This window comes from Aquarana catesbeiana, linkage group LG05 (genome assembly GCF_042186555.1).
Source record: "Aquarana catesbeiana isolate 2022-GZ linkage group LG05, ASM4218655v1, whole genome shotgun sequence".
In the NCBI taxonomy this organism is placed as follows: domain Eukaryota; kingdom Metazoa; phylum Chordata; class Amphibia; order Anura; family Ranidae; genus Aquarana; species Aquarana catesbeiana.
In genome coordinates, this window is record NC_133328.1 from 11,740,068 (window position 1) to 11,884,246 (window position 144,179).

General features: G+C 45.0%; 1 protein-coding gene across 1 annotated transcript; it reads left to right on the forward strand.

Annotated features, from left to right (window-relative positions):
- Window positions 1-1,208: 1,208 nt before the first annotated feature.
- On the forward strand, window positions 1,209-65,026 carry LOC141144081 (fucolectin-3-like). Its single transcript, XM_073629446.1, has 5 exons — window positions 1,209-1,244; window positions 35,499-35,575; window positions 41,432-41,717; window positions 57,718-57,880; window positions 64,806-65,026. The coding sequence occupies exons 1-4, from the start codon at window positions 1,213-1,215 to the stop codon at window positions 57,878-57,880; spliced, it is 558 nt and encodes a 185-aa protein (XP_073485547.1). The 5' UTR covers window positions 1,209-1,212; the 3' UTR covers window positions 64,806-65,026.
- The last annotated feature ends 79,153 nt before the right edge of the window (window positions 65,027-144,179 follow it).

Below are 144,179 nucleotides of genomic sequence, written 5' to 3' on the forward strand. Positions count from 1 at the left end.
GACGGATGTTGGCTCAAACTTGTCTTGCATACACACGGTCACACAAAGTTGTTGGAAAATCCGATCATTCTGAACGCGGTGACGTAAAACACGTACGTCGGGACTATAAACGGGGCAGTGGCCAATAGCTTTCATCTCTTTATTTATTCTGAGCATGCGTGGCACTTTGTCCGTCGGATTTGTGTACACACGATCGGAATTTCCGACAATGGATTTTGTTGTCGGAAAATTTAATATCCTGCTCTCAAACTTTGTGTGTCGGAAAATCCGAAAGAACAGATTTGTGGAGTGAAGGACTAATAGTTCTCCTGCGGAAAGATTCTCTCACCTGAGCTGTGGATCTCTGCAGCTCCTCCAGAGTTACCATGGACCTCTTGGCTGCTTCACTGATGAATGCTCTCTTTGCCCGGCCTGTCAGTTTAGGTGGACGGCCATGTCTTGGTAGGTTTGCAGTTGTGACATACTCTTTCCATTTTCAGATGATGGATTGAACAGAGCTCCATGAGATGTTCAAAGCTTGGGGTATTTTTGTATAACCTAACCCTGCTTTATACTTCTCCACAACTTTATTCCTGACCTGTCTGGTGTGTTCCTTGGCCTTCATGATGCTGTTTGTTCACTAAGGTTCTCTAACAAACCTCTGAGGGCTTCACAGAACAGCTGTATTTATACTGAGATTAAATAACACACAGGTGGACTCTATTTACTAATCAGGTGACTTCTGAAGGCAATTGATTCCACTAGATTTTAGTTAGGGGTTAGTTAGGGGTATCAGAGTAATTTGTAAAAAAAAAATTAAAAACCATTTATCATTTTCCTTCCACTTCACAATTATGTGCCACTTTGTGTTGGTCTATCACATATTCCAATTCCAATAAAATACATTTATGTTTTTGGTTGTAACATGGCAAAATGTGGAAAATGTCAAGGGGTATGAATACTTTTTCAAGACAAGTCTGCACATGTATACTGTCTTTGTTATAATTTATTGAAAGTTCTGTTGAACTGGTTGACTAAATGAAATTTGCATATCCAAAAATTCAATTACAGTCTGCTGACTTTACACAGCTCCTCCCCCTCCCCAGGATAATTAGGCATTGGATGGATTTTTAGGGATAAGTCATACCAGGTTCCCCGCCCTCATTGAGGAGGGGATTTGGTGTGGGAGGAAATGTGTAAAGCAAACACCCATATAAATACAGAGGGGAGGCTATGAAAATTTCAGAAGCTTCAAGACTGTACAGGTAAGAACTTCATATGTAGAAATACCTGTTGGCGGGGGAGATGAGGGCAACTGCTTAGGTTGCAAAGCACAAGGGGATACAAAGACATCCCAAAGGTACCAGAGAAATTACAGTGTATCTAATGACAATGTTTTTAGTCAAATTGGATAGATAGAGGAATATTTAGGCTCCATTCACACCTATGCAAGTTCTACAGTACACATGCATATTTTTGTGCAATTTTTGTGTCTTGTTTAGGGCAGCCCATTCATTTCAATAGGTTACCCTAAGGCTGGGTTCACACTGATGCAAATTTCCCCGTATCCAATTCGCATGACAGGCGAGTGTGATTGGCTCTCAATGGAGCCGGTCCACATTGGAAAAGGGTCCTGTGCGTCTGTAGCTCCGTTTCAGGTGTGAATTCAGGCAAAAATGTGTACCTGATGCTCACCTGAATCAGTAAATAGACACGCACTGGACCCCCCGCTGTGACCCCCACCCGCATCAGTGTGAACCCAGCCTTAATGTGAAAATCGTACAAAAGTACATATTCCTTTTTTTTTAAAGTTGCACTGCACCAAAACACACGGCACTATGCTAGCATGCATTTTGGCGGGTGCGCGGTTGCATGCCTGCAAAAGAGATTCACTTTTTTGCGTGTTGTGGAAACATCGACATTGATGGGGGCACTACGTCATTCTCCCCTAGGCAAGAATGAAGGACATGCCGTGATGCAGCATTAAAAAGGAATAAGGAATCATTTTCAAATTGTGAGGGAGAGAGGGAGGATCAGGGCCAAAACTGGGGAGCAGGGGGGGTACATGTGCCCGGGGTGCCACATCAAGACAGAAATATTGACAGCGGTATCGCTATTCCTGTGGCCGGCACATCTGAAGAGATGCCAGGGATGCCAGTGCAGAGACAGCTTAGCCAATTAAACAAAGAGCTGGTGGCAAAGGAAGACTTCCACCTAGGGTTGCCACCTGTCTGGGATTCACCCGGACAGTTCGGGTTTGGAATCATGCGTCCGGGTTTCAGACTGCCTGAAACCCGGACACATTATTCAGACTGGACAATGGCTTCCCAGCAGGGTTGCTGGCTGCAGGTGTCTAAGCTGAGAGTGTCTGTTACACTCTCTTTTATACTGCCCAAAGCCAACACTAACAACCCCCCCCCACACACAAACACATAGACGGAAGAGGAGAGAGGGCTCGATCTGCACCTCTTCCTCCCGCCCCTACCCCTCTGTGTCTGCCCACACTCCAATCCCCAGGGCTGTGCCTCAGAAAAGGAGAGTGGGGGCTGGAAATTTGAAGTCCAGCAGGTATTGAGAACCAGTGCCCCCCACTCCCCCCCCTCACTGAGCACCAGTGCCCCCCTGGTCCCCCACTAAGCACCAGGACCCCCCATTTCCCCCACTGAGCCCAGTTCCCCTTGTCCCCCCACTGAGCAACACTGCCCCTTTTGTCCCCCCACTGAGCAACAGTGCCCCCTTCCTGAACCTACTAAGCACCAGTGTCCCCTTGTCTCCACACTGAGCACCAGTACCCTCTTTCTCTCCTCACTGAGCACCAGTACTCTCTTTGTACCCCCACTGAGCACCAGTGCCCCCTTGTCTTCCAACTTGTCTCCACCCACTCAGCACCACTGCCTACCTCCTTCCCCCACTGATCACCAGTGCCCCCCTTCTCTCCCCACTGAGCACCAGTGCCCCTCTTGTTCCACCGCTGAGCACCAGTGCCCTCTTTTGTGCCCCCACTGAACACCTGTGCCCCCTGCTCACTCCCTTGAGCACCAGTGCCCTCTTTTGTCTCCCCACTCAGCACCAGTGCCTACTTTGTTTTCCCACTGAGCACCAGTGCCCCCCTTGTTCCCCCATTGAGCACCAGTGCTCTTTTTGTCCTCCCAACTGAGCACCACTGCCCTTCCTTTGTCCCCACATGGAACACCACTGCTCCCCTTGTCCCCCCTCTAAGCACCAGTGCCCCCTTGTCCTCCCACTGAGCACCGATTTCCCTCCTTTTCTCACCACTGAGAACCAGTGCTCCCTTTGTCCCCCCCACTGAACATCAGTGCTCCCCTTGTCTCCCCACAGAGCACCAGATCCCCCCATCTCCCCCCACTGATCACCATTTCCCCTCCATCATTTCCCCTCCTTCATTTCTCCTCCTTGTTCATCCATTGAGCACCAGTGCCCCTATTGTCCCCCCCCCCCCACTAACCAGCAGTGCCCCTTTCTCTCCCCACTGACCAGCAGTGCCTCCTTTCTCTCCATACTGAGCACCAGGGCTCTCCCTTAAAAAATAAAATAATTAAAATAAAAGAACTGACACTATTTATTGCTCTACTGACACCAACCTCATCTAGCTTTGCCACTGGAAAGGAGGAACCAGGAGAAAAAGTTGTCTTTTGGGTGAAGGTCCAATTTAACCACTTTCAGTTTCAGCCGGTAATACCTCTTCATTAGGGATGAGCTGGACTGCCCTGCATTTGGTTTTAGCATGGTTTGGCAAACTTCAAAGAAGTTCAGATACTGAACCCCATAGAAATACATGAAAGCTGAATCAGTGAAATTAAAAAAAGCCCATGCACGATGTAAAAAACCTTTTTTAAAAATCCATTTGGTCATGTGGAATGATTTTTTTAACTACTTAAAGTGGAGTTCCACCCAAAAAAAAGAAATTTCATCAATGTGCATGAAAAAAAAATAAAAAAAATAAACATTGGAAAAAGAAATTTTTTTTACTTACCTTTTTATGCCTGTTGCTATGTGGTGCCTCGAAATCTGCCTCCTTCAGCGCCTGGGCTCCTGACGTTACTTCCCTTGTGCAGGAAGGGAGATCACCTCTCCTCCCTCCCTCTAGGCAATCATCTGGGACATGTGACAGGTCCCAGATGAATGTGCGGCCAGTCATGGTGCGCGGCGCGGCTCTCGCATGCGTAGTGGGTGCCCGGCTGTGAAGTCACAGCCGGGCGCCCACAGTTAAAGTGTCAGCACCACTGAGCAGAGGGGGAGACAAGCGGGGCTTCGATTCCCCGCATCGCTGGACCCTGGGACAGGTAAGTGTCCAATTATTAAAAGTCAGCAATATTGGGACATTAAATGAGGATAGTGGGGCCGTTCATACCCCTCCTCCATCCTAGTTCAATAATAAAAACTAAAAAAGAAAAAAGGATGTGGGACTTTGAGTGAGGCACACGGGAGCAGAAATCAAACTAGAACAAAGTTTCAATTTTTAATATAAAGTAATAAATAAATTCATAAGTTTACATTTGTAGGCACATAGCTCAATAAATATAATTTGTATTCAATCATAAAATACATTCCAACAAGGACTTCTATGTAAACATATGAGGATATGAATAAAAAATGCATAACAATAAATATGTGGCACGCAGTGTCACTAGAAAAAAGTGGCAAAGACAAAATGCAATAACAATGGAACCTCCATACATAGCCCTTTCATGACTAAGCCTATTTTTGAAATTTGGTGTTTACAAGTTAAAATCCGTATTTTTTGCTAGAAAATTACTTAGAGTTCCCAAACATTATATATATTTTTTTAGCAGAGAATCTAGAGAATAAAATGGCGATTGTTGCAATATTTTTTATCACACGGTATTTGTGCAGCGGTGTTTTAAACGCAAATTTTTGGAAAAGTGACACTTTCATGAATTTTAAAAAATCCAAACAGTAAAGTTACCCCAATTTTTTTGTATAATGTGAAAGATGATGTTACGCCGAGTAAATAGATACCAAACATGTCACGCTTTATAATTGCACGCACTCGTGGAATGGCGACAAACTACGGTACCTATGAATTTCCATAGGCGACGCTTTAAAACATTTTTATGGTTACCAGGTTTGAGCTACAGAGGAGGTCTAGGGCTAGAATTATTGCTCTCGCTCTGACGATCGCGGCGATACCTCACATGTGTGGTTTGAACACCGTTTACATATGCGGGCGCAACTTCCGTATGCGTTTTCTTTGCTGCACGAGCTTGCAGGGACAGGGGCACTTTAAAAAAATTTTTTTTATTATTTATTTATTTATTTTATTTATTTTTTTACTTTAAAATTGTGTTTAAAAAAAATTTTTTTTTTTTTTACTTTTATTGCTGTCACAAGGAATGTAAACATCCCTTGTGACAGTAATAGGTGGTGACAGGTACTCTTTATGGAGGGATGGGGGGTCTAAAAGACCCCCCATCCCTCCTTTACACTTCAAAGTATTCAGATCGCCGAAAACGGCGATTCTGAATACTGTGTACTTTTTTAAATTCGGCGCCATTGGCAGCCGAGTAAACGGGAAGTGACGTCATGACGTCGCTTCCGCGTTTACAACAAGAAGGCTGGAACGAAGCCACTCACAGCTTCGTTCCAGCCCGCCCCCAGCCGCCGAAGATTCCCGATTGGACACCGGGCCTCCCGATCGCACGGGAGGCCCGGTAACAGCGGCGGGAGGCGGCAGGAGGGGGGGGATGTCCCCTCCCGCTCCTCCGGTATAACAACCAAGCGGCTTTTAGCCGCATCGGTTGTTATACACGGGTAGCCGATCGCCCGCTGGAAACAACGGTACCGTCATGATGCCTGCAGCTGCGGGCATCATCCCGGTATAACCCCGGAAAGCCGAGTACGCATATCTGCGTACGGTCGGCGGGAAGGGGTTAATGGTGTATGAATAACGGTAGTTGTAAGCTCTACGCCATTTCGGGACCTTAGCGGCAGCGTGTTTTCCATCTCCAGCGCTTGGTGGGGTCGGTTTGGCGCTCGCGGTCTGCCAGCTCGGTCGCCTGGCTGGCGGGTCTGCGGCGCCTCCCGGTCCCCCTTTGGTTTGCTGGTTGCATGACGTTGGGGGTGTGTTCTGTGGTGGCACTCCCCGCTTTGGCTTCTCCCAGTGAGGTGTCTCCCAATTCAGGCTTCATCCGTACACCATAAAGCAGGCACACACTTTTGGCAACCATGCCCCTACTTCCTCCTTCACAGGTATGGTCTTTCTTCACCCCCTTTCCTTTCACTCACTTTCCTTCTTTTGTTCTACCATCCCCCTTCCTTGGTCTCTTTCTGGACTATTTTGGTTGTTTCTCTCATATTCCATTCTCTCTTTTTCAAAACTTCTTTTCACTTTTTCATTTTTCTCTTTCTCTTTCATTCACTCTTTTCACTCCAACCCATTCTCACTGCTTCATACTCTTTTTTCCATTTTTTTCACACTATTCTCACCTATTCACTTTGTGTTTTTGTTTTTCCAGGTCTTTTTCTTCACAGCTATGGTTTTTCTTCACCTCCTTTTCTTTCACTCAGTTTCCCTCTTTTGTTTTACCATCCCCCTTCCCTGGTCTTTTTCTGTACTATCTTTGGTTATTTCTCTCATATTCTATTATCTCTTTCCCTGAAACATTTTTTTCTTTTATTTTTCTCTCTCTTTCTTTTATTCGTTGTTTACTCCAACCTATTTTCACTGCTTCATATTCTCCTTTCATTTTTTCACACTATTCTTACCTATTCACTTGCTTGTTTTTGCTTTTCAGGTTCTTTTTTTCCTCTTTCCACTGAGGTTACCCTGCCACACTCTGACCCAATCTGGGGGTTTCTCGTTGCCGGATCTGCTGCCTGGACACGCTCCCTCAGCTTCGGACCCTGGCATTGTGGGTGGGCTCTGTATTCAGGGCTGCGCCACCTTTGCACGGACGCAATTGTAAGTTTATGGTCTTTGTGGACCAATGTGGAATTTTATGTTTTACATTTGCCCACTCGTCCTTTAAACTATTCTAAATATTGCTAATTTCCCCTATTTATAGGTGATTAATACGGTTATGCTCCTGATGAGTGGCTATAAGGTCCCGAAATGGCATAGAGCTTACAACTACCGTTATTCATACACCATTATTAGCTATGTATGGACGTTCCATTGTTATTGCATTTTGTCTTTGCCACTTTTTTCTAGTGACACTGCGTGCCACATATTTATTGTTATGCATTTTTTATTCATATCCTCATATGTTTACATAGAAGTCCTTGTTGGAATGTATTTTATGATTGAATACAAATTATATTTATTGAGCTATGTGCCTACAAATGTAAACTTATGAATTTATGTATTACTTTATATTAAAAATTGAAACTTTATTCTAGTTTGATTTCTGCTCCCGTGTGCCTCACTCAAAGTCCCACATCCTTTTTTCTTTTTTAGTTTTTATTATTAAAAGTCAGCAGCTGCAGTATTTGTAGCTGCTGAGTTTAAATTTTTTTTTTTTTTAAGTAGAACTCCGCTTTAAGCAACGAGCCTCTTTCTGAGATTTGTTGTTAACAAGTTAAAAACAGGATTTTTTGGTAGAAAATTACTTAAAACCCCCAAACATACATTATACATTTTTTTCTAACACCTTAGAGAATAAAATGGCGGTTGTTGCAATACTTTCTGTCACACCGTATTTGCGCAGCGGTCTTACAAGCGCACTTTTTTGGGGAAAAATACAATTTTTTTAATTAAAAAATCAGACAACAGTAAAGTTAGCCCAATTTTTTTATATTGTGAAAGATAATGTTATACCAAGTAAATTGATACCCAACATGTCATGCTTCAAAATTGCGTCCGCTCGTGGAATGGCGACAAACTTTTACCCTTAAAAATCTCCATAGGCGACGTTTAAAAAATTCTACAGGTTGCATGTTTTGAGTTACAGAGGAGGTCTAGGGCTAGAATTATTGATCTCGCTCTAATGATCGCGGCAATACCTCACATGTGTGGTTTAAACATCGTTTTCATATGTGAGCGCTACTCACGTATGCGTTCGCTTCTGCGCGCGAGCATTTTTTTTGTCTTATTTTTTTTTTTTTAATTGGAAAACTAACTTTATTGAACAGTATATGCATGGTACATAAATCAATATAAGCCAACGTGGCAAAAACATTAATACATACATAAACACATTGAAGTATCTGTATGACATAAGGTGAAATACCCAACCGAAATGGAGCCAATACGCAATAAAGAAAAAGAGAAAAAAAAAAGGGGGGAGGGGAATGAGGGATGAACATATCAGGTACACGTTTCACCATCCGCCAACCATCTGCTCCAGACCTTCTCATACTTAAGCGGACACCCTCTATGTACATAGATCAGCTTCTTATATGGAAGAGTGTCGTTAATCTCTTTTTTCCAGCACTGGATTGTAGAAGGGCAGGGCCTGCATCCAACTATGGGCCACCACTTTTCTCGCCAAGAATAGCGTCTCATGTAAAAAGGTATGGAGGGGTTTGTCAGCTTCTAAGACTGGCAGCAGACCGAGCAGGCACATCTTTGGGTCTAGGGTAGCAGGAGAGCCAATCTGGTGGTGCAGGAAGCGTATCACCTGCATCCAGTATGCTGGATAGTTGGGCAGGACCATATGAGGTGGTAGAAGGAGCCTGGGGTGTGGTCGCTAGGGATGAGCCGAACACCCCCCTGTTCGGTTCGCACCAGAACATGCGAACAGGAAAAAAGTTCGTTCGAACACGCGAACACCGTTAAAGTCTATGGGACACGAACATGAACCCGCCCCGCCCCCCTCTGACGCACGGGACATGACGGGACTTCCCTGTGGCATTCCCCGTGACGTCACAGGGAAGTCCCGTCAAGTCACCGTGCGTCAGAGGGGGGCGGGGTCACCGGGTGGCCCCGCCCCCCGTTATTTAAGAACTGTCAGACGAGGAGCGCCGTCACACAGCGGGAGCCTCCCTCCATGCCAGCATGGATGCGGAGCGGCCCGGAGAAGAAAATGAAGAAGAGAAGAAGAGAAGAAAAGAAGAAGAGAAGAGCGGGAGCCTCCCCCCATGCCATGGGTGCGGAGCGGCCCAAGGAGAAGAAGATAGAAGACGCCGCGGAGGAGATGCTGGACGAGAACGCCGGAGGAAGAACCAGAAGAGCCAGAAGAGCCAGAAGAACCAGAAGAAGAAGAAGATGAAGGAAGATAGAAGAAAGAAGAAAGAAGAAGTATTTAAATAAAGGAATTGTCAAAAACTGTCTCTTGTCATTTTTAACATTTTTGACAGTTTTTTAGTGAAATGGTAGGGGTAAGTACCCCCTTACCATTTCACACAGAGGGGGGGGCCGGGATCTGGGGGTCCCCTTGTTAAAGGGGGCTTCCAGATTCCGATAAGCCCCCCGCCCGCAGACCCCCACAACCACCGGCCAGGGTTGTGGGGATGAGGCCCTTGTCCTCATCAACATGGGGACAAGGTGTTTTGGGGGGCTACCCCAAAGCACCCTCCCAATGTTGAGGGCATGTGGCCTGGTACGGTTCAGGAGGGGGAGGGGCCGCACTCTCGTCCCCCCTCTTTTCCTGCGGCCTGCCAGGTTGCGTGCTCGGATAAGGGTCTGGTATGGATCTTGGGGGGGACCCCACGCCGTTTTTTTTTTTTGGCGCGGGGTTCTCCTTAAAATCCATACCAGACCTGAAGGGTCTGGTATGGAATTTAGGGGGAACCCAACGTCATTTTTTTTTTTTAATTTTGGCCGGGGTTCCCCTTAATATCCATATCAGACCTGAAGGGCCTGGTATGGAATTTAGGGGGACTCCCACGTCATTTTTTTTTTTAAATTTTGGTTCGGGGTTCCCCTTTGGGGAATTCCCATGCCGTTTTTATCAATGAACTTCTATGTGTATTGTCGGCAATGCAATAGCCGCGGGTAGTTTTAAATGAGTTTTTTCCATCAAAATGTCATTTTGCTGTCAGACTGTTCTAAACACAGGAAACATGCGCCCCTTTACAGGCATACTATAGACACCCCCCAGGTACGAAATTTAAAGGGATATTACACTTTTATTGTTTGACTTTAAGCATTATTAAAATCACTGCTCCTGAAAAAACGTCCGTTTTTAAAACTTTTTTTTGCATTGATCCATGTCCCCTGGGGCAGGACCCAGGTCCCCAAACACTTTTTATGACAATAACTTGCATATTAGCCTTTAAAATTAGCACTTTTGATTTCTCCCATAGACTTTTAAAGGGTGTTCCGCGGCATTCAAATTTGCCGCGAACACCCCAAATTGTTCGCTGTTCGGCGAACTTGCGAACAGCCAATGTTCCAGTCGAACATGAGTTCGACTCGAACTCGAAGCTCATCCCTAGTGGTCGCTTAGGCGGCACCCTGGATTGTACAAAGGTTTGAAACGCGCTATCCTCTGAGGAGTCTGATACATCCTATGTATAATATACAACTGCGTGAGGCGGTCTGACAGTTTGGGGGAAACTTTTTTCACATCCTCCAAAATTTCATCCCAATCCTCATCCTCAATTACTCCAACATCCATCTCCCATCCAGTCCTGGCAGCATAGGCCAAGGCTGTGGTACTAGAGAGACGGATGGCAGAATATAGGGTGGAGATTAGTTTGGCTGGTTCAGTACCTGTGACTGTGTCTACTATAGAGGGGACTGCAAGGGATGGGTTGGAGCCAGTAAACTGGGTTTGTATAGCATGGCAGAGTTGTAAATACCTAAAGAGAAGGCAATTGGGGAGGGAAAATTCGTCCTTTAGCGTTTGGAATGTTTTAAGTCCCGTAGTGCTCATGATCTGGTGAATGTACAAGATCCCATGGCGTATCCACACCTCAAAGAAAAAAAGGAGGAAAAGCAAAAGGGGGTTCTCAACTGCTCCTAAATACCGATCCGATAATCCCCCTTTAGAGCATACTGGCCATATCTTGGCCTGAACCTATAATGGGGATTTCCAAATGGTTCCACTGTCTAAATCAAGTATCTCGGATGATAAATAGCAATCCAGAGACACTAAGATTTAGTAGTCTCTGAGTTATAATTAATTCTAAAAGAAAAACGTGACAAGCACAAAAGAACTCTTCTATGAGGACAATTCAGTGATATAGGTACAAATCTTTATTAACCACTTAAGGACCGCCTAACGCCGATTTACGTCGGCAAAGCGGCACGGGCAGGCAAAATCACGTACATGTACGTGATTTGCCTTACGCGGGTGGGGGGTCCGATCGGACCCCCCCCGGTGCCCGAGGCGGTCCCGTTCTGTTCCCCGGCGATCCGAGATGAGGGGGAGGCCATCCGTTCGTGGCCCCCCCCTCGCGATCGCCGCCGGCCAATGGGAACATTCCTTTGCTGCTGTATGCTAAACAGCAGCAAAGGAAATGATGTCATCTCCCCTCGGCTCGGTATTCCGTTCCAGCGCCGAGGGGAGAAGACATCAATGTAAGTGCACAACACTACACACACACAGTAGAACATGCCAGGCACACAAAACACCCCGATCCCCCCCCCGATCGCCCCCCGATCCCCCCCCAATCACCCCCCCCCCCTCCCTGTCACAAACTGACACCAGCAGGTTTTTTTTTTTTTTTTTTTTCTGATTACTGCATAGTGTCAGTTTGTGACAGTTACAGTGTTGGGACAGTGAGTATTACCCCCCTTTAGGTCTAGGGTACCCCCCTAACCCCCCCTAATAAAGTTTTAACCCCTTGATCACCCCCTGTCACCAGTGTTGCTAAGCGATCATTTTTCTGATCGCTGTATTAGTGTCGCTGGTGACGCTAGTTAGTGAGGTAAATATTTAGGTTCGCCGTCAGCGTTTTATAGCGTCAGGGACCCCCATATACTATCTAATAAATGTTTTAACCCCTTGATTGCCCCCTAGTTAACCCTTTCACCACTGATCACCGTATAACTGTTACGGGTGACGCTGGTTAGTTCGTTTATTTTTTATAGTGTCAGGGCACCCGCCGTTTATTACCGAATAAAGGTTTAGCCCCCTGATCGCCCGGCGGTGATATGCGTCGCCCCAGGCAGCGTCAGATTAGCGCCAGTACCGCTAACACCCACGCACGCAGCATACGCCTCCCTTAGTGGTATAGTATCTGTACGGATCAATATCTGATCCGATCAGATCTATACTAGCGTCCCCAGCAGTTTAGGGTTCCCAAAAACACAGTGTTAGTGGGATCAGCCCAGATACCCGCTAGCACCTGCGTTTTGCCCCTCCGCCCGGCCCACCCAAGTGCAGTATCGATCGATCGCTGTCACTTACAAAACACTAAACGCATAACTGCAGCGTTCGCAGAGTCAGGCCTGATCCCTGCGATCGCTAACAGTTTTTTTGGTAGCATTTTGGTGAACTGGCAAGCAAGCACCAGGCAGCGTCAGGTTAGCGCCAGTAGCGCTAACACCCACGCACGCACCGTACACCTCCCTTAGTGGTATAGTATCTGATCGGATCAATATCTGATCCGATCAGATCTATACTAGCGTCCCCAGCAGTTTAGGGTTCCCAAAAACGCAGTGTTAGCGGGATCAGCCCAGATACCTGCTAGCACCTGCGTTTTGCCCCTCCGCCCGGCCCGGCCCACCCAAGTGCAGTATCGATCGATCACTGTCCCTTACAAAACACTAAACGCATAACTGCAGCGTTCGCAGAGTCAGGCCTGATCCCTGCGATCGCTAACAGTTTTTTTGGTAGCGTTTTGGTGAACTGGCAAGCACCAGCCCCAGGCAGCGTCAGGTTAGCGCCAGTACCGCTAACACCCACGCATGCAGCATACACCTCCCTTAGTGGTATAGTATCTGAACGGATCAATATCTGATCCGATCAGATCTATACTAGCGTCCCCAGCAGTTTAGGGTTCCCAAAAACGCAGTGTTAGCAGGATCAGCCCAGATACCTGCTAGCACCTGCGTTTTGCCCCTCCGCCCGGCCCAGCCCAGCCCACCCAAGTGCAGTATCGATCGATCACTGACACTTACAAAACACTAAACGCATAACTGCAGTGTTCGCAGAGTCAGGCCTTGATCCCTGCGATCGCTAACAGTTTTTTTGGTAGCGTTTTGGTGAACTGGCAAGCACCAGCGGCCTAGTACACCCCGGTCGTAGTCAAACCAGCACTGCAGCAACACTTGGTGACGTGGCGAGTCCCATAAATGCAGTTCAAGCTGGTGAGGTGGCAAGCACAAGTAGTGTCCCGCTGCCACCAAAAAGACAAACACAGGCCCGTCGTGCCCATAGTGCCCTTCCTGCTGCATTCGCCAATCCTAATTGGGAACACACCGCTTCTGCAGCGCCCGTACTTCCCCCATTCACATCCCCAATCAAATGCAGTCGGCTGCATGAGAGGCATTTTCTTTATGTCCTCCCGAGTACCCCTACCCAACGAACCCCCAAAAAAGATGTTGTGTCTGCAGCAAGCGCGGATATAGGCATGACACCCGCTATTATTGTCCCTCCTGTCCTGACAATCCTGGTCTTTGCATTGGTGAATGTTTTGAACGCTACCATTCATTAGTTGAGTATTAGCGTAGGGTACAGCATTGCACAGACTAGGCACACTTTCACAGGGTCTCCCAAGATGCCATCGCATTTTGTGAGACCCGAACCTGGAACCGGTTACAGTTACAAAAGTTAGTTACAAAAAAAGTGTCAAAAAAAAAATATATATATAAAATAAAAAAAAAATAGTTGTCGTTTTATTGTTCTCTCTCTCTCTATTCTCTCTCTATTGTTCTGCTCTTTTTTACTGTATTCTATTCTGCAATGTTTTATTGTTATTATGTTTTATCATGTTTGCTTTTCAGGTATGCAATTTTTTATACTTTACCGTTTACTGTGCTTTATTGTTAACCATTTTTTTGTCTTCAGGTACGCCATTCACGACTTTGAGTGGTTATACCAGAATGATGCCTGCAGGTTTAGGTATCATCTTGGTATCATTCTTTTCAGCCAGCGGTCGGCTTTCATGTAAAAGCAATCCTAGCGGCTAATTAGCCTCTAGACTGCTTTTACAAGCAGTGGGAGGGAATGCCCCCCCCCCCCACCGTCTTCCGTGTTTTTCTCTGGCTCTCCTGTCTCAACAGGGAACCTGAAAATGCAGCCGGTGATTCAGCCAGCTGACCATAGAGCTGATCAGAGACCAGAGTGGCTCCAAACATCTCTATGGCCTAAGAAACCGGAAGCTACGAGCATTTTATGACTTAGATTTCGCAGGATGTAAATAGCGCCATTGGGAAATTGGGGAAGCATTTTATCACACCGATCTTGGTGTGGTCAGATGCTTTGAGGGCAGAGGAGAGATCTAGGGTCTAATAGACCCCAATTTTTTCAAAAAAGAGTACCTGTCACTACCTATTGCTATCATAGGGGATATTTACATTCCCCGAGATAACAATAAAAATGATTAAAAAAAAAAATATATGAAAGGAACAGTTTAAAAATAAGATAAATAAAGCAGAAAAATAATAAAGAAAAAAAAAAAAAAAAAGCACCCCTGTCGCCCCCTGCTCTCGCGCTAAGGCGAACACAATCGGCGGTCTGTCGTCAAACGTAAACAGCAATTGCACCATGCATGTGAGGTATCACCGCGAAGGTCAGATCGAGGGCAGTAATTTTTGCAGTAGACCTCCTCTGTAGATCTAAAGTGGTAACCTGTAAAGGCTTTTAAAGGCTTTTAAAAATGTATTTATTTTGTTGCCACTGCACGTTTGTGCGCAATTTTAAAGCATGTCATGTTTGGTATCCATGTACTCGGCCTAAGATAATCTTTTTTATTTCATCAAACATTTGGGCAATATAGTGTGTTTTAGTGCATTAAAATTTAAAAAAGTGTGTTTTTTCCCCAAAAAATGCGTTTGAAAAATCGCTGCGCAAATACTGCGTGAAAAAAAAAAATGAAACACCCACCATTTTAATCTGTAGGGCATTTGCTTTAAAAAAATATATAATGTTTGGGGGTTCAAAGTAATTTTTTTGCAAAAAAAAAATAACTTTTTCATGTAAACAATAAGTGTCAGAAAGGGCTTTGTCTTCAAGTGGTTAGAAGAGTGGGTGATGTGTGACATAAGCTTCTAAATGTTGTGCATAAAATGCCAGGACAGTTCAAAACCCCCCCAAATGACCCCATTTTGGAAAGTAGACACCCCAAGCTATTTGCTGAGAGGCATGTCGAGTCCATGGAATATTTTATATTGCGACACAAGTTGCGGGAAAGAGACACATTTTTTTTTTTTTTTGCACAAAGTTGTCACTAAATGATATATTGCTCAAACATGCCATGGGAATATGTGAAATTACACCCCAAAATACATTCTGCTGCTTCTCCTGAGTACGGGGATACTACATGTGTGAGACTTTTTGGGAGCCTAGCCACGTACGGGACCCCGAAAACCAAGCACCGCCTTCAGGCTTTCTAAGAGCGTGAATTTTTGATTTCACTCTTCACTGCCTATCACAGTTTCTACTTTCCAAATGACCCCATTTTGGAAAGTAGACACCCCAAGCTATTTGCTGAGAGGTATAGTGAGTATTTTGCAGACCTCACTTTTTGTCACAAAGTTTTGAAAATTGAAAAAAGAAAAAAAAAAATGTTTTTTCTTGTCTTTCTTCATTTTCAAAAACAAATGAGAGCTGCAAAATACTCACCATGCCTCTCAGCAAATAGCTTGGGGTGTCTACTTTCCAAAATGGGGTCATTTGGGGGGGTTTTGTGCCACCTGGGCATTCCATGGCCTCCGAAACTGTGATAGGCAGTGAAGAGTGAAATCAAAAATTTTCACCCTTAGAAATCCTGAAGGCGGTGATTGGATTTTGGGGCCCCGTACGCGGCTAGGCTCCCAAAAAGTCCCACACATGTGGTATCCCCATACTCAGGAGAAGCAGCTAAATGTATTTTGGGGTGCAATTCCACATATGCCCATGGCCTGTGTGAGCAATATATCATTTAGTGACAACTTTATGCAAAAAAAAAAAAAAAAAAAAGTGTCACTTTCCCACAACTTGTGTCAAAATATAAAATATTCCATGGACTCAATATGCCTCTCAGCAAATAGCTTGGGGTGTCTACTTTCCAAAATGGGGTCATTTTGGGGGGTTTTGTGCCACCTGGGCATTCCATGGCCTCCGAAACTGTGATAGGTAGTGAGGAGTAAAATCAAAAATTTACACCCTTAGAAATCCTGAAGGCGGTGATTGGTTTTCGGGGTCCCGTACGCGGCTAAGCTCCCAAAAAGTCCCACACATGTGGTATCCCCATACTCAGGAGAAGCAGCTGAATGTATTTTGGGGTGCAATTCCACATAGGCCCATGGCCTGTGTGAGCAATATATCATTTAGTGACAACTTTTTGTAAATATTTTTTTTTTTTTTGTCATTATTCAATCACTTGGGACAAAAAAAATAAATATTCAATGGGTTCAACATGCCTCTCAGCAATTTCCTTGGGGTGTCTACTTTCCAAAATGGGGTCACTTGGGGGGGTTTTGTACTGCCCTGCCATTTTAGCACCTCAAGAAATGACATAGGCAGTCATAAACTAAAAGCTGTGTAAATTACAGAAAATGTACCCTAGTTTGTAGACGCTATAACTTTTGCGTAAACCAATAAATATACGCTTATTGACATTTTTTTTACCAAAGACATGTGGCCGAATACATTTTGGCCTAAATGTATGACTAAAATTTAGTTTATTGGATTTTTTTTATAACAAAAAGTAGAAAATATCATTTTTTTTCAAAATTTTCGGTCTTTTTCCGTTTATAGCGCAAAAAATAAAAACCGCAGAGGTGATCAAATACCATCAAAAGAAAGCTCTATTTGTGGGAAGAAAAGGACGCAAATTTCGTTTGGGTACAGCATTGCATGACCGCGCAATTAGCAGTTAAAGCGACGCAGTGCCAAATTGGAAAAAGACCTCTGGTCCTTAGGCAGCATAATGGTCCGGGGCTCAAGTGGTTAAAGACTATCCAAAAGTAAAATTCAATATATAAATGACTATTAAACTACAACCCTATTCCCAGTACACATTAAAAGACCTAAAGTCTGGAGGAGGAAAAGGTGGCCATCATTATCTATATAACCTCATACAACTCTCATTCTCACACACACACATACACCAATAGATATTGATTGATCATGCAATCTGTTTGAATTGGAAGTAAAATCATCAGGTGATCGAGGGAAATTAGTCAATCATGATAACTGACATAGTCTTATAGTGATAGACACATCTGGTCACCGATATTTTAGCCACAGATGTAACAATCTTATAAATAATATAAAGTGCTGGTGTGGTGTAGCATTTCCATTTCTTTTCAGTAATACCAGCTTGTGACAGTTGCAGCCTGCGTTTCACACTGTGAACATTGTCTATTCAGAAAAAATCAGTAGTGAAATAGCACAGCCGATGAAACGTGACAGCTAGGCGATACAAAATGAAATTGAAACTGACTTTACCATTGTTGTAGTTTAATAGTTATTTATATATTGAATTTTACTTTTGGATAGTCTTTAATAAAGATTTGTACCTATATCACTGAATTGTCCTCATAGAAGAGTTCTTTTGTGCTTGTCACGTTTTTCTTTTAGGCGTATCCACACCGCAGGGTCTGGAATGGACAATAATTCAGGCAAGCGGGTGTAGAACCAGAGAGGGGTGTGAGAGTGGACCTGTGGGGTCTCAAATTTTTGTAGTGCCATACACCATACCCTCCAGTGGTGTGTCAGCATGTCTGCTTTGTTTTGATAGGGACGTCTTGTCAATAGGGCTCTGAGGACTGACTGAAGTGGGGTATGAGCTGGGTCATCAGGGTACTCACAGAGTAGTAGCTGGTATCTTGGTAGCTCGTTTTTGTCAAAATGTTAGAACTGGGACAGTTTGGAGGCAAGATAATAGTCCTGAAAATCTGGAAGAGCAGCTCCTCCCAATGTCACTGGGTTCTTCAGAATTCTCCAAGATAATTTGTGTCTGTTGTGACCCCATATAAGCGAGTTACGAACGGATTCAATTATTTTGAAAAAAATTTGTGGTATATACAGGGGGGCATGCCACACCAAATAAAGTATCTTTGGGAGGAGTATCATTTTGACTAAACTGACGTGTCCCATAACACCCAAGGGTAGTCTGGCCCAAGTATGTGTCTTGGTCTTGATCAGGGTATACAGGGGTTCAATGTTCAAGAGTGTGTAGTCTGTGAGCGATCTGGTGACTTGTACACTGAGGTACTTGATCAAGGAGACGCTTGGGAGAGTCAGAGGAGGGGACGTGAATGAGGGGGGGAAATGGTCAATTGGAAGGATCTATACGTTCTATGGAGTGGAGGGCTGCAACAAGAGAGGGACCCGAGTCCGCCAAGTATAGCAGTGTGTCGTCGGCATACATCCCAATCTTTTCTTCCAGGTTCCCTATCTTAAGGCCTCGGATGCTAGTGTCTGCACGAACCATGATGGCCAATGGCTCCACAGCCAATGCGTACAGCATGGGGGAAAGGGGGCAGCCTTGTCGGGTTCATCTCTCTAGCGGGAATTGGACGGAAAGCCAACCATTCACAAACACCTTGGCCTTTGGGGATTGATATAGGAGCTGAACCCAGCGAATAAAGTTGGGGCCAAATCCAAATCCCGAGAGGCACTCCCACAGGTAGTTCCACTCCACGGAATCAAAGGCCTTGGCGGCATCCAGAGCCACCACGACCTTCGAGCTGATTTCATCATGGGACCCCTGAATGTTCATGAATAGGCGGCGAATATTCATAGCAGAGTTTTTCCCTGGCATAAAGCCTGTCTGGTCAGGGTGGATCAGTGACAGAATGACCTGGTTAAGGCGGGAGGCTAGAATCTTAGCGAGTATTTTGATGTCAACCTGTAGCAAGGAAATAGGTCTATATGATTCCGGATATTTAGGGTCCTTACTGGGCTTAGGGATTACTACAATTTGGGCCTCTCTCATAAAGGGGGGTAGAATTCCCGAATCAAATATGGATTTGTACGGGTCATAGAGTTTAGGGGTTAGAATTTCAGAGTAGGTGGCATAGAATTCAAGTGGTAAGCCGTCCGATCCTGGGGCCTTAGACGTGGCCAAACAGGAGATAGCTGTAGTTATATGACTGAACAGAGATGACTCCATTTTGGATTCATATATCTTAACTTGTATATTCAGACTCTAGTTAAAGTCAACTAGTTGATAACAGGTTCTATATAAAGCACACATATAAGAAAATATAGCTTACAGCAGCATCTTTGCTCTGTACCTTTCTATATAAAGCTTCTGCGGTGTAGAGCTGTCTGGGACATTTTCCTGTGTAAAGGGGAACACCAAAGGCATGACTATGAGTCATGGAAGCAGATGGCATGGTTACTATAGTTGCTAGGTCAGCCATGTTTAAGGGGTTGGGCATTTGAGTATTAATGATATGTAATGATATGAAATGTACACCCCTGTATTGACCACCCCCTTGTTCCCTATTATGATTGGCTAATGATAACGTATATAAGTAGTATACCTGCCCAAAATTAAATCAGATAGCTTTGAACATAGACTCTGCATCATCTCTTTTTGTGTTCACCAAGAAGCTATCTCCTCAGTACTGAGAGGGTTTTGTGAGTGTGGTAATTGTGATTATACCTAGCTGGTCTTGTCAGGTATACGGAAATACTGTTGATTTCCTTTCAACCGCTTAGATTTTTTTGAATTTAGGACTTGAGAAAAGGCTCACCTGTGGTAAGGTTTTGCTTACCTCAGCTCTGATTAAACCTTAGTCTCTTAAAAAAAAAAAAAGAAGGGAGACGGATCATGCCTGTTAAGAAGTGGCTTTTGGGAAGCCTGGCTTTAGGTAAGCCTGTAAGAAGTTTAAAAGCGTAATATTACGCTCCTTTTGGCAAGGAGAAAGAATAGGGGTTAATCAGGCAATTACTACCGGGACCCACAAACTTTTGCTAATCTTGCTTTTTCTTTTCTGTCGCATGTGCGTAGGAATATAAGGCAATTTATTGATTTGTTGTATGGGATACGGGGCTGTGTGTGGTAAGGCAGCCCTGTTTTCACTGTGTTATATGATGTCCCAAAAGGGGCAAATTTTAATTAGAATGAAGTAAATTTTCCTTGTTTATTTTCAGGTATTTGGTGAGTATTTAAGCATATTCATATAAGTTTGCTAAGGGTTTTTTTTTAAGAGACAATGTTATAGTATATGAATATTATGATTTCTCCCCTTTGCTAATATTTGTGTATAGAATTGTAATTATAAATGCTTGATTCTGCTTGAAAAATGTGTAATTTGTTTGGAAATGTCCTCCTTAGTAATAGGGGCCTCCAAGAGTTCAAACTGGTCGTTAGTCAATCTAGGTAATTTAACTCCCGCTAAGTAGTCCCTGGTATCTTGGGGAGTGTGGGTGACTTGGGAAGTGTAGAGTGCACGGTAGAAACTCTCAAATTCCTCCGCCACTTGTTGCGGATCAGTGATGTCGTGCCCCTGCGGATCGATCAATGACACCAGCACCGGGGGACACAAATCTAAATGGGCGAGATACGCAAGTAGTTTGCCCGTTCTTTCTCCATACTCAAAAACCCTTTGTCTACAGAAAAAGATGCATTGCTTAGCTTTTTCCATGTGCAATTGGGAGACCTGTCGTGTCTGAATCTTAAGATTGTTGGCAGTGCTGGGTGAGGGGTCCCGATGGAACGCCTCCTCCAGCACCTGTAGGTGTTCTGTAGCCTGTTGGACAATGAGTTTCAATGATTTTTTAAGTCTATTGATACGCGTGAAAAGCAGGGAACGGGCGTGGAGCTTAAACATCTCCCACACCATGTCGTATGTGGCTGAGTCCCTGTTGGCTGTAAAATAGTATTGCAATTCCGCGGGGATGTCATCCTGATCCTGCAGAGCAGTCAGCCAAAACGGGTTTAGCCGCCAAGAAGCAGCAGGGGAGGCCTTCAGGAGCTGGATTGTGATTCAGTAGGAGGCGTGATCCAAGAGTATTCTCAGAGCAAAGCCCACATCTCCCAATTTTGGTGTCAGGGACTTTGAAATTAAAATGAAATCAATTTGTGACATCGTGTTGTGACTGGCTGAGGAGCACGAGAAGACTTTAGTGTGCAGATGCTTGTGGTGCCAAGTGTCAACAAGAGCAAAATCAGTCAGTATGCGGGGTAGTCTAGTATGGGCCGGTGGGTCAAGGGGGGGTCCAGTACGCCTATTCAGTCCAGAGCGGGGATGAGGGTCATATTAAATTCCCCCATCCACACTGTTGGTACAGAAGTATATTGTGTCATAAAGGCAAGGCCCTCCTTAATTACAACTGAGTTGTATGGCGGGGACATACGTATAATCAAACATGCGTTTTCAGTGATTATACAAACATATAATCAAACATATCACCTTTCATAGGTAATAAGGATGTTCATCCGAAAAAATGTGATGGTGATTCAAAAAATATAAGTGAAAATAAACAACAAATTATAAGTGCAGTGTCTACACACCCTACATCACAGCAGTGTATAGTGGTATATAAAGGAATAAAGTCCATACATAAAAAACTCTGAGATCCCGTAGTGATTGTTACATCTGATGGGCAATCTTCCTGCATACAGATTTCATATAGAAATAGTAAGGTGGATGCACTTACCAGAAGGGATGGACACTCTCACCGTACGGCTTGTGGATCCAGATGATCCTATGGGTGTTCACTGGAAACTCGGTGAGGCGTGCCAATGGACAGTACCGGAAATTGCATACACAGCGACTTCAGAGACAAGGTAGACTGTAGGTCATCAAATGGATGGATGGATGGATTCACATCTCCCAATACGCTGGTGGCCGAAAGGATGTAGTTCTCACCACGTCACAATGTCATCCACATAGGGAAAAAAAGGGAATCTCCACATGGTGCATGAACCGGTAAAAGCAGGTTTATTTGAAATCATCAGCGGTACAGCAGACGTTTCACAAGCATCAGATAAAAAAGTTGAACAAGTGATCACAAGTTGAATAAAAATAGGATTGGAAATTTGCGTGGTAACAGAGTAACAGCAGTCAGCAACCCTAGGCTGTGCATTTGATCCCATTGTGCAAGCCTCTAACATTCCATGTGAGAAGCTTCAGGGAACTCATGGTGGGTATAGGGCGTATATGGTAGACCGCAACTGGACCAGGACCAGCAGAGCAGATATAGACACATCAGATAGCATAAAACACAGTGGCAACCAATATCGATAGTGCATGTATGACAATAACATAGTACCTTTAGCTTAAAGCGGAGTTCCACCCAAATTTTGAACAATATCTGTATGTATTCTCTTCCTTGCCTAGATGCTGACATGCTGTTTAAAAAAATTTAAATCACCGTAATTACCTTTTATTTTTCTATTCTTCTTTGCACTTCCTGGTTCTCCTCCCGTGGGAGTAGGCGTGTTTCTAGCCTCTCCCAGACTCCTGGGAGCTAGTCTCAGGCTTCCCAGGATGCCACTGAGCATGTGCGGGAACGAGCAGTGAATGCTGGGAGCACAACATTCACCACATCCAGGAAATAAATGCTTGTGGGCTTCAAATGCCCACAATGAAGATGGAAACTGCAGTGAATAATATAAGTTATTCTTTCCGACGAAATCTGACACAGGCGGACATATTACACACAATATGTGAGTATGTAATGCTGAGAAGAAAAGTTTTTGAATGAACTCAAAAAAAAAAAAAGTATAGCTAGGTGGACCCCCGCTTTAAGTAAACAGTTGCAAATATGGTTAAAAATAATAACCACAACATTTCCCTTCCCTCCCAGTCCACTGCCACCCCAACTCGGCATGGACATAGTACCCCATAACCAGGTATAAACTGGGGACATCCAACGTGTAGAACCCACTGGAGGCAAGGAACTTAATTTCAAAAGGAGCACAGATACCCGTGATAAAAAGAAAAAAAAGGGGGAAGAAAGAACAGTCAGGCAAACGGGGGGGGGGTGAAAAAGTTCACAAAGATCCTAGGGGGGCGACTTCTCTGAGAAGTGCATGGGGTGTAGGAGCCATAAAAGTGCAGCACCATTACAACTGTGCAGGGGGGGGCTCCTGCCATCAGGGTGGTAAGTGAAGTGAAGCAGGAAATCTCAGCAACTTTCAATATACTGTCCTCTACAGGTATCTCTCAGGTGTGGGGAGAACGGGGATCATGAGACAGTAAGGTCGCCCGGAGGCGGCAGGCATGCTGCAAAGTCCAGTGTAATACAGAAAAGGATTTCCAGGTCTGCCCCCCTGCCCTCGGCAGAGGACATACACATGCAATGTATCCACTGAAGGGCTGAGCATCAGAATGGAAACGGGCAGCATTGCGGGCACAGGGGGGAGCAGGGGAGAGAAAAGAAAAGTCCTCACAGCTTGTAGGCAGTGTGGCATGCTCAGTCTCTGCAATCCCTCTGATCAATCCAAGAGGATGTGTTACCGGTCTCAAAATATAAATTAAGAGAGCCGATGATTGTAGACATGATGAGGTAATGTGATCATCTCGGCGGGTACTACAAAGAAACACGCGAACAGGAGAAGATATGACCACTTTTATGACTGAAGTGGTTTCACTTTTACATAACATACATATATTACTGTGACAGACCTAGCCAGAACAGAGGCTGTTGGAGAGGACTGTATGCAAGCCTGTTGCCTTTTGATTATGGGCCCTGGATTTTCAATGGAACAATACTCTTTGTGAGGTGAATGAGAAATCCAGGCTGAACTGTACTAATCGGACTCAGTCGTGTATATATGTATATATTGTATGGGGACTCCTTCCAGCAGCTCCCTGCTGATAAGACTGATTCATTCTGTTGGGACACATCCTGTGAGGAGATGCTGGTGTCATCAGCTCCAACTACCTGTGTTTATGTTAATTGAATGAGCTGATGACATTGTCCTCTATACAATGTAGGAGACGGGACGACTCCTATTGGAGCTGCTATTGTGAGAAATGTCCTGTGATAATTAACTCAGTCTGGGCAATAGGTCATGTCTCAGTCACCTAGGCTGTATAAAGGATTAGTTATTTAGCTCATGTCAATTATGTTAATTAGGTTACAGTTCTATTGTTAGAGGAGGTTCCAACGGCATATAAAGTCTGGTAATTTTGAGTCTAAATAAACAGTTCTTGGTAGCAACAAGCAAGTGTCGCCTTGTTTGTGCTCAGAGAGGTTGGGATATCTGTATACAGACTGGGAGGAAGTGGTATATGACGGAAGCACTCAAGCGGAGTGTGGAACGTTCCGTGACATTGGTGGCAAGCAGGGGGAAAGCTTCCTGCAGTCTGGGAAATTTAAACCTCCACCTGGATCCAAGATCAGGATAGCAGACTTCAGTCACCCCAGCGGAGATATGGACCTGGCATCAGAATTCCCGGGGCTGCTGCGAATCATCCTTTCAACGTACACCAGGACTGTGTCTGAGGATGAATACCTGGAGCTTAGGCAGCAAATTCGGGTGGAGCTCTGGATTGCAGCCCTCCGTCTCGCTGGTATAAACAGGGCAAGTGCTTTCCAACCCAAGAGCAATGGGCCAGTGACCAACGGGCATTGCGGATGGCATTCCTGGGAGAGCAGCCCCAGGAGCAATGGGTGACTGAGTTGGACAGGCTGGTCCAGCAGGAGATAGAGCTGGACAATTATTATCGGGCTCTGCAATGGCACGCAGAGGAGGGATATTTAGGGGGGCCGACAGAATGCTCTCCAGAGGGATATGACTTTGGCGGCCCTGGATTGCTGTGGGAGAACCTTACAGATCTTTTTATGTTTGGCGATGAAGGGGAACCTGACCTTGAGGACCTGAGAGAATATAGAGAGTCTATGCTCGGTCTTTCAGGGGTCTCAGAGCTCAAACCTGATCTGGACCATTTGCTAAGGAAGGAACAGCATCTGGAAAGGGCATACAGGAAACTGCTAGAACAAGTTCAGCAGCATGCCAGAGAATCGGCAGTGGAAAATCCGGAGACTGCCGTCCCCAAACCTGAAGTGCTGACAACAGGGCAGAGCTCTGCTAACCTCTGCCCAGAAATGATAGCATCTTCTGGGTTCCATGGACAGGAGATGGTGAACCTCTATCCCCAGACATCAGTTGCAGAGACATGGGATTTGATAGACTTTTCTGCTGAGGAAAAACAACCTGATGAGCCTCCAGCAGAAGAGCTGCTATCAGGGCCAAAGTTCACTGTGTTCTGCCCAGCACCAACAGTGGCTTCGGCCTTCTTGAGAGAAGAGGTAGTCGGCCTTTCTCCCACAACACTGACAGGGACATGTGATTTTCTGCCAGCAGCATCTATGGAGTTAAAACAAACTTCTCCAGCTGAAGATCTGGTAACTGAACAGAGGGTCCAAGACCTCTGTCCCACACTTTTACCACTTCCAGAGACTGGGGATTTAATAGACATTTCTGTAGAGGAGGAACCACCTAGCAAACCCCCAGCAGAAGTGCTGGCAACCGGACAGAGGGTCCAAGACCTCTGCCCCACACCTGTGGCAGTTTCGGAGGATCAGGGTGAGAAGGTGGCAATCACTTCCCAGCAGCAGATACAGGGGGAGAAGGGAGAGGAGGTGTGTGTTGTCCCTCCCCAACAGTTGGCCAGGGTGGAGGAAGCGGCCTTCCCTCCCCAGCAAAGATCAGTGCACCTGGGAGACAGTACCATCGACATGTCGTCCCAGCAGCCAGATGAGGGAATGGAAAAGGAAGCAGCCGGCTCACCTCCCCAATGGCAGCTACACAGTTTGGGAGTGGAGGAAGCCAGCCTCCTGCCCCAACGGTTAGCTGGAACAGATGGTGTGGGGTTTCCAGCAGAAGGGCTGGCAACAGGGCCGAGGACTGCTGGACTCTGCCCTCAACTAACAGAGGATGGATTTCCTGTGAAGGTGGATGGGACTTCAGTCTCCACCTGTATACCCCAGGGATGCTGGGCAGTGGGCCCAGATCCCCAACAGCATGACAGAGTGAGCCCAGTCCCCCTGTCTTCTCTCCAGCGGTGGAAAGGACTCCAGGGAGAAGGGCCAGTCCAGGCCTCTCCCCAGCAGCAGATATGTTCTCTGAGAGAGGAAGAGGTTGGCTGGGTGAGTAATACTCTGTTTGGAACAATTTATTTGGGGTACTGCGTGGGTACAGGCAGTAGAGGACTGGAACTACTGACTAACTTCGGAGTCAACCCGTCTGGGGTCTCCTGTGTTAGTCTCCTGCCGAAAGGGGAGAAATGTGACAGACCTAGCCAGAACAGAGGCTGTTGGAGAGGACTGTATGCAAGCCTGTTGCCTTTTGATTATGGGCCCTGGATTTTCAATGGAACAATACTCTTTGTGAGGTGAATGAGAAATCCAGGCTGAACTGTACTAATCGGACTCAGTCGTGTATATATGTATATATTGTATGGGGACTCCTTACTGTAGATTTGTGTCCCTGAAGAGGGAGGGGGGATTCCTCCAGCAGCCCCCTGCTGATAAGACTGATTCATTCTGTTGGGACACATCCTGTGAGGAGATGCTGGTGTCATCAGCTCCAGCTACCTGTGTTTATGTTAATTGAATGAGCTGATGACATTGTCCTCTATACAATGTAGGAGACGGGACGACTCCTATTGGAGCTGCTATTGTGAGAAATGTCCTGTGATAATTAACTCAGTCTGGGCAATAGGTCATGTCTCAGTCACCTAGGCTGTATAAAGGATTAGTTAATTAGCTCATGTCAATTATGTTAATTAGGTTACAGTTCTATTGTTAGAGGAGGTTCCAACGGCATATAAAGTCTTGTAATTTTGAGTCTAAATAAACAGTTCTTGGTAGCAACAAGCAAGTATCGCCTTGTTTGTGCTCAGAGAAGTTGGGATATCTGTATACAGACTGGGAGGAAGTGGTATATGACGGAAGCACTCAAGCGGAGTGTGGAACGTTCTGTGACAATTACATTTCTTATAGTCACATATTCATAACCGTTGACAATAATAATAGTACAGATTTTGACTGAAATACTTTAAAACATAGTTACAACAATGAACATTAGTATATTTTAGTAAACATATATTTTCTTTTTATTCAGTGTTATTGATAATTATCTTTATCTCTCTGGTACACTTTAACTGTGCCATAATGATAATTGCATTGTATTGCTTTAATACTGTTTAATGCAGATATCCTTCAGTAGTTCTCTCTTTTGACCACTAGATGGTGCACATTGCATGTCTGTAAGAAGCAATTTATAACCTTTCCAGTACAATAGATTCTTAACCATTTAATATAGTTTTTAAACATGTGGTTTCTAATTTATGTAACTTCCTATAAACCATGTTTAAATATACCTATGTACAACAGTTTAGTGCTTACAATAGAAATTTGCTCTGACTAATATAGTAGTTTTATGATTTTGGCGCCCTTTTTTACTGCTCCTAACACATGTTATTCTGAACCTCTAATTACAGCAAAACTATTGCATAAAATCTGCTCAACCTTTTCCTGCATCTGCTCAAGATGTTTAGGAATCTTTCTATCACAGTTTAGCAAGGATTAGAAACGATTAAAAGTATGTGCCTGCAAAGAAAGATGCGAACAGGAGAAGATATGAACAATCACTTTTATGACTGAAATGGTTTCGCTTTCAGTCACATGGTGTGTGGTCTTATATAGACTCTGTTCGTATGTCTTCTCTGTCATCTACTGGTTGTAAATAGAATAGCAGGATAGCAATTCCATTTTCTTTTGCTTAGAAAAAATTAAAAATATGAATGTGGACTATGGGGTGTCTGTTTTGTCTCTTATGTGACCATATATATATATATATATATATATATATATATATATATATATATATATATCCCAGTTCATCACAGATGCCAGCTCGGGGTCCTCAAAAAAGTGGGTTCGGCCATCGCACTCCACGCGAAGCTTTGTAGGGTACAGCATAGCGTATTTGAGGTGTAGAACGCGGAGGCGCAACTTAACATCCTGGAACCTGGACCTCTGCCATTGTACCTCATTGGAGAAGTCCGGGAAGAGGGCCACATGTGTGTTGGTGGATGTCAGGAGGTTTTGAAGGAAGCTCGCCGGGTCGTTGCCCTCAGCAGTCTCAAGAAGGCCGATAAAGCGGAGATTGCATCTCCAGAGGCAATTTTCCATGTCGTCCTGTTTCGCGCTAATCTGTTGTAGTGTGTTGCAGGGGGTGCAAGATGTCTTCCACTCTGCCAATATGGGTCTCCGTCTCTGCTATGCGGTCCCGCAGGGTAGAGAGATCCTGCCGGATAATGGACACATCAGTTTTGACCTCCTCAATTTTGGTGGTGAGCGTGCTCTGGCACAGGGCTATAGCATCCAGCACTTTGTTAGTGGCCGTCACGGAGTGCTCCATGTCCGAGGAGATGCCGGTGCCATCTTTGGTCTGTTGGTCTTCTTCAAGCCGGCGGTACTAGGTGAGTTTGTCGGTGGCCTCGGAAGCTTTTTTAGGTGGAGACATGCTCCAGAGGAGGTCGGGAGGGTCCGCGGGTGTACCAAGATGGCCGCTGCTTACTAGGCCAGATCCTCGATGTCCCCTCTCGCCGCAGTTTAGGAGAGTCACAATGGGAGCTGCAGGTAGCGGTCGGCTAGCTGTGAGGTCCGGCGGCTGTAGCAGGAGGAAACTGGGCACAGGGTGGTCAGGGAGTCCTGTAGTACTTGCCGAGGCCGTGGCTGGGCGAAGCAAGATGGCCGCCATTCCAGGAGCTGGGCCGGAGGCGTGGACTGTCCCTTAGGCAGCTGCAGGATGAGGAAGCGCCGCTATAACGGCCTCAGGCAGTCCGGCGGCTGTAGCAAGAGGAGACTGGGCTCAGGGCAGTCAGGGAGGCCAGGAGAACTTGCAGGGGCCATCGCTGGGTACAGCAAGATAGCCGCCGCTCCGGAAGCTAGGCCGGAGTCGTAATTTGTCCCTCAGGCAGTTACAGAATGGAGAAGCCCTGCGATGGGGGCCTCGTGGTGGCGCTCTAACAAGCTGGGAGGCTCTGAGGACTGTGAAAGGAGCAAGGCAGGCCTGCTGAAGTGTAGAGGCTGGAGAATATCAAGCAGGATTGAGGCAGGATATCTAGGAGTATGGGCAAGCAAGGCTCTCACTGCATGCATCCTACTCCATCGCTCTCGAGGCCACGTCCACCTTGTCTTATTTATTTTACCTTTTATTTTTTATTTTTACACTGTTCTTTTTAAAAAAAAATTGTGTCACTTTTTTTCCTATTACAAGGAATGTAAACATCCCTTGTAATAGAAAAAAGCATGACAGGACCTCTTAAATATGAGATCTGGGGTCAGAAAGACCTCAGATCTCATATTTACACTAAAATTCAAAAAAAAAAAAAAGAATTTGTCATTTAAAAAAATTATTTAAAAAAAATGGGGCGGAAGTGACATTTTAACGTCGCTTCCGCCCTGCAATGTCATGAAGACGGGTGGGGGCCAGCTTCCCCTCACTCGTCTCCATGTGCAGCCACAGAGTGGACCCGATCGCCTCCACCACTGCTGATGGCTCCGGAAAGCGGCAGAGGGCACCAGAGTGTGGCGGGGGGCCCACTCCCGCCGCCGATAAAAGTGATCTCGCTGCAAATCTGTTGCAGATATCACTTTTATCTTGTAGCGGACCACCGGCAGAACAAGAGGATACCAGGGTTATGCCAAGAAGAGATCAAGTCTGGGTGCTACTGGAGTGGCAAGAAGAGATACCTGTGTGTTTCCACAGGGAAGAGGTACGCCTAGCCAAAGGAATAATTGCTAGAGTGAAACCGCTCAAAGTGGGGGGGAGAGCCCGCTGAGCAATAGCCCTCATCAAGGGCTCAGGAAAAGGGCCCAGTACCAGTGGGATCCGCCCCCCAAGGGGCCAATGTCCCTCCTCTCTCTTTTTACACGGATATGAAGCGAGTAATCAATAGTTTGGTGAAAAGTGGTGCTGGAAATGCCAACCAGAGCTATCGGAGACTCAGGTTTTTCTAAGGACAGTTACCAACTCCTGTAGGGGAAGATGAGTTTGAAACCTGGATGAGTCAAGCTCTGCAGGCCATGGAAGAATGGAGTGTTACAGAGGCTGTGAAACGACAATAGCTCAGTGAGAGTAATAGAGGCCTGGCAGCTGATGTGATTCGTACTCTGGGAAAGAAAACTTGTGTTGCCATGGACTACATAGACGCCCTGTATGCCGTATTTGGAAGAGTTGAAACTATTGCAGATTTGAAGTACAAATTCATCCACACCCACCAGCAGAAAGGGGAGAGTCTGTCTGAGTACATATCTTGAGTAGACAGAATGCTCCATCAAATTAACCTCAAGAGGGGTATTGATCCCAAAGATGCTGACCAAGCTCGTCTAGACCAAGTTCTGCAAGGAGTTAGGCCAAATCACCTGATTGTAATAAAGTTGTTACTAAAGAGAACCAAAGTGGTGCCTACATACCCTGAACTGATAAGAGAAGAAGAGGCTTTATTAGAAAAGAAAAGCCAAAGGACCAGGGAGGTGGGTCCTATTGCTGGAAATAGAGAGAAAGTGGTGGACGGGGCTGTTCACACGGAGATGAGTTTCTCAGATGAGGACAGTGGAACTGAGTCCGAACCGTTAGGGCTGGCCATTCCTGACACTAATAAGCCAGCAGGTGAACTTGGGCCAACCGAACTAATGGCTCAGGTAGCTCAGGCCCAAACTCATATATATCATGCCTTGATGTGGGTAATGGAGACCCAAGCAAAAGTCCAAGAGTCCAAGAACGGGCGAATCCCTACAGTGTGAGGAACGTCACCAGTCACCCGATTAGCCTGAAGCCTCGGATGGTGATAGGGAAAGTGAGTGCTGTCACCCCAGTGATGGGGAATGACCTAGCGCAGAAGGGAAGTGGAGAAGAGACCACTGTCCATTGCCCAAATTTACCCTTGGGATGGGGGGAGAAGATTAAAGCCCAACTAGCCTGATAGGAGAAGATGTTCTCCAAAGATCACTTTGATGTGGGCTTCGCCGGGAGTGCCCAACATTGAATTTAGTTAACTAAAGTTAAGCCTTTTCGCAAAAGGGCCAGGGGAATCCCTTTGTGTGATCTGGAGGACCTTAGAGAACACCTAGCGGAGCTGAAAAAGTCAGGGGTCATTAAGGAATCCAGGAGCCATTATGCTTCCCCTATTGTGGTGGTGAGAAAGAAGAATGGGTCCCTCCGGATTTGTATCAACTACCGAACCTTGAACCTTGAATAGAAGAGGCTCTGCAGTGTCTATCAGGGGCCAAGTGGTTCAGTGTGCTGGATCTGAAGAGTGGATACTACCAGATACACATGCATCTGGATGACAGAGTAAAAACGGCCTTCATCAGCCCTCTAGGATTCTTAGAATTTGACCGAATGCAACAAGGATTAGCTGGGACCCTGCCACTTTTCAGAGATTGATGGAAAACACTGTAGGTGATATGAATTTGGTAGAAGTACTAGTGTACCTTGATGATATTCTGGTGTTTGGCAGAACGTTGGAGGAGCAATAAGCTCTGTTGGAGAAAGTTTTCCAACAGTTACACACAGAAGGGCTGAAATAGTCGCTAGAGAAATGCCAGTTCTACCAGACCTCAGTTACATATCATGGTCTCTGCTGAGGGGATAGCTACGGACCCCCAGAAGTTGGAACACCGTCACTGAATTGAGGTCGTTCTTGGGATTCTGCTCCTATTATAGAAGATTTGTGAAGAACTTCTCACAGATTGCTCGACCGCTGAATGAACTCTTGCAGAAACAGATGGAAGGGAATCTGCAGAAAGCTCAGAAGAGAGGCCCCAGGAGGCCATGTGAATCCATTCAGGAACAAAGGACGGTGAAGTGCGAAAAGGCTTTTGAGCAACTAAAGGGGAGCCTTGTGGAAGCACCAGTGCTGGCCTACTGGGGTACAGGGCCAATCACAATGGTGCAGCGATCACATTAATAAACAAAAGATGCATACTTTCATGAACGAAGCCCATATTACTATTGTGATTGCTGTGATTTATCAAAGTGATCACATGGTACAGGGCCAATTAAATTGGCCCCGTACCATGTGTTGCTGTGGCCAAACACAGCCTCATGGTAGCAAACAAAAGACTGCATTTATGAATGAATGCAGCCTTTGAATGATCTCAGCTAAATGATTGCTTACATAGTCATCATGACTGTATAAGCAATCAAAGTGTAAAAGGTGCTCCTTGGATTTGGGGTCTCACTATGTGGTTAGGCTGTGAAAAAGGCTCACGCTTGTGGTTTCGCCACACATCGAAAGACTAGCAGAATGTGTTTTTGGGGTGTAATTCTAAGTATGCTTATGCTGTGTGTTAGAAATATCCTATTAATTGACAACTTTTTGTAAAAATTACATTTTAATTTTGCATTTTTCAAAAACTTGTGGCAAAAATCTAAGTCTTAAAAACACTCACTATGCCAGTTAGAAAATACCTTGGGGTAATTTTTGGGTGCTTCCACTATCCTGGTGCTCCAGGGCCTCCAAAAATCCACCTCCAAATGTACTTTTTGGATTTTGGGCCCTGTCTCTACACATCTAGGTTTTGAAAAAGTCTCACACATGTAGTATCCCCATACTTAGGAGGAACAGCAGAATGTGTTTTGGAGTGTAACAATAGTTTGCCTATGATGTGTGTGAGACATAATTTAAAATTACATTGTGAAAAAAACATTATTTTATTTCTTCATTTTCCCCCAAAATTTGCAGAGTTACAGAAATTAAGAAAAAAATATTCAATCTTTTTTCCTTTATATTTATATAAAATTTGTATATTTTTATTAGTTTGTATCGGTCTTCCCTCTTATGCCAGTATGGTCAGATTAATTTTGTAACTTTGAGTTTAATCTTTTTTTCCTTTATAAAGCAAAAAGTGGTTATTAAATACCACCAAAAGAAGCTCTATCTGTGTAAAAAAATTACATAAAATCAACTTGGGTACAATGTTGTAATTGTCATTTAACCACTTGTCTACTGGGCACTTTCACCCCCTTCCTGACCAGGCCATTTTTCATGCAACACTGTACCCAAATTCAATGTATATATATTTTTTTGAGACAGATAGAGCTTTCTTTTGCTGGTATTTAATCACCACTGGGTTTTTATTTATTGCTAACCAAATGAAAAAAGACTGAACATTTTGAAAAAAAACCCCTCTCCTCTTCACTGATGGGCACTGATGAGGCGGCACTTTTGGCCACTGATGGGCACTGATTGGCGCTGATGGGCGCCAATGAAGTGGCACTGATGATGCTGCACTGATAAGATGGCACTGATGGGCAATAATAGGCGGCATTTATGGGCACTGATAGGTGGCACTGATATGCTGAACTGATGGACACTGACTGGCACTGATTGGAACTGATGGGGCTGCACTGATTATAAGTGTAAATATCTGCTGTTACAGGAAAGCGAGTTATCAGCTTTCTTTTCTTCACAGTGACAGTGCTTAGGAAAGGAAATGCCGATAACCAGCATTTATTTACATGGGATCAGCTGTGATTGGACACAGCTGATCACATGGTAAAGGGCTGCTGTGATTGGCCCTTTACCTCGAACTGTGATCACAGAGCATTCCTGATGGGCACCTGGCTGAGGTTCTTGGAAGACGTCCCAGAACTGGACGGCCGTGATGTAGCCATCTTTCGACTATAGCGTGCTCAGAAAGTGTGACAACTCTGAGATCTGAAAAGTGGCCTGGTCTGAAAGTTGGTAAAACAGTCCGGTCTTGAAGTGGTTATATAACATGCCAATGGGGTCTCCAAATATTGTCTGTGAAGGGGCGCATCTCTATGATGTGCAGGAAAGGCTGCAGTAGTACTGCCTTTTACAAAGGAAAACTGTTTTTAAATTTGCCAACAAATTACATTTCATTTTAAATGGAAGTCCACCAAAAGTAATTTCATCACTCCTCTTCACCAAAGTTTCTACAGCATAAGTGAGACTTATGTGCACACCACCACATTTAAATAACAGGCTTACCCCTAGTACCTCTACTCACTCACAAAAAAAAAAAGAATTGTAACAGAAACATAGACACCCAATAGTCTGGCATTTATTAAAAATGAAAATATCTAAAAAAAAGTCCCTCGTTGTAAATCCATTGTCAATCATGATGCCCACTGAAAAAAAAAAAAGGATGACGAAGCCCGATGGTACTCCTAATTATCTCCCTGAGCTGTCATCAGCTATATCAGAGAAGGAATGGGAATAGTGGTGACATCATTGCCCCATTCTGGCCATGGCTATATTTGGGCATTGATGTCACTGCTATCCCCGCCCCTTTGCTTAGTTGGCAGGGGTTCCTGGTGATGCCAGTGGTTCCTAGGGACGTTGTGGGTTTAAGCACCCGGGGCTGCCTTAGTAACAGTGGAAAGCCGTTATATATAGAAGAAGGGCCATCTTTAATGTGGGGCAAAAGAGGCAGCTGCCCTGGGCCCAGTCATTGTTGTGGGACCCAAACAGCTAAGCTGCCCCTTGAGCATGTGCTGCCCGCAAATAGTTGATAAGTTGTGATTTGGCAATCATTCAGGAGATGAGGGTGGAACTGAATGTTGGGGGCACTGGTGTTTGGTTGGGTGTTATGTCTGCAGCCTGTGCAGCGATTGGCCAGCTAGGTAAGGTAAACCTTGCCCCGGGAGAGCATCTGTCAGTCCTGGGCACAATCATACCAACCCCATTCATTCACCATGTCCAATAAGCTGCAGATCATCGGCCCGCTTAAGAACTTTTGCACCAGAGGGTTTGTTGGAGACACTCTTAAGGTGAGACTATGGGTGGGGCAATGCAGCAGTCTGAGGAGGAAGGAGAGGGGGTCTTGTGTAATGATGGAGGGGCAAGTATGGGGAAGGGGGTCCTTTGTAATGATAGGGGTAGTAGGGGGGAGGAGATCCTGTGTAATGATGGGGGTAGTGAGGGGGAGGGGGGCTGTGTACTGATGGCGGTAGTATGAGGTAGGAGATCCTGTGTAATGATGGGGTAGTAAAGGTGAGGGGGTCCTGTGTAATAATGGGGGTAGTATGAGGGAGGGGGTCCTGTGTACTGATGGGGGTAGTAAGGGGGAGGGGGTCCTGTCTAATGAAGGGGGTAGTATGAGGGAAGGGGTCCTGTGTAATGATGGGGGTAGTAAGGGGGAGGGGATTCTGTCTAATAAAGGGGGTAGTATGGAGGGGTCCTGTGTAATGAAAGAGTAAAATTGTGCAGGGAGGGGCAAGAAAATGTTTGCCCAGGGTCCAATCAATATTAAAGACGGCCCTGTATAGAAGCATTAGAGATACCACCTTTACATATGATGCTCAGTTCCCACTGAACAGAGGGTTCGATGTGCAAAAGTTCAGCTGTTTGTTTGAATGTCCCTAGAATAAAGCCTTTACTGACTGGGGAAAGAGGAGTAAGACATTCCTGGAGTTATTTTCTAATGACTGTTTTTATTATAATCGTTTGATTAACCTATTGATTGATTTATTGTAGACGAATATATGTCTGTATTATTTTACTGTTTTAGAATGATAATGGACTTTGTGTGTCCTGATGTCTCCTCCAGAATGAAGACTCTGGTTGCTGTTCTATTCCTGGGCTCTTTGGGTCTGGCTTGGTGCAAAGTTAAAATTGATCCTGGAGGTAAATAAGGAATAATATAAATATAGAAAATAACTGTGGTGCACTAGATAGTGGTGGTGGTGGTGTGTGTGTGTGTGGGGGGGTGGTCTGAATACATTCTCATGGCAGATACTAGTAAATAAAAATAACTCCTGGAAGATTTCTGTTAACAACCCTAAATATATTTTACAAGGTGATCATTTACAATCACTTTAAAGAGAAACTGCAGTCTGCTAACACAATTTGTAATAAAAACATTTTTGCCATTCTGAAGCTTCCCTCCAACCACTTTGCACATGATTTTTTATATACTGTGATTCTGTACTTGCCAAACATGCTGCAGAAATCTCCCTCCCCTGAGTCTGGGTGCAACCATTTTAACTGTGGGCAGATGAAGCTGCTGCCTGTTCACTTCCTGGATTTACACAGAGGCAGACCTCCAGCTCTGCAGCTCTCATTGGCCCTCTTACGACTCACCCCACTCCCTTCCTGGCAAACTCTCACGAGAGTGAGAGAGAGAGAGAGCTGTACATGATGTCATAAGCCTAGGCTAATGACCAGACAAGAAACAGGAAGTGGGCTGTATAAGGGATTTATTGGCAGAAAGAAAATATTTTACTATCCAAACTTAAAACAACAACAAGGGCAGAGGTTTTAATATATGAAAAGATAAAAAAATGACTGAAGGTCCACTTTAAGCTGTGAAAAAAAATCCCAGTCTGACAGTATTTATAAAACATTTGCTCAGAGGCTACAGAAAGATACAATCTAACATATTGTGACTTGTGTATCATTCTGTTTATTCATCTGCAGATCAAAGGGTTAAACTTCTATCTGCAGATGTGTAGCCAAGTCCCGAGCCCACTTTGGTCTAATGAGAACCTCAAGAGTTAGGAATAGCTGACATCCTTCTATGTAGATATGTAGAGTGAGTTACGAGGGATGGTGGGTGTAATTCAAGGTAGATTCATGGACACCAGACACTTCTTGAGTACTAATAAGCTCTGGATCTGCTGAACAGGGGTACTAAAGAGTCGGTGGTCTGTTGAGTGGGGGGTTCTACCAGGGCTGGTGCAAGGATTTTTGACACCCTAGGCGAAACCTCATTTTGCCCCCCCCCCCGGGTGACTCCACTCCCTTTTCCCTGCCCATGTAAATCCCACCTTTTTAATAAAGTGCCCATCAAATGCAGCCTCACCAGTGCCCATCAAATGCAGCCTCACCAGCGCCCATCAATGAATGTTTGCTTGCTACGGGATTCGGAACGCAGACACAGTCCTCCACCACTGCTGCACCTCTGACACTATGTGTGAACGGAGCTGCGGCTGCCTGCTGATGCTGAGACTTAGTTGCTTGCTGCAGAGAGAAGAGAGTAGGAAAACCAGTGGCCGGGCGCCCCCTAGGCAGCAGGGCGCCCTAGGCGGCCGCCTAGTTTGCCTAGTGGTAGCACCGGCCCTGGGTTCTACTGAGCCCCTTTAAAATAAAGGGATTTATTGTCTCTTAAACAGAACTGTGGGAGAGAGGGTTTAGTGCCAGGACACCCTTTAGTAGTTTCAATGTTAATTGTTAGACTCCGAGACTTCTATAGGTAGACACGCTGTCCTCTTTGGCAACAATCTTGAACAGTTCCTAACAAAGGTTACAATGAACTCTTTCACTTCCTCTACAATCTCCTTCTTGTAGATCTTCACTCAACTGAGCTCCCGGTCTCTCTCACTAGACTTGTTGATCCACTGCCACTGGATCTCCTGAGCTCTTCCAGTCTTCTCACTGAGTATCTTCCTCAAGCGTCACCCCGCGTCCCTGCTGAGTCCCTAGCTTGGCACTCACAGATACTCCTCAAGCGTCACCCCACTGGCCTGCTCTGTCCCTGGCTTGGCACGCAAGGCTACTCTGCAAGTGTCACGTCCGCTGGTTGGGTCCCTGGCCCTGGATACTCAGACAGCCTAGCAGCCAGATGTAAAAAGAAGACAAAAGCGCACCAGCCTAGTGCATTAACTTTTAAAACATTTATTTGATAAAAAATAATAAAGGAAATAACTCACAGGCGATTGGTGGAGGAGGCACAACATAAAATCGCACCGGCACTGCATAGCTCTGAGGAAGAGGGGACATTCCCCTCGAAACGCGTTAGCGGATTGCAGCGTCTGTGCGTTCCTCCACGACCCCTGGAAGGTTCTGCTCATTCCAAATCGCAGACTGTATACCGGTGCGATTTTATGTTGTGCCTCCTCCACCAATCGCCTGTGAGTTATTTCCTTTATTATTTTTTATCAAATAAATGTTTTAAAAGTTAATGCACTAGGCTGGTGCGCTTTTGTCTTCTTTTTATTTCGGTTTTCACTAGGATCCCCATCCTTGAGGGCAGCAAGGCCAGTGCTCAGCCTACTACATATGGTGATCCATCTGTGCGCAGGAGCTGCCTTTTTTTTTTTTCTCTTCTGCTACTGTATAGCAGCCAGATGTCCCTGGGATAGGCCTCAGGTTCTGGGCAGCACACCACACGTCCACCCAGACAGCCGTCCAGGTGGCACAGAACCCAGATCACCTGACCTCACCCAAATAAAAAGGGTCTCTCTGCAGGCCAAGGGACCCAAGAAAATCCCTGCCCATTGGCTGAGACACCCCATCCATTCCTAATCTGTCCTTGCAAAGCCCTTGTCTTATCTAATGCCACCAGATACCCGGCCATCTAGTGACAGAAGAGAGAAGTGCAGCAATTCCAGAATTAGATCAAATACCACCAAAAGAAAGCTCTATTTGTAGGGAATAAAAGACGTACATTTTATATGGGTACAGCGTCGTAGAACTGCGCAATTGTCAGTTACAGTACGTGACCGCGAGAATGTGTTTCCAGCGCGATCCCATCGCGCTGGTTCTCGGTGACAGGGTACTTTTTTTTCCTTTCGCGATGAGCGACAGACAGTGCTGTCAGCTGTCTGGTATGAATCATGAGGGGGAACGTCGCTCCACATTTTAAATAAAAAACGTATTCACCGGGAGAAGAGGCCGGAGAGGGGGAGAAGAGAGTGGAGAAGTCGGAAGAAGACCCGCAAAGTCGGAAGAAGACCCCTGGAGCTGCCTAATAAATTTCTTTAAAAACCTGTCTAGTGTGTTTTTTTATTGACACTTTTCCCCCAGATGAATGGGCAGGGGTACGATGTACCCATATTCATTCACATAGGGTGGGGGGCCGGGATCTGGCGGCCCCCTTATTAAAGGGGGCTCCTGGATTCCGATAAGCCCTCCGCCCGCAGACCCCGACAACCAACGACCAGGGTTGTCGGGAAGAGGTCCTTGTCCTCATCAACATGAGGACAAGGTGCTTTGGGGTGGGGGGGCTGCAGGGTGCCCCCCTGCCCCAAAGTGCCCACCCCCCATGTTGAAGGCATGCGGCCTGGTACGGTTCAGGAGGGGTGAGGCCGCTCGCTCGTCCCCACCCCCTTTCCTGACCGGCCGGGCTGCGTGCTCGGATAAGGGTCTAGTATGGATTTTGGGGGACCCCCAAGCTTTTTTTTTTTCGGAGTAGGGGGTTCCCCTTAAAATTCATACCAGACCTAAGGGCCTGATATGCCCCTGGGGGGAACCCATGCTGGTTTTTTATTTAAAATTTGGGGTGGCGTTCCCCCTCATGATTTATAGCAGACAGCTGTCAGCACTGCCTGACATTCATCGCAAAAGGAAAAAAAAGTTTTCCTTTCCTGATGAGCAAGTCAGCTCAGCGCTGGGTCCCGCGATGGGGTTCGCAGGTGTCAAATCTCGCCGATAACAGCGGCAAGATTGACACAATATCGCAGTCACCTACTGTAAATTATTGCAGTGCTGCAAAAAAATGGCCTGGTCATGAAGGGGGTAAAACCTTCTGGAGCTGAATTATTTATAGTGTTTTTCAGGAGTGAAGGTTGTTGACCTTCATGCATATGCATGAAGGTCAACAACCTTCAGTGGGCAGCTCCCCCTTAGCCCCCCAAAACTTATCTTAGCATGATCTTGACCCAGTGATGTGCACAAGACCCGAGGCTCTCCGGGGTCTCTCCCTCCTGATTGGCTGAGATGCCAATATCAATGTCAATTACAGCCAGTGAGGTGGGAGTGGGGGGGTGGGGCTGAGCCGTGAAGACACAGAGAGTAGGCTCGGGAGCGAGCATGCACGAGTACCGCCACAGCATTTGGGGCACTGGGCCAGGGGGAAGGGCCCAGAGCGCTGAGGGGGTATGCGAGAGAATGATCGGGGCCACTCTGTGCAAAACCACTGCACAGAGCATGTAAGTATGACATGTTTGTAAAGGAAAAAAATAAAATAACAATCACTTTAAAGCGGAACTTCAGTCATTTTTTTCATCTTTCCATCTATTAAATCTTCTGCCCTTATTGTTGTTTTAACTTTGGATAGTAAAACATTTTCTTTCTGCCAGTAAATACCTTATACAGCCCACTTCCTGTTTCTTGTCTGGTCATTAGACTAGGATTATGACATCATACACAGCTCTCTCTCTCTCTCTCACTCTCTCTCTCTCTCTCACTCTCGTGAGAGTTTGCCAGCAAGGGAGGGGGGTGAGTCATAAGAGGGCCAATGAGAGCTGCAGAGCTGGAGGTCTGCCTCTGTGTAAATCCAGGAAGTGAACAGGCAGCAGCTTCATCTGCCCACAGCTTAAATGGTTGCAGCCAGACTCAGGGGAGGGAGATTTCTGCAGCATATTTGGCAAGTACAGAATCACAGTATTTATAAAATAATATGGCAACAAAGGGGGGTGACCAACCAGTTTTAGGCAAGGGAGCCGTGCCACGTCCAATAGTCTATAGACAAAAAGCAAAAGGGTTCCCCTAGGTGGACTTTACTGGCACTTGCAAAAGTAAGGAGTAATAAAGTGTATAGAAGATAAGGAGCGATATAAAAAAGATTTAAATTTTATTCAAAATCACAGGTACATTGAAATAAAAACAAGCAGTAAATGTATGGACTAACATAGTAAAAACTACATAATAGCCATCATAAGCAATTAGGACAAAACAAATGTGATGAAAGAAGCTCTTCTCAGGCCCTACGCGTTTCGGGGTACTTAATATCTGTACAATCCTTCTTCAGGGGCATAATCAGAGAGAGATGTTCATCTAGGCTGAGAATGTTTGCTTATTTGCTTGAGAAAAACTTATTATTCTAAAAACAAGAAGAGTCATGGAGGAAGGGCATGGTGTGGCAAGAAGTTAAGTACATATTGTAACTGGTGTAAACCAGAGTATTTAAATAATGATGAATGCAGGTTGGTGGGCTGCAGTCACCATGGGGGGAATTTTTTAGCAACACTCCCGTCTCGCCCGACCAATGCGCGTACAAACCAGAGCGGCGTGCTGAGGTCACAGGAAGGCGCCCCTTGAAAGGAGTGTGATGACAGCCTCACAGCCAAGCGTCCAGAGAGTGTAACGTTTGCATATTTGGCAAGTACAGAATCACAGTATTTATAAAATAATATGCAGAGTGGTTGGAGGGAAGCTTCACTACTTGACAAGTAAAATTATTTTTTTCTTTTATTGATTTAGAACAATGGAAAAACATTATGGGTTAAGTGTATAAAAAAGTGTGCTGAAAGAATGTGACAAATATCTGCACAGCTCCAACAAATCTTGCCGTATTCTGTATAATTATCTTCTATGTTTGTAAGCGCCATCTAGTGGCCATAATGCATTTTGTGCCTGTTTGAGACGTCTAAAAAAAAAAAAAAAACATTACAGCCACTAGATGGCGCTTGCTAACATAGGAGATAATTATATTACACAGAATATAAGTTTTGAGGAGCTGTACAGATATTTGTAACATTCGTTCATCCAATGGACCCCAAAATGTATAATTATTGAGTGTCTCCTGTTTTTCTTTTTCAGCCTTTAATATCGCCAGAACTGGGGAAGCCTCACAGAGCTCCGATTTGCAACCCTTTACGCCTATAGCTTACGCTTACAGGGCCATTGATAGTGTGAAAGATACAAACTTTCAGCATGGCTTCTGTTCCCACACAAGGAATGACCAGTCGCCCTGGTGGAGGCTAGACATGAAACATAAATACAAAGTAGTTCATGTTGTACTCACTGGACGGACGGACTGCTGTATGGAACGGCTGATGGGTGCAAAGGTCCTAGTTGGAAATTCTCCAGACAATAACAACCCAGTGTGAGTACCACAAGGACAACAAACTGTAAGGGTACCTATGTCAAGGGTCTTTGGGCTTATGTCGATGGCCTCAGTTTGAGATGCATTTGAGATCACTTAGAATTCAATGACAGGTGTATCTGAACTGCTATGACTTTCCTGATTTCTTCTCCTTTGGTCTGATATCTTCTGCTAAATTCATCTTTCAGAGGCATAAACTGTAACATTTTCTTGTGCAAGAACCCGAATACCTGAGTCTGCTGTGGGTACAATAGGGAACAGATCCCCTCAACACTCCTCTTTTATCTATCGCACTGATGTATAGACTTCATTACGAATTGAAATTTTCGTTATTCGGAGATTCGGAGGTATATGAATCTCTGAATCACAATAGCAACGAAATTTCAACAAATCTGAAATAAATTATAAGGAAACTAAATATGGAATTAATTTGTTTAATTGAGATGTTTGAAGCATCCAAAATAATGTAACGAATGATCCAAATAATTTGGATCCATTTTGTTTTTATGTTTCATTATTTTAAAAAAAATGCACTACATATGAAATGGAAACATATTGCAATAAATACAGAAAGGAATAAAAGCAGTGGCGGCTGGTGCTCACTATTTTGGGGGCGGGGGGGGGGGCAGACAGGAAGGCAGTAATTCCCCCTCCCCCACGGAAGATGAAAGGGAAAGGGGTGGCGATCACCCCCCCAGGAGACGGACGGGAAGGTAGCGGTAAGAGGCCTCCTTACCTTAGGAGGCAGATGACAAGGATCCAGGGTAGGGCTGCTGCTCCTCACTCCAGCTACCTCACTCCTCGCTCCGGGCCGTTGCTTCTCCTCCCGGCCGAACAGGAAGCGAGCCCTGAGACCCGATCTGCTGGGAGTCCTAAGACTCCTTGTCTGTCCATAAGGGACACACAGGGGCCACACCCCCCTGTTCATGCATCCATCCCCCTAATCTACAGTGCCTTTCAAAAGTATTCACCCCCTTCGGCATTTTTCGTGTTTTGTTGCCTCACAACCTGGCATTAACATGGATTGTTTGAGGATTTGCATCATTTAATTTACAGAACATGCCACAACTTTGAAGATGTTTTTTTTATTGTGAAGCAAACAACAAATAGGATAAAATAACAGAAAAAGTCAATGTGCATAACTATTCACCCCCCTAAAGTCAATACTTTGTAGAGCCACCTTTTGCGGCCATCACAGCTCCAAGTTGCTTTGGATAAGTCTCTATGATCTTGCCACATCTTACCATTGGGATTTTTGCCCTTTCCTCCTTGCAAAACTGCTCCAGCTCCTTCAAGTTGGATGGTTTGCACTTGTGAACAGCAATCTTTAAGTCTGACCACAGATTTTCTATTGGATTGAGGTCTGAGCTTTGACTAGGCCATTCCAACACATTTACATGTTTCCTCTTAAACCACTCAAGTGTTGCTTTAGCAGTGTGTTTGGGGTCATTGTCCTGCTGGAAGGTGAACCTCTGTCCTAGCCTCAAATCACACACAGAATATCCCTGTATTTAGCACCATCCATCTTTCCCTCAACTCTGACCAGTTTCCCAGTCCCGACTGCTGAAAAACATCCCCACAGCATGATGGGGATGGGATGGTGTTCTTATTGTCGTCCTATGTACAGATACTCAAGTCTCTGCTGTGGAACTCTGCAGCTCCTCCAGGGTTACCTTAGGTCTCTGTGCTGCCTCTCTGATTAATTCCCTCCTTGCCCGGTCTGTGAGTTTTGGTGTGCGGCCGCCTCTTGGCAGGTTTGCTGTTGTGCCATGTTCTTTCTATTTGGTTATGATAGATTTGATGGTGCTCCTAGGGATCATGAAAGATTTGGATATTTTTTTATAACCTAACCCTAATGCCGCATACACACGACCGGACTTTTCGTCAGAAAAGGTCAGATGGAATAATTCCGTCGGACATTCCGATCGTGTGTGGGCTTCATTGGACTTTCTTTCTAAAATTCTGACGGACCTAGAAATAGAACATGTTTCAAATCTTTCCGACGGAATCAGTTCCTATCGGGAAAACCGCTTGTCTGTATGCTAGTCCGACGGACCAAAAAACAACGCAAGGGCAGCTATTGGCTGCTGGCTATTTAACTTCCTTTTTCTAGTCCCGTCGTACGTCATCGCATTCTAAGCAATCGGACTTTGGTGTGATCATGTGTAGGCAAGTCCGTTTCAGCGGAACTCCGTCGGAAAGACCGTCGGAGTCTATTCTGACGGAAAGTCCGGTCGTGTGTACGCGGCATGACTTGTACTTCTCAACAACATTGTCCCTTACTGGTTTGGAGAGTTCCTTGGTCTTCATGGCAGTGTTTGGTTAGTGGTGCCTCTTGCTTAGGTGTTGCAGCCTCTGGGGCCTTTCAAAAAGGTGTGTATATGTAATGACAGATCATGTGACACTTAGATTGCACACAGGTGGACATCATTTCACTAATTATGTGACTTTTGAAGGTAATTGGTTGCACCAGAGCTTTTTATGGGCTTCATAACAAAGGGGGTGAATACATATGCACATGCCAATTATCAGTTTTTTATTTCTGAAAAGTATTCTGAAGTATTTTTTTTCTAATACTTTTGCAAGGCACTGTACATGCAGGGCGCCAGATGCATGGATTCCAATTGGGGGGGGAGGGGTTGGGGTTTGAAGCACTTGATTAATTAGAGCCAGAGGCTCTAATAGGCTTCAAAATAGGGTGGGCTCACTCAGTCGTGTGACACTATCAAATGAAAATTCGCTATTGTCACACGAATCCTCCCCCCGGACAATCAGGAAGCGGGTCTGAGACCCGTTTCCGGATTGGCTGAAAGGAGAAGATACGCTGGCCACCGGGAGGAGGAGGAGGAGGGAGGAGACGCGAGTAGAGGAGACACAGGGGAAGTCGGTCACCCGGGGTAAGTGTTGTGGTCAGGTGACCGGCCGGGGGGAAGGTGCAGGTGACCCGACCGGGTCAAAAAATACCACCAGCCACCATTCAGCATATAAGGAGTTGACTAAGTTCAATGACCTCTTTGGGTGCAGCTCGGCTTGTTTTGCCTAAATCTGGCACATTTGCAGTTACTGCAGAGGATACAGATCGTCACTCTACACCAGTAGAAGAGACACAGGCATGGCCACGCAGTGGGAGGCAAGAGGCGACCATGGCCTGCATCAGCCCTGTCTGAACCACGGCCACCGCCCACCTCCCGCCACAGGGCCCGATCCCCAACAGGCTGCTTCTGCAAGTACAGAACAGATTACAGTGCACACATTCAAGAATTACATTTATCCTGCAAGGCTAGTTAAAAACACCTGAACATATTCAAAAAAATACAGGGGTTTGGTCACACTATATGGTCATATAGTGCTAAGCCCACTTACTGCGACAAAGTATCCCGAATTAGTGGGTCCTACCCTAGTAATAGAATGAAAGATCTTGCGTCTCAACCATGGGAGCCAAACTCCTCTATGTGGGACAACTGAAGGGATTCCTGCTATGCACTGGTGATCACTAATAAAGAGGTAATGAGGAGGGGGGAGGGGTGCTCCAGCCCAAAAAAACCTGGTCAGGGTCTATTACAATATACAAAAACATATTTGGGGGTGCGCATGCGTGCGGCGCCGAGGTCGGACATGCACTGACTCCGCTCCGCACACCTCCGGCCAGAACAGCTCAATAGTAAGCTACAGGGGACGAGCGGACCACCACCGAACCTATATCTAGGTGTCTGGGAGCATATGATGCAGCGGAGGGGACCGGGAAACAACCGAAATCCCCCACAGCACCCCAGGAATACCCACGCTTCTAAGGCCCAGCAGTCTCCCTCTCCCAAGATGGCGCCGGGGAAGGGAGACATTACACGCGGCGGAGCCCCAGCACAGCGGCGGACCCCACAGCCCACCACACAACAGGGAGGAGGTCGTTCTGAGGGCCACAACACTCAAGCCCACCAGCAGAACTGGGAGACCCAGCAGCCATCACAGCAGCTAACTGCACCTGAAAAGGTTAGTCCCCAGCTACAGCAGCGGCCCCCCCTGCCTAAGATGGCGCCTGACATGGGAAATTACACACAAGAGAGATCTCAAACGCAGATACAGCAGAAGGAACCTAATCATTCTGCAATCACATTCCTAGCAGAGGTGCACAGGGACCCCTTCTCTTCCCAGTCCCAGGAGGGACCTTTCTCCCCACAGAGTGAGCACCCACAGATGTCCCCACTATCGGGCTCCTCGGACAGGCCATTATTATTTACAGATTCCCCTGCCTCCTCCACAGATAGGCAAATGGCCGAACTGGCTGAAATAGCCCTGAGTCAAAACAGCGGGCCTCCTTCACAACAACCAGCCCTTGCAACTGGATATTCGGGAGACACAGTTCTCCTTGCCAGATTCTCAGCACTTCTACAGCAGGAACTATCCAAAGCATGCAACATCATCACTACGGGTATGAAAGATGACTTCCAAAATATAGGGGAGAGACTGGACACGATCGAGTCCAAAATGGATGGGACAGTAAAATGAGTAAACCAAAACTCCAAAATGATCACATCCCTGCAAGACCAATTAGACCAAGCAAACGCAAAAATTGAAGACCTGGAAAACAGATCTAGGAGGTATAACTTCCGTGTGCGAGGCCTCCCAGAATCAGAACTAGACCTGGAAGATTCGATCCATGACCTAATGAAACAACTGATACCGGACATTTCTCCCCACCAACTAGAACTGGACAGGGTGCATCGAGCCCTGACAGCCCCTAGACAAGATGGACTACCACGTGACGTGATAGTTAAGCCTCACTTTTACCGTATCAAAGAAAGAATCATGCTGGAGGCAAGAAACCAGGGAGATATAACTGTCTCGGGCCATCCGATCCAGATTTTCGCGGACATAGCCCAGGTAACGATTCAGAAGAGGAGGGCTCTGAAGCCACTACTCAATCAACTCATCAACCGACAGATCAAATATCGGTGGTCATTTCCATTCCGACTGTCATAATTTTATAAAGGCAAATCCCATTCATTCACTTCCTTCCAGTCCGGCGAGGCCCTGCTCCAAGATCTGGGCCTTCTTCAAATGGAACCACAGGGATCCAATGTCCAGTTCAACGAGGGCCGACCAATCTCCCCCCTGTGGTCCCGACAGGGAAGCTCCAGAGCCAGGAAATCTCCTCCAGTCACCTGAAAGCTACCCAAGAAGCAGCACACAACTTCAATACTCGTGACCGTGTATTCCAATGCTGGTCCAAGACCTTCTCTTGAAGACCTAGATGCAAGTATCTGATTGTTCCTGCTGACGCTGTTCCCGCTGAAGCTGTTCCTGTCTTATTAAGACTTAAAAGTTTACACTATCTAAGGTTATAAGTTATGTTGCCTCAGCCCCCTAAGAGGGAATCCTGCTTTTACCAGCAGAATTGCCTCCACCACCCCCCCCGCGTTATCCTGTTTGGCCTAAGTTGTCAATCTTTCCAATCAAATAGTGAGTGGATCCAGTTCACCCCCTCCTGAAGCTAGAAAATAGTGCCGGAGGTGAACCACATGCCACTAAAAGTGAACTTGTCTCCACTGCAAGCGGAGAGACAACCTCACAACAACTACACAGGGGCTCTTGGCCCCTGTAACCACACTGCAATGCAATGTGACGGTGCCCATTTGGCGCCTTTCCTCTACTTTTTACTTATTCCTTTTTTTTTCCCTACAGGGAATCCCCATGCTGTTTTCAGTATAATTAACAGGTTTAACTTAATGTTACAACAAAAAACAGTACTATATTATTTGTGTTTCTATATCTCTAACTCTGTCTTTTCTCTTCCCTTTTCCTATTTTTACCCCCTGGACGCGCTCCTGCACCACATACCAACCCGAGAGTACGATCCTGGAATTCTCCGGACAACCCCTCTGAAACATCTAAAACGTGAGTACAGCCTTCCGAACCACCATGACCTGTAGAAATCAACCAACCTACACTATACTGACGCACAATACACAAGGTCTTAATTCCCCAACTAAACGGACCAAGGCCTTTCAGCAATACCACAAATTGAGGGCAGATGTTTTGTTCTTACAGGAGACTCACTTTTCTCGCACTTCAGCCCCAAAATACCTAAACGCTAGATACCCGACAGTTTTTTGTCTAATGGACCAGATAAAAAGAGAGGGGTGGCCATATGCATTGCTAAGCGGGTCCCCTTTGCCCCCTCCAATGTGATAAGAGATAGAGAGGGCCGCTATATTATGGTCGCTGGCAAGATCAATGATAGTATGGTCACCTTTCTCTCTTACTACGCTCCCAACGTAGGACAGATAAACTTCTTCAATACAATGCTAGAAGTCATAACACCTCACCTAGCTGGTCATGTGATGATAGGCGGAGACAGCAACACCTCTCTCGATCAAATTTTAGATAAATCGGACCCCCGAAAGACACTCCTGAAGCACACCCCTAAACAAAGCAGTACCTTAGCACGTCTGCTCCACAGCCACGACCTGATAGATCTCTGGAGAGATGCCCACCCTACAGAACGAGACTACACATTTTACTCACATGTGCATAAATCATACTCCCGCATTGACCACCTATTCACACTATCTCCATTACTCCCATACATATCATCGACTAAAATAGTACCAATCGCATGGTCGGACCATTCCGCAGTCCTAGTGAACCTATCAGACCTATGGTCTAAATCAAAACTGCCCTCCTGGCGATTGAACGAATCCCTATTGAGCGATCCAATAATTGCCAAGGAAATTGAAATAGCTATACAACAATACTTCCAAGAAAACACCCCTTTGACCTCTCCCCCAGAGATAGTATGGGCAGCCCATAAGGCTACCCTACGGGGCAAATTTATACAGCTAGCTACCAGGGTCAAAAGGGAAAGAACACAAACAATTCAACAACAAGAAGAAGAGTTAAATAGATTAACACATGAACAAAAATCCAACCCACGTATGGATCTTAGACACCACATTGATACAGCAAGAACAGCGTTAAACTTGAGTCTCACTACCAAAGCAGAAAAATATGTCAGATGGGCCAAACACCGCTATTACACAATGGGGGACAAACCAAATAGAATACTAGCAAGAAAACTTAACCCAAGGCCTTACAACCCAGCGCCCCCTAAACTGAGACTACAGACTGGACAAGTGACACAAAATCCCCAACTTATACTCCAGGAATTCTATACATTTTACTCTAGACTCTACAACTCCCCTACGGACTTTAACGCAAACAAAGCAGAAGAATTTTTGAGGGACTTACCACTCCCAACTCTGTCCAATGACCACACTGAGATGATGGAGTCAGAGTTTACGGTGAACGAAGTAGCGGCGGCTATTAAATGCCTGAATCCGTCGAAATCTCCGGGTCCAGATGGATTCTCAGGCCAATATTACCGCAAATATACGGAAATCCTGGCTCCACGTCTCTGTGCTTTTTACAACTCACTACGAAAGGGATCTCCAATACCACTCCATGAAAACAAGGCCTTCATACATGTTATTCCTAAACCGAACAAAGACCATGGAGACTGCGCGAACTATAGCCCCATATCGCTGATTAACGTCGACCTCAAAATATTGACCAAGATATTAACCACTCGCATGAATTCGTTCATATCGAAATATATTCACCCCGACCAGACGGGATTTGTCCCGAACAGACAAGCACCAGACCAAACTAGACGCATTATTGATATAATCTCTGCCTTAAACTCGGGTTGGGACGGAGGGGGCCGGAGAGGAGCACTACTGGTCTCATTAGACCTACACAAAGCATTTGATTCTCTATCCTGGGACTATCTCTTTTTTATTTTAGGAAAATATGGGTTTGGACCTCACTTCCTTACCACACTTAAAACAATTTACAGCAAATATAGTAGTCAAGGGATATAAATCCCAAAACATAAAGATACTTAGAGGAACTAGACAGGGATGTCCCCTATCCCCCCAATATTTATTTTAGCCCTGGAACCACTGGCCATTAAAATCCGGGAACATCAGGATATACTGGGAGTGAGATGTGGCGACCGCGAGCACAAATGTGCAATGTTCGCGGATGACATTTTACTACTTCTCTCCTCCCCGGTCACCTCCCTACCCAATCTACAGGTTGTATTGCGGCACTTCTCAGAATTCTCGGGACTAAAAGTGAACCACTCTAAAACTCAGGCGCTTAACGTCTCTCTACAAACACACATAATACAGGCCTTGCAACAATCCTATCCTTTCAAATGGCAGAAGGAGACAATGCCATATTTGGGCATCTTCCTTACTCCAACACTCACCACACTGTACAAACATAACTATCCCCCACTATTTCGGAAAATACTAGATGACCTCAAAAAATGGTCGAACAACCCTCCGTCATGGTTTGGAAGGCTGTGCTCAATTAAAATGACGGTCTTACCGAAGGTGTTATACCTGTTTAGGACTCTCCCAATAGCAATAGTAAGGAAAGATCTACAAACATTCCAGAGGAGATTGTTGGACTATGTGTGGGGACACAAGAGACCCAGAGTGAACAGGCGTACACTACATACACCAAAGCTGAGAGGGGGTCTGGGAATGCCCGATTTACTTAAATACTTTCAAGCAGCACAACTGTCCCAACTAATCAAATTCCACACAAAACAGCCCAGACCGCTTTGGATGTCAATAGAATCCTCTCTGTACCCTGACAGAGAGATTAGCCATTTAATGTGGATGAAGGCGAAGGACAGGCCGGTCATCATGTGCCCGAGCTTGTCGTTCTCCCTGAATCTATGGGACAGACTGCTGACAGCTCATGGGTTTAAGTCCCAACACGCCCCATTGGCCCCTCTATTTGGAAATGCATTGTTCACTCCGGGTCTCCAACCCCAAAATTTTTTGTGGTGGACCAATAAAGGTTTAATGCGCATTGCAGATTTTTGTGACCATAGGGGTGCTTTGTCGAAATCAACATTACAAGAGAAATATGACTTTCCTAATTCGGAACTTTTTCGCTTTACCCAGATAAGGCATTTCTTGGCGACCTTGAATCGCACCTCTGATCTCACCACATTCACCCCAATGGAAAGCCTCTGTAGGAATTTTGATAAGCACACTGGTCACATATCACAGATCTACAATACCTTAACATTATCTACTCCTAAACTGTACTATATGCATAAATGGGAGCAAGACATGGATATTGATCTAGACATGGAAGAATGGAGCAAAATAATACAGAATGCATCTAAATCGCTTGTTAATACCTCCTTGATAGAAGCAAACTATAAAGTAATGATGCGATGGTACATGGTCCCAGAGAGGATATCAACTTTTGTTCCGGGGGCATCCCCCCAGTGCTTCAGAGGATGCAAGGTAATCGGCACTATGTTCCACACTTGGTGGACGTGCCCCAAAGTGAGGAGATTTTGGATACGCACGTATAATCTTATATACTCCCTCACACAAGTGAATCTAGTTAAGTCACCTCTGCACGCACTGCTGGGACGCCCAGTGGAGGGGGCATCAAAGTCAATCCGTAGACTAATCACATTTATATTTGTGGCGGCCAGGATTTCAATAGCCAAGTCTTGGAGGTCTCCCACAGTCCCCTTTTACTTACTAAAATCCAAACTGTCATGGATAATGGTAAATGAACGCCTTACGGCAATCTTGAAGGATAAGATCAATGGATTTAATAAAATATGGGACCCCTGGATAAGGTACCTTACTAATACGTAGGATGCCGGTCGTGCCTGGCGTCCGAGGCGCGTAGGAGCGCGTCCACACCACCTCCCCTCCCCTCACCCCCTCCCACTGCCTCACTTTCCCCTTTTTTTCTTCTCCTTCCTATTTCTCTTTCCTCTTTCTTTCCTCAGGTTCTTTGCTAAGACTGTTTTTCTATAAAGGTTTGATGACTCGTTTTGAACTTAGCCCATATGGGTGTATAAAATATAATACGAGTCGGGTAGTACATATGCTATAATAATATTATAACTCAACAGCTGAGTTCTATACAGTTACCAGAGTTCTCATATGGATAATGAACATTGTTACCTTCTTTTCCTAGTCTGGTTCGAGGGTTTAGACGATAACAGGAACCAAAACGCTAGAAGCACACCAATAAATATTGAATTCCAGGGACTGAACCTCCGCCTAGTCACAGTAAGTTCCCAAGGGGGTGACGGGCGGAGGAAAACAGTGCCATTTGTATAAGATATAGTTCCTACGAACCAGGCTGGAACAATGTAATTGTAAGTTATAGTACTACCCTGGGAGTTGTTATTCTCCCCCTTTGGTTTTACTTGCCTTTCCCCTCCCCCCCTTCCCCCTTTTTTATTTTTGTGTGTCTTCCCTTCCTAAATTTTCTCTTTTTTTTTTTACTACAGTCAAAATATCGATAGATGAATGCTAAATGTTGTTCCTGGTTTTTGTCTTATTTTCTGTAAATCCAAAACTCAATAAATATTATTGTTTAAAAAAAAAAAAAAAAAAAAACATATTTGGGGGGACATATTTGGGGGGACATGCAGCCTGGTGGCCCCGGCAACTGCCTGGTGTACCCTATGGCCAGTCCAGGCCTGACAATGGGACATGTAGTTTTGACAGCCACACCAAGATTTTGGAAGGGGGGTTTAACTTTAGACACTTCCTGCAGGTAGCCAGACATTACTGAAAAGATTGAGGAACAACAGTGACTAAAATCTCTTCTCAAAAATGCTGTAAGTGATAGTATTTCTGAGAGTTGCTCTTACAAAATTTTTATTGTTTCTTTTTCTGAGCGTTAACAAAAAAGACAGAAAGAAGGCACCTAGCAGATAGGCCGACTCAGAAGACCACCCAAAAAAAAACCAATATGTAAAATCTATAGCGTAAAAAGGGGAATGTGGACGCAAAAGAGAAAAACAAGAAAAGCAGAAGGAGAACTAGAGACTAAAGAAAAGGAGGAGGTATGGATGTATGGATGAAAGGAAAGAGGGGTTAATGCTAGGGAGAACACAGAGAAGCAGAAAAGACAATTGCTGTTTGCTGTTTGTTTGCTGTTTGCTGTTTGTTTTCTGTTTGCTGTTTGTTTGCTGTTTGTTTACTGGGTTGCATTTTTGGGGCTTTTCCTTTTAGTTTTTAATTTGCCTTTTGCTGTCACTTTTTAAATAGCTTTTTTTTTTTTTTGGTTCCATCAATTAAGGGGTGTGGTTAATTGCTCACAGGTGCCTATTTAACTGGTTGTAGGACTCAGTCTGAGCGTGCTCAGTCTGAAGCTGTGGAACTTGGTGTAAGTGGATCTGGAATAAGTGGGAGTTAAAAAAACAGAGTTTAAAACAGGAGGTTATAACAGGGGTCATAGTACCTGTGTAGTGTGAGTATCTGAGTGTTGTCTGAGTAGTGTGTGTGGATCGTTAGTACTTGTGTATTGTGTACTGTATACTTGTGTATTGCGAGTGCACGTAGGTCTGTGAGTACCTGTGTATTGTCTTGTTGTGTACCTGTGTATTGTCTTGTTGTGTACCTGTGTATTATCTTGTTGTGTACCTGTGTATTGTCTTGTTGTGTACCTGTGTATTGTCTTGTTGTGTACCTGTGTATTGTCTTGAGTATTAGTGCCAGGAAGCTAGCTGTTAGGTAATTTGGACAGGGTAAAATCCCCAAATCCTCACTATATTCAATAGGTACGATGCCCGGCGGGTGTGGAGAGGCGACTCTTTGTACATCTTGCCGCATGTATGCGTTCCTTGATCATCCGATCGAGGGCGAATACTGCTGTGCAAAATGTAAGCACATTGTTTCCCTGGAAGCCCAGGTTCTGAATCTGGGGAAGCAACTGTCAGCACTGAGAAGTCCCTCCATACTAAAGGTGAGCCAGGAACGTACACGGCAGGTGCCGGCAGGGGCCAGCACAGAGGCAGGTGGAGACAAAGAGGTGCAGGCACTAGCAAAGAGTAGATGGGTGACAGTCAGGAGGGGTAGAGGGGGAAGTGCCAGAGAGGCCGATCCAGGACTGGAGCATCCCAATAAGTACGCTCCATTGAGTGACGTTGGTGAAACCAGTCAGGGACCAGCACTGCTGGAGATGAGGGACTCTCCTAGCTGCCAGGGGAAGAACTCCTCCAGTGAGAGTGGGGGGGCAGCAAAGGGAAAGGAAAGACAGATTCTGGTGGTAGGGGACTCAATTCTTAGAAGGACAGAGAGGGCAATCTGTAACCAAGACCTGAAGCGCCAAACAGTATATTGTCTACCGGGCACTCGGGTTCGGCACATCACGGATCTTGTGGACAGATTACTGGGAGGGGCTGGGGAAGACCCGGCTGTCATGGTGCACGTTGGCACCAATGACAAAGTCAGAGGCAGATGGAGTGTCCTAAAGAACGATTTTAGGGATTTAGGTGCTAAATTGAGGAAAAGGACCTCCAAGGTAGTGTTCTCAGGAATACTACCGGTACATCGAGCCACACCAGAAAGGCAGAGGGAGATTAGGGAAGTAAACAAGTGGCTTGGTGTAGTAAGGAGGGGTTTGGGTTCCTGGAGGACTGGGCCGACTTCTCAGTCGGTAACCGGTACTATAGAAGGGACGGACTGCACCTAAATGAGGAGGGTGCAGATCTGCTGGGAATGAAGATGGCCAAAAAGTTAGAGGGGTTTTTAAACTAGGCGATGGGGGGGAGGGTCCAGAGACAGTGATAGCCAGCGCGGAAGATATTCCAGAGGGTAGTATTGGGGGCATTAGTGGTAGGTTAACCAAAGCACAAAAACACAAGGTGAGTATAGTAGCAAGTCCTAGTTGCAATCTTGAAACACCCAATACGAGGACAATATGCGACCAGTCTAAACTATGTGGCATGTTCACTAATGCCAGGAGCATGGCGGACAAGATGGGTGAACTAGAGATACTGTTGTACAAGGAGGATTTGGATTTTGTGGGAATTTCAGAGACCTGGTTCAACAGCTCTCATGATTGGCTGGCAAACATTCAAGGGTATACCCTATACCGCAAGGATAGAGAGGGTAAAAAAGGGGGAGGGGTATGCCTATATATCAAGAATAATGTACAAGTGAATGTGAGAGATGACATCACTGAGGGAGCTAGGGAGGAGGTGGAATCTTTATGGGTAGAGCTCCAAAGGGATGAAGCTAAGGGGAAAATAATACTGGGAGTATGCTATAGGCCCCCTAATCTGAGGAAGGAAGTGGAGACGGATTCCTATCACAAATTGGATTAGCAGCAAGGATGGGAAGTGTTATCATAATGGGGGATTTTAATTATCCAGACATAGACTGGGCGGAGGGAACCGCGCATTCATTTAAGGCTCGCCAGTTCCTTAATGTCTTGCAGGACAATTTTATGGGTCAGATGGTAGACGCACCAACTAGAAATAAAACATTACTGGATCTACTGATTACCAACAATACAGACCTGATCACAGATGTGGAAATACGGGGCAATTTAGGTAACAGCGATCACAGGTCAATTAGTTTCAGTATAAATCACACAAATAGGAAACATGAAGGGAACACAAAGACACTGAATTTCAAAAGAGCCAACTTCCCTAAACTACAAACCTTGCTAAAAGGCATAAATTGGGATAAAATATTAGGAACAAAGAATACGGAGGAGAGATGGGTTTGCTTTAAGAGCATATTAAATAAGGGCATTAGCCAATGTATCGCATTGGGTAATAAATTTAAAAGAGCAAACAAAAATCCTGGATGGCTTAACTCCAATGTAAAAATGCATATAAAAGCAAAGGAGAAGGCCTTCAAAAAATAAAAGGTTGAGGGATCATCCTCAGCATTCAGACTTTATAAAGAATGCAATAAGAAATGTAAGGGTGCAATTAGGACGGCTAAGATAGAACATGAAAGACACATAGCGGAGGAGAGCAAAAAAAATCCCAAGAAATTCTTTAGGTATGTAAACAGTAAAAAAGGGAGGACAGACCATATTGGCCCCATAAAGAATGAGGAAGGACATCTGGTTACAAAGGATGGGGAGATGGCAAAGGTATTGAATTTATTCTTCTCCTCAGTCTTCACGAGTGAATCGGGGGGCTTCAGTAACCAAAACTGCAGTGTTTATCCTCATGACACAACACAGGAAGCACCTACATGGTTAACAGAGGACGGAATTAAAATTAGACTTGAGAAACTTAACATTAATAAATCACCGGGACCAGATGGCTTGCATCCGAGGGTACTTAGGGAACTCAGTCAGGTGATTGCCAGACCGTTGTTCCTAATTTTTGCAGACAGTCTATTGACTGGAATGGTACCAGCTGATTGGAGAAAAGCCAATGTAGCACCAATATTTAAAAAGGGCCCAAAAAACATCCCTGGGAATTACAGACCAGTTAGCCTAACATCAATAGTATGTAAACTCTTGGAGGGGATGATAAGGGACTATATACAAGATTTTAGTAATAAGAATGATATCATTAGCAGTAATCAGCATGGATTCATGAAGAATCGTTCTTGCCAAACCAATCTATTAACCTTCTATGAGGAGGTGAGTTGCCATCTAGATAAAGGAAGGCCCGTAGACGTGGTGTATCTGGATTTTGCAAAAGCATTTGACACAGTTCCCCATAAACGTTTACTGTACAAAATAAGGTGCGTTGGCATGGACCATAGGGTGAGTACATGGATTGAAAACTGGCTACAAGGGCGTGTTCAGAGGGTGGTGATAAATGGGGAGTACTCAGAATGGTCAGGGGTGGGTAGTGGGGTTCCCCAGGGTTCTGTGCTGGGACCAATCCTATTTAATTTGTTCATAAACGATCTGGAGGATGGGATAAACAGTTCAATCTCTGTATTTGCAGACGATACTAAGCTAAGCAGGGCAATAACTTCTCCGCAGGATGTGGAAATCTTGCAAAAAGACCTGAACAAATTAATGGGGTGGGCAACTACATGGCAAATGAGGTTCAATGTAGAAAAATGCAAAATAATGCATTTGGGTGGCAAAAATATGAATGCAATCTATACACTGGGGGGAGAACCTCTGGGGGAATCTAGGATGGAAAAGGACCTGGGGGTCCTAGTAGATGATAGGCTCAGCAATGGCATGCAATGCCAAGCTGCTGCTAATAAAGCAAACAGAATATTGGCATGCATTAAAAGGGGGATCAACTCCAGAGATAAAACGATAATTCTCCCGCTCTACAAGACTCTGGTCCGGCCGCACCTGGAGTATGCTGTCCAGTTCTGGGCACCAGTCCTCAGGAGGGATGTACTGGAAATGGAGCGAGTACAAAGAAGGGCAACAAAGCTAATAAAGGGTCTGGAGGATCTTAGTTATGAGGAAAGGTTGCGAGCACTGAACTTATTCTCTCTGGAGAAGAGACGCTTGAGAGGGGATATGATTTCAATTTACAAATACTGTACTGGTGACCCCACAATAGGGATAAAACTTTTTCGCAGAAGAGAGTTTAATAAGACTCGTGGCCACTCATTACAATTAGAAGAAAAGAGGTTTAACCTTAAACTACGTAGAGGGTTCTTTACTGTAAGAGCGGCAAGGATGTGGAATTCCCTTCCACAGGCGGTGGTCTCAGCGGGGAGCATTGATAGCTTCAAGAAACTATTAGATAATCACCTGAATGACCGCAACACACAGGGATATACAATGTAATACTGACACATAATCACACACATAGGTTGGACTTGATGGACTTGCATCTTTTTTCAACCTCACCTACTATGTAAGATGGTCAAATCCAATGGATCTATGATATCCCACCCAAGGAGACCATACTTTGATATACATTGTATGAGTATCTTTAAAAATAGTCCTAAACTTCTCATTGATCATAGTGCCTGCAATGCATACCCAAAAGATAGAGATTGCCCCCCAGGATTTAGCAATTCTCTGTATTTAATAAATAAAATAAATATTTAAAAAATAAAAAGATGTATTTCTGGCCACATTTATTATTTTTTTAAGAAGTTTTTAACGATTGACGTATGTATACTATGAACCCATTGTGAAAATCTCTTATAGGTGAACAAGTGACGTTTTCTGTATCATTGTGTTGGTCATTATTTGTCTTCCACAGGTGCGGTACGGTCACCCAAATTACTGATCCTAAGTCAACTTTCTTCTGTAATGGGATGGAGGGTCAATACGTCAGTGTGGTGATCCCGGGGCGCAGTGAAATCCTGACCATTTGTGAGCTGGAGGTCTACGGTGAACCCATGAGTTGGGTCTACTATAATTAGGTAAACCGCAGAGGAACGTGACAGAAGGAATAATGAAGTTGATCATAAAGTTTAATATCCAGGAAATAACATGTCCTTAACCACTTCAGCCCCGGAAGGTTTTACCCCCTTCCTGACCAGAGCACTTTTTACAATTCGGCACTGCGTCGCTTTAACTGCTAATTGCGCGGTCATGCAATGCTGTACCCAAACGAAATTTGCGTCCTTTTCTTCCCACAAATAGAGCTTTCTTTTGATAGTATTTGATCACCTCTGCCGTTTTTATTTTTTGCGCTATACACGGAAAAAGACCGAAAATTTTGAAAAAAAATGATATTTTCTACTTTTTGTTCTAAAAAAAATCCAATAAACTCAATTTTAGTCATACATTTAGGCCAAAATGTATTCGGCCACATGTCTTTGGTAAAAAAAATGTCAATAAGTGTATATTTATTGGTTTGCGCAAAAGTTATAGCGTCTACAAACTAGGGTACATTTTCTGGAATTTACACAGCCTTTAATTTATGACTGCCTATGTCGTTTCTTGAGGTGCTAAAATGGCAGGGCAGTACAAAACCCCCACAAATGACCCCATTTTGGAAAGTAGACATCCCAAGGAATTTGCTGAGAGGCATGTTGAGCCCATTGAATATTCATTTTTTTTGTCCCAAGTGATTGAACAATGACAAAAAAAAAAAAAAAAAAAAAAAAAAATTACAAAAAGTTGTCACTAAATGATATATTGCTCACACAGGCCATGGGCATATGTGGAATTGCACCCCAAAATACATTTAGCTGCTTCTCCTGAGTACGGGGATACCACATGTGTGGGACTTTTTGGGAGCCTAGCCGCGTACGGGGCCCCGAAAACCAAGCACTGCCTTCAGGATTTCTAAGGGCGTACATTTTTGATTTTACTCCTCACTGCCTATCACAGTTTCGGAGGCCATGGAATGCCCAGGTGGCACAAACCCCCCCCAAATGACCCCATTTTGGAAAGTAGACACCCCAAGCTATTTGCTGAGAGGCATGGTGAGTATTTTGCAGCTCTCATTTGTTTTTGAAAATAAAGAAAGACGAGAAAAAAAATTTTTTTTTTTTCTTTTTTCAATTTTCAAAACTTTGTGACAAAAAGTGAGGTCTGCAAAATACTCACTATACCTCTCAGCAAATAGCTTGGGGTGTCTACTTTCCAAAATGGGGTCATTTGGGGGGTTTTTTTGCCACCTGGGCATTCCATGGCCTCCGAAACTGTGATAGGCAGTGAAGAGTGAAATCAAAAATTTACGGCCTTAGAAAGCCTGAAGGCGGTGCTTGGTTTTCGGGGTCCCGTACACGGCTAGGCTCCCAAAAAGTCTCACACATGTGGTATCCCCATACTCAGGAGAAGCAGCAGAATGTATTTTGGGGTGTAATTTCACATATTCCCATGGCATGTTTGAGCAATATATCATTTAGTGACAACTTTGCGCAAAAAAAAATAAAAAAAATAAAAAATTGTCTCTTTCCCGCAACTTGTGTCACAATATAAATTATTCCATGGACTCAACATGACTCTCAGCAAATAGCTTGGGGTGTCTACTTTCCAAAATGGGGTCATTTGGGGGGGTTTTGAACTGTCCTGGCATTTTATGCACAACATCTAGAAGCTTATGTCACACATCACCCACACTTCTAACCACTTGAAGACAAAGCCCTTTCTGACACTTATTGTTTACATAAAAAAATAATTTTTATTTGCAAGAAAATTACTTTGAACCCCCAAACATTATATATTTTTTTTAAAGCAAATGCCCTACAGATTAAAATGGTGGGTGTTTCATTTTTTTTTTTCACACAGTATTTGCGCAGCGATTTTTCAAACGCATTTTTTGGGGAAAAAACACACTTTTTTACATTTTAATGCACTAAAACACACTATATTGCCCAAATGTTTGATGAAATAAAAAAGATGATCTTAGGCCGAGTACATGGATACCAAACATGACATGCTTTAAAATTGCGCACAAACGTGCAGTGGCGACAAACTAAATACATTTTTAAAAGCCTTTAAAAGCCTTTACAGGTTACCACTTTAGATTTACAGAGGAGGTCTACTGCTAAACTTACTGCCCTCGATCTGACCTTCGCGGCGATACCTCACATGCATGGTGCAATTGCTGTTTACATTTGACGCCAGACCGACGCTTGCGTTCGCCTTAGCGCGAGAGCAGGGGGGACAGGGGTGCTTTTTTTTTTTTTTTTTTTTTTTTTCTTTATTATTATTATTTTTTTATCTTATTTTTAAACTGTTCCTTTCATTTTTTTTTTTTAATCATTTTTATTGTTATCTCAGGGAATGTAAATATCCCCTATCATAGCAATAGGTAGTGACAGGTACTCTTTTTTGCAAAAATTGGGGTCTATTAGACCCTAGATTTCTCCTCTGCCCTCAAAGCATCTGACCACACCAAGATTGGTGTGATAAAATGCTTTCCCAATTTCCCAATGGCGCTGTTTACATCCGGCGAAATCTAAGTCATAAAATGCTCGTAGCTTCCGGTTTCTTAGGCCATAGAGATGTTTGGAGCCACTCTGGTCTCTGATCAGCTCTATGGTCAGCTGGCTGAATCACCGGCTGCATTTTCAGGTTCCCTGTTGAGACAGGAGAGCCAGAGAAAAACACGGAAGACGTTGGGGGGGAGGGGCATTCCCTCCCACGGCTTGTAAAAGCAGTCTAGAGGCTAATTAGCCGCTAGGATTGCTTTTACATGAAAGCCGACCGCTGGCTGAAAAGAATGATACCAAGATGATACCTAAACCTGCAGGCATCATTCTGGTATAACCACTTAAAGTCGTGAATGGCGTACCTGAAGACAAAAAAATGGTTAACAATAAAGCACAGTAAACGGTAAGGTATAAAAAATTGCATACCTGAAAAGCAAACATGATAAAACATAATAACAATAAAACATTGCAGAATAGAATACAGTAAAAAAGAGCAGAACAATAGAGAGAGAATAGAGAGAGAGAGAACAATAAAACGACAACTATTTTTTTTTATTTTATATTTTTGTATGTTTTTTTTTTTTTTTTTTTTTACACTTTTTTTTGTAACTGTAACCGGTTCCAGGTTCGGGTCTCTCAAAATGCGATGGCATCTTGGGAGACCCTGTGAAAGTGTGCCTAGTCTGTGCAATGCTGTACCCTACGCTAATACTCAACTAGTGAATGGTAGCGTTCAAAACATTCACCAATGCAAAGACCAGGATTGTCAGGACAGGAGGGACAATAATAGAGGGTGTCACGCCTATATCCACGCTTGCTGCAGACACGACATCTTTTTTGGGGGTTCGTTGGGTAGGGGTACTCGGGAGGACATAAAGAAAATGCCTCTCATGCAGCCGACTGCATTTGGTTGGGGATGTGAATGGGGGAAGTACGGGCGCTGCAGAAGCGGTGGGTTCCCAATTAGGATTGGCGAATGCAGCAGGAAGGGCACTATGGGCACAACGGGCCTGTGTTTGTCTTCTTGGTGGCAGCGGGACACTACTTGTGCTTGCCACCTCACCAGCTTCAACTGCACTTATGGGACTCGCCACGTCACCAAGTGTTACTGCAGTGCTGGTTTGACTACGACCGGGGTGTACTAGGCCGCTGGTGCTTGCCAGTTCACCAAAACGCTACCAAAAAAACTGTTAGCGATCGCAGTGATCAGGCCTGACTCTGCGAACGCTGCAGTTATGCATTTAGTGTTTTGTAAGTGTCAGTGATCGATCGATACTGCACTTGGGTGGGCTGGGCTGGGCCGGGCGGAGGGGCAAAACGCAGGTGCTAGCAGGTATCTGGGCTGATCCCGCTAACACTGCGTTTGTGGGAACCCTAAACTGCTGGGGACGCTAGTATAGATCTGATCGGATCAGATATTGATCCGTTCAGATACTATACCACTAAAGGAGGCGTATGCTGCGTGCGTGGGTGTTAGCGGTACTGGCGCTAACCTGACACTGCTTGGGGCTGGTGCTTGCCAGTTCACCAAAACGCTACCAAAAAAACTGTTAGCGATCGCAGGGATCAGGCCTGACTCTGCGAACGCTGCAGTTATGCGTTTAGTGTTTTGTAAGTGACAGTGATCGATCGATACTGCACTTGGGTGGGCCGGGCAGAGGGGCAAAACGCAGGTGCTAGCGGGTATCTGGGCTGATCCCGCTAACACTGCGTTTTTGGGAACCCTAAACTGCTGGGGACGCTAGTATAGATCTGATCGGATCAGATATTGATCCGTACAGATACTATACCACTAAGGGAGGCGTATGCTGCGTGCGTGGGTGCTAGCGGTACTGGCGCTAATCTGACGCTGCCTGGGGCGACGCATATCACCGCCGGGCGATCAGGGGGCTAAACTTTTATTCGGTAATAAACGGCGGGTGCCCTGACACTATAAAAAATAAACGAACTAACCAGCGTCACCCGTAACAGTTATACGGTGATCAGTGGTGAAAGGGTTAACTAGGGGGCAATCAAGGGGTTAAAACATTTATTAGGTAGTATATGGGGGTCCCTGTCGCTATAAAACGCTGACGGCAAACCTAAATATTTACCTCACTAACTAGCGTCACCAGCGACACTAATACAGCGATCAGAAAAATGATCGCTTAGTGACACTGGTGACAGGGGGTGATCAAGGGGTTAAAACTTTATTAGGGGGGGTTAGGGGGGTATCCTAGACCTAAAGGGGGCCTAACACTCACTGCCCTAACACTGTAACTGTCACAAACTGACACTATGCAGTAATCAGAAAAAAAAAAAAAAAAAAATACTGCTAATGTCAGTTTGTGACAGGGGGGGGGGTGATTGGGGGGGGATCGGGGGGCGATCGGGGGGGGATCGGGGGTGTAAAGTATGCCTGGCATGTTCTACTGTGTGTGTTTGTGTTGTGTGCACTTACATGTCTTCTCTCCTCGGCGCTGGACGGAAACTGCCAGACCGAGGAGAGATGACATCACATCCTCTGCCTGTGTGAAACTACACACAGGCAGAGGAGGATTCCCATTGGCTGGGAGCGATCGCGAGGGGGGGGCCACGATCGGATGGTCTCCCCCTCGCCTCCCGACGCTCCCAGTCAGATGCCGACCGCCGCTGGCACCGGGGGGGGGTCCGATCGGACCCCCCGCCCGCGGGAGGCAGATCACGTATATATACGTGATTCTGCCTGCCCGTGCCACTCTGCCGACGTATATATACGTTAGGCGGTCGGCAAGTGGTTAAAGTGGAACTACACTGCACAACCAAAAACACAATTAAATTCATTTTTTATATTCAAAACAAACTCCCCCATCCATCCATGTCTTCATTGCTTAATTTTGTTGAGAAATCAGTTTGAACCCTCCCCCACCCCCCACCCCCAGTTTTGGCCATCTTGAGTAAGGGCAGGTGATTCATGCAGCATTTACTTACTGGAATCCATCAGCCGTTAGTTTAGGCATGCAGACAGGAGGGCATGCTTAGCTGAAAAAGCCCATCCTCCTCTCCCGAAGACTCCTGGGATGTATGACATCATTTGCCTAGGCATGGTAACTAGGAAGTAACTGAATAAATGTAAAAAGAACATTTAAAACAAATTAATATGATATACTTTCCTATCTATTTACTAATGCTAGCAGCATAAGGATTAAAAATAGTCAGTGTTGATCGAGAGAGTGAAGTTCTGCTTTAAGGCCCCAGAAAAATATGACACATCTATGTTTTCCCATCTGACTGGAGGAGGATGTTTTCCACACCTTACAGTCTTGACTCACTCAAGAAACTCTTCAGAAACACCAATCTATATATTTTTATTTTAAAAGAGTGAACGTTAGGGATCTATGTATAAATCTTTCCACCCAAAATTCACACAACTTTCACCCAGGATTCACATATTTCCCCAACTGACAGTGGCGGCTGGTGAAGTTTTAGGATGGGGGATGCCAGACCACACCCTTCCTTTTTGACCCCTCCCGATTCTCATAAGCCCCACCCCTTATAGAATCCACTCACTCCGTCCCCTGTATTCCACTTGCTTCCACCCATAGTGTCAGGAGTATACAGCTCAGCATCACAGGACAGAGTATACAGCCCCAGAATCACGGGATCAGGGTATTTAGATCATCATCACAGATAAGACTGACAGCACTGCCCATACCACCCACCCGCACGGGTCTCGCTGGCGCACTGACAGTAGCCCTACACCCCCTGCGGCGCTGGTCTTGCGACATCAAAAGCACCCCCACCACGCTGTGTGGGTGACTGAGAGCAAAACACCCCCACCCACCCCACCCCCCATGGGAGGTCCGGCACTTACCGGGCTGTTGGGTCCTCTCAGTGCGGGCAGCAGCGGCGGTGGAGTTCGTTCCTCCAGCTTCCTCCCCTGTGTGTCTCCTCTTCCGCCAAATCACTGGGCATCCAATAGGATCACCTGGTGCTTTGGCCAATCGGGCAACAGGTCTCACTGACCTGCCTCCTGATTGTCGGGAAGGTACTGTTGTGTAAAAAATAGCGAAAAGTCATTCGCTATGGTCACACAACAGGGTGGGATCAGTGCGCACTCTCTGCTCCCCGAGCCCACCCTTTTTTGAAGCCTATTAGAGCCTCTGGCTCTTAAAAAAAACACCCCCTCCCACCCCCACCATAGGAGTCCATGCGTCCGGCGTCCTGGAAGCAACAGGAATAGGGAGGGATAGGGAGAACGGCGGCGTGCACCCACAATGCACAGGCCACCACTGCCAACTGAACCTAATTTACTCCTGGGTCCCATGTAAAAAAAAAATGTATAAATAGACCCTCTAAACAATAGTATCTAAAGCCAAATCTCAATTTTCAGTTGTGGATGGAATGTGGAATGGTTTGAACCACTGTCTGTTTTTTATTGATGCCTGTGTCTGCTTCATATATCACAGCTAAGTCCATGACCTCTCTCCAATTCTTTTAGGCCAGATGGTCTGAGGTACCAGTTCTGAGACTCCTTCAGCCTATCACCTGTGTTACTCTTACATCCCTCCAGCTGTTTGCCTGTGTTATCAAACTTAGCCTTGTTGATTGCAGAATTTTCCTTTTATTGGGCGGTGTGGGGTCTTATCTGAAACATAACTGAATGTATTGGAAGTTGCTTACAAATGTTAAATAAACAAATGAATAAAATGTGTTTGCAGAGAGCAATGACTTGTATTTATTTATAGGATTTATTGTGTGCAACTGTTTGAAACACAAACCTAATTCTAAAGTATGCTGTCTTAATCATACGAGCTGTCAACATAGTTCTATGGATAAAGTGTATTGTTTAAAGAAATTAATGTGGTTCCTTTTGCTAAAATTCCTGGCTGGTTCCAAGAGTTTGCAATCTATTTCCACTGTCGGCATAATCTGCTCAGTACTGTATGAAGGGGTAATCAGGTCTTGTATTATTGCTCATCCAAGAAAGCTTCAGCTTTTAAACCCTGATTGTGCTACTTACTCTGCTACCAAAATAGAGGAATGTACCCCACAGACAGACTGCCAGTGACCCCCACTTTAAACATGCCCCCCCCTCCAACTGTACTGTTTTTCCTGGCACCAGTGGTGGCCGGTGGTATATTTTTTTGGGGGTGGCAAAGAGTGCACAGCCCCCCCCCGGCTCAGTCGGTCACCCGCAACAATTACCCCAGGCAGAGCTTCCCTCCTCTGCATCACGGTGGTGTCCTCGCCGTGCATGTCCTCCTCAGCAGCATCTGAGAGTCTCCTCCTTGGCATCATGGCGGCGTCCTCGCCGTGCGTCTCCTCCCTCCTCCTCCCTCAGCCAATAGGGTAGCTTCTCCTTTTTGCCAATTGGGAAACGGGTCACAGGACCCGCTTCCTGATTGGCCGGAAGGCAGAATCAGTGTGACAATAGCAAATATACATTCGCTATTGTCACACAACTGGGTGGGCTTCTGGCGCAGTACTCTGCAGTACTACCCTTTTTTGAAGCCTATTAGAGCTTCTGGCTCTAACCACGTGCTTCAAAAAAAAAAAAATCACCCATTTGAATCCATGCATCCGTGCGCCCCCTGAGGACCGGCTGCCACTGCCTGGCACAGTGCCGGGGGCATGTACCAGTCTATTCTGGAATTTGTGATTTGTCCTGGAACCTGTGTTCTTCTGGGCTATCAGTTTGACCCATGGATCCAACACTACCGATACACATAGGTGGCCCTGAGGGTCCAACTGACAGCTGAACCCCACACATTACAGAGGTACTAATAATGGCTCTTGAATTAACCCCTTAGAGCCGGCACCTGCTGGCCCTTTAAGAGGTTTAAAATGTCTAGGGGTGGGGCTAATGGTCATGTGACCGCCATGATTGGCTGTCACAGGGGTCACATGATCAGAAAGCTCCAGATCGCAAGCAGTGAATGGGATCTTTCTGATGGCCACCAGTAACTGTGCCAGTAACTGTGCCAGGAGTAGGGATGAGGCGAACAACCCCCTATTCGGTTCGCACCAGAACATGCAAACAGGCAAAAAATTTGTTCGAACACGCGAACACCGTTAAAGTGTATGGGACACGAACATGAATAATCAAAAGTGCTAATTTTAAAGGTTTATATGCAGTTATTGTCATAAAAAGTGTTTGGGGACCTGGGTCATGCCCCAGGGGACAAGGATCAATGCAAAAAAAAGTTTTAAAAACGGCCGTTTTTTCGGGAGCAGTGAGTTTAATAATGCTTAAAGTGAAACAATAAAAGTGTAATATCCCTTTAAATTTCCTATCTGGAGGGTGTCTATAGTATGCCTGTAAAAGGGCGCATGTTTCCCATGTTTAGAACAGTCTGACAGCAAAATGACATTTCAAAGGAAAAAAAGTCATTTAAAACTACTTGTGGCTATTAATGAATTGCCGGTCCGACACATGGGAATTCCACACAGGGGACCCTGAACCAAAATAAAAAAAAAAATGGTGTGGGGGTCCCCCTAAATTCCATACCAGGCCCGTCAGCTCTGCTATGGATATTAAGGGGAACCCCCGGCAAAAATTTTTTTTTTAAAATGGCGTGGGGTCCCCCTCAAAATCCATACCAGACCCTTACCCTCGTCCGGCCGTTTTTAAAACTTTTCTTGCATTGATCCATGTCCCCTGGGGCAGGACCCAGGTCCCCAAACACTTTTTTATGACAATACCATGCATATAAGCCTTTAAAATTAGCACTTTTGATTTCTCCCATAGACTTTTAAAGGGTTTTTCCGGGGCTTTCGAATTTGCTGCGAACACCCCAAACTGTTCGCTGTTTGGCGAACTGGCGAACAGCCAATGTTTCGAGTCGAACATGAGTTTGACTCGAACTCGAAGCTCATCCCTAGCCAGGAGCACAGGGCACAGCTCTATCGGCGCTATTGCTTGCAAATATGCGGCCACTCTGTGAAAAGGCCTGGCCACATATTTGCATGCCCTTGGTGCAGAGGTTAAAGTATCATGCAATTGTGAAAAAAAATATCCGTTTGAAACCCATATTAACCACTTCAGCCCCGGAAGAATTGACCTCCTTCCTGACCGGGCCATTTTGCGATACGGCACTGCGTCATCTTAACTGACAATTGCTCGGATCATGCAACATTGTACCCAAACAAAATTGACATCTTTTTTTTTCCCCACAAATAGAGCTTTCTTTGGAGGTATTTGATCACCTCTGCGGGTTTTATTTTTTGCGCTTTAAACAAAAGAAGGCAGACTATTTTGAAAAAAAAAGCAATATTTTTTACTATTTGCTGTAATAAATATCCCCAAAAAATAAATAAAAAAACTAATTTTTTCCTCAGTTTAGGCCGATATGTATTCTTCTACATATTTTTGGTAAAAAAAGAAAAAAAAAATCGCAATAAGTGTATAGTGATTGGTTTGCGCAAAAGTTATAGCATCTACAAAATAGGAGATAGATTTATGGCATTTTTATCATTATTTTTGTTTTTTACTAGTAATTGTGGCAATTTGCGATTTTTAGCTGGACTACGGCATTGCGGCGGACAGATTGGACACACTATTTTGGGACCATTGACATTTATACAGTGATCAGTGCTATAAATAGCTACTGATTACTGTATAAATGTCATTGGCAGGGAAGGGGTTAACACTAGGGGGCGATCAAGGGGTTAATTGTGTTAACTAGTGAGTGATTCTAAATGTGGGGGGATAGGACTGCCAGGGTGAGTTGACTGATCCTTGTTCCTAAGCATTAGGAACAACAGATTGCTCGCCTCACCCTTGACAGAACAGGGATCTGTCTGTTTACATTGACAGATCTGCGTTCTCTCCTTCTCAGGAGCAATCACGAGTAGTCGCTGTCTATCGGGGACGCCGGCCACGCGCACGATCTCCTACGTCATGCCACGGGCACGCACGCCCTATACTCCTTAAAGCGCCCGCAGGAGTGCCATTCTGCCGGGCGGGCGGTCAGCAAGCGGTTAAAGAGTAACATAACTATATCTTTTTTTTTCACGTATAACTCTTTATTCAAAGATTTTTCCAAATATAAACAATCATGTAGAAAAAAAAGACAAAGAAATAAACCTATTACAAAACCAACTTCTCTAAGCATGTACATCTAATAGGCCAACATTGACACTTATTCAATTTATAAACTAAAGATATAAACTAGAGATAAAAGATTAATGCAGAATATAAATGAATACGCCACCTTAATGCAAATTCACTTTGAATTAAAGCAGGGTTCCACCCAAATTTTGAACATTATCTCTATGCATTCTCTTCCTTGCCTAGATGCTGACATGCTGTGTAAAAAAATTGAAAACGCCGTAATTACCTTTTTTTTCTAATCTTCTTAGCACTTCCTGGTTTTCCTCCCATGGGAGTAGGCGTGTTTCTAGCCTCTCCCAGACCTCCCACAGTCCCCTGGGAGCTAGTCTCAGGCTTCCCAGCATGCATTGTGCAACAGCGTCATCACAACATCTCGGTGAATGCTGGGAGCACAGCATTCACAGCATCCAGGAAATACATGCTTGTGGGCTTCAAATGCCCACAATGAAGATGGAAACCGCCTTCAGTGAATTTTTTAAGTTATTCTTTACAACGAAATCAGACACAGGCGGACTTATTACACAGAACATGTGAGTAGATAATCATGAGAAGAAAAGTTTGTGAATGAACTCCAAAAAAAAAAAACGATAGATAGGTGGACCCCCGCTTTAAATAGTAACCTCCAAAATATGTCGATATGCATCAATTACATCAATTGTTAACTTATATGCTTATACCTTAACTTAACTACTTTAAAATGAGAAACCTTTTCTCCTGACCCCATCAATGGGGGTCCGGAGACAAAATCTACTAAAAAAATGAGAAAAAGAGAAAAAAAAAAAGGATTAAATATAACTAACTCAAACTCAGAACCTTCACTGCCCCGCCCCCGGAGTTCCCCCATCAGGGCCCAGCTCATCCTTATGAATCCACCCTCCCAACCTATACGGAAATGCAATCAACATATTGAGGGGTGCCCGAAAAGGTTGTCCATGGCCGCCTCCTTTCTACCATAGAGAGATGCTGTCAAAAATTCCATTGTCCTAATTTCGTCTATCCTAGAAAACCAGTGTTTCAGAGAAGGTGTAGTCGTGGACTTCCACATGTCCGGAATACAAGCCCAGGCAGAATTCAGCATTTGCACTAACAACGTCTTTCTATAATGGTGAAGTGGTTGTTCATTTAAATGCAAGAGATAGCCCAAAGGGTCCGAACCAAGGTCAACAAATGTCAATTTTTTAATCATCTCCCCCATATCCTTCCAGAATGCTGTAATTAAAGGACACAGCCAAAAAATGTGTAATAATGTCCCCGTCTCTTTATTACATTGCCAGCATAACTTGCGGGTAGAATATGTTCATTAAGGCAGGAACCATATACCACCTAACCAATAGCTTTTAACCCTGTTCTTGAAAGCAGCTTGCTATGGAGGATTTTTGAGCCAATAGAATAATCCTGTTTATTTGCGAAACCTCCGAATTGCATAAAAATGATCTAAAGGTCCTCTTCCCAGCGTCGTGTATACGCAGGAATCTGGCCTTTTGGAGGCTGAATAATCTGTTTATACAAAAGTGACAACATGTGTGGTACATGTTCCCCCTCCGCACATAAATGCTCAAAGGGTGTCAGTGGCCTTACATATAATTTCACATCTGCTATAGACCTTAAAACCACTTGCTGCCCGCCCACTGTCATATGACGGCGGTACAGTGCAGCTGTTGTTCTGGGCGGACATCATATGACGTGATCGCCTTCCGGGCCCCCTAGGGGGCGCACGCACCCGCTGCATCACTGGGGACCCGGTGCTCATGCCTGGCGGCCGCGATCTCTACCGAGCACCTGCGATTGCCCAGTGACCGAGCAGGACTGTGGATCTGTGTGTGTAAACACACAGATCCACGTCCTGTCAGAGGAGAGGAGACCGATGTGTGTGTTCCTTGTACAGAGGAACACCGATCGGTCTCCTTCCCTTGTGAGTCCCCTCCCCCTACAGTTAGTATCACTCCCTAGGAACATAATTAACCCTGCAGCGCCCCCTCCTGGTTAACTCCTTCATTGCTGGTCACATTTATACAGTAATCAATGCATTTTTATAGCACGGAACGCTGTATAAATGTGAATGGTCCCAAAAAAAGGGTCAAAAGTGTCCGATATGTCCGTCGCAATATCGCAGTCTTGATAAAAATCACAGATCGCCGCCATTACTAGTAAAAAAAAAATAATAAAAATGCTATAAATCTATCCCCTATTTTGTAGACGCTATAACTTTTGCGCAAACCAATCAATATACGCTTTTTTTTTTACCAAAAATATGTAGAAGAGTATGTATCAGCCTAAACTGAGGAAAAAATTTGTTTTAAAAAAAAAATTTGGATATTTATTATAGCAAAAAGTAAAAAATATTGTTTTTTTCAAACTTGTCACTCTTCTTTTGTTTATAGCGCAAGAAATAAAAAACCGCAGAGGTGATCAAATACCACCAAAAGAAAGCTCTATTTGTGTGGAAAAAATTATAAAAATTTCATTTGGGTACAGTGTTGCATGACCGCGCAATTGTTATTCAAAGTGCAACAACGCTGAAAACTGAAAATTGGCCTGGGCAGGAAGGGGGTGAAAGTGCCCTGTATTGAAGTGGTTAAAAAGTGTGACAATTGAAAGGCAGACCACGGACTCAAGGGAGGCTGGGAAAGAGTGGAAATGTCTCACGTTGACATCCAACCCTGTTGGGTAACAAAATGCATGCATCTGGTTCCACCTATTCCTATCAATCCCCGAAGCTGTTTATTATCAAGCTCAGGCGTGAAATCTGGATTCTGGATCACTGGTGTTAATGGGGATGGGAAGGGAGGGAGGCCTTTTGTTGAAAATATGTAAGAACTGCAATAGTGGCCCCATTTGTAGGATGCCTCTTCAATCCACGATAGTATTTATGAGCGACCCATGGAAGTACAGACAGAGCAATCGGTGAAGCATGCTGTTCCACTTGTACCCACAGTTTAGTCTGTGAAGAGGTGCACCATGATACTACTCTGTACAAATGTAAGGCTCGATAGTAAGAGATCAGATCAGGCAGACCAATACCCCCCGTTATTTAGGCAAAACCAACAACGAATAGTGAAGTCTAGCGACTTTTCTGCCCCAGAGAAATTTCGTTAACAGTGTCCGGCACGAGAGAAAAAAAGCTTGAGGTAGTTTAATAGGTATCGCTTGCATTAAATATAGGATCTGAGGAAGCAGTGTCATCTTAAATGCATTACACCTCCCAAATCACGTGAGGGTAAGGGTCTGTCATAGTTGAAAATATGATCGCATTTTCGATAATAATGGGCAGAAGTTTGTCCCATACAGTAGGGCCGTATTCGGGGTCAGTTTGACCCCCCAAGTATTTCAAAAAGGACTGAACCCATTTAAACCGGTATACACCTTGTAGGTTAGCAATACACTCCTTGGAAAGGATGATACTCATCGCTTCACATTTAGCGTCATTTATAGAAAAATTAGAAAGATCCTCATACTGAGCTACACATTGAAGTAAACGAGGTAATGAAAAAATAAGAGGTCATCCGCATATGCAGCAATTTTATGCTCCGTATTTGAAACCTGAAGACCACTGATCGCGGGTCTGATCTAATTTTGCAGAGAAAGGGTTCTAAGGTTAACACAAACATTAATGGAGAAAGAGGACAACCCTGTCTCATCCCATTAGACAAAGAGAAATACTCTGAACAGGCCCCATTGACCAGCACGGCCGCAGTAGGACCAGTAGGGATGAGCCGGGACCCCCCAGTTTGGTTCGCACCAGAACCTGCGAACGGACCGAAAGTTCATGCAAACTTTCAAACCCCATTAAAGTCTATGGGACTCATGTTCGACACGAACATCGGCTGTTCGCCAGTTCGCCGAACAGCGAACAATTTGCGGTGTTCGCAGCAAATTTGAAAGCCGCGGAACACCCTTTAAAAGTCTATGGGTGAAATCAAAAGTGCTAATTTTAAAGGCTTATATGCATGGTATTGTCATAAAAAGTGGTCGGGGACCTGGGTCCTGCCCCAGGGGACATGGATCAAATTTTATTCTCCCTCTTAACTGTATGAGAAAAACATGGGATCGTGGGTAAATCTTATACACATAAACACTAGGGATGGGCCGAACACCCCCCTGTTCGGTTCACAGCAGAACATGCGAACAGGCAAAAAATTTGTTCGAACACGCGAACACCGTTAAAGTCTATGGGACACGAATGTGAAAAATCAAAAGTGCTAATTTTAAGGGTTAATATGCAAGTTATTGTCATAAAAAGTATTTGGGGACCTGCGTCCTTTTTTTTAAAAACGGACGTTTTTTCGGGAGCAGTGATTTTAATAATGCTCAAAGTGAAACAATAAAAGTGTAATGTTCCTCTAAATTTCGTACCTGGGGGGTGTCTATAGTATGCCTGTAAAGGGGCGCATGTTTCCCGTGTTTAGAACAGTCTGACAGCAAATTGACATTTCAAAGAAAAAAAGTCATTTAAAACTACTTGCGGCTATTAATGAATTGCCGGTCCGACAATACACATAAAGGTTCATTGATAAAAACGGCATGGGAATTCCCCACAGGGGAACCCCGAACCAAATTTTTTTTTTAAATGACGTGGGGGTACCCCTAAATTCCATACCAGGCCCTTCAGGTCTGGTATGGATTTTAAGGGGAACCCCGGGCCAAAATTTTTTTAATAAAACGGCATGGGGTCCCCCCAAAAATCCATACCAGTCCCTTATCCGAGCACGCAACCTGGCAGGCCGCAGGAAAAGAGGGGGGGACGAGAGAGCACCCCCCCTCCTGAACCGTACCAGGCCACATGCCCTCAACATTGGGAGGGTGCTTTGGGGTAGCCCCCCAAAACACCTTGTCCCCATGTTGATGGGGACAAGGGCCTCATCCCTACAACCCTTGCCTGGTGGTTGTGGGGGTCTGCGGGCGGGGGGCTTATCGGAAACTGGTAGCCCCCTTTAACAAGGGGACCCCCAGATCCCGGCCCTCCCCCCTGTGTGAAATGGTAAGGGGGTACAAAAGTACCCCTACCATTTCACAAAAAAACTTTCAAAAATGTTAAAAATGACAAGAGACAGTTTTTGACAATTCCTTTATTTAAATGCTTCTTCTTTCTTCTATCTTCTATCCTCTTTCTTCTATCTTCTATTTTCCTTCGGTTTCTTCCTCCATCTTCTTCTTCTTCTGGTTCTTCCTCCGGTGTTTTCATCCGGCATCTTCCTCCACGCTACCGCCGTCTTCTTCCCTTCTTCTCCTCGAAAAATTGACAGGGACTTCCCTGTGGCATTCCCCGTGATGTCAGAGGGGTCACCCGTTACGTAACTCCACCCCCTTCTGACGTCACAGGGAATGCCACAGGGAAGTCCCCATCAAGTCCCTGTGCATCAGGGAACTGGTGCTGGTGGCCCCGCCCCCATTATTTAAGAACCGTCAGAAGAGGAGAAGCGTTACACAGCGGGAGCCTCCCATCATGCCATCATGTATGCGGAGCGGCCCGAGGAGAAGAAGGGAAGAAGACGGCGGCGGCGCCGAGGAACATGCCGGATGAGAACACCGGAGGAAGAACCAGAAGTACCAGAAGAAGAAGATGGAGGAAGAAACCGAAGGAAGATAGAAGATAGAAGATAGAAGATAGAAGAAAGAAGAAGCATTTAAATAAAGGAATTGTCAAAAACTGTCTCTTGTCATTTTTAACATTTTTGACAGTTTTTTTGTGAAATGGTAGGGGTACTTTTGTACCCCCTTACCATTTCACATGGGGGGGAGGGCTGGGATCTGGGGGTCCCCTTGTTAAAGGGGGCTTCCAGATTCTGATAAGCCCCCCCGCAGACCCCCACAACCACCGGGCAAGGGTTGTGGGGATGAGGCCCTTGTCCCCATCAACATGGGGACAAGGTGTTTTAGGGGGCTACCCCAAAGCACCCTCCCAATGTTGAGGGCATGTGGCCTGGTATGGTTCAGGAGGAAGGGCTCTCTCGTCCCCCCTCTTTTCCTGCGGCCTGCCAGGTTGCGTGCTCGGATAAGGGTCTGGTATGGATTTTTGAGGGGGACCCCACGCCATTTTTTTTTTACATTTTGGCTGGGGTTCCCCTTAATATCCATACCAGACCTGAAGGGCCTGGTATGGAATTAAGGGGGACCCCTCACGTCATTTTTTTTTTAATTTTGTTTCGGGGTTCCCTTGTGGGGAATTCCCATGCCGTTTTTATCAATGAACTTTTATGTGTATTGTCGGACCGGCAATTCATTAATAGCCGCGAATAGTTTTAAATTACTTTTTTTCCTTTGAAATGTCATTTTGCTGTCAGACTTCTAAACACGGGAAACATGCGCCCCTTTACAGGCATACTATAGACACCCCCAAGGTATAAAATTTAAAGGAATATTACACTTTTATTGTTTCACTTTAAGCATTATTAAAATCACTGCTCCCGAAAAAACTGCCGTTTTTGAAACTTTTTTGCATTGATCCATGTCCCCTGGGGCAGGACCCAGGTCCTGAAACACTTTTTATGACAATAACTTGCATATAAGCCTTTAAAATTAGCACTTTTGATGATTCATATTCGTGTCCCATAGACTTTAACGGTGTTAGCGTGTTCAAACAAATTTTTTGCCTGTTCGCAAGTTCTGGTGCGATCTGAACAGGGGGGTGTTCGGCTCATCCCTATCCAGGAGGACCAGGAAATTGTAACCTCCCAGGCTCTGGAAACGCGTTGCACAAACCTTTCTGCAAGGCCCCCCGAAGATGTTTCATCCTCTGCTCCCTCTGCGATGGTAAGATAAGGTCCGCAACCTTACCCTTGTAACATGGATCAAGGAGGGTTGACAGCCAGTAAACATCCCTCCCCTTGATGCCACGAATACAAGGATCCTTCCGCATGCTTTTCAGGATCAGGGAGGCCATGCAGCGTAGGTTTGCTGAGGCATTTGGTCCAGAGTCCTCTGGGTCACTAAGGACGACGTGATCCGCAGCCACCTCCTCCCAGCCACGCATAAGTCCATGGGTTTCTTCAGACTGTAAAAGATCCCTTGAAGATTGCTGCTGATGCTGAGTGCCAGGCTCCACCTCCGTACTGAAACAATCCTCCTCCTCCTCCTCATCCTCTTCCTGTGTGATCAGCGGACACGCAGGAACACTGTCTGGATAAAGGGGGCCTTGAGAGGTAAGGAAGTCCTACTCTGTTCTGCCTCAAGTGCCCTGTCCATTATTACACGCAGAGTGTGCGCCAACAGGTGGACAAGAGGGACAGTGTCACTGATGTATGCACTGTCACTGCTCATCATCCTCATGGCCTCCTCAAATGGTGACAGGACAGTGCATGCATCCCTGATCATAGCCCACTGGCGTGGGAAAAAAAATCAAGGTCCCCTGACCCTGTCCTGGTGCCATAGTCGCATAGGTACTCATTGATGGCCCTCTGCTGTGTGGGCAGCCGCTGCAGCATGGCCAACATTGAGTTCCACCTGGTGGGCATGTCACAGATTAGGCGGTTCTTGGGCAGGTTAAATTCCTTTTGGAGGTCAGCCAGCGGAGCACTGGAATTATATGACCTGCGGAAATGCACACAGACTTTCCTGGCCTGCCTCAGGACATCCTGTAAGCCCAGGTACCTTCCAAGAACTGCTGCACCACCAAGTTAAGGACGTGAGCCAAACAGGGCACATGGATCAGTTGTCCCTGTCAAAGAGCAGAGAGGAAGTTGGTGCCATTGTCGCAAACCACCATTCCTGGCTTAAGCTGGCGTGGCGTCAACCACCTCTGAACCTGCCCATGCAGAGCTGACAGAATCTCTGCCCCAGTGTGGCTCCTATCCCCCAAGCACACCATCTCAAGCACCACATGGCATATTTTTGCCTGCGTGCTTGCGTAGCCCCTTGAATGCCTACGGAGCACCGCTGGTTCTGAGGACATATCAGCACAGGAAGAGTGGAAGAGTTACTCTAGCTGGGTACCATCATCGGAGCATTCAAAATGCTGGGCATTGTACCCAACACTGTGGTCAAGCAGTTCAGGGGACTCCTCAGGAGGACATGGTGGGGCTAGGGTAGGAGTGACTGATGCCATTGAGCCGAGGGAAGAGGTTGCATTGGTAGCTGCTTTGCCAGACAAAGTACCCTGAGAAAAACTTTCAAAAATGTTAAGCAGCATGTTAAAGAAAAAAAAAAAAAGGGAAAGCCAAACACATACAAATCAATGGTAATAAAGATAGCAGCAGAGTTAGTGAGATAAGACAGAGGGAGAGAGAGCTATAGAATGCAGGGGGGATACTAGTCACAGAGGGGTCGTAAAACTTTGGCATAATGTGTAAGGAAACCAATATCTAAATTCAGGCCGTTATTTTTCGTGTCAAAAAGAAGTATCATTCTTAGTTCAAACGTTTTCCTTTCCTGGATAGTTCTGAAATTCCCTTTAAGAACTAAAACATTGAGGTCTTCTATAGTGTGGTCCGGCTGTGAGAAATGATGTCCCACAGGTGTGCATAAACTGTCTTCTTTATGTTCTTTGATGGTATGTCTGTGCAAATTCATCCTCGCTTGCAACTTCTGTCCTGTTTCACCAACATAAGATCCTTTGCTGCACCTTTTGCATTGGATGAGGTACACAACATTACTGGAGGTACAGCAGTAAGATCCCATGATATTGAAGGTCCCATTTGTGTGTGTAACACTTTTGGATATGTTGACCTGGCTGCATAGTTTGCAGCGTTTTTTATTGCAGGGTTTGCTTCCATTATTTGTGACTTCATAATCAGAGTGAAGTTTCCTGCTGATTAGTTTGTGTCTGAGGTTGGGTGGTTGTCTGAAAGCCAATAATGGGGGTTGTTGGAATATTCCTTTTAGAGTTTCATCCTCTGTTATAATGGGTTGTAAATCTTTGATTATCTTTTTGATCCCTTCTAGTGCTGGGTTGTATGTGGTGACTAGAGGTACTCGGTTGTTTGTTTTTTTCTCTGTGTATTGGAGGAGATTTTCTCTTGGGTTTTCAAGGCTTTGTTTATGCTGTTGCTGATGGTTTTTTCTTTAAAACCTTTCTGATGGAAAGAATCTGCCAGTGTTCTGAGATGTTTATCTCTTTCTTTTGGGTCTGAACAAATTCGGTGGTATCTGATGGCCTGGCTGTGTATGATGGCCCGTTTAGTGTGTTAGGGGTGAAAACTGGAACTATGAAGATAGCTGCATCGGTCAGTAGGTTTTCTGTATATCGACGTGTGAAGCTTGTCATCCCTGATGTATACTGTAGTGTCCAGGAAGTTGACATGTGTTTTCAAATAGTTAATTTTTAGTTTGATAGATGGGTGAAAAGTGTTGATAAATGAGAAGAATTGGTTTAGATTTTCTTCACCTTCAGTCCATATCATGAATATATCATCAATATAGCAATAATATCTGTATGGCTTTTGTTGTATGCTGTTCAGGAATTTGTCCTCCAGGTCAGCCATAAATAAGTTTGCATATTGGGGTGCCATTTTGCTTCCCATAGCAGTACCCATACACTGGAGATAGATGTCATTATTGAAAGTGAAGTAGTTGTGTGTAAGAATGAATTCAATGAGCTGTGTCACATCCTCAGCCGTGTATTTGTGGTTTGGTGAGGATGATAAGAATCTGTGACATGCCGCCACCCCATCCTTGTGAGGGATGTTACTGTACAGAGATTCTACATCCATAGTGACTAGAAGTGTATTTGGTGGTAATTGTTGTATATTATTAAGCTTGTTCAGAAAATCAGTGGTGTCTTGCAGGAAACTCGCAGTGTTCATGACTAAAGGTTTTAACATGTTTTCTACGAGGCCTGAGATATGTTCGGTAAGTGTATTCATACCTGTTATAATGGGTCTGCCTGGCAGTACTGCTTGGACCTTGAAGAAGGGGACATACCCCGAGAGCTTGTCCTGAAAAATTGTATGTTAGTGCAAATAAAAAAATTATCACGGACAGTACTCAATTTTCTCTGTCACAATTGCACTAATACGGCTACAATCAAATCAAGTAACAATGTTAAAAATGACAAGAGACAGTTTTTGACAATTCCTTTGTTTAAATGCTTCTTCTTTCTTCTATCTTCTTTCTTCTATCTTCTATTTTCCTTCAGTTTCTTCCTCCATCTTCTTCTTCTTCTGGTTCTTCCTCCAGTGTTCTCATCCGGCATCTTCCTCCGCGCTGCCGCCGTCTTCTTCCCTTCTTCTCCTCGGGCCGCTCCACATACATGATGGCATGATGGGAGGCTCCCGCTGTGTGACGCTTCTTCTCTTCTGACGGGTCTTAAATAACGGGGGGCGGGGCCACCCAGTGACCGCGCCCCCCCTCTGACACACGGTAACTTGACAGGGACTTCCCTGTGGCATTCCCCGTGATGTCAGAGGGGGGCGGGGTCACTCGTTACATAACCCCACCCCCTTCTGACGTCACGGGGAATGCCACAGGGAAGTCCCCATCAAGTCCCCGTGCATCAGGGCACTGGTGCTGGTGGCCCCTCCCCATTATTTAAGAACCGTCAGAAGAGGAGAAGCGTTACACAGCGGGAGCCTTCCATTATGCCATCATGTATGCGGAGCGGCCTGAGGAGAAGAAGGGAAGAAGACGGCGGCACCGCAGAGGAAGATGCCGGACGAGAACACCGGAGGAAGAACCAGAAGAAGAAGATGGAGGAAGAAACCGAAGGAAGATAGAAGATAGAAGAAAGAAGATAGAAGAAAGAAGAAGCATTTAAATAAAGGAATTGTCAAAAACTGTCTCTTGTCATTTTTAACATTTTTGACAGTTTTTTTGTGAAATGGTAGGGATACTTTTGTACCCCCTTACCATTTAACACGGGGGGGAGGGCCAGGATCTGGGGGTCCCCTTGTTAAAGGGGGCTTCCAGATTCTGATAATCCCCCCCGCCCGCAGACCCCCACAACCACCGGGAAAGGATTGTGGGGATGAGGCCCTTGTCCCCATCAACATGGGGCAAGGTGTTTTAGAGGGCTACCCCAAAGCACCCTCCCAATGTTGAGGGCATGTGGCCTGGTATGGTTCAGGAGGGGGGGTCTCTTGTCCCCCCTCTTTTCCTGCGGCCTGCCAGGTTGCGTGCTCGGATAAGGGTCTGGTATGGATTTTTGAGGGGGACCCCACGCCATTTTTTTTTACATTTTGGCTGGGGTTCCCCTTAATATCCATACCAGACCTGAAGGGCCTGGTATGGAATTTAGGGGGACCCCTTATGTAATTTTTTTTAAAATTTTGGTCGGGGTTCCCCTGTGGGGAATTCCCATGCCGTTTTTATCAATGAACTTTTATGTGTATTGTCGGACCGGCAACTCATCAATAGCCGCGAATAGTTTTAAATTACTTTTTTTCCTTTGAAATGTCATTTTGCTGTCAGACTTCTAAACACGGGAAACATGCGCCCCTTTACAGGCATACTATAGACACCCCCAGGTACAAAATTTAAAGGAATATTACACTTTTATTGTTTCACTTTAAGCATTATTAAAATCACTTCTCCCGAAAAAACGGCTGTTTTGGAAACTTTTTTTTGCATTGATCCATGTCCCCTGGGGCAGGACCCAGGTCCCCAAACACTTTTTATGACAATAACTTAAGGTGCCTTTAAAATTAGCACTTTTGATTATTCATGAATCTTAGTTGTTGGCCTGGTTGGTGAAAACAACACCCTTTCTAAAGACACCTCATCCCAATGAAGACTAAATTGAAAAAGGGAGAATAGAGGGGATTTTTGCGGTTTCAAATATAGAGATATGCAATTGACTTGTTATGAATAAAATATAACATTTATTATCAAAATATTCTTAAAAAAGAAGACAGACAAAACATACTGTAACTGGACAGTCTGGAATTACAAACATTTGGTGGTCAGCATCATATACAGAGGAATATTAAATCACAGCAAGGAATATTGCACACTAGCCCGACATGTTTTGCTATTCAAGCTTCCTCAGGGGGTCTGCAAGAGGTTTGTTATGCTGAGACCACTAAATAAATGAAAAAACAGAATTATAACAACAATCCATATAATATATAATATAATTATACATACAAAGTATTAGTTTGAATGTGAACCTAGTTGTATAGGGGGGGAAGAAACAAAAGACAAAAGCTAAGAACTGGTTGTGCATCCCATTCTCCTATATAGGGAAATGAGATTGAATCTCAGGTTGGGAACAGAGAAAATTAATGGGGGCCCTAGCTGGTGGAGAGAAAGAGGGGAAAATCTATAGGCGTTGGAAAGCTACAAAAAGGATTTGAAGCTCAGATTTTCATTAAAGCCAGGATAAGAAGTAGCCTTTAAATTGTAAATCCAGCGAGTCTCCAGTTGCAGCAGAATGCGATCAACGCTGCCACCTCGAGGGTCTGGAGGGATATGCTCAAGCACAAAGAATTCGATGAAATGCGGATTAAAGTCATGATACATGCCGATGTGTCGGCTGATGGCAGTGTCCATTTTCTTTTTCTTTATGGGTTTGATATGATCTCATATATGTTGACAAAATTGTCTTTTTGTTTTACCTATATAGAATCTGCCACACTGGCATTGAGCGAAATATACAATGCCTGGTGTTTGACAGGTGACTCTAAAATGAATGGAGTGCCATCTTCCATTAGGTAATTTGAATTTAGTTTTTGTAGCGACATAGTCGCACATATCGCATGTACCACAGGGAAAGGTTCCTCAATTCATGGATTCCATGGAAGGTTGTGTAATTTTGAAGTGACTTCGAACCAGTTGATCCTTCAATGAAGGGGCCCGTTTTAAGGTCATTTCGGGGACATTATTTATATGTTTACTCACGGTGGGGTCTACAGTTAGAAGAGGCCAACATTTTTTAAAAATGTATCTGAATTCTTGATGCTGACAAGAATATTGGGTAATAACTCGTACATTATCTGGCTTTTTCACTTGTTTATTCGAAAATATCAATGAATTCCATTTTGTTCATTCGCTCTATTAAAAGCTTTTTTGAGGCAGGCATGGCTGTACCCTCTGATCTTCAACCTGTTGTATAGATCCTTAGCTGCCATTTTGAAATCAGAGTCTACAATTACGCTTGAGTCTTAGATACTGACTGTAGGGATTGCTTTTAATTAGGGACTTGGGGTGCGAGCTTTGGGCGTGAAGGATAGTATTTCCTGCTGACGGTTTTCTAAAGAGAGATGAGTCAAGTTTTCCAAGTCAAGAAAGTCAATGCTAATCTGACTGCAAGTCATAGTGAATTTGAGGTTGAAATTGTTGATTGAAATAATTTTTAGAAATTCGTTCAGCTCCGTATGAGTTCCAGACCAAAAAATAAGAACATCGTCAATGACACGATACCAGGCCAGGATTCTGTCATGGAGATGGTTAAGGTCGTCCCTGGTGAGGACTTCCTTCTCCCACCCCCCCAGGTACAGGTTCGCATAAGAGGGGGCACATTTGGTCCCCATTGCGACCCCCTGTACCTGGAGGAAGTGGGAGGAGTTGAAGACAAACACATTATGTTTCAAGATATAGTCCAATAGATCTAGAATAAAAGCATTGTATTTGGTAAAGGTTGAACCTCTCTCCTTCAAATATTGTTCTATTACTTTAAGGCCTGCATTGTGTGGAATAGCATTATACAAGCTTTCAACATCTAGTGCTACTAGCCAGGTGTCAGGAGGTAGAGAAAAATCTTCAATTGTTCTCAAGAGATCAATTGTATCCTTGATGTATGATGACAGTGCCGTTACATGGGGTTGTAGGTAGCTATCTACCAGGGAACTGGCATTTTCAGTAAGGCTAGAGCATCCAGAGATTATTGGACGTCCTGGGGGTTCAGTTAATGATTTGTGCACCTTTGGTAGTGCGTAAAATGTGGGGATCCTTGGATCTTTTACATTAAGGAAATTTAACGTGTTTTGGTCTATGACTCCTTGACAATAAGCTCGAAAGATAATTGTGCGATATTGGGTGTCAAAGTTTTTAATGACTGTTCTCGAGATGGGACGATACCAATCCTTATTTTTTTAAATGTTCTGACACATATTGACATATTGGGAAATATTCATAACAACTAAGTTTCCCCCCCTTGTCAGAGGGCTTAATTATTATGTCACAATTGGCTTGTAAAGATTTAACCGCGTCAATCTGTTCTGGGGTTAGATTGGGGGTCCTAGTATTGGAGATTTTTAGTTTTTCGATTTCTTTGGTTGTTTGTTGTATGAATGCCCAAATGTTTGGGTTAGTATTTAAAAGGGGAAAGAGTCTCGATTTAGGTTTGAAAGACTGGGGGGGGAAAGACACACCAGTAATAGACAGCGCAGGGGGTTGATTAAAAACCCCGTCGTCGTCAGTGGTGTGTCCCTCCTCCCAAAGTTCCATCAAGTCCTCTACCGGATTTTTTATTAAAGAGGGTTTATCAAAAATTGTTCTGTATAAGAGTCTGTGCGCGAACAAGTGCAGGTCTTTGATAAGTGAGAATTTATCACATTGTGAGTCCGGGCAAAAGGAGAGGCCTAGTTGTAGAACCTGTGTCTCAGTGTTTGTTAAATTATAAGAAGATAAATTGATAATAAACAAATGAGAGTTTTTCCTCCACTATTGTTCACAATGGGTCTGGGGTTCAACAGATGTTTAGATTCTAGTCCTTTCCTAAAAAAAGGGGGGCTAGTTTAATATCTGTGGGTGCTGGAGTGTCTGAAGGAGAGATTATCACTTCATTTGTGTTGTTTTTTTTGGTAGGATTGGGGTGTAAGGTAGAAGCTGTTTTGGATGTGGATGGTGCTATAGGAACCATAGAAAGTGATGTTGAGGCTTGTGGCCCACGGGTGATAGAATGTGTGGGTTGAGTAACAGGAATTGGCTTTGCAGGCGCCTGTTGGGTGTGTGCTGGTTGTGACCTACGGGCTGATGAATTGCCAAGATGGTGTGTCAATGACTCAGTGGAGGCTGCATCTGAGTTGCCCTTACATCTTTTGGGTAGTCTATCCCCTCATAAATCACGATAAACAGTGGACTGATTGGATGAAAGGGATGAGGAAGAGGAGGACATGTTGGTATTGTTGTCATTTTTGTTTTTAGTATTGGATTCAAAATTATATTTGGAGGGTTTATTCCTAGAGTTGGTATTCTGAGTCCATTTGTATGCAAAGCCGTTGGTATGTGCACTTAGGTCCCTTAGAAATTTGTTTTCTTTGTTACAGATGATGTTTAGAGTGTATCTTTCTATGGTCGTTTTAAGGTCTTGTTCCTTCTTTAGAAAGCGAGTACTGGTGGAGATAAGTGCATAATCCTCATACCAACGGGAAGTGGATTCATCTAGGGATTTTAATTCAATGTCATATTGTGTACATAGTATAGACATCATGCCCTGTGAGCATGCTTGTAAGTTATTTTCCTAACTAGTTTTTAAGGATTCCTCAATTTTTTTTTTCAATTAGGGAAGATTTGAACACTGAGTCCCCAAGGGGCTATGTTATTGTCCATATACTTTTGGAAATACTTTCTATGCCAGAAAGTTCTTACTTTACGTTCAAGAATTCTTTGGAGTCTGAGAAAGGCTTGGTCCAGATCCTGAGATTTCTGCAGAGTGTTGGGACTGATGGATTCTGTCCATGAGGCCCTCCCAGGCCTCTCCACTGAAGGTAGCCATGCTAGAAAAATAAAATGGGGGAAAACAGGGAAAGAAAAAAGTGGGGGTAGGAGAGGGGGAAGGGATGTGCACAAACAAGATTCAAAATCCTCTCAGTTAACAAAATAGGATATAGACCAAAGGTGAAATTTCATGATTAGACAAATAATATAGAACTCACTACATTTCTGGATATCATTTATAGACCCTGGTTTGCTATTTGTTGTGTTGTCAGCAAGCGGACCAAGATAAATGTGTACTAAAACACTGGAATACAAGAATCTTAGTTGTTGGTCTGGTTGGTGAAAACAACACCCTTTCTAAAGACACCTCATCCCAATGAAGACTAAATCAAAAAAGGGAGAATAGAGGGGATTTTTGCGGTGTCAGATATAGAGATATGCAATTGACTAGTTATGAATAAAATATAATATTTATTATCAAAATATTATTAAAAAAGAAGACAGACAAAACATACTGTAACTAGACAGTCTAGAATTACAAACATTTGGTGGTCAGCATCATATACAGAGGAATATTAAATCACAGCAAGGAATAATGCACACTAGCCCGACATGTTTCACTATTCAAGCATTTGGTGTTTACAAGTTAAAATCTGTATTTTTTGCTAGAAAATTACTTAGAATCCCCAAACATTATGTATATTTTTTTAGCAGAGGGTCTAGAGAATAAAATGGTGATTTTTGCAATATTTTATGTCACACAGTATTTGCGCAGCTGTCTTTTAAATGCAACTTTTTGGAGAAAAAGACACTTGCATGAATTTTAAAAAACGAAACAGTAAAGTTAGCCCAATTTTTTTGTATGAGAAAGATGATGTTACGCTGAGGAAATAGATACCAAACATGTCACGCTTTAAAATTGCGCACACTCGTGGAATGGCGACAAACTACGGTACCTAAAAATCTCCATATGCAACATTTAAAAAAAAAAACGGTTACCAAGTTAGAGTTACAGAGGAGGTCTAGTGCTAGAATTATTGCTCTTGCTCTGACGATTGAGGCAATACCTCACATGTGTGATTTGAACACCGTTTTCATATGCGGGCGCGACTTCCGTATGCCTTTTCTTTGCTTCGCGAGCTCGCAGGGATGGGGCGCTTTAAAAAAAATGTTTTTCTTTAAATTATGTGACAGTAATAGGTGGTGACAGGTACTCTTTATGGAGGGATCGGGGGTCTAAAAAACCTCCAATCCCTCCTTTGCACTTCAAAGTATTCAGATCGCCATTTTCGGCGATTCTGAATACTGTATATTTTTTAAAAACCAGCGCCATAGGCAGCCAAGTAAACAGGAAGTGACGTTGTGACGTCACTTCCGTGTTTAGAGAGAGAAGACTGGAATGAAGCCGTTTCTGGATTTGTGCCAGTCTCTCTCTAGCCGTCAGAAAAGGCAGTTCGATGATCATGACTCCCAGTGGGTCGGGAAGCCCCATAAGAGCAGCGGAAGGCGGCGGGAGGGGATTGTCCCCCCCTCTACTCCAGGATAATAACCGAGTGGCTTTTAGCCGCATTGGCTGTTATCCCTGGATAGCTGATCGCCCGCTCTAAAAAACAGTACTGGGATGATGCCTGTAGCTGTGGGTATCATCCCGGTATAACCCCCGAAAGCCAAGGCCGCACATCCGTGTACGCTCGGCGGCAAGGGGTTAAATTACTTTTTTTCCTGCACAAAATGTCATTTTGTGCAGGGACTGTTGTAAACACGGGAAACATGCGCCACTTTACAGGAATACTATTGACATCCCCCAGGTATGAAATTTAAAGGAATATTTCACTTTTATTGTTTCACTTTAAGCATTATTAAAATCACTGCTCCCGAAAAAACGTCCGTTTTTATAACTTTTTTTGCATTGATACATGTCCCCTGGGGCAGGACCCAGGTCCCCATATACTTTTTATGACAATAACTTGCATATACTGTAAGCCTTTAAAATTAGAATTTTTGATCATTCATGTTCGTGTCCCATAGACTTTAACGGTGTTCAGGTGTTTGAACAGATTTTTTGCCTGTTCACATGTTTTGCTGCGAACCAAACCGGGGGGTGTTCAGCTCATCCCTAACGCTCACATTAGTACATTACAGCAAAACTGACACTGAGGGACATCTGACAACATACATTAATAAAAATTTCCACAACATCAGGTACAGGGAGAGGCTATAGTAGTCCCCAAGTTCTGGATCTGTCAGACTTATTTTAAAGCATGTAACACAAGATTTTACATATTTATTGCAGTCCTGCATCAAATCTGGCCACCAGAAGGAACGGGAGATCAAATCGGCAGTCAGGTGAATTCCAAAGTGACCTGCTAGGGGGTGATCATGACATTGTCTCAGAATGGCAACTCTGAATTTTTCAGGGATAAAGATTTGCTCTTTATGAAAGTAAAGACCATTCCTTAGCTGAAGAGCCCAGTCTTGAGAAGATGGTTGGTTTACCACATTTGCCCTTATTTGTGACATCGGATCTGCTTGAAGAAGTAAAAAATTATTGGCCGGTAAAATAGTATCAGTTTCTAAGAATACTACAGGGTCATTGAACATGTGGCACGGCACATCTGGTTTAATGTTCTTTGAGCCGGGGCAATAGGTGATATGAAACATAAAATGAGAGAAAAACAGTGCCCACCTTGCCGAAGCCTTAGTCGTCTAACCGTCCTCAAATATGCTAGATTCTTGTGGTCAGTGAAGATGAGGATCGGGTGGGAAGCTCCCTCCAAGAGGTAACGCCATTCTTCAAGCGCAGACTTGATGGCCAAAAGCTCTCGGTCCCCAACATCATAGTACCTCTCGGAAGGATTCAGTTTCTTGGAGGAAAAGACCACAGGGTGAAGTAATGATTTAGGACCTTGGCGTTGTGACAATATACCTCCTACTGCACTTTCAGAGCCATATACCTCCAATACATAGGCCAAAGATGGATCAGGATGCTTCAAGATGGGAGCTAAGGTGAATAAGGCTTTTAGCTGTTCAAAAGCTATTTGGGATTCTAGGGTCCTTCGGAAGGGGACATGCTGTTTTGTTAACTGCGTAATGGGAGAAATAATGCCGGAATGTTCTTGATACATTTTCTATAAAAATTAGTAAACTCCACAAACCTCTGAACAGCTTTTCTGTCTGTAGTGAAAGGCCATTCAATAATGGCTGTGACTTTCTGTGGGTCCGTGGAAATACCATCGGCAGAGATGACAAGTCCCAGAAAATGTATGGTTTGTCTTTCAAAGTCAAAATTTTCAGCCTTTCCATAGAGATGGTGTTCATGGAGCCGGACCAGTACCGTATTTACATAAGTTTGATGTAATTCTATGGATTCAGAGAATATAAGGATGTCATCTAAATAAACAATATCATTCACCAGGTGCTGGAATGTGGCTGGTGCATTGCAGAGTCCGAATGGTATGACCAGATACTCGAAATGGCCAAAGCTTGCCCGGAAGTCTGTCTTCCACTCATCTCCCTCCCTGATTCTGACTAGATTATATGCACCTCTTAAGTCTAATTTGGAAAATACTCATGCCCCCAGTAGTTTCTGAAAAAATTCAGGAATCAGAGGAAGTGGGTACTGATTTGTGACCTTATTAAGGTCTCGATAGTCCAAACAAGGCCTCAAGGAATGGTATTTTTTCTCAATGAAGAAAATACGGGCACCTGCCGGTGAAGTGGAAGGCTGGATGAACCGTTTTTCTAGGATTTCGTCGATATATGTACGTAGGGCTTCCAGTTCAGGCTCAGAGAAAGGATAGATTCGACCAACCGGGATCACGGCCCCTGGTAAAAGTTTGATGGGACAATCATAAGTCCTATGGGGAGGAAAAGTATCTGCACCCTTCTTGTTAAACACGTCCAAGTATTCACGGCACGTATGGATGAGCACTATGACCCACGTGCTTGGCCAATCACAGCGCTGTCTGCACAGAGAGCCATAAGTGGCCACTGCCAGGGTGGCTTTGCCCTATTATGGCTCAGGGGGTTAAGTACACGCCCCACACTATATAAGGCCGCCAGCATGGCGGCCTGGTGCAGTGTGTTGCGGAGGTGGAAAGCATTAGACAGAGAGAGAGACAGTTTCATTTGATTTAAGTTAGATAGAGGAGTCAGTTAGCTGCACTTACAGTGTATTGAGTATATATATATGTATATATATATATATATGCATCCCAGGTGTTTTATATATATATATATATATATATATATATATATATATATATATATATATATATATATATATATATATATATACATACACACTGTATTCAGTTTAGCTAGATCCGTTCCTGTTATTCTCTTTGTAAAATTCTGACAGGCAGGCAGGTGCTTTTACAGTATTTACAGTTAGTGTACTGTGTACCCTGCACAGTTGCACCTATAGCTACCTGAAGACAAGTGCTGGTGTTCTTCTTCTGATCCTATTAATACCACAGGCAGGTAGGTTGAAGTATTTACAGTTAGTGTACTGTGTATCCTACACAGTGTCACCTATAGCTACCTGAAGACAAGTGCTGTTCTTCTTCTGATCCTATTAATACCACAGGCATGCAGCTTGAAGTATTTACAGTTAGTGTACTGTGTACCCGGCACAGTTGCACCTATAGCTACCTGAAGACAAGTGCTGTTCTTCTTCTGATCCTATTAATACAACAGACAGGCAGCTTGAAGTATTTACAGTTAGTGTACTGTGTACTCTGCACAGTTGCACCTATAGCTACCTGAAGACAAGTGCTGGTGTTCTTCTTCTAAACCTATTAATACCACAGGCAGGCAGCTTGAAGTATTTACAGTTAGAGTACTGTATACCCTGTACAATTCCACCTATAGCTACCTGAAGACAAGTGCTGTTGTTATTTTTCTGATCCTATTAATACCACAGGCAGATAGCTTGAAGTATTTACAGTTAGTGTACTGTGTACCCTGCACAGTTGCACCTATAGCTACCTGAAGACAAGTGCTGGTGTGCTTCTCATGTTCCTATTAATATCACAGGCAGGCATGTTGCTAGCTGCAGTATAATCAGTATATATACATCCCAGTTTTGTGCAGCTACATCTCACTGCAGGCCATTAGTATGTGTGGAAAGCCAACAAGGAGAGGCAGACAGTCACAAGTCTATAAAAGAGGGCAAGCAGGCTCTGTGTCTAGAGGCAACAGTGCTGGCCGTGGACATGGTGCATCCCCATCAGCACATGGCCATGGGACACACTTTTCCTTTTTTTGGCAGCTGGCCGTGTTGAGCCGCAACATGCGGAAGACTTGGTAGAGTGTATGACCAAGGCGCCCTCATCCTCCTCATCCTCTCTCACCCAGGCTCAGGGTACTTTGTCTGGCAAAGCAACTGCCAATGTGGCCTCTTCCCTCGGCTCAATGGCATCAGTCACTCCTTCCGTAGCCCCACCATGTCCTCCTGAGGAGTCCCCCGAACTGTTTGACCACAGTGTTGGGTACATGTTCCAGGAGGATGCCCAGCATTTTGAAGGCTCCGATGATGGTACTCAGCTAAATGGAAGGCAGTAACGTAAGCCCAGACAGAGGGGGTGCCCAAGAAAGATAGCAAACTGGCAGTCATATTCCCCCAGCTGCAGCATACTGCCAAGTTTGCTCCAGTGATGAGGAGGGAGGGGATGATGAGGTCACTGACTCCACGTGGGTGCCTGATAGAACAGAGGAGGAGGAGGCATATCACCAACGAGGCAGGATGCCCTCCAGGGGCCAGCTTAAGGGCAGCACACCGTCTGCATCACACCGCAGAGCTCCGCATGTGCAGGGCGCTGTTGTCTCTTCAAGTTATTCCAAAAGTTCTTTGGTGTGGGCCTTTTTTGAGACGAGTGCATCAGATCCCACCGCTGCTATTTGCAACACATGTCTCAAGCGTATCTTGCGTGGCCAAAACATCACCCGCTTGGGCACCACATGCTTGACCAGACATATGTTGACCTGCCATGCAGTTCGTTGGTAAGCGTACCTAAAAGACCCACACCAAAGAACATGAGGACCTCTCCTTGCTCCTCATCAGCTGGGATCTCCAACCCCACCATACCTTCAGTCCTCTCTGAGACCTGCACTGAGAGGAATGAAGGTGTAGAATTAGGTGTGTCACAGCCAAGTACTTGTGGGCAATCTGCTATCGATACACCAACGTCAGATTGTACCAGGCAAATTTCCCAGCCCCAGCTGCTGCACCGCCGAAAGAAGTTCGCTCCCAGCCATCCACATGCCCAGTGGTTGAATGCTAGCTTGGCTAAATTGCTAGCACTTCAACTGCTGCCTTTTCAGTTGGTAGACTCTGCCCCCTTCCGTGAGTTTGTGGAATGTGCGGTTCCTCAGTGGCAGGTTCCCAAGTGCAACTTTTTCTCACGGAAGATGATTCCGGCTCTCTACTGGCATGTGGAAGGCAATGTCTTGGCCTTGCTGGACAGGGCGGTTAGCGGTAAGGTGCATATTACCGCTGACTCATGGTCCAGCAGGCATGGACAGGGACGTTACCTATCTTTCACAGCGCATTGGGTGACTCTTCTGGCAACTGGGAAGGATGCAGGACAAGGTGCAGTAGTGTTGGAGGTTGTTCCGCCACCACGCCTCCAAAATGCTACTACTGGTGATTCTGACACACCTCTCTCTTCCACCCCCTCCTCTTCTTCTTCCTCCATGGCCTCTTCCTGTGCTTTGTCCTTGGAACCAGCGGAGCTCCGTAGGCGTTTAAGGGGCTACGCAAGTACGCAGGCCAAAAGATGCCATGCGGTGCTTGAGCTGGTGTGCTTGGGGGACAGGAGCCACACTGGGGCAGAGATTCTGTCAGCTCTGCAAGGGCAGGCTCAGAGGTTGTTGACGCCACACCACCTTAAGGCAGGAATGGTGGTTTGCGACAATGGCACCAACCTCCTCTCCACCCTCTGACAGGGACAACTGATCCATGTGTCTTGTTTGGCCCACGTCCTTAACTTGGTGGTGCAGCAGTTCTTGTGAAGGTACCCTGGCTTACAGGTTGTCCTGAGGCAGGCCAGGAAAGTCTGTGTGCATTTCCGCCAGTCATTTAATGCCAGTGCTCGGCTGGCTGACCTCCAAAAGGAATTTAACCTGCCCAAGAACTGCCTAATCTGTGACATGCCCACCAGGTGGAACTCAACTTTGGTCATGCTGCAGTGGCTGCAGATGCAGCAGAGGGCCATCAATGAGTACCTGTGTGACTATGGCACCAGGACAGGGTCAGAGGAGCTTGTTTTTTTTCCCCACACTGGAGGATGGTGAGCAATGACAATGCATGCATCAGTGACACTGTCCCCCTTGTCCACCTGTTGGAGCACATGCTGCGTGGAATAATGGACAGGTCACTTGAGGCAGAACAGAGGCAGGAAGAGGAGGACTTCCTTAGCTCTCAAGGTCCCCTTTATCCATACAGTGTTCCTGCGTGCCCGCTGATCACACAGGAAGAGGAGGAGGAGGAGGATTGTGTCAGCATGGAGGTGGTGCCTGGCACTCAGCATCAGCAGCAGTCTTTAAGGGATCATTTACAGTCCCAAGAAACCCATGGACTTGTATGTGGCTGGGAGGAGGTGGCTGCAGATCATGTTGTCCTTAGTGACCCAGAGGACTCCGGACCGAATGCCTCAGCAAACTTATGCTGCATGACCTCCCTGATCCTGCAAAGCCTGCAGAAGGATCCTCGTATTTGAGGTATCAAGGAGAGGGATCAATACTGGCTGGCAACCCTCCTTGATCCACATTACAAGGGTAAGGTTGCGGACCTTAACTTGCCATCCCAGAGGGAGCAGAGGATGAAACATCTTCGGAAGGCCTTGCAGAAAGGTCTGTGCAACACATTCCCAGAGACTGGGAGGTTACAAACTCCTGTTTCTGGACAACGTGTTGCTGAGGCTTCAGTCAGTCAAAGAAGGAACGGTGGAGAAGGTGGCCGTCTGACCAATGCGTTCAGACAATTCTTTAGTCCGCAGCCCCAAGGTATGATTGGTTCCAACAACCATCGCCAGCGTCTGTTTTACATGGTGCAGGAATACCTAGGGGCAAGATCTGACTTGGACACCTTTCCCACCGAAAATCCTCTGGGTTACTGGGTCTTGAGGATGGATCAGTGGCCAGAGCTTGCACAGTATGCAATTGAGCTACTGGCCTGTCCTACATCCAGCGTTCTTTTGGAACGCACATTCAGTGCTGCTGGAGGCTTTGTAACCGATCACAGGGTGCGCCTGTCCACCGACTCGGTCGATCGACTGACCTTCATAAAAATGAATCAGTCTTGGATCACCACCAGCTACCAAGCACCTGATGCTGATGTAACCGAATATTTTTTTTTTTTAATGTCAGATCCCTTCGAGACTGCCTATGCTGATGCTGAGTGACTATCCTGTTATGCTGAGTGATTATCCTCTTCCTCCTCAATGATCATGCTGATAGCTTGTAAGAATATTTTTGGTTCTGGGCGTTGCCACCAGTGGCTAAGGCCCAATTTTTCAGCCCCTGTTTAACAGGAGCGTGTAATTACAATTTTTGATGCAATACTTTGCAGCAGGGCTCGTTCATGCGCTCCAACTAGAGTATCTGTGAGGGGTTGCAGTGTTGTGGCACCAGCACCAGTGCCTATGGCCCAATTTTCAGCCCCTGTTTAACAGGGGTGTGTAATTACAATTTTTGATGCAATATTTTGCAAGAGGGCTCATTCCTGTGCTCCAATTAGAGTATCTGTGAGGGGTTGCAGTGTTGTGACACCAGTGCCTAGGGCCCAATTGTTCTGCCCCTGTTCAACAGGGACATGTAATTACAATTCTTGATCTAATATTTCACAGCAAGGCCCGTTTCTGCGCCCACCAAGAGTAACTGTGAGGACTTACAGTGTTGTGGCACCAGCACCACCATCACCAAAGGCCCAATTTTTCTGACCCTATTCAACAGGGGCATGTAATTACAATTCTTGATCTAATATTTCACAGCAGGGCCCGTTCCTGCGCCCACCAAGAGTAACTGTGAGGGCTTACAGTGTTGTGGCAACACCAACACCTAAGGCCCCAATTTCTGCAGAGTATATAGGGCAGGCCCCTACTTTCAAACATCCAACTTACAAACGACTCCTACTTGCAAAGGAAAAGAGACAATAGGAAGTGAGATGAAATCTACCCCTAGGAAGGGAAATTCTCTCCTGTAAGAATTAATATGGCAAAAAACATTTGTCGTTGGGACAGAAAGTAAGGTGAAATCTTCTGAAGAGGTGCACAGACAGCAAAACAAATGTCACAGGGGTAATAACCCTTCCCTATGTTTTCCAAAAAGCTTAAAATAGATTTTTTGGCTGGAGCTACACTTTAAAAATGTACCAGTTCAAAAATACATTACAAACATTCTACTTAACAGCAAACCTAAGGTCCCTGTCTTGTTTGCACCGCCTGTATACTGCTGTCCAGAGTATATAGGGCCTAGGGGCCCCACGCATTTCATTTTTTTAATTTGGGTTCCCCTTAATATCAATACAAGACCCAAAGGGCCTGGTAATGGACTGGGGGAGGGTACCCATGCCGTTTGTCTCACTGATTTTCATCCATATTGCCGGGACCCGACATTCCATTAAAGCCACAAGCAGTTTTAAATGACTTTTATTCCTTTAAAAATGTCATTTTGTGCAGGGACTGTTCTAAGCATGGGAAACATGCACCACTTTACAGGCATACTATAGACATCCCCAAGGTGCGATATTTAAAGGAATATTTCACTTTTTTTTCACTTTAAGCATCATTAAAAAGACTGCTCCCAAAAAAACAGCCGTTTTTAAAACTTTTTTTTCATTGATACATGTCCCCTGGGGCAGGACCCGGGTCCCCAAACCCTTTTTAGGACAATACCGTTCAAATTAGCCTTTAAAATGAGCACTTTTGATTTCAAATGTTCGAGTCCTATAGACTTCAATGGGGTTCTAAAGTTCGCACAAATTTTCGGTCTGTTCACAGGTTCCGGTGCAAACCGAACCAGGGGGTGTTCGGCTCATCCCTAATAGGCAAAAGAAATCAACTTTAAAGTTTCATGGTCAGAATGGATACTCAGGAGAGGAGCGGTGTTAACAGTCTTTTCTGGGAAACAGTTCATCTGTGTGAGGTTTGTGTGCTTTCAACCACGGTATACCAAGGATAACAGGGAACATGGGAGAAGTTATGACATCCAAATGGAGGAGTTTGTGGTGACCTGAAGAAGTCTGGCAGAGAATGGGTACAAACTTTTGCGTAACTGGGCCTGATTTAATGCCAGAGCCGTCATCCAGGTAAACATGAAATCCTTGACTTTTGGCACACACAGGGAGCTGATGTTGAGTGACAATCGCAGATTCCACAAAACAGCTACAGGCCCCAGAGTCTATGATTGCAGGTACTGAAACTGTCTTTTTGGAAAACCGTAGCATAATAGAGAAAGAAACATGTGACTGATCCTTCCCAGGGAGATGCATCATATGAGACAGACAGGAAAAAGATCTGCAGAATTTTGCTGGACAAGTCTGTCTAATGTGGCCAGCCTCCCCACAATAGAGACACAGATTGGCACATTGTCGTCGAAGACGCTCATCAGGGGAAAGAAGTGGTCTTCGAAAACTCTTATGGGGTGCCTTATGCTGTTACTTCTTTCTGGGGAGTGCAATAGATGAGGAAGCAGGAAAGTTAGTCCTTGAAGCCACAGAGAGGGTTCTTTTAAACTTTTCAGATTGTCTCTCCGGTAATCGTCGATCGATCTGAATGGTTAAGCTTATCAGATCTTTCAGGGATGCTGGTACTCCTACTCTGGCAAGTTCATCTTTTAAGGTGTCAGAAATTCCTAGACGAAACTGGTGGTGAAGTGCAGAGTTATTCAATTGAGTGTCTGCACTCCAAACACGAAAGTCAGTTATATAGTCCTCTACAGGCCTTGGGCCTTTCTGCAATTTGCCAAGCATGGATTCAGCAGTCCGATGGTAGAAGGGATCAGCGTATAGCTGGGACATGGCTGAGAAGAATGAATCAGTAGCTGCCAGAACAGGGTCATGTTGTTTCCGGAGGTGATGAGCCCAGGAAAGTGATTCATTCAATAACAGCGTGATAATAAACCCCATCTTGATGTCCTCTGATGCAAAGGTTTGTTGGAACAGGGAAAAATATAGTTCACAGGAATTCCGGAAGGTACGGAACTTTTTACGATCTCCGGAAAATCGTTCGGGGATAGGCACCCTGGGTTCCGGAGGGGGAATAGCCTCACGGAACAGGCTGGACTCATTTTGAGCAGAAGAATCTATGACTGTGGGAGGAGTACGGGCTGATGCAACATCCATCTTGTTTGGAAGTCACTCTTCCATGCGACTAAGGTTCTTATGTAAACTCTGCACAATATATGATAGCACAGAGATTGATCTGCAAATGTCCTCTAGTGGAGAGGCCTCCCTTTCAGACTTCATCTGTTTCTGACTGGTACTGTCACGTACCTGGTAGGAGTCTGATATGACCAGGTTGGCCTCTCTTGTATCTCCAGCCCAAGCCCCACTGAAGGTTGAACAGATGGTAGCGAGGGTCAGGAGGAACATGAGTGCCTCTTATGCCCTGTAAACACGGTTGGATTTTCCAACGCAGAAAGTGCGATCGGATTGTGCTGTCAGAAATTCCGATCGTGTGTGGGCTCCATCGGACTTTTTCCATCGGGATTTCCGACGCACAAAGTTTGAGAGCAGGCTATAAAATTTTCCGACAACAAAATCCGATCCTTTCAATTCCGATTGTGTGTAGACAAATCTGATGCACAAAGTGCCACACATGCTCAGAATAAATTAAGAGACGAAAGCTATTGGCTATTGCCCCGTTTATAGACCTGACGTACATGTTTTATGTCACCGCGTTCAGAACGATTGGATTTTCCAACAGCTTTGTGCGACTGTGTGTATGCAAGACAAGTGTGTGCCAACATCCGTCTGAAAAAATCCAATGGATTTTGTTGTCGGAATGTCCGTTCAATGTCCGATCGTGCGTACAGGGCATAAGTGTTGCTTGCAGAGTTTGCAGCTGGAGTTGTAGGCTTGGTAGTTCAGGCAAAACATCAGGTAAGGAACTGGAATGATGCTAGATAGATCAGCCGATGTTAAAGGGGAACTCCAACCAGCTTACAGGTTCAGGATACATGGCTAGCGGGGTTCGGTAGCAGGTGGGCAGCAAGGTACCAAGACATCAGGCAGATGCAAGGTCAAAAAAACAATTGCCGGCCAGCTGCACACTGCTGCCCGTTGCTTCAGGGATCAACGAGGATCGTGGTGACGTCAGGCCCCCTTTTACCGAAGGACCTACATGGGGGGATCACCTATGGGAAGAGGGAAGTTGAGTATTCACCCCTCTTGCCGTCTATTGGTAAATCTTTTTTCTATATCTACCTCATTCACACTTACCACACGAGATGAGCAGACGTGATATTTATAGCTCATCTAGTAGGGTGTTTGTGGGAATATAGGACATTATGTGGAACAGGTTGGATCTGGGCATATATTCTTTATGCTTCTGTGACCCCCGATCGCGATGCGATTTTGGGGTAGAGGAATATTTAATCCCTTTGCTCTCTTCAAATTATTCTACATCTTTTGGAAAAGATAGGTTCTCTGTTACATGTTTTGTATTATAGATAAGAACTGGTTAATGTTCATAACCATTTTAGCTGGGTCCCTTTTCTCCTAATACATGTACGGTGTTCGCACTGAGTGTTGCGAGACATTGTATTTTTTCTGGTTTTGTGTTTGCTAGGAATATCTAGACTACCATCGCCTAATATATCTTCATGAAATTTTTTTTTTTTTTTTTAATTTTTGAGAACACCATTCTCCTTTCGTCCATGTATGGGGGGATGAAGAGTTTTGCTTTTTGATATCATGTTTTTATACTACAGCTTTCAGGTGGGAATTGTAAGATCTGTGGAGATTAAATAAAATTTCCTCCATAGACTTAACACTGCTATGCACTTAGCCGCTTTGGGGAAGGGCGTTTGCCCTCCTTAAAAATGGCGATAACAACCGCTGGACACCTTGAGCTCAGATGGGGGCGTTCCATTTAACTGACAGGATACTTATAGGTGGTGAGTCAGCACGCCGCCCGTGCCCCTGGAAGACGTCAGTTGTGACGAAACGGCGTAGGGAGGAGCGACATGCTGACGTCACCACGATCCTCGCTGATCCCAGAAGAAACGGGCAGCAGTGTGCAGCCGGCCGGCAATTGTTTTTATGCAAATCTTTATCTTCAGCATTGTGAGTGTGTTTCTTTTTATATCTACTTTTAATAAATTGTTTAAACTTGTTACGCTATGGGAGCTTTTTTCACTTGTGTTTACATGGGGAATGAGTGTCTACTTGCCATGTAGAGGATTCCTGTCACAGAGGTCTATGAGTGATTTGTTTACAGTCTATACCTGAGGCTGGGGTTGACAGCCACACGCCCGCTTGATCTCCTGACAAGAGATCTAAGGAGTCGGTAAGGGGCCATTTTTGATAGAGGTGGAGGAACTTTTCTGTCACCACTTATTCCCGGGTGATCCAGACGCATGTTATACACCATTTGGACGTTTATCACTCTCTCCCTGGCAACCTGGTTCTACCTCTATGGACTTTTTACTCCATGTACTCTGCATTTTGGACTTCAATTGTTCATTGTCTTTATCACTAAGCTTGTTTGAATTACGTGGGTTATGCAATCACTATTTTAATATGAATCTCACATACATGAAGTTTTAAATATTGTTTATTCAACAGGGTGTTCACATCATCTTACTGTTTTCATGTCACATATTGCAGCGCAGCCTTTTTTGTTTTGGTTTGTATAGCAAGTGGATGTGTCTCACATTTATGGTTGCAGCTTTTTTTGTCATATACATTGTTCTCTTTGGGGATAGCGCAGTAATTTTTTCCAGCTTGTAGATGCAAGGTCAAATAGGAAGCCAGGATCAAGAACCAGTAATCAGGAATGTAACAGAGTCCAAAAGCAAGGTCAAGGAAAGCCAAGTTCAGCTACAGGTATCAAGCAGGGTATAAGCAGGATTCAAGGTATTAGGACACAGCTGAAGACCAGTCAGCATTGATCAGGAGTCAGTGCACCCTTTAAATAGACCGCCTGGTGCCAATTGGGACTAGGGACATGCTCCTGCATGTGCACGCAGTCCATCGCGCACGCGCATGCACATTGCTGCAATTAGGAACCTGTTGTCGCCCGTGAGCGTGCGCGCATGCGCACGTGTGCACCCCGGGTGTATTCCAATAGTTCTCTTACACTGACTATCCATGCTGTTTCCCCTCTCTCTATTACTGAATATCCCTGCTGCTGCCCCTCTCCCTATCACTGACTATCCATGCTGTTGCCCCTCTCCATTATCACTGACTATCTATGCTGTTTGCCCCTCTCCACTATCACTGACTATCCATGCTGCTGAACCTCTCCCTATCACTGACTAACCATTCTGCTTCCCCCCTCCCTATCATTGACTATGCATGCTGCTTCCCCCCTCCCTATCATTGACTATGCATGCTGCTTCCCCTCTCCCTATCACTGACTATCCATGCAGCTGCCCCTCTCCCTATCACTGACTATCCATGCAGCTGCCCCTCTCCCTATCACTGACTATCGATGCAGCTGCCCCTCTCCCTATCACTGACTATCCATGCTGCTGCTTTCTATTCCTGAAGCAAAGGAAACAACTCACTGAGTTTTGTACAGAGTTGCCAAGATCCTCTTTTCTGAGGTGTTCTGGCATGTGCCTGGCTCCTCCTCTTCATCGAGTGCCCCCACAGAGAGGGGCACCCAAGCGTGTGCACTCCTGAGTCCCGCTGCTGCGTCTATTGACACAGACAGCAGGACTCTGCCCTCCTGTGTCACTGGATTTGATTGACAGCAGTGGGAGTCAATGGTTTCTGCTGCTATAAATCTATCCAATGAGGACCCAAGACAGCGGCTGGAGCTGCTGGGCTCGTGCACATCGCTGGAATGATCGGGCTCAGGTAAGAAAAAGAAAAAAAAACAGAAATCCCCCGCAGGAGCTGACAGGCATGCTCTCGCTTGTAAAAGCCAACTCGTGCCTTTTTCAGCTCGGCGGCGGCTGGGGGAAGATGTGGGGGCCCCGCTACACAAAAAAAGGTGTTTTAATTGGGGGTCACAGTAATGTTGGGGGGGCGTGGCCCCCTCTGGCCCCCCACTAGTGATGCCACTGGTCTACGGTGACTCCATGCCTCAGTTCTGTTGATATTAGGTAAACCTCAGAGGAATATGACAGAATGAATAGGTTTGACTCACTCAAGAAAACCTTAAGAAAAAACTGTCTTTTTTTTTATTTTCAATTAGTTAAACTTATTGGTCTATGTATAGTTATTTTAGCCCAAAATTCACACAACTTTCACCCAGGATTCACATATTTCCCCAATTGAATCTAATTATAAAAACTCGTGACTACTGAGTGAAATTTGCGTGAGTCCCATGAGAAAATAGACCCCCTATAGTGTATCTTAAGCCAAACCTGCAGTTGTGGATGGAGTTTGAAAGGGTTTGAACCACTGCCAGGTTTTATTAATGCCTGTGTTCACTTCTTATATCACAGCTAAATCCATCACCTCTCTCAGACTCTTTTAGGCCAGATGGTCTTTATCCTTTTCTATATAGCTTCTGTAGTATGACCTGCAGGACCAGACACCCTTTTATCTGATTGGGACAAAAAGAGAACAGAATCTCTGCTATCATGCTATTGTGGGAAATTCAAGGTCAAAACTTGTAAGCATCCCTTGCAACCCGTATATCTTACACATTCTCTTTTGACAATCTCAGATGGTTTTCATAACACTTGTCTGGAAACTGCAGAACTTTCTGCAGCAGACCTAAAGTGTGACAGACTCACCCGGGACAGAGGCTATTGGAGGGGACTGGACGCTAGCCTCTTGCCAACAGATTATGGGCCCTGGCATTTGGGGAAATGGTGCTCTCTGTGAGTTGTATGCCTGGGGACCCTCGGGTTGGTGTTACTTTGGATTCAGCTCCATGTCCCCCCAAAACACACAGACTCTGGGGACCCTGTATTTGCCATAGTAGCAATAGTGACTGAGTCATACTGTTGGGACTCATACTGTGAGAAGATGCTAATGTCATCAACTCCACTCACCTGTCTGATGTCAGCTATAATGTGTTTAATGTAAATGAGTTTAGTCTGGCTTACCACAGGTTCTAAGGGTATTCAACTCGTTGTTTGTTCTAATTAACCCTGTGTTGATGTTTATGGTAATGTGTGTTGAATAGTCAATGAGCTAGGAGACGTAGGTAAAAGGATTAGTTAATTAGCTCATGTTAATTAGGTTAATTATGTTACATTTGTATTGTTAGAGTACTATGAGCAGGAGGGGGGAACCTCATCTTCTCCTGTATATAAGACTGTATTTTGATTCTAAATAAAGTCAGTCCATGTTAGCAACAAGCAAGTGTCGCCTTGTTTTGTGCTCAGAGAGGTTGGAATATCTGATATCTGTATCCAGACTGCAAGGAAGTGGTATACTGATGGAAGCACTCCAGCGGAGTGTGGGACGTTTTGTGACATTAGCATCTTCTCACAGTATGAGTCCCAACAGTATGACTCAGTCACTATTGCTACTATGGCAAATACAGGGTCCCCAAAGTCTGTGTGTTTTGGGGGGACATGGAACTGAATCCAAAGTAACACCAACCCCAGGGTCCCCAGGAATACAGCTCACAGAGAGCACCGTTCCCCCAAATGCCAGGGCCCATAATCTGTTGGCAAGAGGCTTGCGTTCAGTCCCCTCCAATAGCCTCTGTCCTGGGTGAGTCTGTCACATAAAGTTTCATATAAATTTAATCTTTTTGGGATAGGGAATGGACAAATTGGAGACCCTTGCCTAAACGCCCTTGTTTTCCTCCTAATAAGCTAGAGCATGTCTTCAGCGTTCCTCCTTCCTCCATATATTTATATGTTTTCATGCCAAGGTGGCACTAAGCAAAGAATCATATTTGATGAAGTTCTGGCCTGCACAGATGTTCAAGGACATTTGGTTCATCCATACACATTCAACCATCCTGTAGATTCTGTGGTCAAATTTAGACTTACTGTACCTGTTAGTAACTTTGACTCTTTCCGCAGCCCATTATGGCAGGGGTAAGGTTGGTTCTGTCAAAGGGAAAAATCTGTGTTCACTGGCCACGCCCCTGCCCCTGATTGGATGTGTAAACCTCCTGTTTTGCCACATCCCCTGCAACATCTCCAATGTGCTTGTGTATTAAGATAAGTTACGTTTATTTGAGGTTTTAGGTGTGCTTTGCCACAAGGGCCAACTTTTATTAATTGCGTGGTTTGGTCCCAGCTTATGAAATCTTTACAAAAAAAGTACTGATTACAAAATGGTGTCCCCAGGCACACACCTTTGGTACCAGCCCTGAGACTCCTCCAGCCTCTTGCCATGGTACCAAACCTAGCCTTGTTGATTGCAACATTTTCCATTTGTTAGGAGGTGTGGGGTCTTCTCTGAAACTTTACTGACTGCATTAGAAATTGCTTAAAATGTTAAATAAAATAAATAAATAAAATGCGTGCACAGAGTGCAATGACTTGGACCTATTGTGTGCAACTGTTTGGAACAGAAATGTAATTTTAAAGCTTGCTGTTTAAATTAAAAGAACTGACAATCTAATTCTACAGATAAAGTGTTTTTTTTGTGCTAAAATTCCTGCCTGGTTTCAAGAGCTTGCAATATATGTCCACTGTCGGCATAATCTGCTCAGTATTGTTTGAGGAGATAATTAGGTCTTGTATTATGCTCGTCAGACAAAGGCATATTTCAGCTTTCAAATACTGATCATGCTACTTACTCTGCTACCACAATAGAGGAATTATTGGACATAAAGCCCACAGAGGAACTGCCAGTGACCCCCCACTAAAAATAGACCCCCCCTCTAACTGTACTGGTTACCTGGAACAGTGTAGACAAATCTGTCCTGGATGGTACGATTTGTACTGGATCCTGTTGTCTTCTGGGCTGGGCTATCAGTATGGCCCATGGATCCCGCACTCCTCATACACATAGCAGGCTCTGAATGTCCAACTGACAGCTGAACCCCACAGATTACCCCGGGACAGGGGTACTGATAATGGCACTTATAATTAAAGGGGTTTTTGAGGTGTTAAGGCTATTATCAATAGATAGGTTTGATCTTTGACTGATGGTGAACAAAGACACGTCAGGCGGGAGATCAGTGTGTAAACAGATTCTGATCTGCTTTATTGATTGCTTAATTCCTTCTATTATACAGATAAAAAGGGGTGTACAGGTTTATTAATAATTGTACAATTGGGAGTATACATACAGTATGTTAGAAAGAGAAGAACACATATATGAGAGTCCACGGGACTGCACAACCCAAGAGTATACAAAAAATGGAAAGATTTCCCCAGGGAGTTTTTTAGGCAGCAAAAAATTTATAAGAGGGTAATTATGTAAAAATCTTTAATTAGGTCAAGAAATAAATGATAAATTCAGATATACAATAAATTTAATTTTAAAATACAAGCTCTGGTTTTCGACACAAACAACAACATAAAATATCACTCATGGCAAAAAACACCCCAAGAAAAACATGGTTTGCCAATTACATTTACAACATTACTAGCCACATGAATACCCCAATGCATTTTGACCCTTTCATTTCTGGTCTTCTTCAGGGGGATTTTATTCCAGGGAAATATATTAAAAAATTCTAATTCAAGGCATATGACAGTATACGAAACATTGTTAAAACATTTCAAATTGTGCAAAAGATATATCTCCATACATAGAGGTATATTTACCATTGGGTGGATGAGAGAGTGAGGATGTATCGCACAAACCAGATTGCTAAAAAACATTTGCGTTCAGTGATCCCATCGTCTCCGCACGTCCCCTCCGCACCCTCCAGGTGAATCCACAGTCCACCGGGCTTGCAAGGGGGCGCGCTCTTGGACCTGGGGAGGAGGACGGGGGGCGAAGCACCTGCAACTGGATATTTAGAAATCTCAATAAATAATCGTCAGGTATTCTCTGAGTGTCAAGTACTGCTTTGCGACTCCAATCTGGCTGGCACTGAATCAAATATTAAATTAATGTTAATTTGAATTACCTATTCATTTTATTACATGGTTTATTAATTTGTTGGGTTAATTTGTAAATAGGTTTTTATTAACAATAAAAAAAATTAAAAAAATAGAATGAAATGAAAAATTGGGTATTATTACCCAATTAAACAAAGTATAAAGTGGGTGTGCATTATGTGAGGAAGTGTATGTGAAGATGAGAAAGATTAAGGGTATAAGAGTATGATTTGAATGTGATACAAGACACTAGAAAACTGGTGTTAAGAAAAATGAATGAATCATATTGAAAAATATAAGAGACTTGGTGAGCATTTAGTGCCTTTGCTAGTGAGAAAAGCCATATGTTAAATGAAATAAAATAGAGTATGGAGTGCCAAACAAACAAGGAGTGTATGACGCTGAATACGAATGTTCATACAGTATGTTAACAGTTATATACACTTTAACAGTTGTTATAACAGTTATATACACTTTGACATACCTCCCAACATTTTGAGATGGGAATAATGGACACCTACTAGCAAATGTATGTAGGCATAGGACACGCCCCCCTGCCACACCCCCTTAAAAGGAAAATAACAAAAAAAAGGTTAATTAAATCCACAAGTGCTTTTTTTTTCACCACTACTATTCCTTTATATTGGCTTTTAAAATTGAAAAATGCAGCAATTAAGACTGGGAAACACTTTTTGAAAGATAAAAAGTGCATTTTATATACAACTATATAGATCAGACCAAAATGAGGGACAAATGAGGAGGAAAGAGGGACAGGGGGACATTGCTCCAAATCAGGGACAGTCCCTCTAAATCAGGGACAGTTGGGAGCTATGACTTTGATAATTATACATTTGGGTGTGCATTATCAAAAGATAGATGATTTAACTTTATATAACACATCAAAACCACATCATATGAAAGTACAATTTAAGGCAAAACCACCTTGATTATTTATTTCTCAATTAGTGCATATTTAATCTAGCTAAAGTAAGCAAGCAGAATAAAGTATTGTATTGATTTAGAAAGGTCTTGTTGTGTATTTAGAAGATCAAACTGACATATTCTCTATTCTATACACCACCACAAGATGTGCTTTAACTGCAGACTTTCAGCTTTAATTTGAGGGTATTTACATCCAAATCAGGTGTAGGAAATACAGGGGGTCCCCGGGTTACAAACAAGATAGGGACTTTAGGTTTGTTCTTAAGTTGAATCTGTTTGTAAGTCGGAACAGGTAAATTTTTTAAGTGTAGCTCCAGCCAAAAAATCTATTTTTAAGTTTTGTAGATAGCATAGGGAAGGGTTATCACCCCTGTAACATTTGTTTTGCTGTCTGTGCCCCTGTTCAGAAGATTTCATCTCACTTTCTGTCCCAATGACAATTGGATTTTGAAAATTTGGGGTTATTAGGGAAATAAGGATTGGTGATAAGGCATCAGTGGAGACACCTTTTTCCCATATTAACTCTTACAGGAGAGAATTTCCCTTCCTAGGGGTAGATTTAATCTCACTTCCTGTTGTCTACCTCCGTTTGTAAGTAGGAGTCGTTTGTAAGTCGGATGTTTGTAAGTAGGGGACCCCCTGTACAACAGTTTGTATATGTGCCTCCCACTTTTTAAGGGACCAAAAGTGATGGGACAGATTAACAATCATCCATCAAACTTTCACTTTTTAATACTTGGTTGCAAATCCTTTGCAGTCAATTACAGCCTGAAGTCTGAAACGCATAGACATCACCAGATGCTGGGTTTTATCCCTGGTGATGCTCTGCCAGGCATCTACTGCAACTGTCTTCAGGTCCTGCTTGTTCTTGGGGCATTTTCCCTTCAGTTTTGTCTTCAGTAAGTGAAATGCATGCTCAATCGGATTCAGGTCAGGTGATTGACTTGGCCTTTGCATAACATTCCACTTCTTTCCCTTAAAAAACTCTTTGGTTGCTTTCGCAGTATGCTTTGGGTCATTGTCCATCTGCACTGTGAAGCGTCGTCCAATGAGTTCTGAAGCATTTTACTGAATATGAGCAGATAATATTGCCTGAAATGCTTCAGAATTCATCCTGCTGCTTTTGTCAGCAGTCACATCATCAATAAATACAAGAGAACCACTTCCATTGGCAGCCATACATGCCCACACCATGACACTACCACCACCATGCTTCACTGATGAGGTGGTATGCTTTGGATCATGAGCAGTTCCTTTCCTTCTCCATACTCTTCTCATCCCCTCACTCTGGTACAAGTTGATCTTGGTGGCATCTGTCCATAGGATGTTGTTCCAGAATGGTGAAGGCTTTTTTTAGATGTTGTTTGGCAAACTCTAATCTGGCCTTCCTGTTTTTGAGGCTCACCAATGGTTTACATCTTGTGGTGAACCCTCTGTAGTGTATGGTAAAGTCTTCTCGTGATTGTTGACTTTGACACACATACATCTACCTCCTGGAGAGTGTTCTTGATCTGGCCAACTGTTGTGAAGGGTGTTTTCTTCACCAGGGAAGAATTCTTTGGTCATTCACCACAGTTGTTTTCTGTGGTCTTTCGGGTCTTTTGGTGTTGCTGAGCTCACTGGTGCGTTCTCTCTTTTAAAGGATGTTCCAAACAGTTGATTTGGCCACACCTAATGTTTTTGCTATCTTTCTGATGGGATTGTTTTGTTTTTTCAGCCTAATGATGGCTTGCTTCACTGATAGTGACAGCTCTTTGGATCTCATATTGAGAGTTGACAGCAACAGATTCCAAATGCAAATAGCACACTTGAAGTGAACACTGGACCTTTTGTCTGCTCCTTGTAAATGGGATAATGAGGGAATAACACACACCTGGCCATGGAACAGCTGAGCAGCCAATTGTCCCATTACTTTACCCATTATTACGTGCAAACTCGGCAGGACAGGGAACTTTCAATTTTTAAATTTTTTTTCTTATTTATTTTACTTTTTATTTTTACACTGTCCTTTAAAAAAAGAAAATGTGGGTCACTTTTATTCCTATTACAAGGAATGTAAACATCCCTTGTAATATAAAAAAAGCATGACAGAACCTCTTAAATATGAGATCTGGGTTCAAAAAGACCTCAGATCTCACATTTACACTAAAGTGCAATTAAAAAAAGACCATTGGGTGGAAGTGACGTTTGACGTTGCTTCTGCCATCCAATGGTATGGAGCCGATGGTATTCCCTCATTTGGCTCCAGGCTGTTGAGGGGAGCGCGGCAGGAGGGGGGCTCTCCCGCCCCCGATAAAAGTGATCTTGCGGCAAATATGCCACAGAGACCACTTTTATTTGAAAGGGGACAGGCCGCTGTTGAAGAGGATACCGGGGTTATAGCAACTAGCTGCTGCCATAACAGTGGTATTCCACTTTACACAGCCGACATACAAGGATGTCTCTGAACATTGCTGCATTCATCTTTCCCTCGATCCTGACTAGTCTCCTAGTTCCTGCCGCTGAAAAACATCCCCACAGCATGATGCTGCCACCACCATGCTTGGGATGATATTGGCCAGTTGATGAGCGGTGCCTGGTTTCTTCCAGACATGACACTTGCCATTCAGGCCAAAGAGTTCAATCTTTGTTTCATCAGACCAAAGAATTTTGTTTCTCATGGCCTGAGAGTCCTTCAGGTGCCTTTTGGCAAACTCCAGGAGGGCTGTCATGGGCCTTTTACTGAGGAGTGGCTTCCATCTGGTCAGTGGTGTATTTAGGTTTTGTGCTGCCCTAGGCCTGACTAAACCAATGCACCCCCCTAATTTAAATACGACCCACCCCTTCCTGCCGAGGCTACACCCCTTCCTGTTTAAGACGCACCCTATCATCTGTAAACCACACCCCTTCCTCTTTAGACTCATTTGGCACCTTTCAGGGGGAGGGGGGAATGGGTACCTGTTTTTGACAGATACCCTTTCCCACTCCCGGGAGACTGCGCTGCCCCCTCTGAAGTTCGGCCCCCCTCCTCCTTCTTCCACTGGGCCATTCGGAAAGTGCAACGTGCTTCGCACATGTGCAGTAGAACCGGCCGGTTTCCATTACCATGAATGATGGTGGCAAAACCCGAGAGCCAATCCAAAAATCGGCTGAGATGCTGACATCGCGGGCTCCCTGGACAGGTAAGTGTCCTAATATTAAAAGTCAGCAGCTACAGTATTTGTAGCTGCTGAGTTTTAATGTTTTTGGGGTGAGTTTGCATTGATTTCAGCATTGATGGAGCACTTTATTGCAATATCATGATCTGCATATTAATGCACTTTCATTAATGTGGACAGTTTAATGGGTTTGCATTGATTTTAGTATGCATGGAGCACTTTGCACATGCCAGTGGCGGCTGGTGCTAAACATTTTTTGGGGGGGCGCAAACAAATTTTAAAAATCTGAAAAAAATACATCAATTGCAGCATCACTGTGCCCATCAAACGCTGCCACTGTGCCCATCAAACGCAGCCACTGTGCCCATCAAACACAGCCACTGTGCCCATCAAACGCAGCCACTGTGCCCATCAAACGCAGCCACTGTGCCCATCAAACGTAGCCACTGTGCCATCAAACGCAGCCACTGTGCCATCAAATGCAGCCACTGTGCCATCAAATGCAGCCACTGTGCCATCAAATGCAGCCACTGTGCCATCAAAAATAGCCATTGTGCCATCAAATGCCACCACTGTACCCATCAAATGCTGCTACTGTGCCCATCAAATACCGCCACTGTGCCCTCAAATGCAACCACTGTGCCCTCCGCTGTTCCCTCAAACGCAACCATTGTGCCCTCAAAGGCAGCCACCGTGCCCTCCATTTTGTCCATGAAACGCAGTCATAATACAGGAGATGGTCAGAGACTGCAAACATAATACAGGAGATGGTCAGAGACTGCAGACATAGTACAGGAGATAGCCAGAGACTACAGAAATACTACAGGAGATGGTCAGAGACTGCAGACATAATACAGGAGATGGTCAGAGACTGCAGACATGTTACAAGAGATGGTCAGAGACTGCAGACATAGTACAGGAGATGGTCAGAGACTGCAGTTCCTATGGACATTAGTACATAATGGCCGATCGGCCCTCTCACCTGACCCAGCGATACAGCAACGGTTCCTCTGATCAGGAGTCAGCTCACTCTGAATTGCCCATGGTGACTCCGCTGGGTAGCACCCAGATCTGTATTCCTGCAATAACTCCATTCCTTTCTCTGCCAGGGATGGCGCTAGGCTGTGTGGCTTTCCCTCTGGTGGCGCAGGGCAGCGGGGTTCCTTCTCTGATGGTGTTCCCTCAGCACTGTCCTCTCCCTCTGGAGTCCTGGGTGTACTTCCCTGAAAGCTTTCCCGGCTCCTGGCTCTCTCTCTCTTTCCCATTCAGCTGAGCATGCTGTGTGGACTGCAGTTTCCGTGTTATAGTGGGGCTTCCAGTCCTCGAGACTACATGTCCCACAATCCTCTTCTCTGCTCCTTTTTCTATTCTGTTTCCTCCCTGGTTGATATGAAGGCGGGGGAAGAAACATAGTGGGAAGCTGTGCTGGCCAGCACCGCTCAGTAGTACAGCAGCACGCAGGAGGAGAGGTAGGGGGGAAAGGAGAGGGAGGGGGGAAAGGAGAGCCCGCAGCTGCATTGGCTTCACTAGGGTTGGGGTCACCCCCCTTCCACCAACTATAGTTGCCCCTCAGTACAGACCCCCCTTCACTACATATAGACCCCCCTCCGGCAGTGCAGAACCCGCACTAAGAATAAACCCCTCCCTCAGTACAGATCCCCCCCAGGTAACCTCCCCTCCATTAGTACAGACCCCCCCAGGACAGATCTCCCTCTCCATTAGTACAGACCCCCACAGGACAAACCACCCCTCCATTAGTACAGACCCCCCAGGACAGACCCCCCCATTAGTACAGACCCCCACAGGACAAACCACCCCTCTATTAGTACAGACCCCCCAGGACAGACCCCCCATTAGTACAGACCCCCCTTCCATTAGTACAGACCCCCCATTAGTACAGACCCCCCCTCCATTAGTACAGACCCCCCCTCCATTAGTACAGAACTCCCCCTCCATTAGTACAGACCCCCCCAGGACAGACCCCCTCTCCATTAGTACAGACCCCCCCATCCATTGGTACAGACCCCCCTCCATTAGTACAGACCCCCCCTCCATTAGTACAGACCCCCCTCCATTAGTACAGACCCCCAGGATAGACCCCCTGTCCATTAGTACAGACCCCCCTCCATTAGTACAGACCCCCCAGGACAGACCCCCCGTCCATTAGTACAGACCCCCCTCAGGACAAACCTCCCCCCATTAGTACAGACCCTCCCCTCAGGACAAACTACCCCCTTCCATTAGTACAAACCCCCCACACAAACCACCCCCCTCCATTAGTACAGACCCCCCATAAACCACCCCCCATTAGTACAGACCCCCCCTCAGGACAAACCTTCCCGCTCCATTAGTACAGACCTCCTGACAAACCACCCCCCCATTAGTACAGACCCCCCTCAGGACAAACCACCCCCCTCCATTAGTACAGATCCCCCCCACCAACCACCCCCCCTCCATTAGTACAGAGTAGACCCCCCCAAAAAACCACCCCCCTCCATTAGTACAGACTCCCCCTCCATAAGTACAGACCCCCCCTCAGGACAAACCCCCCTCCATTAGTACAGACCCCCCGATAAACTAACCCCCCCATTAGTACAGACCCCCTTCAGGACAAACTACCCCCCCTCCATTAGTACAGACTCCCCCCACCTCTATTGGTACAGACTCCCCCCCACAAACCCTCCCTCCTCTATTAGTACAGACCCCCCACAAACCCCCCTCCTCTATTAGTAGTACTAATAGAGGAGGGGGGGTGTCTGTACTAATAGAGGAGGGGGGGTTTGTGGGGGGGGAGTTTGTACTAATAGAGGAGGGGGGGTTTGTGGGGGGGAGTCTGTACTAATAGAGGAGGGGGGGTTTGTGGGGGGGGTCTGTACTAATAGAGGAGGGGGGGTTTGTGGGGGGGTCTGTACTAATAGAGGAGGGGGGGTTTATGGGGGGAGTCTGTACTAATTTAGTACAGACTCCCCCCCACAAACCCCCCCTTCTCTTATAGTACAGACTCCCCCCCACAAACCCCCCCTCCTCTATTAGTACAGACTCCCCCCACAAACCCCCCTCCTCTATTAGTACAGACTCCCCCCCACAAACCCCCCCTCCTCTATTAGTACAGACTCCCCCCCACAAACCCCCCCTCCTCTATTAGTACAGAATTCCCCCCCACAAACCCCTCCTCCTCTATTAGTACAGACTCCCCCCCACAAACCCCTCCTCCTCTATTAGTACAGACTCCCCGAGTCCCCCCACAGACCCCCCCAGGACAAACCCCACCCGGGCGTGCAGCTGTGCCACTCGGGTGGAGAAGATCGTGACGGAGAGGAGAAAAATAAATGACAGGCACTGTACGTCGCGCCGTGCGGCACGGACTGCCCCGCCCCCCAACGATGTCACTGCGCGGGTCTCTCTCCGAACAGAGAGAGCCGCTCCGATCTCCTCTGACAAGAGGATGGAGCGGGCGGGGACGGACTTAAGCAGGATACACAGCGGGGGCGGAGAGAGCGGCCTGTGGACACCAAGAAGAGGAGGAGGAGGGAGGGGAGCACTCTGGCGCTTGAGCGCCCCCACCTCTGTGGCGCCTGGGTGAACTGCACCCCGTGCACCCGCCTAGGATCGGCCCTGACTATGAATATATAATTGGCAGTGCCTCCACCCAGTACAAGGCTCCAGCGTATGTAGAGATAATCCCTTTCTAGGACAATAACTAGTAACTCACCCAAAATAACTGACAGAAGTAGTACTACTACACCCAGCATTGATTTCTAAGAGTAAAGATATGCAGACATACCAGCAGGGGATTAGTGTAACTTTATATATGATAAAGTGATGGCATTACATACAACCAAAGCAATAACAGGAATAAAGTACATATGTCTGAGAACAGTGTATATATGTATCTATATATCCTGATATATAACTAAAGGCCTTTAACACCAATACCTCCAATTAGGCACTATGGCTCAGTTCAGTTGCAGGGACCCATGATGAGCTGGCTAGAGAGGACAAACACTGATGCATTTGTGGATTTGTGGCTCCCTGTGGATGCCTGTACAGATGAACACACTGATGGCGAAGAAGTCTGGAACACACCACCTGCAAGGCAAATCAGGCCTATCTAGCCTACCTCTTGGTCCCTAACCTGACTATAGGCTATCAATGCTGCTGGACCGCTACCTATCTAAATGTCCGTCAGAAGCCTATCCTGTCACTACCCTGCACTGTTTACCATTCCCTAGGCTCATACTAGCTAGAAACCCCCCAGACTAAAAAGGGACACTGTTGCTTTAAATAATGAAGTGGCAGATATACACTTCAACGCAAACCAGTCACTTGGTTATAATCAAATAAAACAAGTAAATCTAACATATAGCTACAAATTAGTAGCGTGATAAATTCCTTGTGCAAATAAGTGACAAAACAAACAAAATGATCCAGCAAAAAAGTCAGTGTCAGTTGTAACAGTAGGAGATGCTGTCAAGGTAAAATTGATAGTTTGGGGGACACAGGGTATGCACATTTGCTTGGTGCAAGGCTACAGAGCATAAATGTGGACTGGAGAAAACTGCTTTCGCAGCTTTCTCCAGGTTTTGGTATTTGGTCATGGGGCTCTGTAGTTTGGAGATTCCATAGTGTCTTGGGTGGGACGGGATCTCCAACCCTGTGTCCAGATTTTGAGATCCACCAGCATATTGACTGGTCAGGTGTGTGTTGGGCTATTTGTAGACACCTGACCATAGTTCTGGGCTCCACCCTCCCGAGGAGTCCAGGCAAGCAAGGGAGAAGTGTGCATGTCTGCACAGGTCTATCAGAGTAGACAGAGGGTCCAAGCCTGTGGGCTGGAAAAGGAAGCTGAAAAAGAGTGCTGAGGTACTGGGAGTACAGGAACTCTGTTATAGAGCCGAGAGGGCTGAAGCATAAGTCTGAGCAGCAGTGCTGCTAAAGAGAGCCAGGTGGCTTGGTATTTTTGTTTGAACTTACATTGTTGCTGTGGAAAGCTGAAACCCCTGTGTGGGCAACTCTTCTGTTATCGGACATTTTCTTTCTTTAATAAAAGTGGGCCTACAAGCCCTTAAAACTGCATATCTGGCGTGGACTCAGCTCACTGGTAAGCTCTACCTTTAAGCTAAACCAACCCCCGATGTTACAAGTGGTTGTTGGATGCGGGCACAAGACGGTGGAATCCGGGTCCTTGTTCCACAGTGAGTTCAAGTCAGGAACTAGTGGCTTTGTGGAAGTGCAACCAGGCAAAAGGCATTGTGTGTTGCAGGTGGTGTACCTGTGAATGAAAAGTCAAACTTATTTTTTTTTCTGCTATGAACTGTGTTTGTGTGCATGAGACAGCACAATCTGTGTGTGCACTGTGCAGGTGAGGAAAGCTTGCATGAAGTGAAAAGCAACTTGCTTTAAAGTAACAGTGCTTCATTTTTTGCTGGAAAGTGCAAAAGTGTGGTGGAGTGACTGCAGAGATGAAGCAAGAGTTTGAGCCTGCCGGAGAATATTGCAGACTGTTTTTTGCTACACTTAAAGGGGAAGTGCATGCTGTTGCCCCTGGCAACGCTGGTGCAAGCAGGCCAGCTATTAAGGTGCAAAGTCCCAAGCTTACAAGAGGATGCAATTGGGGAAGCCCTGTCAAGGCTCTGAAGCAAGAGTGCTGTTTTCGGTGCAGAGAGTGGGGGCATGTTATCTCCAAGTGCCCTTTGTCTCAGTCTCCAATACAAGGCGACACGGCCAAACAGAGGTCTGCAACAATGTTTAGAAAGCCTGATTTAAGTCCCAGGAGTGTCCAAAAGGCTTATCAGAAGTTCGACAAGTATGTGGTTGCCCATAGCAACGGCAGTGATGTCAAGTCTGTGGACTACGCGAGAAACGTATTGCCGACAGAGGATCGTGGCAAGTTTAAAGCAACAATGCTTCAAGGAGCGCAAAGTCGCTGCTTTTGGGAGAGTCAGCAAAGTACAGCTGGAAGAGTGCCATCTCCCTTAGCAACAAGGGATCGGGTGTTAACCGGAAGGAGGAGATACAGTGGAGATGTGGAGCGGCATCCCATTAAAAATATGTGTAAAAATGTACCATGCCTGGAATGTGGTCAACTGGGGCATGGAATTTTTTCTTGTCCCAGGTTATGAAACATGCCTGGAGATGTGGTTACTGGGCAGAAGTCTTTGTCTGCAAGCCCAGATTTTTGTGCAAACCTATTTTCAGTCACCTCTGGCAACAGTGAGGAAATACCTGTTGTGCCTGCGGGGGGTGCTAAGGAGTCAGAAGTGGCTGCTGCAGTTTCATCCCATGGCCACCAGGGAGAGTTGGTCAGTAAAAGTGCGATAAAGGATAGACAACGTACTCAAATGAAGCCAGAGTTACCTGCTACACATTAAGGTAGACTGTTGCAGTTTGCGGGACTGATCCCAGTGAAGTGGGAGTATATCCGGCTGGGAGATCAGCAGAAGTTGTAAAAATGGACTTGCTGCAGTTTGCTACCTCGAGTAGTGGGGAGACACAGGTTGAAGCTCAACCTGCAGCAAGGTTAAGAACTCAAAAAGACTGGACTCTGTATGTGCCTGGTGTAATCCACCAGAGTGCTGGAAGTGGTAACCTAGGGGTGACCAATACAGTTTGTGTGCCAGGTTCCCTAGTGACAGGTGCTACAGAGATGCCCAGGGAAACCTCCCAGGAGCCCGCAGTGGTGAGGCACATGGTTTCCCAGGACAACTGTGGAGCCGCCCTAGTGGGCAAAAGAATGCCTTTGGAGAGGAAGGGTGGTGTGCTGAGCGTTACACGGGGTGCTGTGTGTTCTGACCAAAAACAGCCTGTTAAAGCTTATAACACTGCTATGTCTATGAATGCTGATGGTAAAGGTATGGCTGATGATACATGTACTTATTGTGATGTATTCAAAAGTAATGAGGAAAGAAAAATGTCTCCCTTCTCAACCAGACGCAGAGCCACAGGGTTGTCCATGGAAGTCTCAGGGGCTCTCCATGCGTTTGAGCCAGAGATTTTCCAGGACAGCACTGAATTTGCTCGGGTGGAACAGACTGGCTCTATACCATGCAGTAAGAGTTTGTGTGAACAATCCGTTTACCATCTGTGTAACCCAGTTGGTAAGGGGTTAAGTCAGCTGGCCAAAGCTGAAGGTACACAGCTGAGTGTGTTAGCGCCCCAGGAGCAAGGTGGTGATGGTGTATTGCAGCCTGCCTTGTTTGATGAAGCATTAGCCAAGAGTAAAAGCATGTTGTCAAAATGTGATTTATATAGAAATGACAAAGGTACTGTTTGTGCTGCAGAATCCCAGGTGCCTCCTAGAGCAGATGATGAGGTACTGCTGAACCCTCATAATGGAAGCACAATGGATTGGGACAGTTGGGCCAAACAATTACTAGCCATGTTAGACAAGGCTATATTAAGTGACAGGGGTGTGAGTACAACAACTGCTATGCCAGACAGGGAGATTGCAGAGCGACCGATGGTTGAGGGTGCAATGGTCCCTGCAAGGGTTGTTTCCCTCCAGTCGGAAGGACCAGATCAGGACGCATGCATGGCAGATGTGGTGTTCACAGCCCAGCAGCTAAATGTCAAGGTGACAATGTAATGAATGTTGACTTGCAGAGGCTTATTGGTGAGTTAGAGGGCATGAGTGGGAGACATGCGTCTGACAGTGGTTCAGAGGAGTGTCAGGCTGTGATGGGTACTTCCAGTAAGGTGGAGGCTCCCTTAAATGTTGTGGCCCCTCAAGCTGCAGTGAATGAGCCCCTCCATGTTTCTAATAAGGGAAAGGTCCCCAAAAATGTTTTGCAGATTGATGTGGAGTGTGTAGAAATTACAGATATGCTAGTGGAACTGATGAAAGCACATTCCTTGTATACCTGGGTGCCTCCACTACAGTCAGATGTGGGAGTGCTGCATGGTACCAAAGGGTGGAGCCAGGTAATGCAAGCTGTGCTGGGCAACATTAATCACCAGTGGAACTGGGTGGTACGGTGCTTATTAATAGTCTGGCAAGTGATCTCACAGTTCCCTGTGAGGGTGCTTCCGGATACGGTTCAGTACGGAAGGCGCTCTGGGGGGCTGCTGGAGACATCGGAGGTCTCTCCGCCTTTTGTGGTGATGGACATCTCTGCTAGTGCGGTCCAAGGTGTGGCTGAGCAGGGTTTAGTAAATGGCGCGGATACTGCCTCACCCGCTAGACCTCCTAAGAAGGAGGGGCCAGATATGGACACGGCAAAAGCAGAGATTCTGTCTGTCACCTGCAGAGAGGTACAAGTTGGGGTACCCGGAGACACTCTCAAATATAGTATGGAGAGGAACAAAAATTGTGACGTGGAAAAGTGTGAGCTGGCAAAGATTGGTATTGCTAGAAATGGGTCAAGCGTAGTTCGATGTCAGTTGTTAGGACAACTGCCCACAGAGATTTGGACAACAGGTGAAGTGAAGCCTTGTGAAGGTCTCATAGGGGATAGCTGCTCACCTGTGTGTTGTCCCTCCTTGAGCCTGGCCCTAACAAACCCCGAGCAAGAAAGAACTGACGGTATTGGTAATTGGAGAAATGGTGACTTATTGCTGAATGTTAATGTAAATAGTGGCTTGGATATGAAAATTAATTTTTCCTTGGAAAATGAGCATGATAAACAGATATTGAGCTCTGGGGAGTTGGTAGTCAAAGGTAAGAGTTGGTAAGCCCAGGGACCCAAAAAGAAGAGGGAGAAGGCTGAGGATGGGAAAATATAGGACCCTGTTAAGATCCAGGGTAGGACGTACCTGGAAGCGCACCCGAAAAAAAGGTTGGGCCTGCGTGGCTGACAGCCAGCACAGAGGTGTCCCAACCATGACGGGTGCTGGTGTTCCTCCCTCCGGATCGAAACAAAGGGGGGGATATGTAACAGTAGGAGATGCTGTCAAGGTAAAATTGATAGTTTGGGGGACACAGGGTATGCACATTTGCTTGGTGCAAGGCTACAGAGCATAAATGTGGACTGGAGAAAACTGCTTTCGCAGCTTTCTCCGGGTTTTGGTATTTGGTCATGGGGCTCTGTAGTTTGGAGATTCCATAGTTTCTTGGGTGGGACGGGATCTCCAACCCTGTGTCCAGATTTTGAGATCCACCAGCATATTGACTGGTCAGGTGTGTGTTGGGCTATTTGTAGACACCTGACCATAGTTCTGGGCTCCACCCTCCCGAGGAGTCCAGGCAAGCAAGGGAGAAGTGTGCATGTCTGCACAGGTCTATCAGAGTAGACAGAGGGTCCAAGCCTGTGGGCTGGAAAAGGAAGCTGAAAAAGAGTGCTGAGGTACTGGGAGTACAGGAACTCTGTTATAGAGCCGAGAGGGCTGAAGCATAAGTCTGAGCAGCAGTGCTGCTAAAGAGAGCCAGGTGGCTTGGTATTTTTGTTTGAACTTACATTGTTGCTGTGGAAAGCTGAAACCCCTGTGTGGGCAACTCTTCTGTTATCGGACATTTTCTTTCTTTAATAAAAGTGGGCCTACAAGCCCTTAAAACTGCATATCTGGCGTGGACTCAGCTCACTGGTAAGCTCTACCTTTAAGCTAAACCAACCCCCGATGTTACACAGTATACAAAGTGAATCCCACCTCCAATATGGCAAATGAGGCGAGCCTTAAATGAATGCGCGGTTCCCTCCGCCCAGTCTATGTCTGGATAATTAAAATCCCCCATTATGATAACACTTCCCATCCTTGCTGCTACTCCAATTTGTGATAGGAGATCCGTCTCCACTTCCTCCCTCAGGTTAGGGGGCCTATAGCATACTCCCAGTATTATTTTCCCTTTAGTTTCATCCCTTTGGAGCTCTACCCATAAGGATCCCACCTCCTCTCTAGCTCCCTCAGTGATGTCATCTCTCACATTCACTTGTACATTATTCTTGATATATAGGTATACCCCTCCCCCTTTTTTACCCTCTCTATCCTTGCGGTAAAGGGTATACCCTTGAATGTTTTCCAGCTAATCATGAGAGCTGTTGAACCAGGTCTCTGAAATTCCCACAAAATCCAAATCCTCCTCGTACAACAGTATCTCTAGTTCACCCATCTTGTCCGCCATGCTCCTGGCATTGGTGAACATGCCACATAGTTTAGACCGGTCGCATATTGTCCTCGTATTGGGTGTTTCGAGATTGCAACTAGGACTTGCTACTATACTCACCTTGTGTTTTTGATCAAGGGGTTAATATGGCGCACAATGGAGGTAGCCGAGTACATATAACTAAAAATGGTGGGGGGAAGGGGGTGGGTTGGGGGTTCCTGAGAGGGGGGAACTTGATGGTGGTAGTTAATGTTTCACAACAAGTTCAGGTATTAGTCCATGTAAGGATAAAATGATGCTGAATAAATGGAAGGCAGCCAGTCTATAAAAGCTAGAAGAAGCTCTGGAACAATAAAAAAAGAAAGGATGGCGCCCTCTAAGTGCAGCATGTATGTTAAAAATATTTATTACAATAGATAAAAACACTCACATTTGAGTTGCTAAAAACCAGCATGTAAAGTAGTTTCATTCCGCGTGCTCTCGGGGGATGTGGGTGTCACGGGCCAGTGGGGGGGGGGGTTCCTGGGATGTGAGTCCTGTGACCTGGGTCCTGGTAGCTGTTCCAGTGGTGCCGAGGGTCCTCAGAGCCTCCGGGCGGCCAGGATATCGGTCATGGATCCTCCGTGGAGCACCGTGCTGACCTGCATCTTCGCTTCCGGGAGCGGGGTGAGGCGGGCGGTGCTTCACGTTCGGAGCATGCGTGCTCCTTAATCAGAGAGGTAATTGAGAGGAGGGCGGGACTATGTATAATGATTGGGCGCGTAGGTAACCATGGAGATGGGGTGTACACAATGTGAAAGGGGAGTGAAGGGAGACGGGGAGTGGGCGGGGCGGGGAGTGAGGAGGGGGGGAAAAAAAGGAGATATGCAAATGAGTGTGTTGTGGTAAGAACATATGTGTGTATATGGATTGTGGGGTAAGGAGAAGCAGGGGCGGATCCAGAGTCTAGTCTCGGGAGGGGCACTGCCAGAAAATATATTTTTTTGGGGTACATCTATCGGGGAAATGGCTGGTGTTGGCGCTTCAATCATCCCGGCACCATGGTTGTTATGGTGTCAGGATGATTGAAGCGCATTATTACTATTATTACATTGTTATAAAAAATTAAATAGTTTAACTCACCATAATGCAGAATCAGTGGGAGCCCCGAGTGTGTCACTTGCCACTTCACCTGTCACCAGATGCATATTGTCACTTGCCACGTCGCCTGCCACATGTTGCGGATTGTCACTTGCCACGTCGCCTGTCACCAGATGCAGATTGTCACTTGCCACGTCGCCTGCCACATGTTGCGGATTGTCAATTGCCACGTCGCCTGTCACCAGATGCAGATTGTCACTTGCCACGTTGCGGATTGTCACTTGCATGTCACTTGCCACGTCGCCTGCCACATGTTGCAGATTGTCACTTGCCATGTCGATTGTCACTTGCCACCTGCTAAGGTGGTCTCTTGTGTCCCAGAGACAGGCATCAGAGAGATGATGTAATCTCTCTGCTGCCGCAGCTGCCTGCATTGTGGGGGGGGAACTGCAGGGATGCAGGGCGGGCAGTGAGAGATGATGTCATCTCTCTGCTCCCCCGCCTGCTCCCTGATTGGCCACACGTGTCAGCGGTGCTCTGTCACCTATGGAGCCGCCCGGCGGCTCTTTTACTCACAGAGCCGCCCGACGGCTCTCTCTCTCACGGAGCCGCCCGGCGGCTCTTTTACTCACAGAGCCGCCCGACGGCTCTCTCTCTCACGGAGCCGCCCGGCGGCTCTTTTACTCACAGAGCCGCCCAGCGGCTCTCTCACGGAGCCGCCCGGCGGCTCTTTTACTCACAGAGCCGCCCGGCGGCTCTCTCACAGTGACACTCACCTGCATTTCTCGGAGGGGGCAATTGCCCCGTTGCCCCCCCCTGGATCCGCCCCTGAGGAGAAGGCGGTCTATATGAAGAGGAATGTTGTATTGATCATAGTGGACGAGAACAAAAAATATATATATATATATATATATATATATATATATATATATATATATATATATATATATATATATATATATATATATATATATTAATTAATATTATAGGGAGAGATTGGTGGTATATATGAGAAGAAATGACGCAATGATGGAAAAGGGATAAAACATGTACAATGTATATACGTGTGTAAACACAAAGAACCGTATAAAAAGGATCCCTACACATACACATATATACACATTTAAATGATGCGTAAGATTGGGACAAAAGGAGGGGGGGGGGGTGTTTCCAGACGGGTATTTGGGAATGAGAGGAATGTTATGGGAAATACTGGGAAATAAATAAATAAAAGTAAAAATATATAGAAATATAAATAAAAATAAAGAGAAAATTTTTATTTTTAATATAATTATATATATATATATATATAATTATATTAAAAATAAAAATTTTTAAATAAAAATGGTATGTGTTATACACTAGGGCTATGTGGATAGGGGTAATGGGTGGGAGACGGGTATACCCATACACGTGTTCCATGTAGACTGTAAGTTTAATGGGGTAGTGACTAGATGATGGATAAAACAATAAATGAGACAACAGGTAGGACAATGGATGAAACAATACGTGGTGAATTGAGATGAGATGATGTGATGAGGCAGAGATATTGTTGGGGTCACAGCAAAATGTTAATTTCAATGTCTTCATTGAGACCTCCTGGCGATAAAGTGTCCAGTGTGTATATCCAGTAGTTTTTGTGCTTTGGTTAACCTACCACTAATGCCCCCAATACTACCCTCTGGAATATCTTCTGGGCTGGCTATCTCTGCCTCTGGACCCTCCCCCCCCCCCCCCCCCATCGCCTAGTTTAAAAACCCCTCTAACTTTTTGGCTATCTTCCTTCCCAGCAGATCTGCACCCTCCTCATTTAGGTGCAGTCCGTCCCTTCTATAGTACCGGTTACCGACTGAGAAGTCGGCCCAGTCCTCCAGGAACCCAAACCCCTCCTTACTACACCAGCTCTTCAGCCACTTGTTTACTTCCCTAATCTCCCTCTTCCTTTCTGGTGTGGCTCGATGTACCGGTAGTATTCCTGAGAATACTACCTTGGAGGTCCTTTTCCTCAATTTAGCTCCTAAGTCGCTTCAGGTCTTGGTTACAGATTGCCCTCTCTGTCCTTCTAAGAATTGAGTCCCCTACCACCAGAATCTGTCTTTCCTTTCCCTTTGCTGCCCCCCCACTCTCACTGGAGGAGTTCTTCCCCCGGCAGCTAGGAGAGTCCCTCAGCTCCAGCAGTGCTGGTCCCTGACTGGTTTCACCAATGTCACTCAATGGAGCGTACTTATTGGGATGCTCCAGTCCTGGATCGGCCTCCCTGGCACTTCCCCCTCTACCCCTCCTGACTGTCACCCATCTACTCTTTGCTAGTGCCTGCACCTCTTTGTCTCCACCCGCCTCTGTGCTGGCCCCTGCCGGCACCTGCCATGTACGTTCCTGGCTCTCCTTTAGTATGAAGGGTGTTCTCAGTGCTGACAGTTGCTTCCCCAGATTCAGAACCTGGGCTTCCAGGGAAACAATGTGCTTACATTTTGCACAGCAGTATTCGCCCTCGATCGGATGATCAAGGAACGCATACATGCGGCAAGATGTGCAAAGAGTCGCCTCTCCACACCCGCCGGGCATCGTACCTATTAAATTTAGTGAGGATTTGGGGATTTTACCCTGTCCAAATTACCTAACAGCTGGCTTCCTGGCACTAATAGTCAAGACAATACACAGGTACTCACAGACCTACGTGCAATCGCAGAACAGTCGCAGACCTACGTACACTCGCAATACTGAAGTATACAATACACAAGTACTAACGATCCACACACACTACTCAGACAACACTTATGTACTCACAGTACAAAGGTACTATGACCCCTGTTATAATCTCCTGTTTTAAACTCTGGTTTTTAACTCACCACTTAGAAAAGTTCCACTTGGTTTAAGTTCCAGCAGACTCCCAATGAGCAGGCTCAGGATGAGTCCTACACACAGTTATATAGACTTCAGGCACCTGTGAGCAATTACCCCCTCCCCTTAATAGCCTGAAGGAACCAAAGAAGAAAAAAAAAAAAAAAAAGCTATTTAAAAAGTGACAGAAAAAGGTAATTGAAAAGCTAAAAGGAAAAGCCCCAAAAATGCAACCCAGCAAACAAAAAGTAAAACTTGTTCACTCTCCCTCTGGTTTTTAACTCACCACTTAGAAAAGTTCCACTTGGTTTAAGTTCCAGCAGACTCCCAATGAGCAGGCTCAGGATGAGTCCTACACAGTTATATAGACTTCAGGCACCTGTGAGCAATTACCCCCTCCCCTTAATTAATAGCCTGAAAAAAAAAAAAGCTATTTAAAAAGTGTTCGAACAAAGTTTTTGCCTGTTCGCATGTTCTGGATGCAAACCGAACGGGGGGTGTTCGGCCCATCCCTAATTATTAATATTGCTCTCTTAGTGCACTCTCTGTAATTTTTACACAGCGCAAATACCACCATTTATCCATTTATTTCCATTTTTCTGTGTAGGATCAGTTTAGCAGGTGTTTGCAGCAGTGTCCCCTAGGATTAATTTTTTTAGACAGCACGGGAGTTATCTATTTACACTATAATCAAATAAGCTTTGCTCTCTTACACTTGAGAATAGCCCAAGTATATTGCAGTATGCAAATAGAAAATTTCAGTGAATCAGAGAAGCCTCTGACAGCTATCTCTGATTCCCACACAGAAGTGACAGTTATATAACAAACAGTGAGCTACACAGTGCAATAACAGTGTCCCCTTTTTCAGTCTGAATGGATGGATACAGAACAAAAGCAGCCTGCAGCACCTAGCTTGCACAGCATATGGCTGGCCACTCCCTCCCTTCACTTCCTGCAAGACATCATATATCTCTAATCTCTATCCTTTGAAGGGGATCCTTAAGCAAGGACAGGAAACAACCTCTTAATAGCAAGAATCTGTTTGTGACAAGAACTCTATGGTATGTACCAGGCATGAGTGTAAACAACCTCAATTCGTTGTGACACTACAGATATATAAAATGTTACATATGTGTAATGTTACAATGTGTGATATTTGGTGTGTCTTTTATAAAACAAATGTAGTGATCTGCTGCCCTCTGTATTTATAAATAGCTGTGGCTATTATTAATGTATACATAAATAATAGCACAGCTATTTATAAATACAGAGGGCAGCAGATCACTACATTTGTTTTTATAAAAGACACACCAAATATCACACATTGTAACATTACACATATGTAACATTTTATATATTGTGTGCACATCTATAACATTGCATATATTGTGTGCACATGTACTGTATACAATAAATAGTTTTCAATTTTTTTATGGGCGTGGCTAACCGCCAAGCAGTATGGCCGCTTAAGCAGACAGCGCCAACATGGACCGGAGAATTAGAGCAGGAACACTGTTCAGCAGACAAGATCCCTTACCCACTGAGGGCTCCACAATCTGGGAAGATCACCCCGATATATCCCGCAAGTGAAAGGAATACCCTCAGCCTCAGAAGCTGACACCATTCTTCACAAAACCGCTGAGAGGGCAAGGCCAAAGTGGCACCCACAGCCATGCACACACTACTGATGGCTCATATACAGACCTCCCAGATGCAGATAATTCGGAAACTATCTCACCAAGAGATGCAGCAGATGTCTCTCCTTCATCCTCAACCTCCTCTACCAGCAACAGCCTGGTAAAGTCACGGATGAGACTGTACTCTACCCATTCAGCACTGAGGTGAGCCCTCCATTACCTTGCACCCATACAGGCAGCACATCCATCACCTATAGCATAATTTCCTACTCTAAACCAGCCAGTGTTCGACACCACAATGAAAGAGATGCTAATCTCGCTCCAAAGTTCCCTCCATACTGCTATCTCATCTATGTGCATTAAATTTACCTCAGAAATTTACTCACTGGGGAAAAAATACACCACATAGAAAAATCAAATGAGTGACATGACAGAGACAGTTAATGATCTAGTGCAGGCATGTCCAAAGTCTGCCCCATGGGCCAATTGCGGCCCATGTTCTGGTTTGATACGGCCCCCTTGGTGATTTCGATATATATCTTTTGTGGCCCCCAAGTGTCACAAAAATTATATACTGTATTTATTGGCACTGCCTCGGAGGGGGCGGGACGAGTGCCATCAGATTACATACAAGAGAATCACCTGTTTACTCGGCGGCATCTGTAATAAGAAAGTCCTGTCACCTGGGCTGCCATTGGACGACTGTTCTTTCTATTATAGGAGGCGGGACTTTGTAAAAAAAGATCATAGTATAAAAAAGGGGAAAGACACTCCTATTGCCAAGACTGTATAATTGAATAGTAAAAAAAAGGGGAGGAAGGAAAAGAAGGGAGGTGGTTCAGAGAACCCCTAATCGGACTTTGAAGGCACAGCAAATCAAAAAAATCATATACAAAATAACAGTACAATAAATTTTATTAAATACAAATGTATAAATGACAAAGACATTAACAAACAATCTAAAAAGCATCTATGTGAAAGATATACATGATGTAAGCCCTGGTGCGTCAACGCGTTTCGTTTTAAAGACTTCCTCAGGACACATCCAGGTTTCAAATAATACACAAAAAAGGTCTTACTATCTAAAATAAAAAACAATAAACACATGAGCATATAATACCATATAGAACCAGATGAGGCGCAATGACCATTATACACAGGGTAAATACTGTTTAAGTTTGAAGTTACATTGAAGGAGGCTTACCTAGACTTAAATAATTAGAAGAAAATCTGCAGTTCATGTTTCCGCTGCAAAGTGCAGATTATTATAGCATAAGAGCAACTGTCAACTAGAGGAGAAGAGAGAGAAAAAAAAAATTGTATAAGATGAAAGTAAAAATCGTAAAAACCGCCACATAAGTAGAAAGGAATAATATATACCTGTTATCATATATCTCCAAATACTGGGTTCATTCCCAGTGAGGGAGAAGATCAGGGATTTGTCTATTGGCCATAAAAGTGAAGGTTCACACCACCAAGGCTCCACCAATCATTATAGGGTGTCGGAAGAGCCCATGGGATATCCATCTAACCGTCCATGTGGAGCTGTCGAGCAACAATGGAGGAGCCTACAAAGGTATCGAAGAACATGTCCAAAGTAAGTATACTAACTATATCCATCTGGCCATAATAACAACCAAGTAGACCTGTGGGAACAGCAGGGTACTTATTATCGGTTGGGTTGGGTTTCCATCTCCTGGAGAACACAGAGATGCTAATGGACTGCAGGTCAGAAAGGAACTGTTGAAATAGTGTGATTTTGGCGCCAAAGAGAGGGGCGGGAACCTTGTCCGAATCATACAAACATCCTGGAAGTCTCGGGTATGAGCTATAATCCCACCAAAGGAAGGGGCGAGAACCTCGTCTGAATTGGCGCCAAAACAAACATCCCGGATATCTCGGGTATGGTCTGTAGTCCCGCGCGCGGGAAGGAGGGAGGTGGAGCCAACCGCATCACATGTATGCAATCCAAGGAAGAGGCAGAGCGAAGGCCCCGCCTACTTCAATGTAAAATGCGGGCCGAACGTATCAGTATGTCCCATCCATATATAGAAACAGGAAGGGGGCAGGGGGACCATCCAGGCAGACATCAATACCAGCGGACTAGAAACTACTGGAAATCTGGCATAGCATAATCCGCAAAGCAAAACAGCAAAACAAAAAGGTTCATGGTTCCAAACAAAAAAGGAAGCCATACCACATCCCTAAAATAAACCGGAACAATATGCATATCCAATCACCGGAAGACCAGCACAGCATAAGGAAAAAAAAAAAAGAGGCCACTGAGTAAACAGGAGATTCTCCTGTGTGTAATCTGTAGGCACACGTCCCCCCTCCCTGTCCCCCCGAGCCTGCAGATGGGCATTGATCAGAATGCACTGATGGCAATGGTGAGGCTGCAATTATGGCAATGGTGAGGCTGCAATTATGGCAATGGTGAGGCTGCAATTATGGCAATGGTGAGGCTGCAATTATGGCAATGGTAAGGCTGCAATTATGGCAATGATAAGGCTGCAATTATGGCAATGGTAAGGCTGCATTGATTGCAATTGTGGGGCTGCATTGATTGCAATGGTGAGGCTGCATTGATGGAAATGGTGAGGCTGCATTCATGGAAATGGTGAGGCTGCATTCATGGAAATGGTGAGGCTGCATTCATGGAAATGGTGAGGCTGCATTCATTGCAATGGTAAGACTGCAGATGGGCACTGATTAGGCTGCATTGATGGGCACTGACCCTTATTTTGCTTCACAATTCTTCATTTAAAATCTTTGTTTTTTCCTGAAACTTCCCTCTTAAAGTGAAGGTGTGTTATATCCAAATACCACGCCCTAGCTAATCCTTAGTCCTTAGCGGCGCTCGGGGATTCGTTGGGGGCCACAAAAGATATATAGAGATATATATATCTATATCTATATCTCCAAATAACACACCCAAGCTCATCTCTTCACCACACACACAGCCACAAAGACAAGAGAATTCTTGTTGGGCAGTGTATTAGTGCTCGGACGAACGCACTTTGACCAAATTTTAATGGTTCAAAGAATGTCAGGGGAAATTGTCAGCCCTCACGCATGTTCACTTCATCAAATCTGGCCCTCTTTGAAAAAACTTGACACCCCTGATCTAGTGGATGCTCATGAACACACACGGAATGAGCAGCAATGGATGACAGCTAAAATGGTGGACCTAGAAGATAGGTCTCATCGTAATAATGTAAAGATACGGGGCTTACCAGAAACTATCCTCCCATCTGACCTCAATGCCTATGCTAGACAATTAATTTCCACAATGCTCCCGGAGATTTCTCCCATGTAAACCATTATAGACCGCATCCATCGCCTACCTAAACCCTCTCATCTCCCAAAGGAAACCCCCGGTGACGTATTAATGAGAATACACTTTTATCTCACAAAGGAGCAACTTCTGACAAAAACAAGACACCTTGGACAGCTTCCCACCCCGTACATTAAACTACAATTGGACGTGGACATGTCACAATATACCCGCCAGCTTAGGCGCTAACAGAATATGATTACCAAGTCTCTAAACAACCACAAGATTCCCTACTAGTGGGGGTTCCCCACTAAAATAATTGCTACCAAAAATGGGAAGAAATATACCATCTATACAGTCGAGGAGGGCCTCCAACTTCTCCATTCATGGGGAATTAACCCGAACAACCAGCTCAAGCGCAAGCTAACTATAGAGGCAACAACCCATCTCCGTCTGGACGCCAATACACCAACACCAATACATCTGTGCTAGGGATGAGCCAAACACCCCCGGTTCGGTTCGCACCAGAACATGTGAACAGACCAAAAATTTGTGCAAACATGCGAACACTGTTAAAGTCTATGGAACAAGAACATGAAAAATCAAAAAAGTGTTGATTTTTAAAGGCTTATATGCAAGTTATTGCCACAAAAAGTGTATGGGGACCCAGGTACTGCCCCAGGGGACATGTATCAATGCAAAAAAAGTTTTTAAAATGGCCGTTTTTTGGGAGCAGTGATATTAATAATGCTTAAAGTGAAACAATAAAAATAAAATATTCCTTTAAATATCGTGCCTGGGGGGTCCCATTAGTCTGCCGGTTATGTCTCTGGGTGGCCACACCTTTAAAGCTGTCACCGCAAAAAGGCTGCAGTCGGCGGGATGCCTCCCATGGAGGCAGAGTTTTTCCGTTTTTCTTCTCTCGGGACCTTTGGTGCCATGATTGAAGATGGATTTACACTTTTTTTGTAACAAAGGAATTGTCAAAAACTGTCTGCTGTCGTTTTTACTTTTTTGACACTTTTTTGGTGAATGGGTAGGGGTACGGTGGGATCTGGGGGACCCCTTCCAGATTCCGATAAGCTCCCCACCCACAGACCCCCCACAAGCACCGGGAAGGGGTTGTGGAGATGAGGCCTTTGTCCCCATCAACATGGGGACAAGGTGCTTTGAGGGGACCCCAAAACACCCTTCCCATGTTAAGGGCATGTGGCCTGGTATGGTTCAGAAGGGGGGGCGCACTTTCGTCCACCCCTTTTCCTGTGGCCTGCCAGGTTGCAAGCTCAGATAAGGGTCTGGTATGGATCTGGGGGGAGACCCCCACACCATTTTTATTTTTTGGCGCGGGGTTCCCCTAAAAATCCATACCAGACCTTAAGGGCCTGGTATGGATTTCTGGGGGGACCCCCACGCCATTGTTTTTATTTTGGTACAGGGTTCCCCTTAAAATCCACACCAGACCTGAAGGGCCTGGTATGGATTTCGGGGGGGACCCTTACGCCATTTTTTTTTTAAATTTTGGTGTGGTGTTCCCCTTAACCACTTCAATACACTGTGTTTAGGGATGAGCCGAACGCCCCCCGGTTCGGTTCGCACCAGAACCTGCGAACGGACCGAAAGTTTGCGTGAACTTTAGAACCCCATTAAAGTCTATGGGACTCGAACGTTCGAAATCAAAAGTGCTAATATGCAAGTTATTGTCCTAAAAAGGGTTTGGGGACCCGGGTCCTGCCCCAGGGGACATGTATCAATGCAAAAAAAAGTTCTAAAAACTGACATTTTTTTCGGGAGCAGTGATTTTAATGATGCTTAAAGTGAAAAAAAAGTGAAATATTCCTTTTAAATATCATACCTGTAGGGGTGTCTATAGTATGCCTGTAAAGTGGCACATGTTTCCCGTGCTTAGAACAGTCCCTGCACAAAATTACATTTTTAAAGGAATAAAAGTCATTTAAAACTGCTTGCAGCTTTAATGTAATGTCGGGTTTCCGGCAATATGTATGAAAATCAGTGAGACAAATTACATGGGTACCCCCCACCCCCCAGTCCATTACCAGACCCCTTGTATGGATATTAAGGGGAACTCCGCACCCAAATTAAAAAAGGGAAAGACATGGGGTCCCCAGGCCCTATATACGCTGAACAGCAGTATACAGGCGGTGCAAACAAGTCAGGGACTGTAGGTTTGTTGTTAAGTAGGATCTGTTTGTAATTTTGAACTGGTACATTTTTAAAGTGTAGCTCCAGCCAAAAAATCTATTTTAAGCTTTTTGGAAAATATAGGGAAGGGTTATCACCCCTGTAACATTTGTTTTGCTGTCTGTGCACCTCTTCAGAAGATTTCACCTCACTTTCTGTCCCAATGACAAATGTTTTTGAAAATTTGGTGTTTTTCTTTCACAAAAATTTTATTAGCATGTCAGCCAACTTATCAGGACAATATATATATGATTACATAATGCAACAAGCAAGGATCAAATAGAAAAAATAAAGATAAAGTACATATAGGAAGAAAGGGACACAAACATTAGGGATATGCTGGCGCTAGCCTCAATGCTCCATGGGATGAGCAGCCTAAGGCGTCCCGGGGAGCATAAGGCATCTGTAAGCAAAAGTGTCCTCATATAGATCCCAGCATAGCCATATATGAATATTGATCAAAAGTCCCCCTATCCATATGGATGTAACTTAAAAAATTAAACTGATTCAGGAGGGAAACAAAAGGAAACATTGAAAATACAAGTTATCAAGCATAACCAATCCAATCAGGACTATCCCTTCTGCTCGACAGACATATGCAATCAGTACAGTAAGCATTATGAACTGGAAGGAAGGAAGCAACCAATATGAGAAGAAAGAGTCTGAGAAGGAGAAAGAGAATAAGAAAAGAGAGGAAGAGAAAGAGAGTCAACAGGGTGCGAGCCAGAGGAGCCTTAAATCGAAAGGAGTGTACTGTCGAACCGGGAAGGTTAAGTATACCTAATTCATGGTCGCCAAACTCTAAGAAACTTGTCATGCGTGTCTAACAAAATAGCTGTTAATTTCTCATTCACCGTGACATCATTCATACGATTCTTAACCACCTCAAAACTAAGCATAGAGGTTTTCCAGGCCTTAGCGATTGTCAGCTTAGCTGCAGTAAAAATATGTTGTGCCAATTGCCTTACCGGTCGTAATAATTCGGCAATTGGTTTTGCTAGAAAAGCTTCAAAGGGGTCCCTTTTAAGATTAACATGAAATAAATTCCAAATTAAAGCATAGACCCTGACCCATAACTTGCACGCCCTCGGGCATGACCACCAAATATGTGCCATGGAGCCTTTCTGCGAACATCCCCAAAAGCAGAGAGGAGAATAAGTTGGTATAAAGCGGGCCAGTCTAGCTGGCGTGTAATACCACCTGTATAGCACTTTATAGGCATTCTCCATGATAAGGACATTTCGTGAGCATTTGGAAATGGCTATAGTCATAGCCTGCCAGTACTCTGGGTCAAGCTGCCTTCCCAGTTCTTTTTCCCATTGAAGGGGATAGGGTCTAATCGGGAGCTTTCTTGAGGAGATTATAGAAGAATAGATCAGAAATATCAGGCCCGGAGAGTGGGGTCTAGCTCTACATGATAATTTGGGTTTTTTAGTGAAAAAAGGATTGGTGATAAAGCATCAGTGAAGAGGAGACACGTTTTTCCCATATTAACTCTTATAGGAGAGAATTTCCCTTCATAGGGGTCGATTTCATCTCACTTCCTGTTCTCTCCTTCCGTTTGCAAGTAGGAGTACTTTGTAAGTTGGATGTTTGAAAGTAGGGGCCTGCCCTATATACTCTGCATAAATTGTGGCCTTAAGTGTTGGTGTTTTTATTATTATATTTATTTTTGGTGGGCGCAGGAACGGGCCCTGCTGTGAAACATTAGTTTTAAGAATTGTAATTACATGCCATTATTGAACAGTGGTAGAAAAATTGGGCCTATGGTGGTGTTGCCACAACACTGTGAGCCCTCACAGTTACTCTTGGTGGGCGTGGGAATGGGTCCTGCTGTGAAATATTAGATCAAGAATTGTAATTGCATGTCCCTGTTGAACAGAGGCAGAAAAATTGGGCCTTAGGCAATAGTGCCACAACACTGCAACCCCTCACAGATGCTATAGTTGGAGCTCAGGAATGAGCCCTGCTGCAAAGTATTGCATCAAAAATTGTAATTACACGCCCCTGTTAAACAGGGGCAGAAAAATTGGGCCTTGGCCGCTGGTGGCGGTGCCCAGAACCAAAAATGTTCTTAAAAGCTATCAGCATGAAAATTGAGGAGGAAGAGGACTGTGACTCAGCATAACAGGATAGTCACTCAGCATCAGCATAGGCAGTCTTGAAGGGATCTCACATTAAAAAAAATCAATCGGTTACATCAGCATCAGGTGCTTGGTAGCTGGTGATCCAAGACTGATTCATTTTTATGAAGGTCAGCCGATCGACCGATTTGGTGGACAGGCGCACCCTGTGATCGGTTACAAAGCCTCCAGCAGCACTGAACGTGCATTCCGAAAGAACGCTGGATGCAGGACAGGCCAGTAACTCAATTGCATACTGTGCAAGCTCTGGCCAGTGATCCATCCTCAAGACCCAGTAACCCAGAAGATTTTCGGTGGGAAAGGTGTCCAAGTCTGATCTTGCCGCTAGGTAATCCTGCACCATGTGAATCAGACACTGGCGATGGTTGCTGGAACCGATCAGACCTTGGGGCTGCGGACTAAAAAATTGTCTGAGCGCATCGGTCAGAAGGCCACCTTCTCCACCGCTCCTTCTGTGACTGACCGAAGCCTCAGCAACACGTTGTCCAGGAGGACCAGGAAATTGTAACCTCCTAGGCTCTGGAAACGTGTTGCACTGCTCCCTCTGCGACAGCAAGATAAGGTCAGCAACCTTACCCTTGTAACGTGGATCAAGGAGGGTTGCCAGCCAGTAATCATCCCTCCCCTTGATACCACGAATATGAGGATCCTTCTGCAGGCTTTGCAGGATCAGGGAGGCCATGCAGCGTAGGTTTGCTGAGGCATTCGGTCCAGAGTCCTCTGGGTCACTAAGGACAACATGATCCACAGCCACCTCCTCCCAGCCACGCACAAGTCCATGGGTTTCTTGGGACTGTAAATGATCCCTTAAAGACTGCTGCTGATGCTGAGTGCCAGGCTCCACCTCCATGCTGACACAATCCTCCTCCTCCTCATCCTCTTCCTGTGTGATCAGCGGGCAAACTGTCTGGATAAAGGGGGCCTTGAGAGCTAAGGAAGTCCTCCTCTTCCTCCCTCTGTTCTGCCTCAAGTACCCTGTCCGTTATTCCATGCAGCGTGTGCTCCAACAGGTGGACAAGAGGGACAGTGTCACTGATGCATGCACTGTCACTGCTCACCATCCTCGTGGCCTCCTCAAATGGTGACAGGACAGTGCATGCAGCCCTGATCATAGCACACTGGCGTGGGGAAAAAAAACAAGGTCCCCTGACCCTGTCCTGGTGCCATAGTCGCATAGGTACTCATTGATCGCCCTCTGCTGCGTGTGCAGCTGCTGCAGCATGGCCAACGTTGAGTTCCACCTGGTGGGCATGTCACAGATTAGGCAGTTCTTGGGCAGGTTAAATTCCTTTTGGAGGTCAGCCAGCTGAGCACTGGCATTATATGACCTGCGGAAATGCACACAGACTTTCCTGGCCTGCCTCAGGACATCCTGTAAGCCTGGATACCTGCCCAAGAACCTCTGCACCACCAAGTTAAGGACGTGAGCCAAACAGGGCACATGGGTCAGTTGTCCCTGTCGGAGGGCGGAGAGGATGTTGGTGCCATTGTTGCAAACCACCATACCTGCCTTAAGTTGGCGTGGCGTCAACCACCTCTGAACCTGCCCCTGCAGATCTGACAGAATCTCTGCCCCAGTGTGGCTCCTGTCCCCCAAGCACACCAGCTCAAGCACCGCATGGCATCTTTTTGCCTGCATGCTTGCATAGCCCCTTGAACGCCTACGGAGCACCGCTGGTTCTGAGACAAATCAGCACAGGAAGAGGCCATGGAGGAAGAAGAGGAGGGGGTGGAGGAGAGAGGTGTGGCAGAAATACCACTAGCAGAATTTTGGAGGCATGGTGGTGGAACAATCTCCAACACTACTGCACCCTGTCCTGCATCCTTTCCAGCTGCCAGAAGAGTCACCCAGTGCACGGTGAAAGATAGGTAACGTCCCTGTCCATGCCTGTTGGACCATGAGTCAGCAGTAATATGCACCTTACCGCTGACCGCCCTGTCCAGCGAGGCCAAGACATTGCCTTCCACATGCCGGTAGAGAGCCAAAATCGCCTTCCGTGAGAAAAGTGGCGTTTGGGAGCCTGCCACTGCGGAACCACACATTCCACAAACTCACGGAATGGGACAGAGTCTCCCAACTGAAAAAGCAGCAGTTGAAGTGCTAGCAATTTAGCCAAGCTATCATTCAATTGCTGGGCATGTGGATGGCTGGGAGCCAACTTCTTTCGGCAGTGCAGCAGCTGGGGCAGGGAAATTTGCCTGGTACAATCTGACATTGGTGTACCGATAGCAAATTGCCTGCAAGTACTTGGCTGTGACACACCTCATTCTACACCTTCATTCCTCTCAGTGCAGGTCTCAGAGGACTGAAGGTATAGTGGGGTTGGAGATCCCAGCTGATGAGGAGCACGGAGAGGTCTGCTTTGTTCTTTGGTGTGGGTCTTTTAGGTACACTTGCCAATGAAGTGCATGTCAGGTCGACATATGTTTGGTCAAGCATGTGGTGCCCAAGCGGGTGATGTTTTGGCCACACGAGATACGCTTGAGACATATCTGATGCACTCGTCTCAAAAAAGGCCCGCACCAAAGAATTTTTGGAATAACGCTCAGACAGCAGCGCACTGCACATGCGGAGATCTGCGGTGTGATGCAGTCGGTGTGCTGCCCTTAAGCTGGCCCCTGAAGGGCATCCTGCCTCGTTGGAGATGTGCCTCCTCCTCCTGCTCCTCCTCTCTCCTATCAGACACCCGCGTGGAGTCAGTGTCCTCATCATCCCCTCCCTCCCTCATCACTGGAGCAAACCTGGCAGTATGCTGCAGCTGGGGGGACATGACTGCCAGATTGCTATCCTTCTTGGGCACCCCCTCTCTCTGGGCTCACTTTACTGCCTTCCTCTAGCTGGGTACCATCATCTGAGCCTTCAAAACGCTAGGCATCCTCCTGGAGCATGTACCCAACACTGTGGTCAAAAAGTTCGGGGGACTCTTCGGGAGGACATGGTGGGGCTAGGGAAGGAGTGACTGATGCCATTGAGCTGAGGGAAGAGGCCCCGTTGGCAGCTGCTTTGCCAGACAAAGTACCCTGAGCCTGGGTGAGAGAGGATGAGGAGGATGAGGACGGCTTGGTCATCCACTCTACCAAGTTTTCCGCATGTTGCGGCTCAACACGGCCAGTTGCCTAAAAAAATGACAAGCGTGTCCCACGGCCACGTGCCGATGAGGATGCACCGTCTCCACGACCAGCACTGTTGCCTCTAGACACAGAGCCTGCTTGCCCTCTTTTATTGGCTTGTGACTGTCTGCCTCTCCTTGGCCTTCCAGACATACTAATGGCTTCCAGCTGCACAAAGCTGGTGTGTGTGTGTGTATGTGTATGTATGTGTATATATATGTATGTGTATGTGTGTGTGTATATATATATATATATATATATATATATATATATATACTCTGATACTGCAGCTAGCAGAATCAACTGCCTGCCTGTGGTACTAATAGGATCAGAAGAACAGCACCAATTTTCTTCAGGTAGCTTTAGGTGCACACTGTGCAGAGCACTACACTAACTGTAAATACTGTAGCTAATAGGATCAGAAGAACATCAGCAATTTTCTTCAGGTATTACAGCTACTGTAAAAACGCCTGCCTGTCAGTAGGAAGAGAATAACAGGAACGGATCTAGCTAAACCACACCTAGGATGCATATCTATATACACAATACACTGTAAGTGCAGCTAACTGACACGCCTGCCTACTCTAACTTAAATCAAATGACACTGTCTCTCTCTATCTCTCTCTCAACGTCGGAACACACTACACAGGGCCGACTTGCAGGCGGCCTTATATAGTGTGGGCCGTGTACTAAACCCCCTGAGCCATAATTGGCCAAAGCCACCCTGGCTTTGGCCAATTACGGCTCTCTTTAAAGATGGCGCTGTGATTGGCCAAGCATGTGGGTCATAGTGCATGCTTGGCCAATCATCAGGCAGCAATGCACTGCAATGCCGCAGTGAATTATGGGTTGTGACGTGCCAGTCAAATTTGGTGTGAATGGCCCATATAGTTCGCAATTCAACGAACGGTCGAACATGCGATGTTCGAGTCGAACGTGGGTTCGACTCGAACTCAAAGCTCATCCCTAATTGTGTTATATAAACTACACTGCCTGCATTGACTGAATATAGAGTCTACACTGAATATATAGGCTACACTGAATGCAGAGTATAAACAGTACATACACTAAACTGTGTATATATACACAGTATCTCATAAAAGTGAGTACACCCCTAACTGTGTATATATACAGTATCTCTTAAAAGTGAGTACACCCCTAAGTAAAAATGTCCAAATTGGGCCCAATTAGCAATTTTCCCTCCCCGATGTCATGTGACTTGTTATGTAACAAGGTATCAGGTGTGAATGGGGAGCAGGTGTGTTAAATTTGGTGTTTTCACTCTCACTCTCTCATACTGGTCACTGGAAGTTCAACATGGCACCTCATAGCAAAGAATTCTCTGAGAATCTGAATAAAAGAATTGTTGCTCTACATAAAGATGGTCTAGGCTATAAGAAGATTGCCAAGACCGTGAAACTGAGCTGAAGCACGGTGGCCAAGACTATACAGCGGTTTAACAGGACAGGTTTCACTCAGAACAGGCCTCGCCATAGTCGACCAAAGAAGTTGAATGCATGTGCTCATCGTCATATCCAGAGGTTGACTTTGGGAAATAGACCTATGAGTGCTGCCAGAATTGCTGCAGAGGTTGAAGGGGTGGGGGGTCAGCCTGTCACTGCTCAGACCCTACGTCACACATAGCATCAAATTGGTCTGCATGGCTGGTCCCAGAAGGAAGCCTCTTCTAAAGATGATGCACAAGAAAGACCGCAAACAGTTTTCTGAAGACAAGCAGACTAAGGACATGGATAATGTCCTGTGGTCTGATGAGACCGAGATAAACTTATTTGGTTCAGAGCTGTCAAGCTTGTGGGGCGGCAACCAGGTGAGGAATACAAAGACAAGTATGACTTGGATTACTGGAACCATGTCCTGTGGTATGATGAGACCAAGATAAACTTATTTGGTTCAGATGGTGTCAAGCGTGTGTGGCGACAACCAGGTGAGGAGTACAAAGGCAAGTGTGTCTTGCCTACAGTCAAGCATGGTGGTGGGAGTGTCATGGTCTGGGGCTGCATGAGTGCTGCCAGCACTGGGGAGCTACAGTTCATTGAGGGAACCATGAATGCCAACATGTACTGTGACATACTGAAGCAGAACACGATCTTCTCCCTGCGGAGACACTGGGCTGCAGGGCAGTATTCTAACATGATAACGACCCCAAACACACCTCCAAGACGACCACTGCCTTACTAAAGAAGTTGAGGGTAAAGGTGATGGACTGGCCAGGCATGTTTCCAGCCCTAAACCCTATTGAGCATCTGTGGGGCATCCTCAAATGGAAGGTGCAGGAGCGCAAGCTCTCTAACATCCACCAGCTCCGTGATGTCGTCGTGGAAGAGGACTCCAGTGGCAACCTGTGAAGCTCTGGTGAACTCCATGCCCAAGAGGGTTAAGGCAGTGCTGGAAAATAATGGTGGCCACACAAAATATTGACACTTTTTGGACATTTTGACTTAGGGGTGCACTCACTCTTGTTGCCAGTGGTTTAGATATCAATGGCTGTGTGTTGAGTTAAATAAAATATTTACAAAAATGTGAGGGGTGTACTCACTTCTGTGGTGTGTGTGTGTGTGTGTGTGTGTGTGTGTATGTATATGTGTGTGTGTGTGTGTGTGTGTGTGTGTATATGTATATATGTATATATATATATATATATATATATATATATATATTCAAATGGACTTGACTTGAATATAGAGTCTACACTGAAAATATAGTCTACACTAAATGCAGAGTATATATATATATATATATATATATATATATATATATATATATATATATATATATATTATACACACACAGTATCTCACAAAGTGAGTACACCCCTCACATTTTTTTAAATATTTTATTATATCTTTTCATGTGACAACACTGAAGAAATGACACTTTGCTACAATGTAAAGTAGTGAGTGTACAGATTGTATAACAGTGTAAATTTGCTGTCCCCTCAAAATAACTCAACACACAGCCATTCATGTCTAAACCGCTGGCAACAAAAGTGAGTACACCCCTAAATGAAAATGTCCAAATTGGGCCCAATTAGCCATTTTCCCTCCCCGGTGTCATGTGACTCGTTAGTGTTACAAGTTCTCAGGTGTGAAAGGGGAGCAGGTGTGTTAGATTTGGTAGATAAAAAGTGCATTTTATATACAACTATAAAGATCTGACCAAAATGAGGGACAAATGAGGAGGAAAGAGGGACAGAGGGACATTGCTCCAAATCAGGGCCAATCCCTCAAAATCAGGGACAGTTGGGAGCTATGACTTTGATAATAATTATACATTTGGGCGTGCATTATCAAAAGATAGATGATTCAACTTTATATATCACATCATAACCACATCATATTAAAGTACAATTTAAGGCAAAACCACCTTGATTAATTGTTTACTGTTCCTCAAATATTGCATATTTAATCTAGCTAAAGTAAGCAAGCAGAATAAACTATTGTGTTGATTTAGAAAGGTTTTGTTATCTATTTAGAAGGTCGAACTGACATATTCTCTGCTGTGACATATTTATCTTGCTAGCTTGCAATAAAACATTTGATTAAACTCAAAGTTTCTGGCCTTATGAAAGTAATTGAGCCTTACTAAAGTAATGTCAAGCATATACCTATGATTAACTACCTAAAGACCGGGCCTATTTATCAGATTTGGTGTTTACAAGTTAAAATATATTTTTTTTGCTAGAAAATAACTTAGAACCCCCAAACATTATATATATTTTTTTCAGACACCCTAAAGAATAAAATGGCGGCCGTTGCAATACTTTATGTCACACTGTATTTGCACAGCGGTCTTACCAGCGCAATTTTTTGTGGAAAAAAATACACTTTTTTGAATAAAAAAATAAGATAACAGTAAAGTTAACCCAATTTTTTAATATTGTGAAAGAAAATGTTACGCCGAGTAAATTGATACCCAACATGTCAGGTTTTAAAATTGTGCCTGCTCGTGGAATGGCAAAAAACTTTGACCCTTAAATCTCCATAGGCCTTGTTTAAACATTTCTACAGATTACCAGTTGTGAGCTACAGAGGAGGTCTAGTGCTAGAATTATTGCTCTCGCTCTGACGATCATGGTGGTTTGAACACCGTTTTCATATGCACGTATGTGTTCGTTTCTGCGCGCGAGCTCGGCAGGACAGGGATCTTTTAATTTTTTTTTAATTTATTTTACTTTTTATTTTTACACAGTCATTTTAAAAAAGAAAATGTGGGTCACTTTTATTCCTATTACAAGGAAAGTAAACATCCCTTGTAATACAAAAAAAGCATGACATGACCTCTTAAATATGAGATCTGGGGTCAAAAAGACCTTAGATTTCACATTTACAATAAAATGCAATAAAAAAAAAGACCATTGGGTGAAAGTGGCGTTTGATGTTGCTTCCGCCATCCAATGGTATGGAGCCGAGTGGGGGCCATCTTTCCCTCACTTGGCGGAAGAGCGGAAGAAGAAGAAGATGGAGAAGAAGATGAAGAAGAAGATAGAGGAAGAAGAACACCGAAAGAACACCAAAAGAAAGAAGATGGAAGAAGCCAAAAGAAGAAGAAATTGACAAAGGACTTGTCAAAAACCGTCTCTTGTGTTTTTTAAACTTTGACACTTTTTTTGTGAAATAGTAGGGGTACATTTGTACGCCATTACCAATTCACACAGGGGGGGTGGGATCTGGGGGTCCCCTTGTTAAAGGGGGCTTCCAGATTCAGATAAGCCCCCTGCCCGCAGACCCCCACAACCACCAGCCAAGGGTTGTGGGGATGAGGCCCTTCTCCCCATCAACATGGGGACAAGGTGCTTTGGGGAGCTACCTCAAAGCACCCTCCCAATGTTGAGGGCATGTGGCCTGGTACAGTTCAGGATGGGGGGAGCTCTCTCATCCCCCCTTTTTTTCCACGGCCTGCCAGGTTGCGTGCTCGGATAAGGGTCTGGTATGGATTTATAGGGGGACCCCACACCATTTGTTTTTAAATTTTAGCGCAGGGATCCCCTTAAGAGCTGAAGGCTCTGGTATGGATTTTGAGGGGGACCGCCACGCCATTTTAAAAAAAAATTTGGCGCGGGGTTTCCCTTAATATCCATACCAAACCTGAAGGGCCTGGTATGGAATTTAGGGGGACCCCCACGCCATCTTTTTTTTTTAAATTTTGGTTCGGGGTTCCCCTGTGGGGAAATCCCATGCCGTTTTTATCAATGAACTGTTATGTGTATTGTCGGGCCGGCAATTCATTAATAGTCGCGAGTAGTTTTAAATGACCTTTTTTCCTTTTGAAATGTCATTTTGCTGTCAAACTGTTCTAAACGCGGGAAACATGCGCCCCTTTACAGGCATACTATAGACACCCCCCAGGTATGAAATTTAAAGGAATATTACCCTTTTATTGTCTCACTTTAAGCATTATTAAAATCACTGCTCCCGTAAAAACGTCTGTTTTAAAAAAATCTTTTTGCATTGATACATGTCCCCTGGGACAGGACCCAGGTCCCCAAACACTTTTTATGACAATAACTTACATATAAGCCTTTAAAATAAGCACTTTTGATTTCTCCCATGGACTTTTAAAGGTTGTTCCGCGGCCTTCGAATTTGTCGCTAACACCCCAAATTGTTCGCTGTTCGGCGAACTGGCGAACAGCCTAAGTTCGAATCGAACATGAGTTTGACTCGAACTCGAAGCTCATCCCTAATCACAGATGCAGTGTTCAATAATTCCCTCCTGGTTTTGATAGCTTTAGTCCTTCTTAGATGGTCTCAGTAAGCGAGTCTAGGCATATAGAAAAAAATAAAACTCATAGCATAATTCCATAAAAGAAAGGGGAGATGGATATGGCAGACCAAAATGATTCCACTCACTTTAAAAATAAAAGCATAGACATCAATCCGGAAGGATTGATTGAAGGACTGGTACTGCCTTAACACCAGAAGGTCTCTGGATTAAAGGCAGTACCAGGATTGCATTAGAAGCTTATGAACTCGGCGTTCGTGGATTGATGTCTATGCTTTTATTTTTAAAGTGAGTTTTAAAGTGAGTGGAATCATTTTGGTCTGCCATATCCATCTCCCCTTTCTTTTATGGAATTATGCTATGAGTTTTATTTTCTTCTATATGCCTAAACTCGCTTACTGAGATCATCTATGAAGGACTAAAGCTATCAAAACCAGGAGAGAATTATTGAACACTGCACCTGTGATTTATCCATGCTGTATACCTTATGGCAGTAGGGTGAGAGGCTTGCAGATACACAGGAGTCACCACTGAAGATTTCTTTCAGCACTTCATTTGCCATATTGGTGGTGGGATTCACTTTGTACACTGACACAGACTTTTTTGTTGTTTGATTTGTCACTTTTACTTTGTATAATGACACTGACTTTTTTGCTGGATCATTTTGTTTGTTTTGCCACTTATTTGCACAAGGAATTTATCACGCTACTAATTTGTAGCTATATGTTTGATTTACACATGTATTATTAATAGGGATGGGTTGTCTGTTCGGGTCGAACATGAGTTCAGGTCTGGTATGGATTTTAAGGAGAACCCTGCGCCAAAATAAAAAAAAATGCTGTAAACGGGTGACCCCGCCCCCTCTGACAACATGTGGAAAGCCATAGGGATATCCTCGTGCGTCACAGGGGGGTGGGGTCACTGGGTGGCCCCGCCCTCCATTATATAAGAACTGTCACCTCAACAGAAGTGTCACACAGCGGAACAATCCCACTGAGGCGGATCTTGCTGGAGGACGAAGGCGGAGAAGAAGCCGGGGGAAGATGCTGGAAGAGAAGACCGGAGAAGGAAGCGGAGGAAGACGTGGGGGAAGAAGAAGATGGAGGAAAAAGAAGAACACCGAAGGAAGATCAGAAGAAAGAAGATGGAAGAAGAAACGGGGAAAGAAGAAGAAATTAATAAAGGAATTGTCAAAAACCGCTTGTCTTTTTTAACACTTTGGACACTTTTTGGGGGAAATGATAGGGGTACATTTGTACCCCATTACCAATTCACATGGGGGGGCTGGGATCTGGGGGTCCCCTTGTTCCCCCACGCATTTTTTTTTCATTTTGGGTTCCCCTGTGGGGAAATTCCATGCCGTTTTTTATCAATGAACTTTTATGCGTATTGCCGCACCAACAATTCCTTATAGCCGGCACTAGTGCTAGCAATTTTAAATGACTTTTTTTTCCCCTTTTAGAAATGTCATTTTGCTGTCAGACTGTTCTAAACACGGGAAACATGCGCCATTTTACAGGCATACTATAGGCACCGCCCAGGTACGAAATTTAAAAGAATGTTACACTTTTATTGTTTCACTTTAAATATTATTAAAATCACTGCTCCCGAGAAAACGGACGTTTTTAAAACTTTTTTTTGCATTGATACATATCCCCTGGGGCAGGACCCAGGTCCCCAAACACTTTTTATGACAATAATTTGCATATAAGCCTTTCAAATTAGCACTTTTAATTTTTCATGTTCATGTCCCATAGACTTTAATGGTGTTCGAATGTTCAAACAAAGTTTTTGCCAGTTTACATGTTCTTGATGCGAACCGAACGGGGGGTGTTCGGCCTATCCCTAATCATTAATACTGCTCTCTTAGTGCACTCTCTGTAATTTTTACACAGCGCAAATACCACCATTTATCCATTTATTTCAATTTTTCTGTGTAGGATCAGTTTAGCAGGTGTTTGCAGCAGTGTCCCCTAGGTTTAATTTTTTAGACAGCGCGGGAGTTATCTATTTAAACTATAATCAAATAAGCTTTACTCACATACACTTGAGAATAGCCCAAGTATATTGCAGTATGCAAATAGAAAGTTTCAGTGAATCAGAGAAGCCTCTGACAGCTATCTCTGATTCCCACACAGAAGTGCTCACACAGGAGTGACAGTTATATAACAAACAGTGAGCTACACAATTGTCCCCTTTTTCAGCCTGAATGGATGGATACAGAACAAAGGCAGCCTACAGCACCTTCTGGCTTGCTCAGCATGTGGCTGGCCACTCCCTTCACTTCCTGTAAGATATAGATATAGATATATAGATATATAGATATATATATATATATATATGAGAGAGATATATAAATTATTATTATACAGGATTTATATAGCGCCGACAGTTTACGCAGCGCTTTACAACATTAGGGCAGACAATACAAGTACAATACAGGAGGAATCAGAGGGCCCTGCTCATTAGAGCTTACAATCTAGGAGGGAGGGTCAAGTTCTACAAAAGGGTAATAGCTGTGGGGGATGAGCTAATGGAGAAAATAGTGCAGTTATTAGATGGAGGCAGGATAGGCTTCTCTGAAGAGGAAAGTTTTCAGGGATCGCCTAAAAGTGGATAAATTTGGAGACAGTCTGACAGATTGGGGTAGGGAATTCCAGAGGATGGGCGAGGCTCGGGAGAAGTCCCGGAGGCGGATATGGGAGGAGGTGATGAGGGAGCTATATATATAGCCTTGAGGGGGTCCTTAAGCAAGGACAGGAAACAACCTCTTAACAGCAAGAATCTGTTTGTGACAAGAACTCTATGGTATGTACCAGGCATGAATGTAAACAACCTCAGACAGTGTACAAAAGAACACTTCCCTACACTAGTAATTCCTGCATTCTGGTCTGTATTCAGTAAGAGCTTTCCACTTCCTCCTTCTGGGGTTTTCAGCCTAACAACCCAAAGACAGGAAGGGCTACACATAATTAATATATACATAAATAATAGCACAGCTATTTATAAATACAGAGGGCAGCAGATCCCTACATTTGTTTTTATAAAAGACACTGATGGCTAGTAATCTGGTTCCACCAAATATCACACATTGTAACATTACACATGTGTAACATTTTATATATTGTGTGCACATCTATAACATTGTATATATTGTGTGCAAATGTACTGTATACAATAAATAGTTTTCAATTTTTTTATGGGCGCGGCTAACCACCAAGCAGTATGGCCGCTTAAGCAGACAGCTCCAGCACGGACCGGAGAATTACCGCAGGAACACCACTCAGCAGACAAGATCCTTTACCCACTGAGGGCTCCACAATCTGGGAAGATCACCCCAATATATCCCGCAAGCGAAAGGAATACTATCAGCCTCAGAAGCTGACGGCGTTCTTCACAAAACCGCTGAGAGGGCGAGGCCAAAGTGGCACCCACGGTCATGCACACACTACTGATGGCTCATATACAGACCTCCCAGATGCAGATAATTCGGAAATTATCTCACCAAGAGATGCAGCAGATGTCTCTCCTTCATCCTCAACCTCCTCTACCAGCAACAGCCTGGTAAAGTCACAGATGAGACTGGACTCTGACCCACTCAGCACTGAGGTGAGCCCTCCATTAGACCTTACACCCATACAGGCAGAACAACCATCACCTATAGCTTAATTTCCTACTCTAAACCAGCCAGTGCTCGACAACACAATGAAAGAGATTCTAATCTCGCTCCAAAGTTCCCTCCATACTGCTATCTCATCTATGTGCAATAAATTTACCTCAGAAATGTACTCACTGGGGAAAAAAGCACATCACATAGAAAATTAAATGGGTGACATGACAGAGACAGTTAATGATCTAGTGCAGGCATGTCCAAAGTCCGCCCCGCGGGCCAATTGCAGCCCGTGTTCCGGTTTAATACAGCCCCCCCTGGTGATTTCGATATATCTTTTCCGGCCCCCTAGGGCCACAAAAAATATATATTGTATTTATTGGCGCTGTGTCGGAGGGGGCGGGATGAGTGCCGTCAGATTACATACAAGAGAATCTCCTGCTTAGTCGGCGGCGTCTTTGTAATAAAGAGGCCACAGAGTAAACAGGAGATTCTCCTGTATATAATCTGTTGGCGCACCCCCACCCCTGTCCCCTCCGAGGCTGCAGATGGGCATCGATCAGAATGCACTGATAGCAATGGTGAGGCTGCATTCATTGCAATGGTAAGGCTGCACTTATGGCAATGGTAAGGCTGCACTTATGGCAATGGTAAGGCTGCAATTATGGCAATGGTAAGGCTGCATTGATTGCAATTGTGGGGCTGCATTGATTGCAATTGTGGGGCTGCATTCATGTCAATGGTGAGACTGCAGATGAGTACTGATTAGGCTGCATTGATGGGCACTGCCCCTTATTTTGCTTCACAGTTCTTTATTTAATATCTTAGTTTTTTTCCTGAAACTTCCTTCTTAAAATGAAGGTGCGTTATATCCAAATACCATGCCTGAGCTCATCCTCGGTGCTCAGGGATTAGTTGGGGGCCACAAAAGATAGATAGAGATATATATATATATATATATATATATATATATATATATATATATATATATATACACAAATAACACCCCAAGCTCATCTCTTCACCACACACACAGCCACAAAGGTAAGAGAATTCTTGTTGGGCAGTGTATTAGTGCTCGGACGAACACACGTAGACCAAATTTTAATGGTTCAAAGAATGTCAGGCGAAATTGTTGGCCCTCTTTGAAAAATCTTTGGACACCCCTGATCTAGTGGATGCTCGTGAACACACACGGGATGAGCAGCAATGTATGACAGCTAAAATGGTGGACCTAGAAGACAGGTCTCACCGCAATAATGTAAAGATACAAGGCTTATCCGGAAACCATCCTCCCATCTGACCTCAGTGCCTATGCTAGACAATTAATTTC

Bases quoted from the DNA above. Each gene is read 5' to 3' on its own strand.
- LOC141144081 (XM_073629446.1), top strand. From the start codon at position 1,213: ATGAAAATTTCAGAAGCTTCAAGACTGTACAG. The intron at 35,576-41,431 runs GTAAATAAGGAA...TTTCTTTTTCAG, and splicing joins AGTTAAAATTGATCCTGGAG to CCTTTAATATCGCCAGAACT. The intron at 41,718-57,717 runs GTGAGTACCACA...TGTCTTCCACAG, and splicing joins CCAGACAATAACAACCCAGT to GTGCGGTACGGTCACCCAAA.